This window comes from Tyto alba, unplaced genomic scaffold (assembly GCF_018691265.1).
Source record: "Tyto alba isolate M040663 unplaced genomic scaffold, T.alba_DEE_v4.0 Super-Scaffold_19, whole genome shotgun sequence".
Taxonomy (NCBI): Eukaryota; Metazoa; Chordata; class Aves; order Strigiformes; family Tytonidae; genus Tyto; species Tyto alba.
Genome location: NW_024881281.1, coordinates 88632 through 210527, shown reverse-complemented (window position 1 = coordinate 210527; position 121896 = coordinate 88632). Strand labels below are relative to the sequence as shown.

General features: G+C 46.1%; 6 protein-coding genes and 2 long non-coding RNA genes across 32 annotated transcripts; 4 read left to right on the top strand and 4 right to left on the bottom strand.

The window, feature by feature from the left end:
- Positions 1-226: 226 nt before the first annotated feature.
- On the bottom strand, positions 227-18909 carry PIMREG (PICALM interacting mitotic regulator). Of its 5 annotated transcripts, XM_042791625.1 has the most exons (7): positions 18821-18909; positions 17839-18025; positions 12552-12695; positions 7389-7704; positions 6233-6567; positions 4556-4651; positions 227-2309 (listed from the first exon to the last, which is right to left on the bottom strand). In XM_042791625.1, exons 4-7 carry the CDS (start codon positions 7677-7679, stop codon positions 2186-2188), a joined length of 846 nt encoding a protein of 281 aa, XP_042647559.1. In that variant the 5' UTR covers positions 7680-7704; positions 12552-12695; positions 17839-18025; positions 18821-18909; the 3' UTR covers positions 227-2185. The 5 variants fall into 5 exon arrangements, with proteins under 5 accessions (XP_042647559.1, XP_042647563.1, XP_042647561.1 ...); XM_042791629.1 differs by lacking the exon at positions 12552-12695; XM_042791627.1 differs by lacking the exon at positions 17839-18025.
- Positions 12511-14220, bottom strand: LOC122153321 (protein NYNRIN-like). Its single transcript, XM_042791362.1, has 2 exons — positions 14047-14220; positions 12511-13794 (listed from the first exon to the last, which is right to left on the bottom strand). Exons 1-2 carry the CDS (start codon positions 14218-14220, stop codon positions 12511-12513), a joined length of 1458 nt encoding a protein of 485 aa, XP_042647296.1.
- Positions 18910-22140: 3231 nt separating the features above from the next.
- On the top strand, positions 22141-25248 carry FBXO39 (F-box protein 39). The gene is made up of 3 exons (XM_009971392.2): positions 22141-23154; positions 24196-24372; positions 25120-25248. Exons 1-3 carry the CDS (start codon positions 22141-22143, stop codon positions 25246-25248), a joined length of 1320 nt encoding a protein of 439 aa, XP_009969694.2.
- A 1655-nt stretch (positions 25249-26903) lies between these two features.
- Positions 26904-34434, bottom strand: TEKT1 (tektin 1). 2 transcript variants are annotated; one of them, XM_009971393.3, is made up of 8 exons: positions 34219-34434; positions 31397-31603; positions 30841-31006; positions 30431-30559; positions 29860-30003; positions 28359-28581; positions 27520-27716; positions 26904-27273 (listed from the first exon to the last, which is right to left on the bottom strand). In XM_009971393.3, the coding sequence occupies exons 2-8, from the start codon at positions 31584-31586 to the stop codon at positions 27114-27116; spliced, it is 1209 nt and encodes a 402-aa protein (XP_009969695.1). In that variant the 5' UTR covers positions 31587-31603; positions 34219-34434; the 3' UTR covers positions 26904-27113. The 2 variants fall into 2 exon arrangements, with proteins under 2 accessions (XP_009969695.1, XP_032844380.1); XM_032988489.2 differs by lacking the exon at positions 29860-30003.
- Positions 34435-37434: 3000 nt separating this feature from the next.
- On the bottom strand, positions 37435-57161 carry SMTNL2 (smoothelin like 2). 2 transcript variants are annotated; one of them, XM_032988503.2, is made up of 9 exons: positions 56390-57159; positions 48280-48367; positions 47301-47540; positions 46528-46581; positions 44927-45002; positions 43365-43535; positions 42674-42791; positions 41192-41343; positions 37435-38966 (listed from the first exon to the last, which is right to left on the bottom strand). In XM_032988503.2, the coding sequence occupies exons 1-9, from the start codon at positions 56792-56794 to the stop codon at positions 38840-38842; spliced, it is 1431 nt and encodes a 476-aa protein (XP_032844394.1). In that variant the 5' UTR covers positions 56795-57159; the 3' UTR covers positions 37435-38839. The 2 variants fall into 2 exon arrangements, with proteins under 2 accessions (XP_032844394.1, XP_042647664.1); XM_042791730.1 differs by lacking the exon at positions 42674-42791 and having other exon boundaries at positions 38839-38966; positions 56390-57161.
- A 26812-nt stretch (positions 57162-83973) lies between these two features.
- LOC122153348 lies at positions 83974-86164 on the top strand. The gene is made up of 2 exons (XR_006165238.1): positions 83974-84112; positions 85984-86164. It is a non-coding gene; the product is annotated as an uncharacterized LOC122153348 (long non-coding RNA).
- A 4887-nt stretch (positions 86165-91051) lies between these two features.
- On the top strand, positions 91052-100440 carry LOC122153346. Its single transcript, XR_006165236.1, has 5 exons — positions 91052-97309; positions 97888-97991; positions 98231-98332; positions 98442-98646; positions 98756-100440. It is a non-coding gene; the product is annotated as an uncharacterized LOC122153346 (long non-coding RNA).
- A 576-nt stretch (positions 100441-101016) lies between these two features.
- On the top strand, positions 101017-118289 carry LOC116959959. 19 transcript variants are annotated; one of them, XM_042791606.1, is made up of 21 exons: positions 101447-101488; positions 109334-109490; positions 110636-110764; positions 111867-111923; positions 112036-112088; positions 112186-112248; positions 112328-112383; positions 112467-112516; positions 112587-112632; positions 112749-112891; positions 113980-114036; positions 114144-114196; positions 114294-114356; positions 114446-114491; positions 114695-114791; positions 116088-116122; positions 116252-116304; positions 116402-116464; positions 116544-116609; positions 116813-116859; positions 116976-118289. In XM_042791606.1, the coding sequence occupies exons 12-21, from the start codon at positions 114144-114146 to the stop codon at positions 117062-117064; spliced, it is 612 nt and encodes a 203-aa protein (XP_042647540.1). In that variant the 5' UTR covers positions 101447-101488; positions 109334-109490; positions 110636-110764; positions 111867-111923; positions 112036-112088; positions 112186-112248; positions 112328-112383; positions 112467-112516; positions 112587-112632; positions 112749-112891; positions 113980-114036; the 3' UTR covers positions 117065-118289. The 19 variants fall into 19 exon arrangements, 10 of the variants coding, with proteins under 10 accessions (XP_042647542.1, XP_042647540.1, XP_042647538.1 ...); XM_042791603.1 differs by lacking the exon at positions 101447-101488 and adding an exon at positions 105670-106115; XM_042791605.1 differs by lacking the exon at positions 101447-101488 and adding an exon at positions 107995-108230.
- The last annotated feature ends 3607 nt before the right edge of the window (positions 118290-121896 follow it).

Genomic DNA, 121896 nt, shown 5'->3' with positions numbered 1-121896 from the left:
TGACATGCTGGGAGATGGTATACCAGAGATTACAATGTTGAAACATAATTTACAGGTTGCAAGCTTTAAAGATAAGGTTATTCTGGGAGGACTGGTGTAGGACCCAGAATGGCAGTACTCTCACACAACCCCGAGCCTTTTGCATAACTTATTTTTCTATTTGTAGGGGAGAAAAGGGGCAGTCCACTTACAACTGAATTCATACAAGGAAACTTGAAATTGTACATGTTCTTTCAGTCTATAGCTTTATTAAGTGCATACTTTTAAATATTGTTTGTCAGTGAGAAGGTTCTATCTGGTGACAAATGTTTATATTTCTTATGGCTGCCTTGTAAAGATTCAAAAATGTACAATAATTAATTTCTTAATATGAAATAAGGAGTAAGATTTCTACAACTGGTATAGATTTTGATGTGAGTTGGTTTTTAAAATCTTATAAAAGATTAGTCACTTAAATAAAACCCTCCTTGCCTTTAAGCAAACCGTGTCACTGATTTTTCTTACCAGTGATGTGGGATCATCATTGTACATATCCTAGTAGCCAGCAGAAACAGTATAAGTAGAGGCTGTTTAATACATCTGACTATCTGAAATAATACTAAGATTGGAGGTTGGCTTTTCACAAAACTCCAACCCTCCTTCCTTTTGAAAAGTCATATAAGAAGATATTTCAGTAATGAGACACCATCTTTGTGAAAGCTTTATAGAAGTAGTTTCAGTACATGCAAAGAATAACTTTAAGCTACTGTTCCATATAGAAAGGTGGTTTAAAAAAAAAAAAAAAAAACAAACAAAAAAAAACCAACAAAACCACAGCATATAAGACACACAAAAACTGCATCAAGAAATAATACAAGCTAAACCTCTCAGTCATCTGAAAGCATAGAAGTCAGGGTTGTTTTCATGTCTCCAGGCCTCATTAACTGTTTCAATATTTTAAAACAGTGTAGTTTGACAAGAAAAAATAAAAATCAGGAGCAAAATTAAAATCAGTACTTACACGTAAATCAGAATTAAACATGACTGCTTCCCATTTTTATACTTAATACAATTAAAATTTTAATTGTTACAGTTTTTACTAAATTACATGTGCATCTTAAAAATTATCAAGTAGACCAAAATTTCCCAAATCAGTCTTATGTTTGAAGGTTCATCTTAGCGTGAACGTAATCTGAAAAGCTTGCACAGAGCTGCTACAGTGGAAAAGAGCCCTGGTGTTGAATTCTAGAAGCTTGAGAAATCTTTGCTTTAGTTTGAAAGACTGTTAAACTGAATCACCTACCAAAAAAGGCTTGTCAAATGCACATTACTTTTTTAAAAAAGTAGAAGCAAAATGCATGTATCAAATGCTTAGTATACTTCAAATAAAATACCTGCACTGTGATACTAGCTAATAACAGTAGTTGTAAGAGGTTTCATTAATTGTAGTAACCAATTTTTGTAACTAAAAGACAGATGGTGTAGTACAAAAGCAATGCTTAACTCTAGTGTCATGATGCTATTTAAAACAGCAGCAAGAAATTAAAAAGTTGCTCTGATTTGTCTGGAACCCAGCTACTCAAGATAGGGTTAGTTAAAATAAACTAATAACAATCCTCGAGGCCATGAAGTAAGAGTCCTAATATGGCTCCTCTGTTGTGGCATGAGTGACTCCACAGAAACCTGTTGCCTTGGAATGGCAGTTTTGGTCAGAACTCAAACAAGCCACTACTGTTTCATTAGCTTTCAGTTAAACATGATGTGTTAGTTTTTGCTTTGTTCATATACAGAAAAAAATTGGTAGGCTTTCAAAATAATGGACTGGTACTTTTGGCATGCAAAGTACTCATATTAAAACTCCTGGCCGTTGGATACCAGGCTAAATGCTGGTATTCATAAGTCTGTGGCCCTTGCTCTGGCCATTCCTACTGGGCATTTCAACATGAGTTTCAAAACACTTAACTGCCTTATGAAAGTCACATTCAAGATGGTCCCTCATCTCAGCAGGAGGTAATATACTGTGTTATAAATGTGATTCTCCTGTTCACTTGGAAACAGAAAACAAGGGAAGTCCTGAGCTACTGGGTCAAGAAAGACAATAAAATGTAATGGTTTGTTCAATGTATAGAGTGCACCCTTTCAAGTGCTATACAGAGCTCTCCTTTATATACACTCATAAAGTAGCAATAGTTACAGCCATCTCTGTCTAGGTACCAAGTGCTCGATGGAGTTTCTTTGCTCGCCTTCCCATAGCTGGAGAAAGTTTCTGAGATGGACGCACAGGCTGTGAGTTTTGTGCCATTAGGTAGTAATTTGATGTTGCATGTTGCCTGCAGAAGAACAAGACGACTGCCATTAGCAGCATGAAGTCAGTAAGGTTAATTAACTGGTTCTCACACAAATTGCTGGAAAACTGTTAGATGGGAGCAAGGAAGGTATCTGGGACCTGTACACTGTCACCGTATAACAGTTCTAAACATTAAAATATTTTGTTACTTTCAGTGAGCATAAGTGGCAGTAAAAATTAAGTACTGCAATACTTTAACTAGCAACAGGAGCATTTCTTGCAATATAACCCAATTCATTAAAATGAAAAAACATTAGAACCAATACATTAAGCTAACAACTATATACAGTTTGAGATCAAGGTTTGTTTCATCATGGAAAAGATGAAAAGGGAGCTGTAACACACGGCAATTGGATACCAGAACAAAGTCATATGCAAGACTGTAGGGGCACCTACAAAGAAAGTTCTTCACAGTTATTCCAGTAGGCAACCTACAAACCAGCCAGTGATGGAGCACACTGTATGCATCTATACATGCAGGAAAAGTGGACCAAATTGATTAGTGGAAGCAGCACACATCACTGTTTAAAGCTTCAGTCAAGCATTTTAAACTGCTCTCATTTTTCCTGAAAAGTTACAGCAATCAATGTCTTACACTTACCTTTGTTGCTAAAATAGGACACTGTATTCAGGATTTAATTTTCCCTTAACAACAGGAACACTTCCAACATAATGGGTGAAAATATTAATGTCACAATACAGATCTCAGTGAAGGTAATAGAGGCATTTACCTGGCAATGGTTCGATGAATTGACACTAGAAGTGATGTTTAGAAACTTACAGCAAAGCTTTCCTGCTCCCATCCATTTAAGTACAAATGCTGTGTTTAAAAATGCCAGCAATGCTGTTACTGTGATAGCAGGGTCCTAACTGCTAAGACAATGCTAAGGATGGAAAAGAAAGGCTGTAAAATTAGACAGCTCAGAGTGATAGTTTGTTCTGTCATGCTTTGTGATCTTCATTAGTAATCAGTGAGAGCTGAGGTCGAGTTACAATGACATTAGTACCAGTAGCTTTCTGGTCTGGGGTGAGAAAAGCTGCTGTTTGCATAGAAGCCCAACTTACGGTTTGTTGCAAACCCACAAGGTTTCACTAATACACAATGTAGAGGCCAAGTTTTACAACTGCCCAATGATCTGCTGTAGCAGAGACAGCCACAGTGAATATGAGAGAACCCTGTGGTTCCGCATAATAGTACTTTAAAGCAGCATGACTTACTAAACTTTTCTCTCTCCAAACAGCAGATTTTCTTACTACAGATGCATGCAGGTATAGACAGGGTAAGTGAACAACTACTTTACCTGGTTGATACTATCTTCAGTTACGAATGAGAGAAACTGTCATATCACTAACAGATGGGAGAATATTAGGAGTGAGATTTAGTGAACTTTCAATTTATATGATCATAAACTTAATACAAGATTTAACCTAGAGTTACCTAGAAATGGCTTCATTGGTAAAAATTTAATTTCTGGAATTATGTAGGATTTTAAGACCTTACTGCTTCATAGATAACAGTACTTAATGCTAAGCCCTCTAGAAGATTTTAGGTGCTTGACATTTAATTACTGGATGCTTGACAGAGAATCATCAAGTGTTTTAAGAGAGGTTTTAAAAGAGGTTTGGGGAATTGCCCCATGATAAGACTTCTGACCTTTAGTTTTTACTGTCTTATTCTGTTTAATTCAGAACGACATAACCTTTACAAACACAGCAGACTATACCACCTCATGGATTAACCAAGGTGTTGTATAAGATGCTTCTGGATCCTCTAAATTTTTGAGTTATGGGTACCATTGACTATTTGTTAATAATGCCAGCCAATAAAAGGATTTTCTTATAAATGTGCAAGGACATCAATGACAGTGTCATTGCAATGGGATTCCCCTCACCCTCCCCCAGCCTGGGTTGGCACTTCTTTTAAACAGAGAGGCAGGGAGGTACTTTTCTCACACAAGGTCAAAAGTAGGCTCTCTCTGGGAAAAATCTGACTTCCGTAGCAAGAAACCTGAAGGCAAGGAGACCGTTTAACAGGTTGTAGAAGCTGCAAGTCCAACTGCAGAGTTAATCTGCACAGGTTAGAATGAAAGGCTCCACTACATTACATCTGAGAAAGTTCTGCAACTATTTCTTATCCCAAGTTAGAGGGATCACTTAGCTTGCAATTGGCAATGTCCAAGTGGGAGGAAACCTATTGCTGAAAGTTGAGGGACAGTTAGCAGTATTTACCTCTCCTCTTGCACAATGGCATCATCAAATGCCTGGGAGATACGCTTCAATTGGCAAATCCCTGAGGAGACCAGCTCCAACTCACAGTCAAACTCTCTGCAAACAGAATGGTCATTACTAAAGATAAAACAGGACAGACTGACCAGGTGACACTACCCAAGCCTCTAGCCTTGCCGTAACAACTCTAGTTACCTCCAGACTTTACCCAGAGACGTTTAGGGCTGTAGCAATCCTGCTTTTAATTCCACTGACCAACTGCTTTACATCTCTATCATCCTCAAGACAGCCATCTTCCAATTCAAACACTGGGTTCAGATTCACAAGGCTTGGATTCAGCTTCTAGCTTTGACATTTCTCATGTGATTTTGACCAAAACAGAAACCTGTGTGTGCATTATGAAGTATTTCCCTAGCTCACAACCCTTGATCTAATTTGTGTTAAATCTTTGAGGCAAGAATCTCTCTACTGTCTCTCAAGAGTTCAACATAAGCAGAGCTATTCCAAGTACCTTTGCAATACAAATAGTATCTTCAGAAAAGTTAGAGGGAGGTGCAATGAGAGCACTTTTCTTTACCAGAATGGCATCAGCAAAGAACTCAAGAATGTGTTGTGTCTCTGATGAGGAGTGGTGCTGAGAAACATGGTGTAAACTTACCCAGTGGGCAAGTGATTTTTAAAAAGTTCTTGTCACAGCACAAAATTAAGTTTCATAGCATGGTTTGGGTTGGAAGGGACCCTAAAGATCATGTAGTTCCAAATCCCCTGCCATGGGCAGGGACACCTTCCACTAGAGCAGGTTGCCCAAAGCCCTGTCCAACCTGGCCTTGAACACTTCCAGAGAGGGGGCAGCCACCACCTCTCTGGACAACCGGTTCCAGTGTCTTACCACCCTCACAGTAAAGAATTTCCTCCTTATATCTAATCTAAATTTACCCCCTTTCAGTTTAAGACCATTAACCCTTGTCCTATCACTACACCCCCTGGATAAAGAGGCCTTCTCAATCTTTCCTGTAAGCCCCTTTTAAGGACTAGAAGGCTGCTGTAAGGTGTTCCCAGAGCCTTCTCTTCTCCAGGCTGAACCCCCCCAACTCTCTCAGCCTGGCCTCCAAGGGGAGCTGCTCCAGCCCCCCCAGCATCCTCGTGGCCTCCTCTGGACCCACTCGAGCAGGTCCATGTCCTTCTGATGTTGGGGGCCCCAGACCTGGACACAGCACTGCAGGGGAGGTCTCATGAGAGCAGAGGGGGACAATCTCCTCCCTCAACCTGCTGCCCACATTTCTCTTGATGCACCCCAGGGTATGGTTGGCTTTCTGAGCTGCAAGCATCCTTCTCCACAGGGCTGCTCTCAATCCACTCATCACCCAGCCTGTATTTGTGCTTGGGATTGCCTCAACCCATGTGCAGGACCCTGCACTTGGCCTTTTTGAACTTCATGAAGTTTGTACAAGCCCACCTCTCAAGCCTGTCAAGGTCCCTCTGAATGGCAATGTTTCAGCTTTATGTAGTGCTCAGTCCCTGTCTATACAGAGACCTGTAACTACTTTCTTAACTATTTGAACAGCATACCCGTCCAGGGGAGTAGGATAGCAACCTTCACATCTTGCCTTTCACCTTACAAGATACTCTAACCACAGTAATAAAAAAAAGGAATAATATTTACAAAAGAATGTCACTTACATTTTGCTGCTGGCAGGAGCTGGTGATGAATAAGGGCTTTTCAGTGCTGCTGCTCTTCTTGATCTCCGGAGAGATACAGCATCTTTACCAAGCCAGGATGAGAAACCCCTCCATTCACCATGTTCTGACACCCTTGTTGGCCCAAGCAAGGTTCTTTTGCTGGATCTTGAGGTGTCCTTGGAACTGGTTGCCAGAGTAATACTCTTCTTATGGCAAGGGGTTTGAGGTGTAGCACTTCTTTTCTTGGTAGAACTGGTTACACAGCTTCTGCTGATGGATTCAGCTGGAAAGGTCACCATCGAGTGTACTGGGCTTTGGCAAGACTTCTGTATTTTCTGAAAGAAGCATTAGACAAACATAGAATGCTAAATGAACTCAATCAGCCTTGAGTTTGGAACCAGAAAGACAAGGAACATTTGAGCTGAATCCCAAGCTTGCATTTTCGTATCAGGTTTAGTCTAGCATGAATGCTTCTCAACCTTCTTTACCTATTTGCATTGGAGGAGTCATTCGCTCCCCCAGTTCTTGGAACTTGTCAGGCAGTTCAGCAGGCATTGGAACAGAGCTCCTTCTACTCTTATGCAGGAAAGAGCTAGGCTCCCTAACATATAATTGATGCAGTTAAAATCAGAGGTCTCCACCAAAGGGAAGTACAAGCTCAAGTTCGCTACCCTGCTACCATCTAGCAGTTTTGTCAGTGCAAATTTAGATTGACTATAATGAAGAACATGCAAAAAAATAGTATGGGTACAGGAAAATGAGTAAAAAAAAAAAATCCAAAGCTCTACACATTTCTCAAAAATAATTTGCAAGCAATGGCAGTGTCTACCCACCTTCATCCTTGTGAAGGCTGCTCTGTTGTACATTATGAAATACAGTAGAGGAAAAGCACTTATTTACAAACAAAATAAAAGTTTTGATGAAACTATGTCTCATATTTCTTCTTTTCACCTTCCTCCCTCTACTGCCAGATCCCTAATTTGCCTGTCTATAATTTAGCAAGGATATTAAAGATTTTGAGACAACCATTACGGTGTGCAAGTGCATGGCACAGAATCTCAGGAATACAGCATTCTGTACAGAGGCCAGAAATCTTAGTACTAGAGTTGAATCAAAAACTAAACTCTATCCATGCTCCACTGCAAAGGCAAAGTACCTGGGACACTGTTCCAAAAGCATTTTTTGCTGTCCTTTTAATATTCTGAAGAGTTTGGCACTTTTGTTTTGCTTCCAGACTTTGCCAAGTTGGGGTCTTATGAAAATTCAACTCTACTTGCTTTAATGGTACTCGCTTCCTTAGAGACGTGCGGATGGTATTGAGAGAACTCGAAGAAGCCCTTCTCTTGAATTTTTCAGGTCCAGGGCTCTCATTCTCATCGAAGTCAGCTAGGAGCTGGTGTTTCCTCCAGGCCATTGTTGCCTTGACATTTTGGAGCACAGATACCATCTTGTTCCAGTTGTCAACCTTTTTTCTAGAACAATCAGCATGGTAGCAAGAATTAGACAGAGCAAGGTATAGATCAGTGTGAAAAAGGAAAAATTGAAATTGTTATACAATATATTCATTTACATTTGCCTGAAACAAGAAGATCAGAGCTGAGCAGACTTTTACTTGGAGGTGTGAAGGAGAACAGCATTGATTTCTACAGCTATTTAGGTCTGTTTATGTCCATGAAGAAGTCTTATACTGCATTTCTAGTACTGGACATCAGAGCTTGGTAGGCTGCGAGACTCAAGCTTGTGACATAGAATGCTCTGTAACTGCAAGCTTCTTGTTCGTGTCTCAGACTAAGGTCTCATATCCCAAATTTTTGCCTTCATTAATCAAAACAGCCTTCCACTGCCAGACAAATTTACACAGCTGCTATTGTCTCCTGCCTGAGTTGCTAGTTGAAGGCTCACATTTAAGTCACAGTTATGATTCTGGATACATAAACCCTGAAACAGACAGGATTGTTACTGTCAGAAGACATTGGTGGGAAGGGCTAAAATGCCTGTTATCTATATGATATATGACAATTTAAACATACATATATAGTTTAAATTCTTCATTTTCACTAGCTATTGTGCTAGGATACCACTACCGCATTACTTCTAAAAAACAATTAAAATGCAAATGTATTTTAGCAATGTGAATCAAGAGTGAATTAATTTTACCAGTACTTCATTGCGGATTACTGTTAGTGAAAAAAGCTGAGTGATCTCTACCATCATTATACCACATATTAGGAAAGCCTACTGATACTTGTTACTATCTCTGATCTCCCAAATTGTCTCTATCTCTCACAAGTGTCCTTATTTGCATCAGAAAGCGATATGGTTTATTGAAATCTTTTAATCCTGAAGGTGTTTGGGATATTAACACCTTTAATGCATTCCTGCATGTAGCAACAAGGAAAAGCTAGTTATTGGGCAACCAGTCAGTTCTCTTACTAGCTCACATCTTGTCCAGCTTCCATTTGATAAACTGCTAACTACTGTTGATTAACCGATGCTAGAAAAATATTACTCAGGTGAAACGCCCAGAAGGGAGTAGCTATCATTCCAGGGTTGCATTTATCTGTTTTTAAACTGGCATTGCACAATACAACATAGTGCTCCAGTTCATCTGGAACCCACAGCAAAGACTACAGGCCGCTTCTATGCCAGGCTTCTTAGATGTGCCTGGTGCAGTAATGTTACCCAAAAAGCAGATCCATGCCTGGCATGCAATAAACCAATCATAACACACTCAGGAGAGATACTGTACTTATTCAGGCCTGGGTGCTCAGTGGACTTTTCCACAAATCAAGTACAATAACAGCAGGTTTTGGTACTTCTTTTTACACAAAAAAACAGAGGTTAGTACCTTTCCAAACACGCCTATTAGATAGTGATAGGTTAACAATTAAAATACAATTACAATACGGCTTACATAATGCTTCTATAACTACACATGCTCAGGGGAAGGGTCTTAACCTGGGCAAGGGTCTTTTTGATCTGTGAGTGTGCTTTTAGTATTACAATGAAGGTAGTTCACTTTCAAGACACATTACAAGTTAGTTACACTACCAAGTTAATTAATAAATTGCTCACTTTGCCAGATGGTCAAATAATTCAGCCTTAACACAATTAACCCCTGCTATTCTCATTACGATTCAGTGATTTACCTATTTTCCAGAGTTTGGAGATCAAAACCTAGTCTTCCTGAATTCCTTATTGCTAATCAGGGTCATCTCGGCCATGATTCCCAGTCTTACTCGACCGATCTTTAAAGACACAGAATTGTCCCTATGTGTGCTGCAGCTATGGCTACCAGTAAATCTGATGTATACTAACTTATTGCCTATAGCCACCTGCATGCGTGAAGTTTACCCGATCGATTATTAACTATGGCCACCTGTAAATGTGAAGCATACTGTAGCAGTAACACGACCGTGACCCTAGAGCTCAGTCAGGCAGCTCACCCTGCCCAGGCTCTCGTGGCTAGTATCCCTGACGTGCGGAAACCAGACTCCACAATCTGATAGATTGTAAAGTAGGTATGTTTATTCAGCGCTGGGCACACAGGGGATAGCTCCTCCTATTCTGCGCAACGATATGGCACCATTGCCTTATATTTATAGAGCAAATGATTACATATCCATAATATTTCGCAATACGCCTATACATATGCATTACCTGTCCCCGCTTCGTATTATAATTAGCATTTCCATAATCTCCTCCCTATTGAGTCTGCGCAGTGCCTTCTGGTGGTGGTCGTGGGGTCTTTGGGGATGAAGTCAAGCGCCTCTTCCTCCTGTCCGCTCTGTGACCCCAGGCTTCGCGCAGACTCAGTCCCTTACTGGCTGTTGTCCAAACCGTAGGTCTAGTCCCAACCGGCTTTGTACTGATAAAGCCTAAAGACTCCATGCCTCAGCTCATCATGTTTTACAAACTATCTACTTTTTAGCAAATCATTAGGCAAACTCTTATCTCAACTATTTCCCTTGTCATCCCCTTACTCTTACCTCAACTATTTCCCTCGTCATCCCCTTCTTGCTATTCCCATATTAACCCTTACATCCCCTGTTCCTATCTAGGCCCTGTATCAATCCCCCCTTTTCTTATCATACTAAGTAAATTCTTTTACTTCAACAATTTTCCTGAATAATATAAAGCCTCATGCATAGCAGTTATCCTTTTAAACATTCTCCAGACCCATAAATATAACATGATGGTTAGTACTAATAAAATTCCTAAACTACCTAGTAGGATCACAATGGGGTGTATCATAGTGTTAAGAATCCCTGTTGCAGAAGGCGACCAGCCGAAAAGAGTATCCCACCAGTTATGACTTGCATCTTGTTTTGCTCTTTGCAAAACCCTGTTTATTTCTTTTGTATCATGGTGAACAGTGACTAAAGTTTTCTCTCCGTTTCTCTGAATTTCTCTCAAGATCCCTAGCAGGTCTTGGTGTTTAATCAATTGCCTTACTAATGTTAGGTTCATTCCAATAGGTGTAGGTGATAACTCGAGCTACCCTGTGATTTTAGATTTTATCAACTGGTGGGAAACCACTGGTGCCCAATATACAAAGTCACACCCAATGATCTTAACAAAGTTACAAATACAGAAATTAGAATGATTCCCAATGGGCAAAGTTACATTGTCATGATCTATCTCTACGAATACACAAGTGGTTCTTAAACATATACAGCCTTGACCAGTATATACAATCACCGTTTTTTTACTATTATCTGGGTGAATTTCGAAGTGGCAGATACTTTGCTCAGTGTCAAGGCATACGTCTTGGGCATCAATTGTATTACTTTCACAAATGAACCCCTGTTGTTCTCGGGTAATACAAGATTCCACATTTACAGTCTGCCATTTCTCATTCACCTTCCGGGCCCATGCTCTATGCTCTGAAGGATAGAGCACTGTGTCCTCATGATTCAACCCTAATGCAATGATGGGGTGGATTACATAAACTGTGGCATTACGTATAGTGAGCACAAAGGCAGTAGCTATGTTAGTAGTGGGGTCATAGGTAAAATTCACCATAGTCCACCACGATTGGAATCTCCTTTCAAAATTGGTGGCTTTGTCCCAAACCGCCTTTCGGATTTCAACTGGAAAAATTCCTTCATTCCCTTCCCTTATAATCAAGGCAGCGGTTGCCTGCATCCATAATTGTGCTTGTATACAACTAAAAGCTAAAGACACATTATCCTGAACCATACTAAGTGCATCTAGTATTAGTTTGTGGTCTTGGTCCTCATCCTTTTCCCAACTTGGCAATACTTTTGAGACTTGCCATTGACTAGTTCCCAATGCCAATAAAGATGACTGTAGAGGCTGCCTTAGCCTTGTTAAATCACTTGTTGCAGTTGCCAATTTGTTCATTAATACTTCTGAATCGATTCCATTCAAAACTCCCAATCCTGTTCCTAATACCCCAGTTAAATCTCTTTTCATCCTGCTCCTAAGGTGCATTTGTTTTTGTGACCACATCGTCCAGCCCTTGAAAGATGTTTTTAAGAAAGAAAGACAGGCTGGTTGAATTTCTGAGATATTAGTCTGTATTGTCAATTCGACACGCTTAAGAAACCATTCTGGGTTAAACAATAGTTGTTGTTGGCCCACATTCCTAATCATATATGGGCCAATTTCATAAATCTTGGGTTTTGGTTTTGTTTGGGGTTGAGTTGTTTGTGTTGTAAGGGGTTGAGCTGTTTGTGTTGTAAGGGGCCCCCTGGTCGTAGGAGGTACAGCGTGTATCTTAAAATTTATCATAAGGCCTCCCTCTATTTTAAGCTCTTGGCCATTATTAGCATTATTAGCCCAGAAACAACTGACCACAACAGTCTGTGTTAACATAAAATCATACCAACAATCTAATTTACCTGGGCGGACACATCCCTCTCGATGGCCCCCCTCAGAGGTTGATTCTATCAGAATTCCAGTTACCTTTTCGTGAGTCGTTCCATTAATCATTTGACACCCTATTTTGATTTCATCTCCTATGATTCTTTCGAGTATCCACTCTTCTTCCAATTTCTCCCATTTTGGTAACATATATGGATAGCCAGCATCTGTTCGCCAGGGACCCGGATAGCCAGCATCTGTTTGCCATAGGACTATAACTGCCAATTTACCAGTTATGCTTCTATCTTCATTTGTCAAGGCTTCGGACCAAGGCCATTCAGCACTTTCAGCCCTTTCCAATCTTTGGTTTACAATTATGATTACAAAAATAATTTTCTCAATTGACTTTCTAAAAGCTGGGTTATTAAATATTCTTGACCCCAATGTGCTCATTTTACTCGTGTAAGCTTTAGTTTTAGTTCATTATCACCTGCTATTGCCTTCCAGGAAGTTGTAGGGACCTTCTTGATCCGAGTATGGTGAATCCAGGAGTTGTGCTCTTTGATCTTAACTGCCGTAAAAGAAGTGAGAAGTACTTGGTATGGTCCTTCCCACTGTGGCTCCAGATTCTTTTCTGTAAGAGATTTTACATACACGTAATCTCCAGGTTGTATACCATGAATAGGTCCATCCAGACCTCTCCCTCGAGTACCAGTTACATGTTTTCTGATTTTATTGATCTGTTTCCCTAACGCCACCATGTAGGAGCTCATAATTTCCTCTCCAATTTGTGTAGATATTCCTCTCTGTACCCCATAAGGTTGTCCATATAAAATTTCAAAGGGGCTTAGCCCTTCCCTTGCCCTTGGCCTTGTCCGTATGCGTAAAAGGGCCAAGGGAAGGGACTGAGGCCATGCCAGGTTTGCTTCTTGCCCCAATTTTACAATTTGTTGTTTGATTAAGTGGTTCATCTTCTCCACTTGACCGCTCGACTGAGGGCGGTACGGGGTATGAAGCTGCCAATCTATACCCAAATGGTGGCTAATTTGTTGTACTATTTTTGAGACAAAGCGTGGTCCTCTATCTGAGGATATGATTGCCGGAACCCCAAATCGTGGTATTATTTCTTGTATCAGTACTTTAGTTACTTCCCGAGCCTTAGCTGTTCTAGTAGGGAATGCTTCTGGCCAGCCTGAAAAGGTATCAGTCAGTACCAACAAATATCGATACCCCCCTTTTCTTGGTAATTCTGTAAAATCTACTTGCCATTGTTGCCCAGGCCCGTTGCCCTTCCCAATCTGGGGAACGTTCTTGGGATTAGTCCGGAGGCAGATGTCGCATTGTCGAGTCACCTGCCTTACCGTGGTATACAAATTTCTGGCTACAATCTCTTTTATCAAATGACTATACAAAGCTTCTGCTCCCCAGTGTCTCTTCCTATGCTCCTCTCGTGTGAAATGCCATAGTAAACGAGAGGGGATAATTAACTTCCCCTGTGGGGTATAAGCCCACCCTTCCTTGTTATATGTCCCTTCCAAATCTGCAATAAGTTTCTGATCCTCCCTGGTATATTCTGGTTTACTTTCCAGGGAAATTTGCCTATCGGGAATAAGTGCTCCTTCCGTCTTTATCTCTATTTTGGCAGCCCGTTTTGCCTCCCTATCCACCAGCTCGTTTCCTTTTTCCAATTCAGAGTTCACCTTTTGGTGTGCTTTAATATGCATAATCGCCACCTTCTCAGGAAGTTGAACAGCTTCTAATAGTTTAAAAATTTCCTCCACATGTTTGATGTTTTTCCCTTGGGAGTTCAATAGTCCTCTTTCTTTCCAGATTGCTCCATGTGCATGCACAACTCCGAAAGCGTATTTGGAGTCCGTGTATATGTTTATGATCTTACCCTTGGCCAGTTCCAGGGCTCGAGTTAAAGCGATTATTTCTGCCTTTTTTGCAGAAGTATTTGCAGGCAGAGGTCCTGATTCTGTTACCTTTTGACTGGTGGTAACGGCATACCCCGCGTGTCGATTACCGTTCAGGACGTAACTGCTTCCGTCCGTGAACCAGTTCTCCTCATCCTTCATGGGGCTTTCCTTCAGGTCAGGGCGACTCGAGTATGTCGCCTCAATTGTTTCCAAGCAGTCATGGTGCACTGGTTCCCCCATGTTACCGCTGAGGAAAGAAGCTGGGTTGACAATATTAGTGACTATTATCTGTACATCATCTTGTTCTACTAGTGCAGCTTGGTATCTCAGAAATCTTTGTGGGGAGAGCCAATGCCCTCCCTTCGCTTCCAGGACTGCCGATACTGTATGGGACACATAGACAGTCATTTTCTGGCCCAGAGTGAACTTCCGAGCTTCCTGTATGTTCAGTATCAGGGCAGCAACCGCTCGCAGACACCCAGGCCACCCTTTTGCAGTCGCATCTAGTTGTTTAGAGAGGTAGGCGACAGCTCGTCAGTATGGACCTAGGTCTTGTGCCAGTATTCCCAGGGCAATGCCCTGCTTCTCATGAGAAAAGAGAAGAAACGGTTTACTCACATCTGGGAGTCCTAGAGCCGGGGCCGACATCAAAGCCTTCTTCAGTGAATCGAAGGCTCGCTCAGCCTCCTTATCCCATTCGAGGTGCGTCTGTTCGGTGTTCGTTAGCGCATACAGGGGCTTAACAAGCAGTCCATAATTATAAATCCATAGCCTGCACCACCCCGTCATTCCCAAGAAGGTCCTTAATTCTTTTACTGTCTGAGGTTTCGGGGTTTGACATATGGCCTCCTTACGGGACTGTCCCAAAATTCTTTGCCCCGCAGTGATCTCATAGCCCAGGTAGTTTACTTTACGTTGTATCACCTGGGCTTTCTTCTTAGAGACCCGATACCCCTGTAGTCCCAAAAAATTTAACAAGCTCACCGTCCACGTTGCACAGTCCTCTTCTGTCTCAGTAGCGATCAAAATGTCGTCCACGTACTGCAATAATTTTCCTTTTTTGGATGGGGCTTCCCAGGATTCCAAGTCCTTTGCAAGCTGGTTGCCAAAAAGAGTAGGGCTATTCTTGAACCCTTGTGGCAACACCGTCCAGGTGAGCTGGGTCTTTCGACCAGTTTTAGGATTTTCCCATTCGAATGCAAACAACTTTTGGCTGGCTTTATGGAGAGGAAGGCAAAAGAAGGCGTCCTTCAAATCTAAGACAGTAAACCAAATCAACTCTGGTGTTAATACAGTTAACAGGGTATATGGGTTTGCTACCACTGGGCGGAGATCTTCAACTATTCTATTCACAGCCCGTAAGTCCTGAACCACCCTATACGACCCATCAGGTTTCCGAACGGGCAGTATAGGGGTATTGAACTCAGACTCACACTCTTCTAGTAACCCTAATTGCAAAAATTTTTCTATTACTGGTCGGATTCCTTCCCTATCCTCCCTTTTTAAAGGATACTGCTTAATTCTCACCGGTCGTTGACCTTCCTTGATCCTAACCTCAATTGGTAGAGCGTTTTTCGCCCTTCCAGGTACATCGGTAGCCCAAACTCCCGGATATACTTGGTCTAAAATTTCCTCACTAATTTCTCCTCCTGACGAAAAACTAGTTAGAGTTAGACTCAGCACTTGAATGTATTGCTGATCTTTTACCTCCAAGGTGACTTCCCCTTTTTCAAAGATAATTTTTGCTTCCAGTTGTTCCAGCAAGTCCCTCCCCAGGAGAGCTTTTGGGGAGTTAGGCATATAAAGGAATTTATGAATTCCCCATTGCTTTCCCAATTTATACTCTAAAGGTTTACAAAAATACGCCTTTTCAGATTGGCCGGTCGCTCCCTTTACCATAACATAGTCGTCCCCCAGTGGTATTAAAGCTTGATTCAAAACCGAGTACGTTGCTCCTGTGTCTACCAAAAATTCTACTACTTCTTGTTCTCTCCCCAGCTTAAGTTTAACCAGTGGATCCGCCAGGGTAGATCCCCCAGGTCCCCGTCAGTCCTCTGTTACATTTGCTATTTTTACATTCATTGAAGCCTTCCCATTCTCCCTCCTATTCTTTGGACATTCCTTTTTCCAATGCCCGAAACCCTTGCACAAAGCACACTGATCCCGCCCCAGCCGCGGTCGTTGCCTGGCCGGTCTCTGAACCAGAGTGGCCATCAACTTCATCTGTCCTTGTCGACATTCTTCTTCCCTGTTGCTAAACACTTTCCACGCCTCCTCTAACAATACCTCCAGATTCCTACTTTCCGTAGGGCACAGCTTCTGAAGTTTTCGCCTTATGTCTCCTGTAGATTGGCCCATGAACAAGGAAACTAGTTGTTGTATTCCTACTTCTGATCCCGGATCCAACGGTGTATTACGGCGCATTACATCTCTCAGTCGATCCAAGAATTCGGATGGGGACTCGGAAGGACCCTGTTTCACTGCATATAAAGCTGACCAATTTATAGTTTTAGGGATCGCTCTTTCTATCCCCTTTGCAATCCATTCCCGATACGCCCGTAACCTTTCCATATGTGCCGATCTATTTGGTTCCCATTTCGGGTCTTGGAGAGGAAAATATTCTTTAACGTCTCCCCCGGTAATCTTATAATGATCCTCTGCCAAGTCTCCTGCTATTTTTAGAATCAATTGTTTCTCTGTTTCAGTCATATATTCTAATAGTAGCTGTACATCACTCCAATCCGGGTTATGCTGTTTTATAATGAATTGGAAGTGTTTAGCTACATCATGTGGATCGCGTCTATAGCTTTTTGCAATTCCCCTCCATGCTTCCAAATCAGCGGTGGTGAAGGGTACCCTAACCAACATTGTACCACCCTCCGGCCCCACGGCTTCCCGAAGGGGTGCCTGTAAAATACTTGTTGCGGTTTTTTGTCTAGTGTGGGCGGATATCGGACTATCGGGAGAGTCCGCCGTTCCTTCCGAGTCAGCATCCTGATTCTGTGTTCGGGGGGGAGGTTTAAACAAATCATCATCTAGTTCTGAGGTTTGGTGAACCTTATCTACCTTCGTACATCTCTGTCCAATGCTACATGATGAGCAACACCTCTTTAGCTTACCCCTACTTTCCTTACTTTCTCATTCAAGTGCGAGCACCATAGGGTCCTGTGGGGGTACTAACCCACAGTCCCTTTGCCACTCTGGGTGATTTCGCAAAGTGAAAAACATATCCGCGTATGATACCTCATCCCATTTTCCTTCTCTCCTTATAAACAACATAAGTTGTAACAGAGTGTTACATTAAGTGGCCATTTAGCGCCATCCTCTAGCTTATACAGCGGCCACCACTGATTGCAATATTTTACAAGAGTCCTTTTGCTTTCCGTGCCTCCGCTCCCTGCAATATCCTGCCAATGGGCGAGTATACAGCCGAGAGGGCTCTTTTTTAATACCCCTCCCTGAGTATTACCCATCTTGTTTTTGTAAAACACTCACTCCAAACGCTCACGCTTAACACGATCACCACACAGCATTCACTCACAATCTCACAATCTCACGGACGTCCACACACTTACAGCACTTTCATCAGGAGTAAAAAAAAACTCAACAGAACAAAGGCCTTTCAATCACTCTTGCCTGTGGCCGCCCTCTCGGCCAACAGGTCCCCGATTGGAGCCGGCGACCGCTCTATCGGTCTGTGGCAAGGTATAATTGCCCCCTAGACTCCCCTAACCCGCACGAATTCGCGCCTTTTCGGTGCACCTACCCAGGCCTTGGCTGCACGCCAGACGTCTCTGCGCGATTTACCAGCTGCCCCAGCCACGCGTACAACTTACAGGCTCCTATCCTTGAACATACCGTTTAGTCCGCGGCTTCAGGAAGTCCTTGTCTGCTCCCACGGTGAGCGGCTGGTAGCGGAGGCTCCTCCGAGGAAAGTGCTCGGGGCGCGCCTGGGAGAGTCCGCCCCGCAGTCGATCCCGCAGTCGAGCAGAGAGTCTCCTGGCTGGCTCGCCAAAACTGACGTGCGGAAACCAGACTCCACAATCTGATAGATTGTAAAGTAGGTATGTTTATTCAGCGCTGGGCACACAGGGGATAGCTCCTCCTATTCTGCGCAACGATATGGCACCATTGCCTTATATTTATAGAGCAAATGATTACATATCCATAATATTTCGCAATACACCTATACATATGCATTACCTGTCCCCGCTTCGTATTATAATTAGCATTTCCATAATCTCCTCCCAATTGAGTCTGCGCAGTGCCTTCTGGTGGTGGTCGTGGGGGTCTTTGGGGATGAAGTCAAGCGCCTCTTCCTCCTGTCCGCTCTGTGACCCCAGGCTTCGCGCAGACTCAGTCCCTTACTGGCTGTTGTCCAAACCGTAGGTCTAGTCCCAACCGGCTTTGTACTGATAAAGCCTAAAGACTCCATGCCTCAGCTCATCATGTTTTACAAACTATCTACTTTTTAGCAAATCATTAGGCAAACTCTTATCTCAACTATTTCCCTTGTCATCCCCTTACTCTTACCTCAACTATTTCCCTCGTCATCCCCTTCTTGCTATTCCCATATTAACCCTTACATCCCCTGTTCCTATCTAGGCCCTGTATCAATCCCCTGTTCTGGCAGCTGACAGCAGCGGCCTGCCTAACAGAATCGGTTCCGCCCCGCGGGAGGCTAGCACGGCGGCACAGGGCAAGCCCAGCCGCCACTGTTCTTCCGCCCGCCGGGGACGGCTGAAACAAGTGCGAAAGGCGGCGCCGAGGCCGGAGGAGACCGGCTCGGGCCGCCTTCCCGACCGCACCGCTCCAAGCAGCTGCTCGGGACCGTACTCACAACGACGGACGAGACCAGGCCCGATCTGCCGCCACCCCGCAGGAGCCTCCTCGCTTCTCCGCGCCGCGTTCGAACGACGCACCGCCCGCTCCGGCTCCCCGGATTGGCGCCGCGGCCGAGGCCCGCCCCCGTTGGCTGCGCCCCTCGCGCACGGGGCGGTGTTACACGGCTCGGCGCCTGCGCATCGGCTGCGACCTCTCCGCCGGGGAGCGGGGCCGGGCCGCGGCCTGCCTGCGCCGCCGGGCGCCGTGCCGAGGAGGGGACGGCTGTATGTCGCGACAGGCCATATATGCCCCCGTCTGCCGCAGCACAGCTGCAGGTGCTGTAGAGACGCTGATGGCAAGTGTGACCAAGCACGGCAGCACTGCTGTTCCCGCCTCCCCGTCCTTCCCCGCCCGCCCCCCCCCCCCCCCCTCCCCCCCCCCCCCCCCCCCCCCCGCCTCGGATTTAGTGCCGTTGCGGACCTGTGGACTAGATACGCAAGACAGAAGGAATAGCAAAAGGATGCATAGGCAGGGTTGCCCACTTGGGTATTGAAGCCACGGCTCCTGGTAATTATGAACCAACATCCTGGAAGATTTTTTATTTGGTTTCTTTCCCAGCTCCTGCAGCTCTTGCTGGAGAAGATGCCTGCGGTGACTGTACACTGTTCAGTGTTGTACTGTAAAACATTTTGGGATGTCCTGTGTAGCAAACTGGGCAGCACAGAAAGGCTAAGTCCAAAGAATGTGGCTTGTGTTAGGGCTGGGTTTTTTTTGTTTTGTTTTATTCACTTCTGGGTGTTGAGCAGTAGTTATGGGCAGTCAAGAAAGCTGTGGGTCGATTTCTTGCAACAGAAGAATACCCTAGAGGAAAACAAGACATGCAAAGCATTTATCTTTAAAACTCTTCTGCCTGAAGAATTGCTCTGCAAAGAGCTGTAGCAGCTTCTGTTATTTTTTTTCCAAAGGTTTGGTTTGGTTTCCCCTATCAGCTAGAGACACCTCCATAGGTGGAGTCATGGGGAAGCCAACCCAGTAACACTGCAGGATACCTCTTGAGTCCCACCATGGGCTTATAAACATACTTTCTGTAAGTTCCTAAGAGCTATGGTTTAAAAAAAGTTCCACATGATGATGTTTGTACCCCTTTGTATCCACACACTATAATATGGGTGAGTACAGCTCAATAAATACCCCTTATTAATAAACACATGTTTCTATGTGTTACAGCCCTATATCCTGTTCTGCTTTGTTTTGCTCTGCCCATTGGCTTTATGGCTTCCAGATGGTCGCAGATGTGTTATGCCTCTTCCCGCCCCATCTCCATAGGGAAAGTTTCAGGCTCTTCTCACTAGCCTGCATCTTGAGACACTGTATTTTAAGACTTGGTTTGGATCTTTGGACAGGCAAGATGGGGTCATTCATCTAAAGACCTTCTAAATGACTGACAGTTCTGCAAAACAAGGAGCTCTTTTGAAGGGGGGGATGGGGGAAGATGGGGGTACTGAAGAGGTGAAGTCAGGTGGTAATGAGGTCTACATGCTCAGTTTCTAAGGGTTATCTTGAGACCTGGAGGTTTGGATTGGCATTTTTCATGGAAAGGTGGGGAGGCATGGTGCTACTTGGACAGTGCATACAGCCAGAGCAATAATGTGTGACAGAAGAATGGTAGGGCAAAAGGGAAGCAGCAGGCTGAAGCTGAACTGGGCAGTCAGCTTGTCCTTTCCTGCCTGTTTATAAATTCAGAATTCATCTTCTTACAGTGCCTCTGTTATTTCCATCCATCTCAACTTTGTTACCCAAAAGAACATCATGTGCGAAGGAGGAAAGGTAGATTGATTGGAGATTGGCATTATGTACTTTTGAGTTGCATCTGCTTGTAGTCCTGTCAGCCAATAAGCCTTGATTTTGGAGTAGACCATAAGCAAATATCACGAGATTTTTTTTTTCCCAGTTTCATCCCCAAGAGCTAAGGACTGCTTTAGCAAGTAGACATGATAAGACTCATGCATTATAGAGGTGGGAAGTAAATACATTCTGAATTTTTGCCTCTCTGTGGAAATGCTAACAGAACAGTAGCTTTCCATGCTCTTTGGCTGTTTGCAGAGCCAACTAATTGCCCAGTCTGTAAAAGGCCTTAGGAAATCAAGCACCTAATAGGCCAGTGGGATGTAGCTTGTGTTTCACGGCTGAAGTTTGCAATTCACAGCTGAAAAGACACAGGATGTATCACTTCCCTTCTTGGCTGTTTATTGCTCAGCTTGATCCATTTATATATTCGGTGAAAAGAGACAAGAAAAAATACACACCCTGCACCTGGCTTGTAGATTGTGGCCGGTGTTTCTCACTTCCTAAGGGACTACCAAACAAGTCTGTTTTTCCTTTTCACTGTCTTTAACCCAAATGACTTGGCTCAAGTGGGCTTTACTGTTTACCCTTGCATAAATTGTTGTGATGACATCACAAACGTTACCTCTTTGCTCCATGGCAATGGCTGACCCTTGCGGAGGTAAGAGTCGGAGATAGAGAAAACAAATCTTGAACTCTGGAGGGAGACTATGAGAGCTGGAAAAGTGCGCAACGAGCTGAATATTTACACAGTCCAGCCTTGACAGTGGAACTGGTAACTTCTTGCACTGTGGTTGTTTACTTACGTGTTTTACCACTAGCCAGTTGGTTCTTCTGACTCGACAGCCTTCTCCCTGTCCATTGAAGCACAGTGACTGAACATCTTGCTTGAACCGTGTGGTGGACCAGCTTATATTGCTTATTACTCTCAACAGGGGTTGTACTTTAATCTATGGCAGGGTACTACCACAGATGGTTGTACCCCAGAAGGATAAGAAAAGTAATTTGCACTAGTTTTGTGCTGACAGTACTGTTCAAATGTGTACACCCCAAAGCAGTGGATACTTTTAGACAGTAGGCATCAGGCCACAAACCATTATCAATTACAAGTGATGCTAACCAAAAGTTTTCTAGAGGCTGTGGCTGCTCTATCAGCAGTTGACACCATTTAATGGTTTAGCTAGACTGAAGGCCAAAAAGTGTAAAGATGTATCTTGTGCTTCACTTGATTTGGGGTTTGTTTTATTTTTTGTTTCTTTTTTTATTTTCTTTTTATTTAGGTTAGACTCTAGTTTAGACCCAAGAGCTTGTTTGACCCTGTCGCTTGAGTACAGAGGCAAAGAAAGGATTGGGGTTTTTTTTGAATGTGAAGCAGTAAACTTTCATCCATGTGCTTGGAAGCCTGTTCTGTTGGGAGTGGCAAGAAATCTACCCACAGCTTTCTTCATCTAGGTTTGACTAAACATCCAGAAGTGAAAAACAGTCTTCTTAATGGAAGATGGCAATGAACCTGAGCAGAGCTCCTGGGCTCATCTACCTGATGTCTGTCTGAGGCATGTCTTCCATTGGTTAGATGACAGGGACAGATCTCGGGCTGCCTTGGTCTGTAAAAAATGGAGTTGGGCCATGCACTCGGGATCCCTCTGGAGAAGCAGAACGATCACATTCTATGGCCGACCATCAAGGGCACATACATTGGAGTTTCAAAGTGCACTGTGGTACCTCAAGAAATTTGGCAAGTATTTGGAACACTTTGAGATCAAATTATCAAATCCTTACAATACTGCTTTTACCCAAAAATTTCAAGTGACTATGAGAGGTCTTCTTTCACACTTGGGTAAGTGTAACAGCCGCCTAGTATCCCTGAGCATCAAGTACCTGGAGTTAGACCGCTTGATCTGGAAAAATGTGGTCAGGGCTCAGTTTATCAAGAACTTAGCTACCTTCCTGAAAAGAATGAGCAAACAGCTTAATTGTCTGAACTTAAAAGGAGCAAGAGTAACCTTGGAAGAAGGCTGTGAGCTTCTGAATTCTCTGACCTGCTTGACAAATAAAAACTTTATATCTGAAATCAATATTGAGGATTTCTTCAGTCTCCACCTTCCTGTCTATAGCAGCACCTTGTTTCACCAAACTATGTCCAAGTTCCACAGCCTGGTCATCCTGACTTTCAATTATAACTGCATCTCTGATGAACTGCTGGACATCCTGCGGGAGCAAAGTGCTCATTCCCTGTGCAGCTTGAATATCAAATGTCATATCCATGACCCTCGTGGGCAAGTGGTCTGGGGAACGTCATGGGCAAACTTGGCCAAGAAAGCCCCAAAACTGAATGTGAACTTCTTCTTTGAGAGAGTCATGAAGCATGATCACCTAGCGAGGATCCTGCTAGCGGAGATCCCAGTCAGGAGCATCAGTCTACGGAGCTGCTATTTCAGTGACCCAGACTGGACAATGAGACCTACCCTCACCAACCTACTCCCAGCCTACTGTCATGTTCTACAGGTAAGGGAAACAATAGCGACATCTTACTGCAGTATCACAAGGCTAAGTGAAGTAATCATATAGGTCTTCTGCACAACAGCAGTAATCAAAAGGAATTCCTGACTGCTTCAGTTTTATGTTCAGAGGGTAATTTTTATAAGAGCCATTCCGGTGTTCCAGCTATAGTCTAGTTCAGGTACTTCTCCTTGTCTGGTTACAATCCCCATTATGCTAGTCTTTGCTATCACGCTGATGTCAGATTGCCCTCAAAAAAACTAAACCACCCAAAATATTGGTGGTTGTAATATCAGCTGTGAGCAAAAAGAATCTTTCAGGCAGGAAAATGTCATTTTTGTAAGAAAGCTTTAGACTTACTCTGGTTAGACACCTTCATGTTTAGTAACTGATAACTTAGCCTTTCAGATTTTTCTGGGCCCCACCCTTTTTCAGGGAAATTTGCATATGAGGAAAAGAGTCTGTACACCTTGTTTGCTGACAGAGCTGTAGCCTGCATCAACCTACATTGATGGGTTTGCTCTATTTTGGCAATGCACAAATGTCTTCTAGCACATGTAAATTAACTGGTGCCCATCACCAAGGATGTGTCACCAAAGGTGTGCAACAGCTGACCAATGTGAATGAGCACCAGGTCTTTGCATGCCGAGGGAAGCACATGGCTTTATACCTGATGGTTTCTGACTGCTTGCTTTAAGTTCTGTTGCATTGCAGAGTTTCCAATAAACACCAGAGATCTGTAAAGTTTTCTAGAAATTGTCTTTGGATCTACTCTTGTATCTGGGATAATTTCCGATATGTCAAATAAGACCATGGCATGAACTGTGGGTTTAGCATCTTCTAACGGTAATAGGAGTTATGTCTCAGGATGGTATGTAATGCACAAGGGACCCTCCCATCTTAACAGGAGAGTGGAGATTACTGTAGCATATATTATTGTTGTAATACAAAACTGATTTTCTGCTAATGTCAAGGTACAAAATTGCTGACAGCCACTTCTGTTGATAAAATTGGGAAACTAACTAACTGTGTTCATTCCTTTTCAAGAAATTAACACTTGAATTAAACAATGACCATGAGCTGCTGGACGATGAGCTGCTACATCTCATCTTATCATGCAAGAGGTTGTTATTTCTGAAAGTATGGGCATTTCTAAGTGTCACCTTTATGGAGAGGCTGCTACAAAACCGTGCAGAAAGGAAATGCACTTTGACTACCATAAAGGTAAGACTTTGTGCTTCAAGTCTCCCACTCCCTTCCTCTCTCCAGTACCCAGAGAAAGGTGAGGTCCCCATGGCCATAGAAAGATCACTTAAGTGTTAACATAACTACCTTTCCTAGATTATATCAGTATAACAAACCTGAGAACCACTGACAGAAATGGAGCTTTCTAACCTCCTTAGCCATGTACAGAATACCACAGAAATTTCATAACAAGCCTCAACAATTCCACAAGTCCTTCCTAGTCTGGAGTTCCCTTTGTCACCTCTATTTCAAGCTAGGGATTCTCTGCCATCTCCCAGGCCCAGTGCTTACATTTATGTTTGAATCGAGGCAGGTGGGTTGAATCCCACTAAAACGCAAAAAGATATAAATACGTCTCCCTCTTTAGGGATGCTGTGTTGAACTGGGGCCAGGCCACAACTGTAGCTGGTGTAGACTATGCTGTCATGCTACTTTGCATGCTAGATTCTGAATTCAGTAGATCCTCCCAGATCTGTGCAGATCCCCGGGATGCATCAGTTCTGGGGGAAAAACAAACCTTGCTCTTCCTAAAGATGCTTTGGCAGATGATGTTTTCAGTCAATTTGGAGTGAAAACAGAGTAGAACCTCAAGATTTTCCTCAAAACCAATGAATTTAGCTTCGCTAGATTTTTCATTAGTCACAGAAGCTTCTTCTTGTCATGCACTTTAATGGGCTGAGACCGTTCCACGTATCTGAGACACATGATTGTCATTCATGCATACAGGTCAGGATTTACACAGCCAGACAAGACAGCAGTGAGGAGGATCGGCTGTTGTGCGATATTTACAGGAAGTTCAAATACCTGATTGACTCGGAGCTTAATTATTTTGTCATCACCTACCCAATGGTGTGAACCACAGGGAGAGAGAACACCACCCAGTGACATCTGTGATCAATGAACAAATCCTTTGGAGGAAATTAGTAAGGGATTTGAATCTTGACAGCAGTGTCTCTGAAAGGGAGATACCATTACAGCAAGAGAGAGGCAAGAGGCAATTTTACACTCCATGCATTAAAATGTTGGACTTGGGAACTGGCCTCCTATGTGTCCAGCATCATTTATTCCTGTTGGTTTGTTTTTCCTCACCAGAATGAAAGAAAGCAGTAAGCCCTTTTCCACACTTAGAGGCATCTCTGGTACAAATAAGGCCCTCCTCTTTCTTCAGCACTTTTCACTGTAGAGCTTCAAAAACCTTACCAGTGAAGCCCAACTCGTCGTTTCTATTTTACAAATAAGGAAAGTGAGACATGGGGTGAGGAAGTGATTAGCCCAAAGTCAGCCTTGGCTTGATCTTGACTCAGATGCACTATCCAGTGGATCACCAGTCTCTACCTCCTGTTAAGTTTGTGGCATGGTATAAGCCTGGTGGGCAACTAAGCACCACACAGCTGGCTCACCCACTCCTTCCCCCTCCGGGGCAGGGAGGAGCAAACAAAAAAAGGATTGAGACTAGGACAGGGAAGGATGACTCACCAATTATGGTCACAGGCAAAAGAAAGACTTGATTGGGGAAGAAAAAGAACATCAATTCAATTTAACCACCACCAACACTTCATTTACCAATCAGAGTAGGATAGTGAGAAATACAATCACATCTTAAAAACACCTTCCCTCCGCCGCTCCTCCCTTCTCAGACTCAGCTTTGCTCCCAGTTGCTCTGCCTCCTCCTCACAAGCAGTGCAGGGGGGCAGGAGATGGGGATTGCGGTCAGTTCATCACCTGTTGTTTCTGCTGCTCCTTCCTCCTCAAGGGGAGGACTCACATTCTTGCCCTGCTCCAGAGTGGGGGCCCTATCACGGGAGAAAGTCCTCCAAAAACCTTCTCCAACAAGAGTCCTTCCCAAACTGCTCTAGCATAGGTCCCTCCCACAGGCTGCACCCCTCCCAGCAACGGACTGCTCCAGTGCAGACTTCCCTCAGAGTCCCGTCCTCCTTCGGAGGCAGTCACCTGCTCTGGCGTAGGGACTTTGCAGGGCAGCATCTGCTCCACCGTGGACCTCCATCGCTGAAGGGGGACAGCCTGCCCTCTCACCACAGGCTGCAGAGGGGTCTCTGCTCCAGCACACCTCCTCCCTTCTACAACTGACCTTGGTGTTTGCACAGGTATTTCCCTCACAACTCCTCCTCATCCCAGGTTCTCCTTCTTAAATGTTATCACAAAGGCGCAGCCACTGTTACCAATTGGCTCGGCCCTGGCCAAGGCAGGTCCAACTTGGAGCCAGGGGAGCTTCTAGAAGCCTCACAGGAGCAGTGTCTGCAGCCCCCCTCCCCGCTGCACACAAACCCAACACCGTTTGATATACCACTGTGCCTAGTTCTTAACAGCAGATGTTAAGAACAAAATGTGTCATGCCTAGCCCTGAGAGTCAGCCCTCCCACTTGCCCAGCTTTCCAACATATGACTTACGAGGAGACTCCTGCTCTAGCTTCCACAGCTTCTAGACCTTTCAGTGGCAAGAAATATAATGTGTTGCACACAGGATAAATAATATGAAGAAGGGACACTTCTTCTTATTCTGGAATTTTATTGCCAAGTGGGAGATTTCATCAGGCATTCTAGAGCACAGATGGCTGTGAAACAGATAGGGGTAAGTAATTACCTTGCACAACTAGAACCAGGACAGCATTGAGCCAAAACAGTACATCTGGAGGTTTGTCAATCAAATTTCAGTGGGAGCTGGTTCTTTGGAGGACACACACTCTCCCAGTGTGGTGGTTTCAGAAGCTGTTAATGTAAACAGACTCTCTCATTTGCATGCAGAGCACTTCATCAATATACAATGTATTCTCCTTGACTTGGATCTCCTCCTCCAAGGAAAGCTGTCTACGGCTCAGACCTTTCAGCTCTGTCTCAGCCTGTGCCAGTGTGTCCTTTAATCTAACATGGAAAATATAAAGACATTAGTTTTTCATATGGTATAAGAATTTTGAGTGAAAAAAAAGATGGAAGGGGATTCACAGAGCCAATATCCATGCAGCTTCCCTTAAAGTGCCCTGCCCTTAAAGGAAAAGCAATTACCCACCTTTTAGGGAGAATAGCCAGGACGCAGTGTAACTTTGACTCATTAAATTGACCCAGTAATCTATATCACAGATTTTCCCCTCTTTCATCATTTCCACTTACCTTTGAATATTTTTTGTAATCTCTTGAACTTCATTCATCAGCCCGTACTGCACTGTGTCGCAACACAATTCCACATTGGGACGATGGTTTCTTGCTTCCAGGCGGGTTTGAGCCACTTTAACGGGTCCTTCTTTATCAGCAATTGCTTTCTGTAAAGCTGCAATGTTCTTCTCCTGTGCGGCAGTCTCATCTAGCACCTTAACAAAGCCAGCGGAAGGAACTGCTGCACACCATCTCTTACAGTGGGTGAAATCATCAACATCTTTTATAGTTACCGTAATAATCACAGAAACAGCCATTATGTTAAGATGTCATTTCATCAAAGGATATTTTACAAAGATCAGCCAGGATTCTGATTCCTTCATTGGAAAGCAGGTGATACTCTTCTGAGTGAAACTGGAGATTTATGCTCACCAATTATTTTTTAATATTAACATTCAGTTTTCATGTATCAAATTTCAAGCACATTGACCATTATTTTATAAGTTATTAGGCCTCCTATATCACAATCATGAAAATTCTACAGGAGCCCCATGTAACTAAAAATCACAAGGGAAATCCTGACTTTACTGATGTCTACAGCAACGCTTACACCGAGTGATTGATTCCAGAAATTCACCTCTGTAGTAGTGCACACAGAGCTGAGAAAACAACATCTACGATGACGACTTTGGGGTGGGGGAGTGTGTGGTGGGGTAGCAAAATGCGGCAGGGGTTGCCAATATTGCAAAGGTAAAAATTCTTAAAGCAAAGTAGCTCAAGCCACTGGATTGAGAAAACTAGTAAATAACCCAAGCCCATTGTTTCTACTTTTTTGCTGACTGTCCCCTATCACTTACCATTGCAAGGAGTGTCTCTAGCTTGCGCTTGGCATCCTTGACTTCCTTCACCCTATTTCTGAATGCAACATTCACCATCTCACATTGCTTGTGCATGTCATTTGCTGTCTGTGAAAGGATGCCATCAATCAGTGCCCTCAGTGCCAAAGAATTGTTTCTCTGCTTCTCAGCCTTTTCAACATTTATGTTTGAGAAATCTATCCAGTCTTCAGGGCTAACAAAACTGAAAGATTCAAAATAAAAGGTCATCAATTGGCAGCATCAGGCCCTCCGTGACTTCATAAATCTGTAATTACTCCACAAAACTGAGAACAAAGCAGTATTATTAGCTGCATGTCGCTGTGAGTGCTAGTTGTGCTGAAAATTCTATAGATAGAAGATACAGACCCTCTCTGTCACAAACATTTCAGAACAAAGTAGACAAGGGTAGGATGGAAGTTTGCTAAAATCACAGAGGAACTTTGTTATAACTTTCCTTTCCCTGACAAAGGCTTAAGTTGTAGTGGGGGAAACACAGATAATAACCAACATTTCTTGGAACACCTTTCTTTAATTAGGCTGTTATTGCTAATATAATTCAGCTGTTACTATTAATAGCAGGTAACTATTCACACAAAACGTTCATTTATTGTCTTACACAGTTCACCACCTACAAGATGGTCACTTATAGTACCTGGTTGGAGCAATATTTGGGAAGCCAATCCCCAACCGTATTCCGAGAATTAGAGGGTCGTACTTGTGCACCAGTGGCTTGCAGGCAGGTGTTTGGAAAGTTCCTCAGAGGGTTCCTTGTTTCATAGGGTGGATATATAAAGCTGTAATTGTAATTTGCATATAGCAGCCAACACCATCTGGGGAGTGGTCTGAGTTACGCAACCTGTTGTGGATGCATGCTAACATACTAGCAGCAAGAGCTGTCAGTCTCGGTGTTCCAAGTTTGTCAGTTCTCACAGAGCCAATATTGTCCTTGAGACTGTCTCACGCAGCCTGCTTTCCCAGTATGTGTCCTGTTTTCAGCCAGTTTTTCTGTGGTAGTTATTTCTCCATCTAAACCATTCACACTAACTAACCCACACAGCAGGGGCACATAATGACTGCGTCAGAAACTGACCCCACACCTCATGTGTCCCAGTCCAGCGCTCTCCCCACTAGGACACTCTGGGAGAGGAGGGGGAGTTAGATTTAAACCCAGAATTGTTTAAATCTATTTTTAAATCTATTCTGGGTCTAAACAACGTGTGACATTTTTCCTTAGGTAACTGTGAGCCCCAAAAACTTTTACTAAACTGCAGTTTACTGGGAACATCATTACTGTGGCTTATTTCACAGACATATTACATGGATACTAAAGTGATAAAAGTATAAAAAACAAGCTACAACAGACAGATGATGGACAGATATAGTCCATTTTATATAAAATAACATTAATCTTGCTATTACTGTAACAGTTCCTACTAGCTGTATAATTATCATATGTTCACTGAACTAAATAACCACTTACTTTCCTTCTATTTTCACTGCATTATCAGTGTATCTGATATCTGGAGTGTTGTTTGTCAGGCTAGCACAATAATCATCAATCATCAAAGCTGTGAACTTGTCCTTCAAATCCATTTCCAGTTTGTATTTTGCTGAACGGTTTAGTCTAGGAGGAGAAACAACCAGACTCTAAGCCAAAGTGTAGGCACTCACAGGTGTCCCTAACATGCATGCATTAGGGAATACAAATGCTGTTATGGAATTCTTCATGTATGAACTGTTAGTTGCAAAGTCTCAAAATCTAGAGCATGAAGCTGCCTCCGTATAAACTGATAGCACAGTTCCCATTGGAATTAAAGGCACAGGACTGGATCATGCTAAGACCAGGGATCATGTGCAAGTACTTTTGAGTTCTAACAAACAGAACTCACCATTACTGATCAAATGGTATGAATTAGGACTAAACTCCTGTAACTGCTTAGCACTGAAGGTAACTTTGGACCTGTGCTCAGCCTGGCCTTACAACTTCTCAGGATTATGTCTGTCCTGCTTCCCAGCTAATCAGCGTTCATTTGTGCTCTTTGCCTCTGCACCTGATTTGCTCATTGGTTTGTTCCAATGTACGTCCAAGCAAAGCAATAACCCCCTGGAGGACTTCTACTTCCTTCACCAGTTCCTGTTCCACTTCATCATGCACCAAGTCAATCCCAGTTCGCCTCTGCCTAAACAAAAAGAGGAAAAGCCATCAGCCACATTGGTCAAATGCCTGCAGCTAACGAGGATGATTAAATCCAGCTTTCCAAACTGAAGGCTTTTCCTTGTCACACAGGAAGTTTTTCCTTTATGGACTTGGTTCCCCAGTGTTACAACACCTAAATCAGGCTGTGTCTCCAGTGCATAGAGAGGCAGGCCCTCAGTTTGCAGCCTTTTTAATTATATTTTAAAGGTTCATTACCTAGATTTTTCTTCTGCCCCTGAATGCTTTTACTCTTAATCATCTCACCTGTTCAGGAGACACTTTTGGGCAATGAGGAGTGGTTCTTTGCAGCTGTCCAAAGATTTCTCCAGCCTAGTCTTGAAAGTCAACAGTACCTCTGTCTCATGAACAATCTGTTCAAGTTTGTTATCTAATTCTTGCTTCCAGAATTGTATTTCTTCCCGTCTCTGTTCTGCAGAATTAAAATTGCAAACAGGTATTAATACAAGCCCATCTTATATGCCAGAGCATTGTGGCTCAGCTCTCAGATATGGCTAAAAATAGGCTTCTTCCATAGCGGAGTGCATGTAGTGCTGTAGGCTGATGTGTGGAGACAGTTTTGCAACCCTGTGTCAGGAAGTTTGGTTGGAGTAACTTTGTGTGTTTTGGACAAGTAATTTGTTTGTTATAAAACAAAGAATCTGCCTCAAAGTATTTTTTAAAATATTTTGAATTTTCCCATGAGATCATAGAGCATGGCATTGGCATATATTCCTATTTACTATCAACTAATTTTATAAATCCATCTTAAACATATAGCTCAAATAACACATCTTGATACATGCAGAACACATGGGATTACCTATTTTCTTGCTGACATCACTTTGGGTTTTCCGAGTTGTCTTTTCTATTTCATCCAGCAGCCTCTGACTCTCAGCTATCGCGCGCTCGGACCTGGATTTCTGAGACTCTGTACTGGCACACTGCATCTTGTTTGCAATGTCCCATTCTGAGAGATGAAACTTGGGTGGAGCTTGCAACAGTCTGGCCATTGTTTTTTGGAAAGTTTCTGGATATAACACAGGACAGGAAGGACAGGTCTGTGAGGAAGGACAGAATTACTAAATGGACAATCACAGAAAACTGAGAAAAAGTGAACAAATATAAAAGATAAATAGTCTCCCACAGGTTGGAGAACTAACACATTTTAAGAATACAGCTCAAGAGGCAGATGAACTCCAGGTTGTAAAAAAGACATGCGATGGTCATTAGGGGGGAAAAAAAAAAAAAAACAGAAGAGAAAACGGGACCTGAAATGCTGAAGGAGGAAATACAGCAGGTAAATGAGGAAATGGAAAAGCCTAGGAAGGGCTAAAGCAGAAGAAAGAAGAAAGAACAAAATATACTGGGGACATTGGTTTAATGTAGAGTGAAACCAATGCCCAAAATACATGCAAAGTTGCAGCACTTTATCAATTTTCCTATTCTTCCACTATGCTCATCCAGTGTTCCTGAGACAAGTCCTCATCCCAAATACACACAGCTGCTCCTCAGAAACACACAGCTTTGCCCACACTCCAGAGCACGGGTACCCTTAAAAGCAATTGCCCTTCTCCCTCACACACCTCTTGGCTGACACCGCTCCTAGCCTGGACTGCTCCCAAGGTCAAACCCTGGCTGAGCGCCACCTCTTCAGTTCCCCTTCACTGGGCGGGGAGGAGTTTGCTCCCAACTATCTTCCAGCCTCGATCTCGACAGCAGAAGCACAGTTTCTTTTTAAGAATGTGGGACTAAATATTCCAGGAGGTGGCTCCTAAGAGCACGGAATGTAAACAAACTGGCTGCTATGGGAACAGCAACACTGCCTCTAGCAACCTCCTGCTCTTATACCAGGTGGAAGAAGCACAGCACAGGCAAGCCAGTGGTGCTTCCCTTCTCCCGTTCGCAGTTAAGATCTGGCTGGAAATAGAAACGTATTCTTTGTACACTAACTGAGATAGTTCCCACAGCTTTGGACAGTAATTTTTGATCGATTTATTGCAGAAATGCATAAAGATGTACCCAGCTATCTAAACTGTCAGTCATAAAATATCCTTAGCAGTATGCTCCATCTTTGTGGCAACTATATTCTTTCCTGGGACAAAATAGATTGGGAGCCAGACAAAAGAAATTAAAGTGACAAAATAGCACTACATCAGATGGTACAATTATGTGGCCTCTGTATAGCCCTGATGTAGTTTAGAGCAGAGCAGGGTTTCTCTGAGTTCCCAGCAAGGTTCAAGGAGATTGCAAAGTGATAAAAAAGCAAGTAGCGTTGGTCAAAAGAAGTTGAGCTGGTTCAAGACAGAAAAGTGGAAGCAACTGCACATGTTGGCTGCAAATACAGTGCAGTGACAGCTAGAAAGCTGCTCATGATCTTTAATTTCAAAACGTTGCTAAATTCTCTCAATGATCATTAAAACTGGTAACTACAGTGCCTCTCATGCCAGCTCCTGTGTAAACATAAATCTGCATGTACTCTGGAGGAGCAAAAAGAGGGGTTTCTGCTGAAGAAACACTGTCTTACAGAAAAATGCAGGTATTTCACAGCCAGAGAAAAATATAGGCTTCAGAAGACAGGTCTGACATTAGAATTGAAGCCATTAGCCTGAGAGGAGAATGAGCTAGAGATTCAAGAAGCAGCAGAGAATGGGGTGCAAGGCAAGTAAGGAAAAAATATATGCTAACTGATGCATGAGAGTGGAAAGCTGTGGTCGCTGACACTCAGCATGCCCCTGATTCACGAGGCAAAGCAAAACTATGGCTAGGCTGAACACTGATCAGAACCAATTACACAGACCACTACTGAGGCAAACCTGTAAATCAATTTATATGGTACTGCACACATGAAGTCTGCAACTATCCGTACATAAAATCAGTGCTTCTGTGGGCTGTCCCTTGATTTGTACATTGTCACTCCTTGGCCACTTGGTCTAGATACACCTTTTTCCAGCCCCTCGTCCTTTAATGAATGTTTTTTTAACATATTCTTAACATAACATGCTAAAATGAGTTAGTTGAAAGCAGTAAATTTTGTCACATGAACAGCTGGAGCAGGAACTGGAACCATTTCCGTAACAACTGAAAGATTTCCAGTGACTTAAGTAGATCTGAACTCAAAGCTAGTTTCAACAGAAGTTTACTCTGGCCAGTGTGAGTCACAGAACATGTATCATCACGCTGCATATTAGTTGTCTTCCACAAAATTTTATTATCTCTACTCTTAGTAACATTCGAAGGCTTTTAGAAATATGAGCAAATTAAAGAGAGATGACGAAATGATTAAAAAGAAACTGAAATGCTGAGATATCTGAATGGCGGTTAAGAACAATTAACATCTTATGTTTCTGAAAACGTGCTCAGTCACTTTGAAAGCTGAGGAATCCCCGACGGTCCTCCAAGACATTATTGTGAGATTCATGGCACTTCATGCAGTCTTGTTCTGAAAACCCAGTATCTGGCACTGTCCTGACCCAACCTGAGAGCAACACCATCATAAAGTAATTGATTTGTAGTTACCAACCCTAAATCTGTTCTTCATCGTTAGCTTACCATACGAGATTCTTTCCTTTTAAACTGTTAATATGAAATTTACAACTGATACTTCACTACGAATTATATGGCATAATAAAGTTTTATTTTTACCTCAGATGGTTTTCAGCAGTTAAATCATTGTAGATTTCCTGAGGATGACAACCCTGCGCTGTTCAAGTAAAGGATGTAAAATCAGCGCGGCCATCAGGACAAGTTAGAAAGGAATGAAAGTGAAAAGGCGTAATTCCTGAAAACCTCAAGCAATTTAGAAGGGGAAAAAAATGACCCCGAGGCAGACCGGGGCCCACCTCCGCGCCTCGCGCCGGCCCGGCCCGCCGCCTCCCGCGAGTCGCACAACGCCCGCAAAGCGCGCCCCCGCGCGCGCCCCCCCCCCCCCTTCCTCCACCCCCCGGCTGCCCGCAACCAACCGCCGGTCTCCGCGGCCGCGCCCCGCGCGCGGGCGGCTGCAGGGCCGCGCGCCCCCATCGGCGGGTGAGGAAGGGTGTGAGGCCCCGCGGTGTCCCGTGCAGGTGGCACCGCTGGGCCTGCTGAGCGCTGCAGCGACGCTCCCACACTACATGTAAGAACACAGTTACCGCTGGATGAGAACACAAATCTTCCTCGGTATAGAAGTACTGGTACACTAACACCAACCTGTGTGCTGCTGAAACGCTGCTCCCACACCACATCCCGCACTAATGCCTTTATAAGGAGTTTTACAAAGGAGCAGTTCCTCACCTTGATGAATTGTATCTGGACATGGAAACTGGGTTCATTATGAAGAAGTGGCCAAAGTCCTGACAGTCTGGAAAAATACCTTACGTTTTTGGTGTAGCAGTCTAAATAACCAGCGTTGATGAGACTGGAACGAAACTACGTATGTTGCCATGTTCCTTACTGGATGCATGAAAAGTACCATAGATAGTCTCATTCTTCAGAGGTCTAAACTGTCATCTGAACTGCTGTGACAATGCATCAAAGTAGGAGAATTCTTTAGGCTTGAGCTGATACTGCAGCATCATTAACTGCTTCTTTCAATGTTGCTGAAATTGCAAAGCAGACTAACATAACAGGTCTGAATTCTGGTGTTCCACTAGCATCCAGAATAACGTCCTATGAAGAGAGAGCTGGCATTGTTCAGCCTGGAGAAGAGAAGGCTCTGGGGAGACCTTATTGCGGCCTTTCAATATTTAAAGGGGGCTTATTAGAAAGATGGGGACAACCTTTTTGGTAAGGCCTATAGTGATAGGACAAGGGGTGATGGTTTTAAACTAAAAGAGGGTAGATTTAGACCAGATATAAGGAAGAAATTTTTTACAATGAGGGTGGTGAAACACTGGAACAGGTTATTCAGAGAGGTGGTAGATGACCCATCCCTGGAAACATTCAAGGTCAGGTTGGACTGGACTCTGAGCAACCTGGTCTAGTGGAAGGTGCTCCTGCCTGTGGCAGGGGGAGTTGGACTAGATGACCTTTAAAGGTCCCTTCCAACACAAACTCTCTGATTCTACGCTAACTCCACTGAGGCTTTAACTAGACTATTTTAACATAGGCAAAAGTAGCTTTTAAATGCACCTTACATAAAGCAATGCCAACTTTTATTTTGGATACTTTAAAACTATCTCTGTAAACCAGGCAAGGTTTAAATTAATGATGCAGGTTGAACCATGTGGGCTAGTTTTATACCTAATTACATGTATCAAAGAGTATGCACTAGTGTGAGCATACGCTTAGATTAAACACTTGATTGGAAATGTCAGACAAAGGGAGAAGTGATGAAAGGCATTTATCCAGTTATTGTACTTTCAAGGAAGAGGACTTCCCTGCTGTGGGAAGGTATATGCAAACATAATTTTAAGAAGTAGGTGATGTCTCTGCTGAGATTATTTTGAAAATCTTGCACAGAACAAATTGATCTAGCCTTTAAAAGCAGATCAAGTTGCCAATAAACCACTCTAGATATTACTGAATTGTAGATATAGCTCAGAAACATTAGAAAATCCAGGAAACAGTCCATCTGTGCAAAACATATACTATGCCGACTTCATATATTGCTCTCTTTATCACTCATGCTAAATACATTTACTGTCATGTATGCACACAATCTGCATTTTTTAAAAACTAATTTTAAAATCCAGCAGGGGGCATATATTACATACTTCAATTTCAATTTAATCATACAATCTAATAGTCAAGGTTATTAATGCAGATTGGACTACTACTCTTAATGCACAAAGCGGTAGTTTTTTCTAAAATTATGTCATAGCACCAACTCCCTCATCATCTTACATGTGAGCCACCAGCAGTTAAAATCAGCTTATAGTCTTCCACTCCCCTGCAGTCAGTTGGTATCTTCCTTACTACCACCTCTCTGAAGTGGGAAGATTTTAGAGAACCTGCACAAATAGCTTCTGAGTAGTTGTGAAAAAAAGCTAAATTATAGAAAGGATGTAAATGCCCCCTGGCGAATTGGCAATAACTTTACTGTTCCAAACTTCCTTTATACCATTATTTGCTACTAGGCCTAAATTGGCCAAGCACTTACCTGTGTCTTTAGCACTTTCATCACATGGGAAAATCATCTATGATCCAGGACTGTGTGATGTACAATGCTGGTATTGCCCCTCTTGTTGTAGCTACGATGGAACTTGGCTTTGCTAGTCAATAAAATATTCTGCTGTAAGAATGTAAATATGTATATTGTGCGTGCCAGTTGCGGACAGATGTCTCATAATGCTTACTCTGATCACTTCTCCAAAACAGAAGTACAGTGTGTTTATCCTTACAGTGCATTTGGTGGAGCAACAGGTGCACACTTACTCCTCAGAATTATAGTCATTCAAGAGAAAATCAAACACTGAAGACAATGGCAGTCGTATGACAAATACGGACCACCCCATCTCTGTTCACTTGAGTTAAAGCTGTGAGATTAGCAATACCGAGGATCCTGCTAGTTTGACCAAGTGTCTTTCAGATACTTACAGTAAGATGTGTATTTAAAAGTCTTCCAAACTGCTTCCCTAGTGTCATAGCAACAGCCTTGCTACACTTCAAACAGAACCTGATGATCCAGACCCTCAGCAGTTAACTTACGCTTTACCTTTTATACGCTTTTGGTGTTTTTTTTTCTGAGACTACTAACAAAGTGGTTGCTTCATTCATGGTTTCTTAAGTAAACTTCACTAGAAAGGGAGGCTGAACTGAAATCCTATTCCAAATGCCACTGAGCTTCTGTACTTTTTTAAACTGGAATTCAGAGCACACAGCATCATGACTACAACAAAACTCTGGTAAGCAAAAGCTCTGCATTCTTTTCATTGATTTTACTTCGTTATCTGTCACTTCATTCTAAAGAGAAGCAGTAAATCTGAAGAGCATTTGACATATTTTATTATAAATGATCATCAGTACAGAACCAAAGTCATCTTTATAAATATCTACAAAAAGCACAAATGCAGGTTAAAAAACATTGTCTAGCATGTGCAGAAGGCTCATGGCTTTCACTTTTTAGTTTCTGTAAGCCTGTTCTTAGGGAAGAAATAATTTTTAAAAATATGCTTTTTTACTGGTTTTGGTTTTAACATTCACTGTGAAAACAAAGCTCTTATCAGAGAAAACCACAAAGGGTGACACATGACCTTTTTGTCCATTAAATCGCGAATAATCCCACTGTACTGTGGTTTTAATGCTAATTTAACTGAAAATAGAAATTACTCCAAGGCATTTCAAAACTCCCACATCTTTCATATTTTGGCATGTTGCCTGTCCACCTCAGAGTCAGCATGAGGACTGAACAACTCATAAAGACGTCATTCCTGTCCACACTGGAGAGTTGCTCAAAGTCGGTCAAAGCACACTACAGTCTTGCTTCTGTTGCAGTTGTTCAGAGGATTTCATACCTTGCTAGCTCCTTGCTTTCCTGTAATCCTAAATTACGCAAACACACAATCTCATACACAGAACAACCCCAGTTGTTGCTATTCTTCACGATCAAGAAATTAATTCAAGACTGCTGGTAAAGGCTTTAGCAAATCACTTTAGATTTGACCATTACAGACAAATGCCATTGTGTAACATGGTAGATATCTGTCACCCCCAGTCAGCAGCTAAGAGGCTATGTTATCTTTCTGCTTTAAGAGAAGAGAGCAATGCCTGTTTGATGCGTGTTGCACATGCATGTATGCTGGAGGGTATAGGATTGGAAGAGAGGCAATATTGCCCTAGTGGTTGAGTATTCTAGGTTATTATTTGCTACATGGAATTTTCCGTGTCCATCTGATATTTCTTTTGTGCTATGCTCAACAGAGAAGTGAACTGAAGGTGCTATCTTCTGGAGTTTTACCTACATTTTAAGAGAGAACACCTTTGTAGCAGAGTTACCTGTCACTGCATAAACTGTGTCCCCAGCCTAACAGAATCAGGAGCAGCAAATTAGCTTCCTGTGATCTTTAAACACAAGAATATTAAAAATCCAACCTACTACTACCACCAGAACAACAGCATTTGCCTTTCCCTATGTTTTTTGTCTTTTTCAAACCTATTTCTGTATTACTGACATGCTGATGTGAGCAACACTTTAGGGCGCTGCTCAGCAGTCAGCCACCCACGTAGTTGAAGGTAATCAAAGGGACAGTAAAAAGCAAGAAATAACACTGCGTTCCATTTGCAAAAAGTCACTCTTCCAATTAGCATACTGTACTTGACCCTTCTGGCTGGAGACGTGTTGATGTTTTTATTCAAAGCATCGTAGATGATTGTATAGGGACTGGACATAGGTAAAGACACACATGGGATCTGGCTTGTGACCCATCATCATCATGTCATCCACTTCTATCAGACGATCACAGTGAGCCATTTTCCTGTAGCAATAATAAAACAGGTACAGCAAATCAGGAGTTACAGGCCTTAGATTTAACTACTTCCAAGATTCTTTTGCTGCTCTGATTTGAGCATCACTGAGACATTTTAGAAAACCTGAGGTTTATCAGCAACGTTTCATTTCACAATGAAATGGTCAGGCTCGGGTTAGAGGTTACTATTTTTGTGACCAAGGAATATTCCTGTTCTTTCACTCTTCCTCTATACCAGGATCTGATCCAAAGCCCTGTAGGGTGGGTTTTGGTTTCTTGTTTTTTTATTTTTTTTCCACTGGCTGCCATTCACATCCATGATATCTGTAGCATGTAGCCCAATTGCACATTCCTCTGCCCAAGTCTCAGTAAGCAGGGTCATGCGAGTTTGCAAACTGAGAATTTTTCTGGTTCAGTTTTTCTGGTTTTGGAAGCTCCAAAAGAATGGGAAAACACGAGAAGGGATGAGGTGTGCCAATGAAGACCCATGTGACTGTGGATTGTTTGTTCTCCACCACCCCTATATCTTCAAGGTGTGAGTGATTTGGACAACAGTCTCAGATCAGGTTGGAGAGTGGAAGCCTGACTGACATCTGGACCAGAAGAAGGGAACAGATCTGCTGAGGCCTAAGATGAAAAATCACGATGGCAGGAAGCAATCTGATCAGCAGAGCTGGTAGTGAGGTGAACAACAATTACTGAGAGAAGAGCCTTTTCTGGCACTAGAAGAGAACAGTTAGTTTAAAGACCATCACAGCTATGAAGTAATCATTTATGTAGATACCTCTTACCCAATGTTTCTTACTGTTGTGTGCATGCAGTCTTCTGTCCTCTCCTATACTTACTGTCATACATAAACTGAGACAGAAAAACACTGCAATTTTCCTTTGAGAATTATAGGTAGTTTTACTTTAGAGGTCAACCACCTAAAAGTGTTGTAGCATCTTCCAACTCATGGACAAGCAACAAAACTTCTTACATGTATGTGTGCGTATAAAAACCTTGCCATGGCCAAATGAATTCCTTTGCTAGGTGCTGATATAAGGAGAACCAACACGATGCTAAGAATTTTCAAAGCTTTTCTCTGGAATGGCAAATGGAAAATCCAGTTCTGTCATTTATCTCTTTAACAATAAAAAAATAAATAAATGTGCTCTGAAAGAAACTGAGAGCTTTAGAGTGGTGGTACCAGTGTCTGAAGCTGTATCAGAAACTGCAGGAAGCTTTAGCCGTGTATTCTGTTAGTATTTGGAAAGACTGTACCAAACCCAGCTGCATACCCCATGGTGTGTTCTTGCTGTTTTGTTTGATTTGTGTAGCAGTAAGTAAGAATCATACTGATACTGAGTCAAAAAAAAAAACTATTTCCAGCTGACAAGTTCATACTCATAATAACTTTAACAAACAAGTTATCATTTAATTGCCTGGTACACTGCATCAAAAAGAGATCAGCACAGTGTGACTGAGGGTATTGGCTCTTTCCATTTTACAAAAATGCAGTTTCCAGGTTGAGATACTGAGAAACTCTCAGCCTTGTTCTAACTCTATTACACTGAATTCAACCTCCCAAAGCAATGTACAGACAGAGGGGAACCCTCCTACAAAACCCAATACCGAAAGTTAATCTACTTGCTCCCTGCTGTTTAGAGGTCACTGTTTTTCCAGAGAGGTTGGATGGACATATTAACATGCCTCAAATTCAAATCAGATACCAAGCAGGTGGGATTGGCTAAGAAACTACAAGTTGTATATCCAGTTCTTATGTACTATCAGTAAACACTGATTGCCTTGTGCTCTATGAAATCAAATTTTTTTAAGATTGATACTGGCAAATTCATTAAGAATGAATCATTACTTCAAGAACAAAGTAATAAATAATAATAATAATAAAACACAAAAAAAAAACAAACACGGAGAGGTTTTTTCCTGTTCTGTCCAAACATAACTCACGAGACAGGCTGCTCAAGTTTAGTGTGTCAGTGCTAAGGCTGGTAAGAATCACAGAGGTGAGAAAGCAAAACTCAAGTACTGTGTGAAGGCTGTGACCTCTGAAATTAGACTGCCTGGTCCCCTGTTCTGTGCATTCTTTATGAAGAGCTTTATTATCTTTTTTGGCATGACACATGTAAGTTAGTGACATAGGATTTACAAGAAGAATGATTAAACTCTTTATTGCTGCCCAGCTGCATTAGATTTGAACTGCAAGCACTTCAGAGATCTCATGTCATACTTACTCAGCCATGGTGAAGGCCAGCTCAAAGTTCTGCTTGCGATTAGATGGGTCAAGCTTATTATAATCAAAAGCTTCAGGAAAGAAAGAATGCACAAGAGCACAGAATGCCATCCCATCATTCCAGCTTGAGGAGAAGTTCTGGAGATCAATGTGCTGTCATGATGAAAAAAACATACATGTTAATGCAGCATGGGGGAACGGGGAAGAGCAGCTGCTTTTGCTCACTGCAGATTTCTGTCCTCTCCCACTAACCAGAGCAACAGAGCATAGGATCTATGTTTTTCTTCACCTATTGGCATATCCATTACATTATTTGTATTCTGAGAAAAAACATCACACTCAGCAATGAAAACCCTTTTCCTGAAATGCCCAGATGCAAAGCAGACACACAGTCAAGGTCCCTGATCCAAAGCCCACTGAAAATACTGAGAAGAATCTTGTCAACATCAGTGAGTTCTGGAGCAGGTCCAATGCACCAGCTCAATATCTGCAGAAATTAAGGACACTACTTATCCCTATGAAGTATTTATAATTGAAGAACAGTTCATTTTGTGGCAGTGAATAACACTAGATAAAGACTATGCTTGCTTGCTTTGCTTTTCAGTAAGGCCCAATTCAATGCCTGTTTACATACAGATAGGTAGAAGTATAGGAAGAATTACACCTACTGCAAAACCTGATTCTCAGAACAAATGCTTATTGTTATTTTCAGCTGCCATAGTGAAAAGAAACGTATTTGGTCTCATGTCTCATGCTGCTTTTCCCATCATACGAAAATCAAGCCCCAGCTCTTCTGGTAAGCAAGTAATAGTAATTTTCTTTAGTTCTGCTTATGTGGACATTCAGCTATAATAATGCATATTTTACAATGTTGAAAAACACATTAAAAAAAAAAAACTAAAAAAAAATTTATTTCGCCTGGAAATTGCTTTGGCGATTGCAGTTTAAGGACAGGTAAAATTACTAAACTCTCAACTGCTGAATTCTTTTGGCTACACTGATGTTACCTCATAGAAATTAGCTCACTAACACAGTGTGATTCAACCTCAACCATTTACTGCAAATTCACTTGTCTAATACCAGTACTTTGGTCTGCTGTGTAGCAAAAGGGCCATAGTCTCCACGCATTGGCAAAATGCTATTCAGATCTTGCCATATATAAAGAGAATGCAAAAATCACAGCCTGCAACTAAGAAAAAAATGTTTGAGTGTATACTGAAGTCTATACCCATAAGCGCAAAAACGTAGGCTTTCAGACAAACACTAATGCATTGCTTTGACAGACATGCAGAGTCTCACTCATGCAATCACTGACTGTCTTGAAGTGCTGCCCATGCAAACCACATTTGCATTGCCCACACAAAACTTGATGACCTTGAGGAAGTTAATTCATTGTCTAGCATGTTTTACATTCACTTTTTGAGTACACTTTTTTGGCAAATTCTCCTGAAGAAGAGAGCTGAAAGCATTAGTATGTCTTCACCTTGTATCCTATGGTTTTTGAGCGACACCAGTCTAACAGAATTTGTTTAATGCTACTAGCGCTCGCAACCGCAAAGCTCTGTGACCTCTTCAGCTTAGCTCTGGATTCTCCTTTTCCTCTGGAAAATTAACAGAGACCAGATTAAATTACATTCTAGAAAAACTTAAACTGAACTTGTCAGCAACATCTATGCAACCTTGCTCAAGTCAGTCCCTGTCTGGGTGATATTTGAGAAACATATTGCTGAAACTTCAACTTCTTGGTCCTGCAAGAAAAACTCATAGTTTCCTTTCACTGAAGCCAGGATTCCAAGCCCTCTTCTATTTAAATCATACCCCCATCACGGTGCATAAAGAGCAGTCCACGGTTTTGGTCCTTAGTGAATGGCAACAGGAAGTCACTATATTCCCATTCTCATAATGATGGAGAAGGCAGCTTTCACAGCACTCTATCCTGATAAAAGGGACCTGCTTCTTCAGCTGAACAACTCCAAAGCCATAGGAATCTGTAGCTGTGAATTGCCAGGGCTCAGTCTGTGAAGTCAGCGAATCTGTTCACGACCTCACATTGTCCCTTAGCTCAAAATCCTATGTTGAGAGAGTCTTCCCACCCAGCTATCCTCTGCTGGTAATAACTGACAAATTAGCTTCCCATTAACAAACCAATTCTGGAGACAAAGAGTGTGACATACTTTCCAGCATCTTGTTCAAATTTCTCAAAAAGTGCTTTCCTGGCCTGTGTTCCTGTAGTCCGTGGGAGTGTCTGAGACCGCACCAGTTCTCGCCGCCTTTCAACTTGGCGACGTACAGTGGGAGGAGAGGAGTGAGAGCTGGGGGTCACATCACAGTAACTGTCAGTGGCACTGGAGAAGCATAACATGAAAAGTATGTGGTTAAACAAAAAAGTAACTCTCCGCAGTGCTAGGAGTCAGCAGGCCTACCCGTTGCCTACTCTAAACCTCCCAAAACAGCCATTTCAAGAGGATCCAGTGAGTCAAAACCAATTTAATTAAAAGTCAAAATTTTATTGAGAGACAACAGCACTTAAGTATAGAAGAGTCTAAGGTACTTTTACGAATAAGACATAGCTGGATAAGTCACAAATGCTTTGTAGCACTGAGTAGAACAACTATTGAACACCTTTAAGAAAACCAAAAAAAAAAAAAAAAAAAAAAAGTCGTGGCCACACAGGAGCACTAAATCCCTTTAATTTCCAACTTTGGGGTTCCTAGAGGGTAAGTCACGTCTTAAAAATGGAATGTGAATTCAGGAAGTACTTTTGAAATTTTTACTTAGAGTGCATAGAATCCTGAGCTCATGTCAGTGTTGCTTCACTGACCGCAAACTGATAATTTGATCGAGAAATACAGGATTATATTCTAATTTGTGTTTATTTCAGCCACAAACCACTTCATCAGCATTAACGAAGTAAGTCACACATCGCATTTGGAAATATTCCTCATGAGAGAATTGGGGAAACTGAGGCAAAAAGCAATGACATCAGCGTCACACACTAATTTCTGGTGCAGATGGAGGTCAGATCTGACAGCAAGTTCTCTAGGGTGCTCAGTGAATTATGACTCAAATACTGAAGTGCTGATGTTGGAGCTAACTCAGAAGATACATAATGCCTAATCTGGGATAATTTTTAAGACAGATGCAAGCCCAATTTAAGAGATTTAAATTGGCCGCCCTCCCATTTTTCCTGATGGATATTCTGCATGCTGAGGATGACTGGATATGCCAGTAGTAACTGTGATACCATGTAATCCTATACTAAGCAACTGTGACTCCAAGTTAATCAAGAATGTGTAGTAGTCCTCAGCAAGGCATTTATCTACAAACTAATCCTCAGGTTGGCTAGCCTAGAGTTATTTGATGACAGTCATATGTTGGTTTCCAAAAATAAGCCCGAAGTACAAATTTCAACACAGCTGAGTATTTTTAAAAGTGTTTTCAAATGGCCTGACAGCTTGCTGCTCCTAACAAAAATCCACCACTCGCACCGAGAGTTTTACTTACTAATATTGTAACAGTGCTGAAATCCACAATTAGCTCTGCTTTAAACTGCTCTACAGAAGATTTTTATCCCTTCCCATCTCCGTTCCACTTAGCCCTCAGGAAAGCTCCCAACTTTTAACAAGCTTAAAATACAGTATCTGAGACTCACTTGTTCTGCAAGTCAGCAGAACACCTGTCCCTTGAGACTATACTGACCACAATGGCCTAACAATATGTCAAGATAAACGCATACCTTTCAGCAGTTTTGGTTCCACTACTCGTCCCGTAGCTCACCGTTGAGACAGACTTAGTGACAGAAGTGGTATTCTCTGTATAAAGGCCAGAAAAACAAGATGCATCAGGGCAGAAACTTCCTTTATCTCCTCTCCTCACACATTTTCAAACCATTTCCTGATAGAGAACCGTGCACTGATTTTCACTCACCACAGTGAAAAGCTGTAGGCCTCAGTTTAACTTCCAGTATGAGCTAACAAGCTGGGGGAGGGATTTTCCCCAGGGGTCAATCCCTATGGAAAATTGTTGTGCCGCAGGGAGGACGGTGTAAACATACCCGGAAGGGCTGTGAGGGGATGCCTTTGATAAAACTGCATTAGGAAGGCTAGGTCATTTCAGGCCCTTGTGCAGACCTCAGAGGAGGGTGCACTGTCATGGACCTTTCAGTGAAAGGAAGAAATGGTGTTACAGCTCAGTGTGCAACAGCCATTATGGCAGACACAAGGAGTCCTGGGAAGTCTGCCAGGATTGAGAGTGTAATTTAAATTACCTAGTTTCTACCAGGAAATGTTTTAGTTTGTAAAGTAGAACAGACTCCTAAGGTTGCAAAAGTGGCTTGAAACCACTTTGCAGCTTCCTCTCCCCTCCTTTTGTGCTTTGCCTCTTAGGGCCCAGCTCTGGACTCCAGCTATGCTCTGTAAATGCAAAATAATGGGAAGCCAAAACTTGTTGCACAAGCCAGCAACTCATTTATTGAAGGCTCCTTCTATACACAAAGAAGGAAGACTGGAACCTGAGAAGCAATCCAGCCCGATCACTGTTCAAATCACTGACTATGCTGAACTTTTACCACTGCATAATAGAAGGGATCCAGATCAACTGGACTTCTCACATGAAACACCCTAGTAAATGCCAGCGTACAGATGTGACAAATGTGGGACCACAAACAACTGACAGATATTTGTGCAAATCTCAGAGGTTTTAAGTTGAGGAGGAGTGTGATTCCTAATTCTGGATGAGCTACATTTTTGCTAAACTGACACCTGAGATGACTGTGAAATGCCAGTACGTTGTGCAGACAGCAACAGCTTGATGACATAAATCAGAAGTACTTTTGGATAGAGCTCAACTCATCTATTTCAACTGAAAGCAAAAATCCTTAAGGCATTTTGTCCTTTGACACATTTATATATGAAGGAGACTACTTACTGCTATTCTACTCAAAGGAATTTTCTTCAACATCCATAAGGTTGGCCCACCACTTTCCAACTGCCATTGCCTTGCGTTCAGTCACAGTTTTCACTTGGTGAGCTGAAATCGTAACCACTCAAACTGTTCTGCCACACTTTTCTGGCACCTGTTTCCACTGCAGAAATTGCCTAACAGTACACAGGTGCACCACTGGGCAAGGATAAGTACCCCTTGCTTTGAACTGACTGAGCAGAACAAGTTTCCGTGATGCCCGTGAAACTAAATCTGCATGCAGTCTTGTTAGAAATTGTAATATTACCATGTACCTACTAATCTAAACTACACACTCAGTTCTGAATCCCCCAAGCATGGAGCATGGAATCCCTCTCAATTTGTGTTGTGTAAGGACATGCTGATAGGAACACTCACCTGCAGCGGCAGATGAACCCATTGTTCTCACCGTACTTGAATTCCAGGCCTTCACTGAAGCAGCAGAAAAAAAAGACAAAGGAAGGCTTTGCTACATTCTTAGCTTTAATAAAATAAGCTGAAAGAATAATCTGCAAATAATCCCTATGATTTGCTGGTAATTCCATCTGGTGTCTCTCTAACTTCTGACCCATATATATAGTCTGATCTGTAAGTGTCACTGTCACTAAATGTATATGAAATACAGCTCAAAGATGAATGACTTCAGTACAGACGAAATGAGATTTCATTATTTTTTTTAATTAGATTTTGATATAAATAAGATTTTGCAATCACTCTGACTTGTGTATATGTGTCAGTCTGCTGTCAGTCATTCCTCCCTCCAAATGACTGTTGAACCTGTTAGCCAAATATCTGCCTGACTTTTCAAGGGGCCTCAGGTCTTAAAGCATTAAGAACTCCTGCAAATTTCACTAAAACAGCTGGCCACACTGAAGAGATAGCTATTCAGTAACTGTGCTAGAAGATAGGCTGCACTATGAACTCAACTATATTAGGCAGCAAAAAACTCTCAGCAGATGTGACGCTATAGCCTGAAGTTTCACCTAGGACCCACAGTGTTCTAAATCAGTGTCCCACCATGGGATATGTAGCCATAGAAGAGAGGTTTCATAATTACCACTAGGTCACAGGACAATCCCCACAGCACCAGTTTCTTGAAGTAAAGAAATGGGACACAGTTTCAGCAAAGTAATTATCTTTGACTCTTTTACCTGACTGGTTGGAAGTTTTCACTGCCATTGCATTTTTGCTCTTGCTCTGTCCCAGCAGGCCAGCAGATGCATTAGTTTTTCCTGTTGAACAGATGGTCTCTCCTGAAAACTTCTCTGATATCCTGGTTACTGCAGTAACAGGAAGGTGGGGCATCTGTAAGGTGACTGCAGGGGCATGGGCTTCAGGGGAAGTGTCTGACATGTGAAAAGAGGTCAATTCATGGGAGACTTTTGTCTGACCTAATGAATAAAAAGAAAAGCAGAGAGGAAATAAATTTATTTGTAGATTTTTAGCAAAGTTACAAACCAATTTCCATGCGATAACTTTAATTTACAAATCACTGGAATTATTACACCTAGTTTTCCCAGTGGGACATTACACCATTTACAGCATGCTGCAGAAACAACCCTAGTGTGAGTGATCCTTGCAGCGATCACACCGGTCCTACATGAATCTCAGCAAGAACAACTTCTTCAGAGCACTAATCCACTAGCATCTGCATCTGGTAAGCTCCTCCTCTTCCTCTGTGCAGACCCTGCCCTCAATCTCCTGCTGTGGTTTAGGAGTCAGCATTCTTTTTCTTTCTCTGGTTTTATGAAATGCTGTGTGCCTCACTTTTCTCTAAAATGGAGATGGTAAGTTCTTCCTCCACTGAAGGATGATGGAAGCAGACAAGTAAAGTGCAAAAGGCTACAATGGCACCCATAATAGCAGGTCTTATTGTCACTAGTGACCCAAGGTAATGTGACAGTAGTAGTCTCTAATTTATAAAACACCATAGTGCATGCTCAACAATAAAGTTAAAGTTTAAAAGTTAAACTTCTAATTAGGAACCTAAACAGTATCGGTGCCACAGTACGGTATCCATGCAGAAACCATAGCAGATTCTAATGCTTCCAACACGTGACAGCTGCTCTATGACTGTCAGGATCAGGTATTTTACAAGTAGTGCTACTTCATTTTATTCCCTATTCCTACCTGATGAAGACTGATGCCCATTTTCAATGATGGAAGAACTAAAAACTCTTCTAAACTCAGGTTTGTGGTGGTCATCCAGGTCTACACTCTGTCAGAACAGACAACAGACATGACAGCTAAATTTCAAACAGTAGCAAAAGTTAGAGTAATATCCAGAAACATCTGCCAAGAATAGATCTTCCTCGTGCTACCAACCACAATACAAGGAGGGAACAATTACCTAACCCCAAGAGCCAAACCTGGAAACTGAGCACTGGCAATGCAGGACTTGTATCAGTCTTCATGTACTTGTCCTCACAGACCGTGTGCACCTAGGAGGGCTCTTCCACTCTTGTTAGATAAAGGTATCACCATCCACTGTGAAGGTGATAAACAGAAGACTCCGCACAACAGTGGTGAGATTGATTGAGGTTGCATAAAACGCTTAATACTCCGCAGGTTTTATTCTACTTGCTGCAGAAAAAAAATTATATTCTGATAACATATTGTAAAAGTATTACATAAAATAATTCTAGAACTTTATAGCTGCATCATAATCTGCAACTTCTGTAAGGATATTTTTTTTTTCCTGGGAAAACCACTGATTTTTCCCAAAATGTTTGCTAATATAATCTAGAAAAATGAGCTAAGAACTCTTTTTGGTGGGGTGTTGTGCTTTTTTTTTTTTTTTTTTTTTTTTTGTTTTGTTTTGTTTTGTTTTGTTTTTTGTTTTTTTTTTCAGTTGTTTCATGTGTGTGCAAAAAATCATGAGGAACTACGTGATTTTTGGCTGCAGGAACTAAAGAAAGAAACTGCTTCACAGACACACAGTTACTTTAACTAAAAAAAAAGTAGCTTCCAAGAAGCACCATATACAAGAAGTAGAGTGAAATTCACCAATGTTCAATGCCCATTCAACAAGGTCCATGAAAAAGTTTTAATTGATTCCAGGCAGATTTCTAACTACCAGATTGGCCAAAATTAAAAAAAAAAAAAGGAAAAAGAAAAAATCTGTAATGTGCCATTATAAACATAATCCAAAATTCTTATAAACTCAATCCAAGCAATTTTTGGATTTTTTACAAACAGACAGAAAGAAGATAGGTACTGAAGATTTTATACTGCAGGTAAGTATAAAAACAACAGGACAAAACAGAAAAGGAAAGAGGCAGGGTGTATCCATGTAGTAACTTAATTTGTCTCTGCTTTATCTACACAGGAATTATTTAGCAAACTGGTAGTTTGAATTTGCTTACTTATTCCGCAGCTTCATCACAAATTATTAGAATAATTTATTTATAGGGTAGAAAAATATATCTCATAAAATACAGAAACTATACGATCAATTCAAGATAAATCAACAAAAATAGTTTCTTGGAACTTGTCTGCTGTTCACCATGCATCTGTTTACACTCATCCAAACTTAATTCAGAACACCAGACAACAACATTAACACACCTTGGAGATGTTTTAAAAGCGTTTATTCTTGCTAGGTGCTGCCGAGTGTACTGATTGTTTTAATATCCATTAGTTTTGATACTAGAACTTTCATTATTTCAAGTAAAAATCTCAGTCAACTCCTGGTAACTATGGTCTGAGATCTTGCTAAGAATTTGTTAACAAGTACTATATTACAGTAAGGCACCCTAAACACAATTTTGTCAGAGTATACAGTTGTGGGCTTAGATTCTGATCCTCCTAGATATTTAAGTGTCAACCTCCAACTGATTTCAATGGAACACAGGTGTCAGCAGCAGAATTTGAGCTACATACCTACACTACTGAAGTCAATGAAAATGCTTCTCTGGACTTTAAGATTGGGCACTACACTCTCAGATCACAATTGGTATCCAGGCTTTTCAAGACTACAGCAGAATTTGGAGAAACCATTCAAGTGTGGTAAAACCCCATTTACTTGACTTCAAGATGAGGACTTACTGCCTTGTAAGCAAGCGTCTTACAAAGGTTTACTACAATAAAAACCAGAAAGGAATGGTAGCAAGACACCGAGATACTATGAACTGTCTTTAAGGCGCAGCTTGGGTGGTGTATTTTATTATATTGGGTTGTATACTTTTTTTGAACCTGGAGTCATATTCTCATGTCATTTTTTTCTGCGCTAGGTGAGGAAAAGAGATAGGATCACCTGGGTAGGATTTTCAAACAAAACAATACAGAGTTCAGAAGAGGACTGGAGACTTTCTGAAAATGGGGAAAATGTATTCTCAGAAAACACAACTTTTAAAGCTTTCTCAGCCAGGAGCTTTCATTTAATTCTCTTGCCTACTTTCTAAATCAATGAGCTTCCTGGGGTTATATATGCACTGACATGGTCTGCTAGATAACAGCACAGAGGTTACATGATGAGTCAAGACTTTCCTTAGTCTGTTTACCACCAAGATGCACGAGAGGCTGCTTTTTTTAAACCAACAAACCAACCAAACAAAAAACCAAACAGCAACAAATCAACCAACCACGCACAACACCACATTTTTAGCACAGTGTTGCTTATAGCCCCGTTAACAAGACTGACAGGTTTCCACTGATGCCCAATGAAGATTTCAGGTGCACTCGAGATAGCTGGGACTTTGAATGTCCATTCCAAAACTAGGTTAGCCTGCCTTAAGATACATTGCAGGGTCTACAATTCAAATCCTTAATGAAGCTCAGTATTTCAATCTGAACACGGAGAATTTTTGCTTCATTTTAATTTTCCTCTATCTTTCTTATTTAAAAAGAAAGTAAAATAAACTAGATTGGAAAAGCTGGAACTACTCACTCCTTCCCAGCATTTAAAACTTTCTTACAAGCAAAAGCACTACAATTCAGCTATCTAGGCTCCACTGATTTTTATGGAATCTCTCCCATTTAGAGGCTTCATTACAGACAGGTTTTCAGAAGAGCTCACATTCAACAAAGCTCCACTCTTCAGTTAGTTACTCAGTTCAGGCCCTAAAGGAGCGAAGAGTTCTTCTGCAAAGCTGTAAACTTTCTTCACACACCACCAGAAGAACAACTTGTCTCCTGATAATCAAAAATATTTCTCATTTTTATACCATCTGCTATCCTCACAAGGAATGCTTCTGTACACACAGTCTGACATGCTGCTGCTAAACCGGATCTGTCATTGTATCCAGATCTTTTAATTCATGGAAATAAATTCTTTTGAAACTTTTATAATTGTCAAGAAGGTACTATGCATGAGTAAATTCAGTTATCACTAGCTGTCAGCATTAATTTGAGAAAACTACACCAAATGTTAATTACACAAACCATGCAGATTCAGGGTTCAGAATTTTTATTACTGTATTTAGTGTAATTGAGATCCTAGTCAACAATTATTACCCATATCCAGAACTGAAATATAAAGCACAGCTAACAGCTCCCTAGAATGTATCTGTGGCATACAGTTAGAACTGATTAGTCATTCATGTCAGTCATTATGACCTGAATGTGTCAAATGCCTGTGTAGACTGTAAACATAAATCTAATTTATAAGCTGGGGGGGGGGGCAGGGGGGAACAGGGGACAAGCAAAACAGTCCAATGAGGTAGTCACTGCAAAGATCATGTAGCATCCTACATACTGAACTGGCTTCCTAATGCAGTAACAAGTGCTGCATTGACTTATTTTATGCAAATCTGATTACCACATTTTGGCTAACAACGCCAGGGAAGAAACTGATACCAGGCTGGAGGACAGGGAATGCCTATGTGCTAATAAAACACTGGGAGGATCTGGGATCAGATTCTACCGTGCATTTAGTAGTGTTAGGCTAAAGTACTTGAAAATCCACTTTGTTTGGAGATGTTATGCTTCTGACAAACCCACGTGTATAACAATGCTTCCTGTATTGTTGGCTATGTAGCTTGTAAATAGCAGAGGGACAGCTACCTGTATGTGTTCTTAATAATGAGAAGTACACGTTTGTACAACTCACGTAACAACAACATGAGAACTGGTGAAACTGAAGAAAATAAGGTTCATGCTAATATTTTGCATGTCTTACTCAGGCTTGTTCTTAGAACTAATCTCTCTGTAGCTCAGAAGTCTCAATGCAATGCAGGGTAATAATAGTTTCCATAGTTGTAGGGCTGCTGGAATTCCTCCTTCACTGCAAAGCAGTTAGACCTTAGAGATCCATAACTGGACGCGCTGCTATAAAACAGACAAATATCATAACTCAGTAGTGAAAATCCCACAAATTCAGAAAAAGTAAGCATCAGATCATGAGATTAGAAAGAAGTACAATTTTTATTTCCCCTCTGAGCCTCTACAGCGTATGCCTGTTATATCTTCAAGCTTTTGCCTGCAACAAGGTCAAACTGCAGAAGAATGACAGACAGATGACATTCCTCTCTCTCAAATGAGAGATCTCAGTCATCCAAAGTCTTTACTAAAAGCACCAATTATCAAAAGGGTCATAATAAAAATCAAAGGATCTAGAAATGCTTTCTATCTGTGAGAGGTACTTCCCTCTCTCGTTACACATGCCGGATTAAATTGATGCTTCACTTTTGTGAATGACAAAGCCACCGCTGACTTCCGCAAGGCAAGATTTGACACGCTGATCCCTGCATATAAAGAGATCATTGATACATCAAAAATGGGGAATGATGTAAATATGTGAGGAAATGCAAACAACGCTGCTAGATGCCAGCAAGAACTGCACCACATTTACCCCTTAATTCTTCCCACTAGAAAGCCACTGTCCATCAGATAACACAAGTATTCTCTATCCGTAACTGATCCTGTAGCTTAAAGAAAAAGCCTTGACTGCCATGAGGAAAGCTCTCACACATGGCATAATCTCTTAAGAAAGACAGTAGCAGCACTTTTCACAAAACCTTTTTCGAAGCAAAGCTAGATAGAAATGAACAGCAGCAAATAATGCTACTTTGGCAGCTTCAGCAGTTGCCCATGGCTATGTCACAGCGAATTAAAACAAAACAAGCAACAGCAACAAAAATAATCTAGGTAAGAATCAAGGCAAGCTTGGAATGCCACCATTCCAAAAGGACACTTGCAGGAAGTGAGAGAGAATAATATGAAGGAAATTAAACTAACAGACTTCCTTTTATTAAATATAGGAGTAGAGATGGTTTAGAATCATAGTATGTAATTCCAGGTCACTGTTGGATCACTCATCCCCCTGCCTGTATACCTCAGGTCATTACATCTCATGCAGTTACTCCCATGCTGACTAACTGTTGGGTGTCATCAGGTCACCATAGAGAAATATCAACGGGTAATATTTGTTTAGATCTTCCTAGGTGGTCATAGCCAGCTGTTTGTGTCTCTGCTCTTATATCACTGCAGACAGGTTCTCTGCAGACGAGCACCTAAGAGTCTGTCCACACTGTAGAGAAACTCTTCTGACAGTATAAAAACAGAACACCCTTACAGTATTTTTTAGTCCTCCCTGTTCAGAAAGCTCAACTACAAACACTACGGAAAAAATCGTAAGTGATAAAGCTCCTGCCAAAACGTAAGATCTGACCAACGAAAAAAGGTCAAAACTCTTCCTTTCTAACAATCACAGGCAGGTAGGAAAGAGACCTCAGTGACTGCAAAGAATGACAAACAGCAACAATCTGCTCAGTGAACAATAATCCTCAGTAGTGCAGCTATGGCTCCAGGATCCCACTTTAAAATTAATTCTTCAGACATCCCTATTTTCCACCTTTGTGACAACAGCTCTCAGATTATGGCCTGGTTAGAAAGTCAAATTAAAGTTTGGCATCAAAATACCAGAAGGACTCACCTCCAAATCACAGCGGCTAATGGCCGTTTAAAATTCCACCTAAATCAGCACTTAGACTGTTGTATACCAGAATTCAAGGACAGCATAGCAGAGATTGCCTGAAAATTAGAATTAAAAGGAGATTTGTGTCCTTATTTCTGAACTATGCTTGGACCTCTCTGGCTTCACTTTTTTTCAATCAAATTACCTTGAAAAATAATCTAGCAATATTAGAAAATAACAGTTCAGCTACTGAAGATGCTCAGTCTCCAGTATCTAGTCTGCAAACTGCAGAGGTAGTCTTATCTTTTATCCCAAGTATGTTGCTAGAAATGTTGAAAGTAACAGAACCCAGCCTTTTGTTAGGATAAAAGATGCATGGACCACACAGTAAAAAGGAATGCAACCAATATATCTTTTCAGGAGCAAAAGAGCACATCTTGATTCGCTACTATTTCCAGGTCAGATTTATTTCCTCCCTGTATCTCATGGAAGTATTTACTAAGGCTAGAAGTGTCACCAGTTTTATCATAGGTACTTGTTTATCTGAAAACACACAGTGTCATTTATGGTGCTCTGTTTCAAGTGCTTTGGTCATATATCCAGACATTGCAAGCAACTGAGGGAACACTTTCTCCATTAGAGGGAATATAGGTGACCAGCACAGAGACCTAGGCTTGCTCTTTAGCCATTTGAGCACAGCCACATTAGGGCCTTACCCGCAAAATCACGTTTTCACTGCGTGCATTTGGTGTGTGTAGCTCTAGCTGCATCTCCCATGGTTCCGAGTACTGAAATTCCTTCTCGAGTACTGAAATTCCTTCTCGGTCAGATATGTTGGACAACTTCCAGAGTTAACCTTCTGGGGAAAATTGCTGGGAGGGCATTGAAGAACAATCAGTACTTAAGTGATCTTATCTGAACCCTCAAAGCAAAGTGGGAAGGCTTCAATACAAACAAAAGCTCATTCTGTGCTTTAAGGCAGATCAATACCTAAAGCTGGATATTGCCATAACCTCGATGCAAAACTTTTCACAGAGTGTGAAGTGCACACTGCAATGTAAGCAGTGTTGCTGGAGCAAGTGAGATGGTGTGAGGGACCACACCCCCTTGTCCCTTCCATGTCACTCAGCTGACTTCTGCTCCTCTCATTACAAACAAGCGTGGATGGCTCCATGTATTAAAAAAGGAACAGATTTGTGCGTAACCTTCGTCACGTGGGGGAAAAGGCAGCGGTGCCACAACTACGTTGGCAGAATGCTACGTTGGCAGAATGCATTCAAGCAGGAGCTTTACTTTTTCACTTGCCTAGCTGTGGGAAGTCCTATGCCCCCATTCTTGAGCCACTAGGAATGAAAAGGCCTGGAATGCAATACAGGCTCTTTGCTCATTCCCCACAAATTTAACTTTGAGGAAATTTCATTTCCGTGCTTTTATTTTCCATCCCCAAAGCCTGGATAGACCACAGATCAGCTTTTCATGCTCCGACAGTCTTAAAGACCCCTTAAAACATGGCTTAATCAAGATTATAGGAAATAGGCTACCATCTGTGAAAGCCATGTCTCTAGTATCTAAGTCTTATGTGACTGAATCACTGTATATTGTCTGGCTGCCACCTCCTGGTGTCAAGAATTGTACAGGAGCTCTCAACTCTTTCCATAGAGCCAGACATAAAGAAAGTGTTACACAAAACACCTCAGTGCCAGATGAGCTTCCCACTCACTGAGGTTTCCATGCACCGAGTTACAAGGCTCCACTATGCTGCAGAGTTTTATCACTGGGAGGAATGAGTGTGTTTGTGCTACTGTAGGCCATGAAGACCATGACAGCTTGTGCAAGACCCACCTCTCAGGAGCAAGCTGCAGCACTGCAGGACAGTGGTTGTGTAGCAAAATGGACTCGCTGCAGGATGCTAAGTTACTATCTTAGGAAAACATGTTACCGCCTGCTATATGCTAAGCTGTTATTCTTTGTGAACTTGCTAACTGTCAAACAGTGTTGCTGGCCCACAGATCCCCCTGCATTGGGTCCAGAAAGGATACACTGATATTCACATACATATACATATATTGACAGCGGAGACTGCCTCAGCTTCTCTTCTTACTTCTAACCACACTTAACTGACAGGTTGCTATCACTCTAACCAAGATCCCGGTTTGACCAAGCAGTGCCATAATCAGGACCATCACCAGGCGTTATCAGGGGCCAAGACCATTTCTCAGAGCACCTCCCAAAAGCCCACTGACCTTGCACTGTAAAAAGAGAAGCCCCGTGTCCCTAAACGCTCCCCCGTGCCAGCGCAGAGCCTGGCAACATCCGTGAAGCGTTCACACATGAACTCTCCCGGCCCTCCCTCCCGCCACCTCCCTGGCCGCGGCCAACACTTACTTGGCTCCGGCCAGCGACCGCTAGCTTGGCGCGGCTAGAGAACCGGCCGCCGGCTGAACCTGGTCCCGGAGAGCCGGGCCCCGCGGCCAGGGGGCTCCCCGCCGCCTCGTCCGCCCACTCCTCCGGCATCCCCGCCGACCGACCGAGGGCCTCCACCTGACGAGACAGGCGTTCCAGCTGCGCCCGCAGGCGCCGGTTCTCCTGCTGCAGTTCAGAGACCGTGTGTGCCAGGGGGCTGGCGAGGCGCAGCACCTCCTCCACCTGCCGGCCTACCCCCTGCTTGAACACCTGAATGTCCACGTGGATCTCCCGGACGGCGCCCCGCAGGGTGTCCTCGTAGCGCCCCAGGGCCTCGCAGACGGTCTGCGCCTCCCGGCTGCTCGGATCCTCGATCTCGCTAGCCATGGCGTCCGCTTACCGCAGGCACGGCCAGGGAGGCGGGGAGCTCCGACGCCGCTAGCGGCAGACGCCCGACCGTCTACCCTGCCGCCGCCTCCTCTCCTCCCCTCGGCGGCGCCCTCTCTCTCGGCGACCCCCAAGCTCGGCCGCAGCGCTGGGTAGCCCCCGCTGCCGCCGGGCCGCGGCCCGCTCTCGCGGTGCGAAGGAAAAGCCCCGCAGGGCCTACGCGGCAGCGCGACGGGAAGGGAACGCGCGCGGGAGCGGAACGGCTGTCCCGCTCAGCTTATGCTCCTGCAAAGGGGGATATGTAATTTCAGGAGGCGGCCGTGGAAGAGGAGGGAGAAGGGGCGGGGGCACTGGCTTGTTCACAGCTGCTCAGGTCACTGAAGGCCTGAGAGGGCCGGACGTCATGGGCTGCGGGCGGGGCCGCGGGAGCGAGACAGCCCGGAGCGGGCCGCGGCGCCGCTGTGGGGAGGGGAGGAATGGTGAGTAGCCGGTCTTTCCCGGGTTGCCTGGATGGTGTTTCCAAAGTAAGCACAGCTTCTGTCTTCAAGGGGAAGCACTGAGGCAGAGGGGGAAGAGAATTGTTTTGGGGAGGATAAACACAGAAGTGCCCACACGTGTGCCTTTAGACTCACATGCTGAAGGCTCACATGGTCCTTCATGCACACAGATTTGTACGCACACACCCACCATACTCAACCTCATGCTCAGGAGCTTCCCACTGTGGGCTGTGATTCAATAGTCATTATTACAAAGCTGCCAAATCAGCAGATCCAATGTGTGTGCACGTGGGATGAGATAGGCATTTCTGCCAAACTAGCCAGAGCCATGATGGCGAACGCTCTCAGGTTTATTCTGTATTGCCTACTGCAGCACAAGACAATACCTCATGCATAAAGCCTCACAAGAAAAGGAAATCTGGAAGATATTTTACACAATTTTACACCATCAGAGTTAGCCTGTGTGTGTTCAGCAGTTTCTGTCAGGTAGCTACAACTTTTTTGGTACCATACAATATTTACTGTATTACCAAATCAGTGCCTCTTTCTCTCATGAATGCTGCATTCATGTGCAAAACTAATTCACTTATACACACATTTACAAGCACACCTAAACTCCCAGGTGTTTGCAGAAGGCTATAGAGACAATCCCTGCAGATCTGTGTCAGAACTCTCCAGGAGTGAAGTAGGACAAAGATGCACACTAATTTAATGCTTTTTGCATTTTTTGTACGCACAAACTTATGCTCTTCTTTGGGCATCTGTACATATGCACATTTGTATGTGGTATTTACTCATGTGTCTAAGCTACTGGTAACTATATACCAGCTGATATTTTCCTTTTTCCCAATACCACTGTATGTATTCCCATTTACTACCCTCCCCTTCTCTTACCCCAAGGTCTTTTGTGGGACCTGTTTTACAGCACTGAAACACTGCTGTAGAAAAATGTCAATGCCTTGCAAGATAATGACTACTTTCTTACAGGAGTCATCATTTAACAGTTGACAACAGTTGTTCTCTTAACATGAATCAGCAAATAGGTGAGGCTATAAGTCTAAAATAAGCAGGGAGTTGGAGAAATTCTGCCTTGACTTTTAACCCCAGCATCCATGGAACATACTACATTCCACAGCCCATCTCAAACAGCCAGTTTAGCTGTCTTAAGGCAAGGTTCTGATTGGAGAACTGTAATTGAGAAATGGTATGGCCAGGCATCAAACTAAGGAAAAACAAAAAAAAATGTTTCAGTCTAGAATAAAATATGCTCAATTTACATATAGAGGAGTTTTGAGTTTGTCTCTAAATAAATCCCAGTTCCAACATGCTCACCATGTGCTTTGATAAATAAGTTTTGATTTCTTTCCATCTGGTGCCCACCAAGGATGGTAACATACAACGCGCGAAAGTTGTCCATTTTGTCTTATGTGTAAATCCACTGCCTTCAGTTGTCCTGGTCAGGAACTATGGACTGGAGCAATACGAGTCACAGATCCTCATGCAAGTATGAATAGTCCTTTTGAAAACTGATCTGCACCCAGTAGAAAAGCTAGGGTATGCAACAGTGGCATAATCATTTTCTCAGTGTTGCTCAGGGAAGTTCATTATATTTCATTTCTAAGCAGAGAATAGAAACACTTCCACAAGTCTATTAAGATTCCTGCAAAGATGGGAAAGGGGAAAGGGGAAAGAGGAGAAAGAAGTCTGTCTCCTTTGACTGGGGAACAGGAAATAACACTGTATTACATAATCTATTAAATGTTCCAAGCTTTATTTCACATTAAAACTCAATGCCAATGGTTTTATGTATGTGTATTTTTACAAAAACCCGTGTAGCTGTTCTGGCAGATCTGCACCGATCTGTTGATGTCTTTTTTTTTTTTTTTTTTCCCCCAGTGGCTCAAATCTCTGACATCAACACAGTGCTCTAGTACAATGATACTAGTCTAAAATAGTTTAATTTGCAGTACTAAGCTCTCAATTGTTTTCCCTGTGGTTTGAGAGTGAAAATTTGGCACATCAAACAGGCCACAAAATCATCCAAATTAAACTTCAAACAATTGAACCCACTCCTGTAAACACAGTAAGCAAATTTATATCCAAGCATTTGGATTTACATTGTCTTAGATTATCAGATAGCATGTATGGAACATGATAAAACAGGTGATTACTCGATCACTGGCATAAAACAGACCTAAAATAAATATAAGTTAATATTGGTTGCCAAGTTCTGAATGATCCAGAGGTTCCCTTTAATATGTACAAGTTGTTTTCTTGTAGTCTTGGGTGTTCATGGATTACTTCCACTGCATAGTAAACTGGTTTTCATGATATTTTAATAGCACTGTGGTGTTACAAATACATACATAACTATAGTATCATTTATGCCAGAATGCATTTAAGGATTATGCTGAAATATATATTTCGATGTCAAATGGTGACAAGAATATAATGGTTATGCACATTGAGGGTGCTTTCTTTGGAGATTTAATGAGTCACTTAAATATGCATGAAGTGGTAAAGCTCCATTGAATTCAGTGGAAAAAGGATGACCTACATTGGATGAGAGTCTCACTACATCTCTGTAAATCACTGAGGGAATTTTTTAACACTTTGGATTTGATCTAGACATTCACGTGGTGTAAACATCTGCAAGATACTTCTGTTTCATGTTGGTTTGAGAGGAGTATCCAGCTATCTCTGTCAAAGTTTTTGAAAGTTTTAAGGGTTTTAAAATCTGACATCCTTCCCATCTTGTTAGCCTCCACCTCCTACCCATCTCTCTGTGACTGTTTTCAGGAACTGGGAAGCTCAGTGGGATGGGGGGAATTTCATTTCAGTTCTTCCCTGCAAGGCACAAGGCTGGGAACAGAAAAAAATCTCAGACCCAGCAACTGCTATTGTTTTCATTGTGAGCGAGCAGGGTGATGCAGAGTTCAAAATGAGGCTTTCAGCTCTTGTCATAGCTCTTCTCGGGCCATGAGTCTGTTTTCTCTCACAAGATTTACATTGTTGTGAGCACTGACATCATATTACCTATCTCCCTTGGAACAGGCTGAGATTCCACACAGAGCCTTCCTCCACTCCTTCCTCTTAACCTCCAGAGTCAGCATTTGCTGCAGTCCTTTCCAGTTCTGTTCTGTAGCACCCTCAGCAGTTGTCAGTGTTAAACCATAGCCTTCAATCCCCACCTTGCGGACAAAGTCTGCCTTACGGGACCTTCTGAGATTAGTCCTTCCACACGACATTCTACAGTTAAAGCCCAGGCCAGCTGAGGAGAGAAGAGCTGTGTCCTGCAGTGAGTTACACACTTAGCATTGTTGCTCCAAGGCCAGGATAGTTGAAGTGACACAGGTACAACTGCATCTGTGTTGAGCAATAGCCAGAGCAAGCAAGCCTCTTAAGTAGGTCTTCAATTCAGAGGAGCCCAGCTGAAAGGCATCCTGTCGCAGCCATCGTCTGTTCCCTGCTGCAAGATGTTAGCATACACACACATGGCCCCATTACACAATCTGATGCATGGCATCTCATAGGATAGGATCCAGAAATGCTGGAGCTGTCTGCCTTTTCTCCAAGGGGCTCTACGCACAGATGCTGCCATACCTCCATTGAGGTCCCCCTGAGAAGTCCATGGCAACACTGCACACAGCAACTGCATGTGATTTTCTCTTGGTTCTCTCCTCTAGTTGCAGGATGATTCAAGCAAAGCTAGGTTGCTCCTTCCAGTGTGAGCCAGGTTCTCTGTGCATGTCCACCACTGTGATTACAGCTGGAGTAACTTTGATGACTCCCATTTACTCAGTTTACTGCAAGTTGGCCCTCAGATGAGGCATGGCCGTTGCTGCCTCATTTTCCTAACATAATCTTTAAGGATATAAATTACAACTGTGTCCACCGTGACTACTAAACTAGAGGGTAATCAGGTTTAGCACAGTAATATGGATGATTTAAAGTCATGGGTTCTTATGGCAGTTATCAGACTAGTTCCAAAGGTCTGACTCAGGTTCTGTTTACCTCTGGTGTAAATCTAGACTAAATCTATGTGCTCAGTGGAATTGAGGTTGTATAAAGATGAACGAGAAGAGAATCTGTATATAGGTATCTAAGGCGGTAGACAGATGTCCTCTTCAGGATTCTGCTATTTCAGTGGTAGGGAATATCACCTCCAGCTTTTCATCAATCACCTGCAACAATTTGGCAAACTCAGGAGTTCTCAAGAGAGATATTCTACCATTACACTTCAACCCTATGTGAAGAATGGAAGTCTGTCCGTGGCTTAAAAATAGGACTCGGAGGCAAAACTAGTTCTCCCTGGCACATTTTCTTTGAATGGCTTTGAGGACATCATGTTACCTCACGCTTCAATTTCTCCTTCTGTTAACTTAGGTTATTAACACCATTTTGTCATTTAATGATACTTGTGACTGTTCCTTAATTAACAGGGCAAACGAGGAATCATAGAATCGTTTAGGTTGGGAAGGACCTTTAAGATCGAGTCCAACCATTAACCTAACACTGCCAAGTCCACCAGTAAACCATGTCCCTAAGCACCACGTCTATGCATCTTTTAAATACCTCCAGGGATGATGACTCTACCACTTCCCTGGGAAGTCTGTTCCAATGCTTGACAACCCTTTTGGTGAAGAAATTTTTCCTAATATCCAATCTAAACCTCCCCTGGCACAACTTGAGGCCATTTGCTCTTGTCCTAGCACTTGTTACTTAGCAGAAGAGACAGACACCTGCTTTGCTACAACCTCCTTTCAGGAAATATCTATTGACACCAGCATGTTAACCAGTGGTATACGGAGTTAATTTTTCTTGATGCATTTTGCAGTAAATTGTATCAGAGTGAGGATTTATTCTACTTTGTAGATATTGAATTCTCTTTGACGTGGTCTCCGTAACTTAATTCTGTAGCATAGTAAAAGATAATAGCTTATTCTGAAATTGGTTTACACAGAGACCCTTCTGATAGCAGTCAGTATCTTAAAAAAACCCTGATGCGATAAACTGTAACACAAGGTCAGTATAGTTTCTGACTTTCTGAAATATTTTGAGGGAAAGGAAAGAAGCAGAGGGCTGTCATACTAACAGCCTCTACCTTCCACATTTTTATAAAACCTATGGGTTACTGCAGTTGTTTTTCACCTGGACAGCTGCATCTGAAGGCCTGAGAAATTAAATGCATTGCAAGTGTAAGAGTGGAAAGACACCTAAACCCAGCGTGACCTGGATTCTATCTTTCAGTTCTTAGCAAATCCTGAATTTTGGTAATGATATTACATAATGTAAGTTAAGAGTATCATTTTCCTAAACTGAAATATTTTAGAGGCCCTTCCATTTTGCACTAAAACCCGAGACAGTCGATTCAGCTACTTTCACAACTCCAGCAACAGAAGCCACACCTGGCTTTACCTCTGCTGACATGGTCGCCATGAACACATAGTACCTTAATTACAGCAGTTTGCCACATATATCAAAAGTTTAAGGTTAGTCTCTCCTGCAGGCAGAATTCTACAATGTCCCTACAGAAAACTTCAGGGTATTTTTGCAGAAATCCCTACTGGACTTCCCTTAATCAGAAAACGATTGGCAGCCTCCTGAAATCTCTAGTCCTCTATAATATACAAATACATGATTTAGATGCCTTGGCCCAGCAGCAAAACCTTCTTATCTCCCCTCCTAATGGCAAAAAAAAAAAAAAAAAAATCAGACACTAAAACATACAAGGCCAAATCCTGCAAGGTGCTGAACACAGCGAAAAACGTGCTGGCATATCCAACCTGCTCTACTCAAGACAACACATTTGTCCTCCCTCTTTTTAATATCACTGTTTACTTACTTGTATGATGATGGCACAACGGAAACTCAGTCACAGGACAGAACTCCATTTGTGTTAGTGCTAACAGTGAACAACGGGGTATTCCCTGTACGATGTAAGTATATGACAACAGACAAATGGCCATGAAGACAAACAGCATTGGTCTGTGACCTCAACACTGCCAGATTTTGTCTCAAAAATGCTATCCTTCACAATTTGAAGAGCAGAGTCATTCATCCAGATGCTAAGCATGGTCTGCACAGGGCCAGCAAAAGGTGCCCACTGCCGTCACGGATATGCAAGATCACACAAATTCTACTCCAGGCACCACCACTGCATCTAAGATGCTTCTCTGCCTTTCACTTCTCCAACTTGGCACAGTGGCATCATTTTCCCTTGGCTATAGAAGGGCCCACCAATAAATGACAGTAGCAGTTGCTAGGAGGCTCGTCTCACCCTAAAGTTCAGGATGACTGAGCAGAGCTTCTTGCCGGGCACATTTAACATTCTTTCCAGGCCAGCTCAGTTCACGGGAGGTAGTATCTTACAAACCACCGCAGTATCCTTACGCTCAGAACTTTCAGTTCTAAACTTGCCAGTACTAAAGAGGCCACTTCCTCCTTGAGGAGATGATGAAAAATTCTGCATTTCTGAAAAATATCTGCTTGCATGGTACCTTCTGAATTTCTGAAAAGTGTCTAGTTTGCAAATGGTGTAGCTTGTTTCACAAATGCCACTGGCACATGAGGTCCCGATGCTGTCTTCAAAAGAACAGTCCCCATTGTGCCAGTCTGTGTCAACTGGATCCTGCACTGAGACCCAAAAGGGCAAAAGCATGTGCTGCTGCTTTTCCATATTAGATCTTTATTTTTCAAAAGCAATGCTCTGAAATTAGGAAATAATCAGCCAGTCTGGTACTCACAGGAAAGAATTTATTCCTTGCTCATTCAGTGAATCATGGAACAGAAATGTGACATCTTGCATGCTCCTCAATCAGAGAAAGTTAGAAATGGAAGCATGTCCTCATTGGCTTTTTTGTCTTTCTATTGTTTACTCCTGCAGTATGCTCCTCTCAGAATTGCTTTATGATTTGGAGTGAAGTATAACAACGTAATATGTTTCTGTGGCTTTTTTTGAGTTCACATAGCAGCCTCAGGGTGTGCCATATGCCACTACACATAAAATGGTGTAACTTTTTAAGGTAGGAAAGCCACATCCTGCCAGCTTCGAGGCTACACTGTTCATGTTGTAGCTGGTTTGTGGCTAGAAGACCCACGTGTCTGAAGCTGGTAACTAGACACCTTCCTGCGCCCTCAAATTCACAACAAAGCTTAAAAAAACCCCAATGTGGTGAGACAAGGAGAATCTTAGCTTTTATCACCTTTAACCTACTTACCACATGGTCAGAAGAGTCTTTACACCATTAAGTGTATCACCTTACACAGTCTCATCAAGGTAGAGAACCTGAGAGGGGCTTAAACCATTCCCCACATCAGACCTTCTTTAAACAGTGCAATAACCCATTTCCAGATCTGGACTTGCAACTAGACTACGAGGCTCAAAGAAAAGATTATTTCTAAGCTTCAGTTTCCCTCCTCAGGTAGTCTCAGAAAGACCTTGTAAGTAAGAGCATAAAGCTGCCATTGTAGAATTGGCTTCAATCAAGTATTACTACAGCAAGCAACTGTTAGGAATTTATCAAGACATACACAGTTGCAGTCAGATATTCTGACTTTCAGGGTTTTCTAGTGAGCCTTTCGTCCTTTTTTTGACAAGGGTTAAATCACTGCAGACAAGACAATGACAACTAAATACTTGCAGTACGGTGTTGCTTTGTGTTTTACAACATATTTTACTATATATGAGAGACTAATTATGAAAACAGTGAGGTCATTAGCTTTGTCAGACTTGAAAACCTTGAAGAACTAGACTAAATCAGTTGAATTCTGGGCAGAACTGCCCTCCTCATCATTATACACATCAGCACCTTAAGGACAGTAGAGTTTTCCAGGAGAGACAGAAGCCAGACTGCCAATTTTGTTGGCTGTAATACATCACATCACTGGAGCGTTGTCATTCCCCAGGAAATAACAGCATCATTTATTCACTCCTCACTAACAAGCCATGACTCTGCCTGACATCAATATGCTGTTGCTGCTTATTCCATCTTCCATTGAGCAGGTTTCTTTTCAGGGTTGCTGGGACTGGGGATGGTACAGAGCCATATTTAGGGCTAACAAGAAAGCTTGTTCCATGAATAAAGAATGGCCTGAGACGAGCAAACCAGCAGTAGAATAAAAAGGCCTAGGACCACTCCACAGCCTCTAAGGACAAAACTAGGTCTTTGTTGTGCCAGAGGTGAATGCAGTTGCATCAGAATGTATCGGTCCCAGGAGAGAAGCATTGAGATAAGACTGCAGTAAAGCTACAACAACGGAAAGCATTACTGGTAGGGGTGATCTCTCCTGACACTGTGTCTACTCCTCCCCAGCTAGCCACAGGAAGGGAAGGACTGATTTCTTCCGCTTTCAAATTCAACACTGTCCTGATAGCCCCTGTTGTAACCACCTCCATACCCGAGTGCCTCGGTTGCTATGAAAAAGGTATATGCTCATCAACAGGTAATGAGTAAACCTGGTGGATTCAATGAACACTGGAAGTGGGTGAGCTTGAGCAGTTGGATTGATCTTTACAGGGCATGGGATGGCCTTATATTTTAAGTTCTTTAAGGTCAAAGTGATTAGGCAATTGGGTAAAATCTTGAAAAAATATATGAGTACTGAAAATAGCTATGGAACTGTTCATTTCACCTCCTTATTTGCCAGAGGATACTCAATTGGAATTACTACCCCAATATTGGGTTATTTTTTGGTATCCATCCAGACCTTCCTGGGTATGATGTGATTTGACCCAAATAGGAGACAGGCACAAGAAGCAAGCCAGACATGCAACACTGTGTGGCTGTTCTTGCTTGCTCTGATAAATATCAATGCTGGAGCTAGTGTAGCTTCTCTGACAATATGACTGGATTTGTCATGCTATTAGATGTTTACTAAAGAGAAATACACTCTTATGCAATAGTATTGTAATAAAGCCCATAAATTAACGCAGTGGTTTGGAACTATGCAGATTTGTATCAGACAAACATTTGGCCTGCAGCCCAGATAACAAGCAGGGATATGGCAAAGCTGTGCATTATAAATAACTCATAGGATCAACATCTCCCTTTCCCAGCACACATTTTTACCTTACTGGTTTGGCTTCCTTCCCAAATGGAAAAGTAAAATTGAGACAGTAATGAAAACAATGAGACACGATGTATTTATTCAAGGATCCTAAGTGCCCCTGGCCCCTGTGCATCTTCCATGTCTTTTTTGGTCATCAGAATGCCTTTGAAGTAAGGAGGACCTTAGAGCAATGCTCTCAGGCATGAGGAAAGAGACCATGTGAGATGTGCAAAATGCAAAGATGGGTCTGCAAGACAGGGACACTTGGAAAGCCATACTGTAAAGAGTGCAAAACTTATTTCCTCAGCGAAAAGATACATACTGATAATTTCCTCATTGGTTACTGGCATCACACACAAGACAACATACTAATTTCTCCAGTTCCAGTATAAAACTGGCCAGTTTTTCTTCCTTTGCTTTCAGGGCTCAAACTGGTGAAGTGCATGTCAAGGCCAGAGGCCTTGACAAACTCTGGAGCAACAGGAAAATTCTCCTAGGTCATAGTATCATTTACTGACAGAGCTTTATCTCCACTGATGACCCTATTACTGTCCACGAGGTCAAACTCCTCTGCTTACAGGTTTGTTAAGAGAAGACTTCTAAATGACACACTCCCTTGGCCTTTAGGGACCAGCATAAAACTCACATATACTTTCCCATGTTTTTAGGAGACTAATACTCCAGGTGGTTGCCAACACAGTTGAGAAGAGGATAGATGAATCTTATTCCTCTGCAGAACAGGTGCAATATAGGAGTCTTTCTCCTCCATCCCCTTTGAAGTACACAACAACACAGAAGAGACAATGAAAAGGAGAAATTTGATGTGAACGCACCTATGAATAATCAAGAAAAGGTCCTTCTCTGTGATTTGACCAGAAAAGCACACGCTTCTCAAAGGAAGGAACTCCTGTCTAAAAGGAAGTTCATTCAGAGTGAGGAAGGTCACGAATGGGTAGCGTATGGCATATTCTACACCTACTCTTTATATAGACAAGCCTGCGGTTAAGAGCAATGATACAGTTGATCCGATATCACAGTACACTGTGGCTGAGATGGAGAGCTAAGTCCCCTGTTACCATCCTCACTCCCATTGTTTGTGTCATGCCAGCTCTGGGTTCATCAGAACACTTCATGAGCCAATTCAGTCATTCAATCCAGCAGAAAACCAATCCAAGTAAAAAAATGGATTTGTTCTCTTCTGGGATAATAAGCTGAGTCAGCCCAGAATAGAGTCTGGAGAGCCCAGGAGCCAAAGGAAGGAGAAGGAGAGTACTGAGTAGCACTCAGAGCAGCGACTGGGAAAGGAAGACCACTTCCACTGGGCAGCAGTAAGTGGCTAGTCTGGTTCTTAGCATGCAGTAAGACTGCCTTTGAATGGAGTCAGTTCCTCAGTCTCACTCTGCACAAAGCATGCTGATTGATCAGTGCACAGCAAATATTTATCATACTTCATTGCCCAGTAACTTCTGATGTCAGACACAGCTCTCACCATGCTGGCAAATCTTCATAAACCAATCAGATCGCAGGGATCAATGCCAGCAGGAAAGCTGTCTCTGCCTTGAAAACAAACAAACAAACAAACAAAAAAAACCAAACAAAACCAAAACATCAAGGAGGAGGTAGTTTCCTTCCAGAAAGGCAGTGGGACACAACTGCTATATTCACTGATGGGGTGGAAAATGTTTTCTACACAGGAATGTTGCTTTTGGCAAGGTGTCAGAGAACAGTGCTGTCACCAGCCCCAGCCACACTCATGTTTTCCATGTCTCTTTCTATCTTTTGTTCTAACATAGTTACTTGTGCTCTTTATCTGGCTGGAGCAGGAGCCATTTATCTCCTGTGGTATGTTGCTTCACAGGGTGAGTCTGCATCTGCCTCTCCCTCTCCCTTATCCCTTTTTTCCCTTCCCCTCTCCTCAACAGCTTGAAAACCATACCTTAAATTCTGTAAATTAATGGAAGGCCTTGTTCTCTGCCACCAAAAGAGTCTAAAGGGCTTGCTGTGACAGATGTTGGACAGTCCTGGTACTGGAAACCTTTGTACTGCTGCCATCCAAAATTTTGCTCTTGAAGAGACTAAGACTCCAGCACCGCTCTCTGCTGCCACCACAAAAGAGCAGTGAAAATAAAGCAGGATCCTCAGGGTCTTGGTACTGAAAGCAACAAAGGAATAAAGAAGTGAGAACAGAAGCTAAAAGGAAGCACTGAGGAGCAGGCAATGGGATGAAGGAATAGATGTGTGGTGTTGTATAAGCATCTGGAGCTTCTGTACACATGGGTCTATTTCATCTACACCCCACTTACTCTTAAATTGGGTGGTGAAGATAAATTTAGTGTTGCCTACAGATGCTTAACCACTTCTCATACTGTGCCTTTTCTGCTTGATGTGGAAATGCTCTCTCTAGCAAAAAGCTGAAGGTAAAGCTGTCTGTTTTTTTCTGCACAGACTAACAGGTCAGTCTGCATTGACTTCCTGTGGTGAGGAAACTCTGCAGAGTATTTTTGAATCATTGTTTTCCTGCCATTGCTGGAGCAGAGCAGAAGCACAGTGGCTGACCTCAAAGAGAACTCAGTTCAGGGCTGCAACTTCTGTAACATTAATGACTGAGTTTTGCATGTACAGACATTTCACCTTAGCAAATGGTGGCCTGACAAGAACTGGCAAATGGAGAATCTCAGAGAGGAGCCAGCACATACCAAATTTCCACAGAATCTGCTTTCTGCAAACAGATGATCTTCAAACACAGCCAGGCGACAAACACACTGGAACACATGGAAGTTTCAGAAGAAAAATGTGGCAGGCTTCTTATCCCAACAGGCATCTGCTCATCCTCCTGACAACTCTCTATTTCAGAGTGACCTGCAAAATGCCTTCGTTTGGAGAAGACTCCCACAGAAAGGCTTATCTCATGAGTGTTTATTGTTTAAGAGCTTAAATCCAGAGAAAGTATGTCACAAATTCTGTCCCTTCTGGCAATCAGCTCTTAGCAACAGGTTTCTCTGATGTTTAAACATGCATCTGCACAGGTGTGCACTTCAAACTGACAAGTAAGAGGTTACTGCTGTGTGTGGGCAGTTCATGAGCCAGCCAATTTTGTAGTAAGTCTGTATTAGATATGCAATGGAAGAAAATTATTGTTTATATTCCTCCAACAAAGCAAGCAAGCGCTCTTCAAATTATGCCAGTTCTTCCTCAACTTATCCTAGTCCTGAACTGCAATTTATATGCCAAAAGCATTGCTATTTCTCTCCCTGGCATTCCAGCTGGGAGTGCTCTAGGAAGGTACAGAATCGATTTTCCTTGCAAGAATTAGGTCGCGTGGCAATACCTTCTCTTTTGCCCATTTGTTCTTTGCCAAGTTGCATCTTAACACCCCCTTGTCCTCTGCCGATTCTGATGGGGTTGGCCTTTTTCCACTCCATACTGGGAAACTGGCTCAAAAAAGAAAATAATCAACTAGCTTCAGCTCATTGCCAGATGCTGTGCTTTGTAAAGATGGCTTGGGTGAGATCCTGCTGGCCAAGTCAGTAGGAGATTTGCCAGTGATGTACAGGATGCCGTATCAGGCTTTTCCTGCTAGAAGCAGTCTTGGCATTTATTACAGAAAGCACCCTTTCATACTAACAACAACCACCACCAAGATTTGATTCCAAGGGAGTCCAAAATGTGCTGTACAAACTGGACATAGAGGTGCAATGGACTAAGGGTGGGAAATGTTTCTTTCTTAGTCATTTTCAAGACAGCAGTTTTCTTAGTTTTCGTGCCAGGCCAGATGCTTCTAAAACTACAGGCATAACCACTTAATGCAGTAGCCCAAGTCACTTCAACCACTCTGTCAGAGACATCCTCCCTGTGCCAGTCATCTTCATCTCTTCTCTACCTCAGTTCCCCTATATGTAGAATACAGCTAATGACGCCCTCGGGTAAAGGATCTCCCGTTGACTGTCTTGCCGAATATGGCAGTCAGCTGTTTTGGTCATGGACTGTTTTTTACCCCGTGAATTACTGGGTGGCATCCAGCACAACTGAGACCACTCAGTACTCCTATAATAGAAGTAGTACTTGTAACACTGCCACCATTCATAAGGGAGGATTCCATCCTAACCGTCAGCTTAACCCATCAGCTCTCGCACTTTCACAGGTTTAGGCTTGGAATCTTGATGACTATGACAGGCCACCAGGGTACATGTCCAGCTGTTAGGATGTGGTATTTTGCCAGCCTACCTTGCTTCTTTCCTCTTCCTCTGACAGGTTCCAGGCTACTGTAGCTTCAGCAGCAACCTGCTAGACAGCTCAAGCCTTTCACGGGGAGACCATTCTCTATGCCAGCAAGCAGTGCCTGACATCTTCCACAGCTCACTCCTGCTCGCTGTCATTTGTATTACAAAATTAATCCTCTAACCAGTGAGATGAAGTTAGAGAGCAAGATTCAAAGTTCTAGGTTGCCACCAACAAGACAGCTTGGATTATTCAGCATACATGTTTAAAGCATACCATAATGACAGACAGTGTCAAGGAGAGCTGAAAAACACCATTTGGAAAAGCGCTGGATTAAGCAGGAAGCTTCATGACATCAGGCAAAGCAGAGGGAATGATGGCATCACTGAAATGCATATGCATCTACCTGACTCAAAAAGATGCACTACACCTGTGTCCAAATTTGCATCTGATTGGCTTTGTTCTTAAAGACAGATACTCCCAAGTGTTTTTCTGTACTTCCGCACATGCAAACAACATTGACGAGCAGTGCCAAAGCAGTGCAAAGCAAGCACAAGCCACATCAGCGCACATGCAAAAGCCCAGAGGCTTTCCCCTTACTGTGTGAAACACAGTTACTTGCAGAAGGCAAGTGCACACACAGAAAGATTGCTAGTGCCCTCAATGTCACGTGCCAGTGCGTCAACGTGCTGATCAACACAGCACATGTGATAAGTACATTGCTGTCAGATTTCCTTACTTCAGATTTGTTCCCCTTTGGATGTCACTTGTAAGTTTGTTTTATTTCATTAACTGTTTTAATTCCTTGAGTCTCTTTTCATTCTTGTTAGCAAACCAGTCAGAGCAGGGACTAGCAACTGAGCTTTGGTCTTCCCTCTGCCGCTGATTTTCCAGCAATCATCGGGCAAGCTATTGAATCTCTGGGAATACTAAGGTTTCGAGGCCCTTTACACTCTTCTGCCAGAACTGGGGCGACAGGAAGTAGATGTGACTTCAGTTTGCTCTGAGGCTTCTTTGAAAAGTTGGGATCGTATAAAGAAAGAGGTAGGTTTCTACTCCACAGTAGCTTGGGTGTGTTATTGGGTTCTGTGAACTGATCTTCCTGGACAGCAATGTTGACGACTTTTACATTTGGAATTACATTTAAGTGTTGCAGAAAACAAGCTGATATATCAGAGGACTTCCCACATTCCATCCTCTTCAGGGAAGCCTGAGATCATGTCTATCTCCCACTAGCCAGCATCTGAAAACAAGCTGATATATTAGAGGACTTCCCACATTCCATCCTCTTCAGGGAAGCCTGAGATCATGTCTATCTCCCACTAGCCAGCATCTGAAAACAGATGCCTGTCTGTTGACTCCCATCAGCCATAGGAGGTATCCCTCCAGAGCTGGCAGGGCTGTTGTCTCGATCCGATATCGGGGATGTCCTGATTCGATATCAGGGAGGGTTCTTAAATGATCCCAAGAGAGAGATTAAGACACAAACGAGGTCAGATGCCGGACAACCTTGTGATCTTTATTAAACAAGCGGCTGATAAGAGCGATAGGACAGGGAGAAAAAGGAAGACAAAGTCAGAATCCCTAAGCTAGAAAATGGTAGAGATGCGGCAAGATTAATCACCACCACCACGAGCCCGCGATGTCCCGTTGGCTCAGTCTCGGTGCAATCGATGATGGTCCAAGCTCCAAGCTCCGCCGAAGTCCACAAGAGGGATGTTTTGGGAGCCCACACGCGCACACACGCACATGCACACAACTCGCAACGATGCCCACGCACACGCACACCTCGCGACGATGCACACGCACGCACACATGCGCCAGTACAGAGTACGCAGTCCTTTTATCGCCTTAGTCCCCACGATTTCCTGGAAAAGTCCGCCCATTTCCACGGAGCTCGTTGTAATATGTGCCGCCCTGTGGACCTCCATGCGCGCATGCCCAGATGTTCATGGTGGTCTCACTGGCGAGGGTCGGCCCACGGTGCCTTCAGCCTCTGCACATCTTCCTCGCCTCAATTTCCTCCCGACCCGGCTCGCGCGCAGGTGCAGTCTGGCTGGCACTGCCAGGGACGTTGTTATTTGCGCTTCGGGCAGACGTCGTGGTTTCTTCGGGGACTACCCGTCTCCTTCAAGGCGTACTCTGTCGCATCAACAGGATGCAGAGGCCAGGAAGTGGTAGTGATGCAGCAGCGATGTTGAGACAAAGTCCTACACAGTCTCCTACAGCTGTACCTGAATAAAACCACTGTAAGATGAGTAGGGGGGCACAGCCCACTGATTGTGGAGTTGTTCCGCCCAGTTGAGAAAAGGGATAGGCCCCCTTTCTTCTCACAATGATCTGGCAACTTGGTAAGCTTCAGCTGACCTTACCATTCTTTGTTAAGCATCACCATCCTTCCTCCCCTCAAGAGACATTGAGAGAAAGTGAAATATCCTTTTTCCTTGCTTGTGTCAGTAGCTTGCCTTTTCTCTCCCCTTCTTTCACCTATAGCTTTCCACAATGCTCTCCACACCTTTTTCTCTATTACCTTATAAAACCTTTCTCTTGCCACTCTAGTCACCTCTTTTCCCACTATGGTCTTGTCATTTGAGACAACAGGAGGACTGGCTTTCATGCAACTTCTTCCAGTAGTGTTTTAACATCAAGTTCCCAGGCAGAGGATCTGGGGGAGCGAGAAGATGGGAGTTTGGAAGCTAGGAAAAGACATTACATCACGTGAGTGTGATGAAATAAACAGAATGATATGGCAAATTTGGTCAACATTCACTACGTCTTGCAGACTGTGACAGGAATATGCACGTGTGTCTGTGTGACTGGTACTGTTTGACCTTATAACATGCATAGGTGTGCCCGTGTGCATTTGTGAGCTGAAGCACAAGCTGGGGAATCTTCACCTGAAAATAAGTTCTTTCTAGACTCGTCTTGTCATACTCATTTCAGACCCTGAGAAAACACAATGCACTAAAATGATAAATTAGACTAATCTAAAAATAAAGTCATCCACCAGAATTTATGAATCAAAGATTTAAACAAGTGCCTTAGGTATAGAAAGACTTTGGATAGTTTAAATAACAGAAGCTGATTCTAAAATGGGATGAGTTCAACACATGTGAACAGTTGCTGCTCAGATGAAGTTTCACAGCCTGATGGCATGTGAAATTTAAAGATTTTAACAACTATAGGAGCATAAACACTCTAAAAATCAGTTATGTTCTTAGTGACTCGTCTTGGTCATTAGATTTAATCTGCAAAGTTTATCTGAAAACAGCTGAAGATAACAGTCACTTTGTGTGAGCTAATAGCCAAGAATCCTTAGTTGTTTAGCATAACTGACAGGCATCTTTTCTGTGTCATGCTTGCTTGGCACCAGGAATTATCAAAACACTGAAATGACGGTGGCAGAAAGTAACAGAGCACATGCACCAGGCATGGGCTTGCAGATATATGGGCGATCACATATATACACAGTCAGCAAAAAGAGCAGCCATTCCCCAGTTTGTACAAGGTCTCTTAGCTCCTTCAAACCCCGCTCACTCACCACAAGAAGGACTAACAATATCTGTTACGCTTCAGGGTGACAAGCCCTGTAAAGGGTAACATTTAAGGGGCCGCAGTCGCTGCCATGGCTGCAAAATTTGTTTTCTCAATACTGATCTCAGATAACACTGAGACCCGGTCATCCTCTCCTCAGCAAATCGCTATCCGATCCTGTGTCTGACAGCGTTCCATGGGCAGTTCCAATTCTTTCCAGATCAGAGTTCTAGCTTTTCATGGCTGAAGGCAACCTGATGCTCTGGCTTAGCTCCAGCTCACACAGAACTGCCAGTCGAGGGGAAGGCCTCAGCAATGGGACATTTTTTTGTCAGCACCTGTCTCAGAGCACTCTGTTACAGAAGAAGTGGAAAAAATCTATGGTCACTTCACCAAAACCAGTTTCTTAATCACATCTCTTACTTAGCACCTGCTTCATCATGCACAGCATCTTACAATGTGGCTTATTATTAGCCATTATTTTCCATAGCACTCAGCTTACCCAGTCTGGGGCCAGAGGTGACACCACTGGAAATTCTGAGACTGGGGAAGAAGTGGACAAAAGGGAGAAGGAATGGTGAGTCTTATGGGGCTCTGGTGTGCTGTGAGAGTGACTCAGGCTGAATGTCTCACAAGCAAATGCCTCAGAGGGAGGATGAAAACTTGCTACTGTAGTAATTGACCTTTGAATTTTGCATTTGAAAGGAGAAGGGTCTCCCAACACTATGGAAAGGTGACAGCTGCATGGTTAGCATCTGGACATCCAGTCACACTGGGACACCGCTGCATGCATCCATGGCTAGGGAGCTCTGCCTGTGGAGTTGACAAAAAACATGCAAAACTCCAGCTAAAATGGCCAGTGCTTTGTTCCCAAATCAGCTAAATGTAGCCTGCTTTTGTCTTCATTCTAAGAAACACCTTTGCCAAGCATCTGGAGAGTTTCAGGAATGTCAAGAGTGCATGCTGTTCCTGCTTGTGCCTCAGGTGTAATCTACTGCTAGGTACCCCACTATCTCGCTCTGCATTCCCCAAATACTTCATAAACTGCTCCAGCTTCCAATGTGGAATTCTTCAGAGCTCTTCCGACCATTTATCAGGCCAGGGTTTAATAGTGGCTTTCCTGTCTGATAATACTGGATGATGAGCTCCTCAAACCTCCTTCACAAACCCTCAAACACATTCCTGTGTACCACATAAAATTCCCACTGTTTGGATAGTGGCCCGACCAGTATGTCAGCTTGTCTCTTTTCCTAACTGGCATTCCCTTTTTCCTGAATGCTCTGCTTTTCTGGCTTGTTATCCTTCCCAGATTGCTATGATCTGTCGTTCTCTTTCTTGTTCTACAGCAAACCAATTTCATGATGTCTCCTTTTGGAGGAAGATTGTGAGTAGTCACAGCCTATGGCAAACCTGTACAAATTTGATAAGGTGCCAAAGAGAGAGCAATCAGCTCTATTCCTTCACCAGGAGAACTTTAGCCCTTGGCTGCTGTGGCATTCCGGCCTCTGTGACATAGGTGACATGGTTATTGTTCATTAAATCACCGACTGTACCAGCAATTGGCAATTGAGTCACACATTTACTAAGAAAAGCCATGTAATGTTTGCAATACAATTTCTGAAAGGTTGCGAAAGACTTCTACCAAAGACAGAACCCAGACCTTGCATATTTGCATTAAACATAATGGAAGGAATGATCTGAAGCTCCTAATCAAGGTAAATATGCCTATGCTGTGCTGGTCATTTAAAAGATAACAGGGCAAATTCCAGTCTCAACTATAGTACTAGGGTAAATGCAGAGATATTCTACTAATTCCTGCAAAGTTACTTGAGATTTATAGTTGTGTCTCTAAATCAGAATGCAGGCCTCGGTCTTAATTTTGACAATTGCACATATTAAGCACTGGATTTATTAGAACATTTCCCCCAGCCAACTTCTGCCAACAGCAATGGCAGTTAATTGTCTTTGATTTTTTTTATTTTGGTTTTGTTTGTTTGATTGTTTGTTTGGGGTTTTGTGTGTGTGTGCTTGTTTTTTAAATATCTGACCATAAATTAAACCAGACTCCCAACATTCTGTCATAAGAAAGGACAGGAAAACCGTGTGGGCAAGGAGAATATTGGGAGCATGCTGTAAGTACATAAAAAGGAATGTTAACAGAGAAACTAAAAATAAATGAGGGCTACAGGTGAATCCTGATGTAACTGCTTTGACCTCAATGGAGTCACATTTTGTTCCCACTGAACCATCACCTCTAACTCTGGCTTCATATGTGACCTTTCATAAACAGCTAAACATGATTTAATTGACTGGCTTTGTTCTCCTTTTATTGTCGTTCAGGGCCTTCTGAGCTAAAACGTAAGCAACCTCAGCTGCTTATATATTTGCAGTCACAGAACTAGTGAGGACCACATGGGGAGGCTACGTTTCAGCAACAGCAAGCCACTATAATAACAAGGATATCAGAACATCATTTGGACCTATGAACTTTGGCACTGAAAACACGTAAAACATTATGGCAGATATTAAACTTAAAGGCTACTTCAGTATATTCCCAGAAACCAGCTGTTCAAACAATAAGAGGGGGGCAGTGGTGAAATACAATCTCAAGGTGATTACCTTCTCAAATTTTTAAATTGTATTACCAGTGAAATGAAACAATGCTAAAGACTTCTTCTGACAATACACATATCTGTTTAATGCAAACCTGCTGTAAGAACAAGCCTGTTTCCTGTTACTTAAGGCAACACAAATGCACTGATATTACACTAGCATTCCGTGTTTCACCTCTCGCATGCAACAGTTACATCCAGACCCTTCACAAAGTTCTGCCTCTCCAACACTGAACCCTATTCCTCTGCTTAACTGCATTGTTTAAATACAGACAAAATAAAAGACTGACTAAATTAATGACAGTGGTATTTGGATGAATCATAAGACTTTGACTTTAGTGTAGTCCAAGCATACCTAAAGGAGTGGGAACTAATCTCTGGCCAGCACCAACTGTCCTAGACCATCTGAAGTTACTAAACAAAAAAATATTTACATTCAGTGCAGAGTTGCTCCCCCAGGCATCTGTAGTATAACAGGACATAGCATGATGATGATACAAGGACACAGGTAACTTAGAGACCGTCCACATCAGTGCTTTGGTCACAGTACTGGACACTTCACAGATTATGATCTGGAACATGGAGAGGCAATCGGTGTCCAGGTGGCCTTCATCCATCTATGGGGAATGCTGTCTGATTAACTGACAGACCAAACTAAATGGGAAGTAATTTTGCGAGGGCAGCGGGAGGGTGCATTTGTACAAAGAGAAAGAGAACATGCCATGGCTACTGCATACCCGTCACTGTGCCTTGAGGTACCTGGCTGGGCACATATAGAGTTTGGTCCTCCACGATGGCTGGCATTCAAAAGCTGAAGTTTGTGTGACACTAGATGCTGATTTATCCTGGAGTGCACATAATCCAACATTGAAAAATGGAAGCAACTAGAACCTATCTCCCTCTTCCTCAGGCACCTATTTGAATAACAGTTCCCATGCTTTTACCAACTATTTGAAGACCTTATGTGAGCATTTCACACCAGCAAGTAATCACATTTTGCCTAAGCATAATGGTTCCCCCCATAAGTCAAGATGGTTTAAACTCATGACCACCAGCACTGTCATGAGCCTTGCACTGGAGTGAAAAAAAACCCAAACAATTCTATAAAAGAGGATTGTTACCGTCACACATGGGCCAATAGATGAGTAACAAAGGAAGGTGCTCTTTACCTAGGCTTACAAGAGCATTCAGAAAAAGAGGCAGATAAAAACATTCTCTTCTCATTTGTGCTTTGCTTCATCAAAAATCTTTGATTCCCCACTGTTGCTAAGCATTTCTTGAGTGCTACCCAAGTGCTAGTGCAAGCAACTGAACAGCACAAGTCTAGAAGCACTGGACAGGCTAGCTGGACCCTGGTGAGGCATTAACATCAGAGCAATGAACACTGAGATGTGGAGGGTGGCAGCATGATCACCAATGACCTTGCTTCATTTTATATAGAATCAAACTAATCCTTGATTCCTTAGATACACATACCTCTGTGTGAGTAGATCACCAAGTCTTTTAAGAAAGCCAAGATTTTTATCCTCATTTTGCCCACAGAACAGAAATTGAGGCATTTTCTGAAGCAATCTGCCTAGAGTGCCAGTGGTTAAGAAGCTGGATGAGAACTCAGCTTTGTACAGTTCCCATTTAGTCCCCTAGCATCAGGCCTGAGCTTTGCCTGCATGCTGCTTCAGCATGCACCCTGACAGTTGTGAAAGGAGGAAGCTGGGGGAGCACACTTATCCATCTGTCTCTTTTTTACTGCCCTAAGATACATCCCTCAGCAAAGAAATATTTAAGAAATCCCCAATGGAATTAAACTAATACGACTTCCTCATCCTTCACCCTAACATCAGAGAAAATAAGGACCTTTCGGACGATTGTAGTTTTAAACTTTCCCATGAGCATCAACATAAAATCTTTCCAGAAATTCCACCCCTCCCATCCACCATGATCTATCTACAAAGGCGGGGTTTTCTTCCATAATCTGAAGGACTGTGGAACTAGCAGTTTCTTTACCCTGTATCCTGTATGGCTTGGTATAGCTTGGGAGCTTTGCTCCAAATTAGCATTGCAAGTAATACCCAAAAGAATTGGGATGTAGAGCATAATAGCAGGCATTTGGCAACTTATCCTGAAACCAGTGGAATATACAACATCCCTTTTCCAGCCTTGCTACTGTATTCCTAATAAGCTCCTTACAGTGTAGACCAGCACTGGGCTGCCCACACCAACAGTAGGCAGCCTATGTAGCGGTCAGCAACGCACCTACATGGGAGCTTGCTTACAAGCAGAGGTGAGTTCACTCTTCTGTTACAAGCAAACCAGAAGTTACCTGAATGTGATTAACCAGTAGTACATAGTACCAGTAGTCAGAGCCTGAAGCTTACCCTTCCTCAGAGTATATGCAGAGTAAAATAGTCTCTCCTTTGCAATACCTGGAGCTATCTTCGCAGATGCACTAAGATTCAGAAAGCTTGCAGGCAGAAAAATTGTCTGGCTCACACCAATAAGAAACACACAACTTTGTTCTGAAGGTTTTTAGCAGTCAACAGAAATAGTGCTTGGGAAAGGTCAGCAACTCATCTTTCTGGACCCAACAACAATCACAGGGCCAGCAAGGTTATTCTGTGATGACACCCACATGAATTATGACCTGCAAAGGCTGTGTGACAGCGGGAGCAAATAAAAAGCGGTAATGCGAGTCGCAGCTTGGACATTACACTCTTTATGGCAAAGGGATATTATTTTCACCAAATACAAACATATAAACAAACAGCCAAAAAGGGGGTGGGGAGCAGTGCAGGAAATGGACAGATGATGCTATTACCAGCATGATGATTCTGCATCTTTACAAAGCATTGAGCTTTGTAACAAGATGCTCACTGTGACTTTGAACCAGAGTATCGCTGCATACGCATTTGACAACGATCACTGAGAAACACTGAGATCAGAAGGGCAGTGATTAGAAAGGTTCACTTTGAATGGACATACCTGAAAAAAGAGATTCTAGTAAACAGGAAATTGGCTCAGTCTCTTAACCCCCCCACTTCAGAGCTGCATAGCACCTCACTGGAGTGTTGAAATGAATGTCTGAAGGTCTCAAGATGAACACGCTGCAGAATAAATTGGTAGCTTCAATTCTTGTTCTGACTCTGCTGTGGGTTTTGCGTGTGACCTTGGTCAAGTCATTCAAATCTAACAACACCAAGCATGAATGACTTTCCAAGTTGCAGGGTTCTGACTTGAGCTGAATGACATGCTTTCTAAACACTTAAACCCAGAAAACTGGTGAGAAACCTGAACACAGAAGGACTAGCTTCAATAACAGAGTAAGATAAAGAGAGAGCCAAAGGCCTGTGGATTAGAGTCACACAGCACCTACAGAGGCATTTAAGATGGCTACATTTGGAGTAAATCTAGGTACTCTGAAGGACTCTCTGGAAGAACCCCTCACACCTGCATTCTGCCTCACGGAGCTGTATCTCAGTGAGCAGCAGGGATACTCCTCTCTTCACCAGCCTTTCAGAGCTTTGGGGGAATACAGATACTCTGTAAATATTCCTGTTCCACATTATTTACTGCATTCTCGCTAATTTATTACCACACAAAAGACATTCTAAAGGCTCTTAGAAGTAGCCTCTGTGCTGCTTAAATGTATCAGGCACGACTGTGAAAGTTAAAGTAATGCCTAGAGGTCTCACCCACTAGATTTTAAAACCAGACAGGACAATTAGACGATCTCACTGACATTCCCAACCACACTCTGCAGCCTACCAGCAGTGAGAAGGGTGCAGGTAAGTGATTCACAGCAGGACTATGAAACAGTATCACAACATACCGTTCCCATTCCAAACTTAAAGGGAACAGTGGTGGGCCATTTGCAAGACAGTACCTTCGCTCATGACCTGAAACATCTGAGAATGCCTGTTCTTGATTGATCTCCTACATAACACAAGCTATGGAATTTATCCAGTGAGAAAATTCAATAAAGAATCAGAATTCCATCATACCTGAGGCAGTACAGAGAAAGACAAGCCTGTCTGTGTCCTCAAAAGCATTTGGGGATTGTGCAAGGTGAGAACTGACAGGTGGCAAGAGTAGTTGGCAGAGAACAAGATGGAAAGAGCGTTTTATATTTCAGAACCTGCAAACTGGAAATAAGAGATGATACCAGAGTCAGTGTTGGTGGGATGATGAGAAAGGCACAGGTGAGCTGACTTGTAAAAGGTCTGCACTTCATCAGAACACCTGTAAGAAGTTAAGTGGCTGAGATACATGGGTTAATGCAACTAAAATACTTTACCAGCAGAGACCTGTGAAAATCATAGGGCACTTAACATGAAGACTGACTGGGCTACATCATTTCAGGCTGCAAAGGACCAGGATGTATGACTGCAGGAAAAACAGAAGCAGCATTCTGTCTCCCTCCCCATCTCATTACCAAAATTCTGCAAACCACATTAGTAAGTTGCTCAGGAAGAAAAGACTCGCCTATAACTACTCAGCAGTCCTCAAGAATGTAGTGCTCCCTTCCACTTCAGTGTTTGGGGTAACTTTACAAGCACAGTCTTCCATTTGTGGTAGTCATGACTTGATCAAAATGGGGTCCCTGGTGGGTCATGTGCCTCTGTACAGTGACAGCCTGTCCCCTGAGTATGACACAGAGGCAGGCAGAGGCTGGAAGGAAGGCGAGTTTTACTGCCCTGAGAGCAAAAGGGGCTTCGCTTACCCAAGGCCTCAAAAAAAAAGGCCTGGAGTACAAAGACTGCTGTTACCACCTATGACTCCAGTCCTTAGACTTAACTTCTCTCCCACCATTCTCAGCCATGAGTCAGCTCAGTATGCCACTGTGGGTGCCAAAGAAGGGGTAATAAAAACATGAGGATGAGGGGTGGGAAGGCTACTCTGCCCTTGCCAGCTAACGTTTCCATGAGGCTCCTTTACAGGCTCCTTCTCCCATAGAGAACTGAGAGCTAATGAGGCCAAAGAGTTTGTCAAGAAAACTGTGAAGAGACCAGGAAGCTCAGCTCAGCTTTCATCCAGTACGCACAGTTATACTTTTACAGCCTTCAGATAGCTCGTTTTCACATGTATTTTATTGGCTGGGAAGAGCAGTTGAGAAGATGACAAAATTAACAATTTAGGGATTTAATAACTCAGTTGAGGAAAACGCAGGGCAGAGTTGCATGCTGGAAGGACTGCTTTCTAATTTTGTGCTGCAATGCAGATGGAAAACCACTCCTGAGAGCCGAATGCAATGTGCATTCATTCATTTGCAGCTTTCCCTGCTACGCATAATACTGTAACTTCAGCAGGAGTGAAAACTGAGTTGTAGAATTACCTCTTAGCAATCAAATTACAAAAGGTTGTGGAGAAAAAAAAAAAAAAAATTAAAAAACCCAAGCAAACTCTCTTCTTGTCTCTGCCAGGTAGACCCATTAGCAGAATCTGGATCTGTCAGAGGCTGAAATAACAAGTGAGTGAATTCATCCTCTGCACTTAGTCTGCACAGCTGCAGCACTGACATGCATGAAAATGGAACTAAGGGAAGAACAGCAGCATTGACAGCCACAATGATAAAAGGATAAACTCACCAGTTGTCACCAGCTGTCTTCGTACAACCCAAGTAACTGTCACTGAATCCTCTCTGGAGATGGCACACACTCCACAGATCACCTCATCAGTCATGCTGTGTTTCTAAGGGTAGGCTCAGCCTTCAACCATATCACAATTTTCCCAAGAAAGGCAACAGCTGGCTCCAAGTGATGGTTATTAACAATCAAGAAGCCCTGCCTTCTCTCCAGAGAGCTGACTGGCTAAGTAAATGTGCAATGCAACAAAGCATCTGTAGGAAAGGTCATCCCTGGGTTACAGGTCAAAGGTCATCTGGGGTCAGAAGTAAAAGGTCACATGTCCCCGAGGAACCAGAGGTCAAAGGTTAAACGGGTCAACGGTTGCAATGGAGTCATAGGTCAAAGGTCATCTTGGGATCAGAGGTCAAAAGTCACCATGGGGTCACAAGTAAAAGGTCACAAATGGTCAGGTGTCAAAGTTCAACTTGGGAGAGACACCAATGGTCTCACCAGGTCAGAGATCAAAGGTCATTGTGGAGGCAGGGATCAAATGTAGCAACGACGTCAGGGGTAAAAGGTCACCCAGTGTCATGGGCCAACGGTCACACTGCGGTCAGAGGTCAGATGTTGCCCCGGGGTCAAAGAACAAAGATAAAGCTGGGGTCAGAAGTCAAAGGTCACCTAGGGTCATGGGTCAAAGGTCATCCGGGATCACAGGTCACAAATGTTCACATGTCAAAGGTCACCCAGTGTCAGACACCAAGGGGCAGCTTGGGGTCAAAGGTCTCAGGTCACCCAACGTCATAGGTCAAAGATCACCCAGGACCAGGGGCCACCCAGGGTCAAGGGACAAAGGTCAACCTTGCAGCAACGGTCACACAGGGTCATAGGTCAAAGGCCAGCAGGGGTCAAGGGTCAACCAGGATGCCAGGTCAAGGGTCATATGGGGTCAAAATTCACTAAGGGTCATAGGTCAAAGATTGGCAGGGGTCAAAGGTCACTCAATGCCAGAGGACAAACGGCAACTTTGGGTCAACAGCCACCCCGGGGGCAAAGTTCACCCGGGGTCAGAGTTCAAAGGTCAACCAGGAGTCAAAGTTCACAAGGGGTCATAGGTCAAAGGTAATACCTATGTCACCAGTCGTCAAGCGTTATAGGTCTCAGGTCACCCAGGGTCTACGATCAAATGTCACCCAGGCTTATTGGTCAAAGGTCACCCAGGGTCAGAGGTCAAATATCAGCTGTGGGCTGTAGGGCAAAGATCATCTGGGGTCAGAGGTTGAAGGTGAAATGGTCTAAGATCAAGGGTCACGTGGAGGCCAGAGGTTAAAGGTCACACAGGGTTAAAGGTCAAAGGTGACCCGGGGTCATACATCAAAGGTCATCTTGGTATCATAGGTTAGAGGTCACACAGGGTCAAAAGTTGCCCAGGGTCATAGATCAAAAAGGTCAACTTGAAGGCAGAGATAAAGGGTCACCTGGGGTCAGAGATCAAAGGTCGCCCAGGGTCAGAGGTCGAAGGTTGCCCCGGGGCCAGAATTCGGTGCTCAGCCAGGGTCAAGGGTGAAATGTCACCCCTGCTCAATGGTTAAAAACCTACTGCTCCTCTGGCTCATGTGATAACTGCTGGTGGTTGGCCCCGCCCCTTTCCTACGGGATTGTGGGAAGGGCAGTGGGTGGGGCCCAGGCTAGATGAGCCCCAGCTTCCAGTCAGGGAGCTCCTTCCACTTCTGGGCTTCTCTGGGCTTGGGGTTCCCCTATTCCTTTCCTCGATGGCAGCTTTGGCACTGCCTAAGCATTTTGGACTGAGGTCTTTTGAACTTCAGAGGATCAAGAGTGTTTGTGGTAAGAGCTTCAGGACTGGGCAAGGCTGAGTACGGTGTGGAGTAGAAAGTAGGCTCGTTTGTCACTTTTTTGTTGTCTTTTTTTTCAGGAGAATAATTTCTGCTTGAGTGTTCAGGGGTGGCAAGATGGTTTAATAGATTGCTCTTCCTTTTTAATTTAGGTGCTGTTTTACATTTTTTCCATATTTTCTTAGTCCCCAGTGCTCTTAAAATTTTTCTCTTTTAAATGATTTTTCCTTGTTTTTCCTTTAGGACAAAACCAGGTAGGTTGCAGGGGGTCTGTTTGGGGTGCAGGGGGACCAGGCAGGGTACAGGGGTGCCATGTAGGGTGGCCAGAGAGTTTGCAGGGGGGTGTTTGAGGTGAAAGGGGGTCCAGACAAGGTGCAAAGGGTCTGCTTGGGGTGCAGGGTGGCCAGACAGCATGCAGGGTGTCTTGTTGGTGTGTAATTTGTATCGTAACTGTATTATAACTGCTGAGCGATCGGTGCCTAATAGGAGTAGTTTGGAAAAGCACCAACCTGTGAGTGAGGTGTATAAAAGAAGCACCCGCACCTGCTGTTAGGTGTGCTCGATTCGAGGAAAATCCCCCGAGCCCCCAGGCCCGAATAAAAGACGGTATTGCTCCTGAGCCTGTTCAGCTGGGCATATTGCAGGCCGGGTACCGACGGCCCCCCGCTCCCCACGGGCTCTGGCTGTGGGCTGGGGCCGGGGCAGCTCAGGTGGGACCGGTGAGGTTTTAATTTAAATAGGCTGCAGCTGGGGAGCTGGGGCTGGACTGGGGCAGCCCCAGGTGCAGCCGGTGAGGCTGCGGGTGGGGCCGGCCCCGCCGTGCCGAGGGGCTCCAGCTGGGAGTCGGGGGCGGGGGGGCTGCCCGCCCGCGGGAGCTGGCCGAGGAGCGGAAGAAAGAGAGTCTCAGCCGCGTCTGCCCGCGGCCAGGAGCGGCCGGTCCGTGCGGCGAGGAAGGATTCCTCCCGGCCGGCCCCGACGGGGCGCAGCACCGGCGCCGGGAGCTCGGCGCCCCCGAGCCGCCGGGTGGCCGGGAAGCCTCGCGGGGGAGGCGCTCGGAGGCGCGTGCCGCCCGCCCCCGCGTGGGTGAGGGTCGGGCAGCCGGCGCTGCGGAGGTGGGAAGGGGCGGAGGCGGAGAGACGAGCCCCGGGGCTGCGAAAGCCTCGGGCCGGGGCCGGTACCGGGAGCTGCGGCGGGTCGCGCGTCCCCCCGGGCCGGTCCCGGCCGCGCTTCTCCAGCTGCCCGCCTGCTCCCGCCTCCGGCTGCCTTTCGGGCTGGCCGGGTCCCCGCAGCTTTCTGCTGTTCTGCCGACACCGCCCCGTCCCCCGTCGCCTTCTCCGCGTCCTTTCCACGCCGCTCCCTTGCTGGCTCCCCAGCCGCCTGAAGCATTTCATTCTTTCCACGCTGCCGCCTTCCCTGTCGCTTGTGAAAATCGCATCGGAAGGTCTCCCTCTACCCGGCGACTCGTATCTGTTCTCAGCATCTCCCTGTCTCTCTCCCTCCCTCACTGAAATCGCGTTTAGCGTTAACGAGCGGGCATTGCTTTATTTGGCCGGGGACGCGAGGGAATCGTTCTGCCTAACGTGCTTGCTGTACGTTACGATAGCCAAAGCTTATATTGCTCCGTTACGTGTCTATTTATCCAATTTCCAAAAAGTCATTACTGTAATCACATAATTATTATGTGTGCAGTTTAGGTCTCCGAGGGACTTCTGCGGGGGTTGTCGGTGGTCTCTAGCCACCTCTGGTGGTCTTTGGAGAGCATCCTTTCTTATACTTGTCTACGGTTTGGAATTGGTCTTTCTTTGGTTTATGTTTGCACTTTCTTATCTCCTGCCTAGCTTCAGCTAGTTTGTTCTTTTTCAGAGGACCTTAATCTTCAAGGACAATGGCTCGCGATTAGGAGTCTCCCGATTTCCTCATGGGGCCTCTCCACGTCTGCATTTCCCGGGAGGTGTTTATCACGCTTGCCTAGCTCAGGGACCTCTGCGTGACGGACAACGTGTTGCAGGCGTTTGACCAATTGCTTAAGTTTTTACACTACCCTGAACAATGTTTTTTCCTTCACTGTTTTTCAACAAGAGGGCACTGGGAGGACAGGAGGACATGGGGAAGGACTGGAGGACACTGGGGGACATTGGGAGGTCTGCGGGGCCACGGAACATAATGGGAGACCCTGGACACAAACTGGGAGACACTGGATGTGCTGCAGAGGGGCCTGGAGGACACTGGGGGCGTACTGGGAGACACGGTGAGGACTGGAGGGGACTGGAGCGATACTAGGGGGTGTCTGCCAGGACTTGGCAGACCCTGGATGGACTGGGAAATGCTGGGATGGGCACTGGGGGACACTGAGAGGGACTTGAGGGCACTGGGAGTTACCAGGGAGTCTGTGGCAGGACTGGGAGACACTGAGGGACTCTGCAGGTGCACTGGAGGGACACTGAGAGGGACTGGGGGGTACTGGGAGACACTGAGGGACTCTGCAGGTGCACTGGGGGGTACTGGGAGACACTGGGAGACACTGAGGGACTCTGCAGGTGCACTGGAGGGACACTGAGAGGGACTGGGGGGTACTGGGAGACACTGGATGGTCTGAGGGGACACGGAACAGAGTGGGAGACGCACTGCAGAGGACCGTGGGGGGGATGCTGGGAGGACTGAAGGGTACTGTAAGGATCCTAGGGGCTCTGAGCAGGACTGGGAGGACACTGGACGGGCTGGGACACAGTTGGGGGCACTGGAAGATACTGGGAGGGACCGGAGGGCACTGGGGGAATACTAGGGGGTCTCTGACATGACTAGGAGGACACCGGATGGACTGGGAGATGCTAGCGGGCACTGGGGGACCCTGGGAGGGACTGGAGGGTACAGGGAGACGCTGAATTCTGTGGGAGGCACTGGGAGACACTGGGAGGGAGTGGAGGCCACTGGGGCTGACTAGGGGTTGAAGGTGCAGGGAGTCTGGTTGATGTGCAGGGGAACCACACAGTGCGAAGCAAGTCTTCCTGGGTGCATGGGGCTCAGACAGGGTGCAGGGGGTCTGTTTAGGTTGCAGGGGGACTAGGCAAGGTGTAGCAGGGCTAGTTGGGGTGCAGGGGTTCTTTCTGGGGTGCGGGGGGTCTGGTTGGGGTTCAGGAGGCCGAGACAGGGTGCTAGGGAGCCAGAGAGGTTACAGCGGGTCTGATTGGGGAACAGGGAGCCAAGACGGGGTGTAGGGGGCACATACAGGGTGCAGGGGGTCTTCTTGGGGGGGCAGACGGTTCAGGCAGGGTGCAGGCAGGTTGCAGGGCATCTGGTTGGGGTGTGTAGGATCTTGTTGCGGTGCAGGGGTTGTGTGTCGTGTGCGAGGGGTCCAGACAGGATGCTGAGTGTCTGGCTGAGGTGCAGGGGGTCTGCTTGGAGTGCAGGGGGGGAAAGCAGGGTGCATATGGGGGCTAGTCAAGAGCAGGGGGTGTCTTTGGGGGACAGGGGGTCTACGTGGGGTTTGGGGAGCCCTTACAGTATGCACAGCTGCAAATCAGGGTGCAGGGGGGGCCAGAGATGTTCCATGGGGGCTAGTCAAGGTATAGAGACCACCTGTTTGGGGTGCAGGGGGTCTTGTTGGGGTGCAGGAGACCCAAACAGGTGCAGGGGGACCAGTCAGGTTTCAGGGGTGTGTTTGGGGTGCAGGGGGTCTGCTTGGTGTGCAGAGGGCACAGACGGGGTGAACAAAGGGGAAGCGGGGCACATGGGGTCTAGTCAAGTGCAGGGGGTCTGGTTGGGGTGTGTGTGTGGGGGGCAGACAAGGTGTATCAGGGCTGGTTGGGGCTCAGGGCATCTGCTTGGTGTTCAGGGGACCTAGACAGTGTGAAGGGGCACAGGACAGCCTGTAGGGATGCCAGAGAGTTTTCAGGGTGTCCGGTTGGTGTTCAGGGAGGCCAAAGAGGTTGCAGGGGGTTTTCTTGGGGTTCAGGGCACCCAGACAGAGCGCATGGGGGTCAGACAGGTTGCAGGGGCCTTCTTGGGGTGCAGGGGGCCCAGACAGGGTGCATGGGATCTAGTCAAGGTACAGAGGGACTGTTTGGGGTACAGGGGGTCTGGTTGGGATGCAGGGGTCTCAGACAGGGTGCAGGGTGTCTTGCTGGGGTGCAGGGGGCTCAGGGAGGTTTCAGGGGGTTCTGGTTGAGGTGCAGGAGCTCTGTTTGGGAAACGCGGGACCCAGACAAGTTGCAGGGCATCTGTTTGCTCTGCATGGGGTTCAGACAGGGTTCAGAGCATCCAGGTGAGGTGCAGGTGGCCCAGACAGCGTGCAGGGGTTCTGTTTGGCATGCAAGGCATCCAGGTGAGATGCAGAGGGTCTGATTGGGGTTTAGGGCACCGAGACGGAGTTCAAGGGGTGCAGGCGAGGTGCAGGTCGTTCCGTTTGGGCTGCAGGGATTGTAGACAGGGTGCAGGGGATATTGCGGGGGTGGAGGAGGTTCAGACTTGTTTCAGGGAGTTCTGCTTGTGGTGCAGGGGGTCTGTTTGGGAAGCAGGGGACACAGACACGTTGCAGGGGGTTCTGGTTGTGGTGCAAGTGTGCCAGACAGGGTGCAAGGGGTCTTGTTGGGGTTCACGTGGTTCAGACAGGGTTCAGGGGTTCTGGTTGGGACGCAGGGGTCTCAGGCAGGGTGCAGGGGGCCTTGTTGGGTTGCAGGGTGTTCAGACAGTGTTCAGGGGTTCTTGGGAAGTTGGAGGAGGTTCTGTTTGGGGTGCAGGGGTGCTGTTTGTGACCCAGGGGGCCCAGACAAGGTGCAGGGAGTCTTGTTGGGGTGCAGGGGGTTCAAACAGGTTTCTGGGGGTCTAGGCAAGTTTCAGGGGGTTCTGGTTGGGGTGCAGGGGCGTCTGTTTTGGATGCAGGGAACCTAGACAGAGCGCAGAGGCTTCAGACAGGCTTCAGGGGGTCCAGGCAAGTGTCAGTGGGATCTGGTTGGGATGCAAGGAGCCCAGACAGGGTGCAGGGGGTCTTTTTGGTGTTCAAGGTGTTCAGACACGGTTCAGGGGGTTCTGGTTATGATGCAGGGGGTCTTGTTGGGGTGCAGGGAGTTCAGACAGGTTTCAGGTGGTTCTGTTTGTGTTGCATGTGGTCTGCCTGGGATGCAGGTGACCTAGACACGGTGCAGGGGTTCTTGTTGGGGTGTAGGAGGTTCAGACAGGGTTCAGGGTGTCTTCTTGGGGTGCTACATGTTCAGACAGGGTTCAGGGGGGGTCTAGGAAAGATGCAGCCATTTCGGGTTGGGGTGGATGGTTCTGGTTGGGATGCAGGGAGCCTAGACACGGTGCAGGTGGTTCAGACAGGGTTCATGGGGTCCAGGGAAGTTTCGGGAGGTTCTGGTTGGGGTGCAGGGGGTCTGTTTGGTTTGCAGGGCCTCCAGGCAAGGTGCAGGGATTCTGATTGTGGCTCAGGGGGTCTAGGCAAGTTGCAGGGGGTTCTGTTTGGCGTGCAGGGAAGCATGTGACCTAGACACGTTGCAAGGGTTCTGCTTGGGGTGTAGGGGGTTCAGACAGGGTTCAGGGGGTCCAGGCAACCTGCAGGGGGTTCTCGTTGGGGTGCAGGGGGCTAAGAGAGGGTCCAAGGGCTCCAGGCAATGTGCAGGGTGTCCGATTGGAGTTCTGAGGGCCCAGGAAAGGTGTACGGGTTTCTGTGTGGTTGCAGGGGGTCTTGTTATTTTGCAAAGGGTTCAGACAGGGTTCAGGGTGTTCTGGGTGGTGTGCAGGTATGGGGGTCGACAGTTGGGCGGGGGACCCTGAAGGGGACCGGAGGGTGGATCCTGACTGGGTTCTCGCCCTTGAACAGATAAAAATGTATCCTTAGTAGTACAACACGCCCAGCTTGTACTGAGGAACAAAAGCTAACTGTACAATGCTTGCTAGGCTAACCCTGGGAAACCACGAGAAACTGCAACTGTAGCACATGAAATCACAACTGTAGATTTTTAGGGCATAGGCTTTAGTTACAGGAGGTTGATAGGGAAAAGGCCAATAGTAACTAAGTTCAGCAACTGCCAGTAGGCTGTGATCTAACTGCACTAGCTTGCCTTAAGGGTTATAAAAGGTGTGTAAAAAAAGGGCAATAAAATAAATAAATAATAAAAATCATCGTCATCATTGATCTGCAACCCATATTGTCATCTGTCCGTCTATACCATGACATGCAGGGGGGCTGGTTGGGATGCAGGGGGCCCAGACAGGGTGCAGGGGATGTCTTGTTGTTGTTCAAGGGGTTCAGAGAGGGTTGAGGTACTTCTGGTTGGGGTGCAGGGCGTCTGTTTAAGATCTGAGGGTCCCATACACGTTTCAGGGGTTCTGGTTGGGGTTCAGGTTGTCCAGGCAAGGTGCAAGCAGTTCTGGTTGGGATGCAGTGTCTTCAGAGAGGGTTCAAGGGGTCCAGGCAATGTGCAGGGGGTTCTGGTTGGGGTGCAGGAGTTCCATTTGGGCTTCAGGATGTCCAGGTGAGATGCAGGGTGTCTGTGATGCAGGGAACCCAGACATCGTTCGGGTGTTCTTGCTGGGGTACAGCGCCTTCAGATGGGGTTCAGAGTGTTCTTTTTTGTGCAGGGGGTCTGTTTGGGAAGCAGCGGGTCCAGACACGGTTCAGGGGTTCTCGTTGTGGTTCAGTGGGTTCAGACAGGGTTCAGGGAGTCCAGGGAAGGTGCAGCGGGTTCTGGTTGGGCTGCAGGCGGTGTTTGGTGTGCTGGGGGCCCAGACAGGGTGCAGGGGTTCTCGTAGATGTTCAGGATGTTCTGACACCGTGCAGGGGTTCTGTTTGGGAATCAGGGGACACAGACATGTTGCAGGGGTTCTTGTTTGGGTGCTGGGGCTTCAGACAGTGTTCAGGGGGTTCTGGTTGGGGTGCGTGGGATGCGTTTGGGGTGCAGGGGGCACAGACGTGCTGCTGGGGATCTTGATGGTGTGGAGGGGGTTCCAACAGGATTCGGGGGTTCAGGTAAGTTGCAGGGGGTTCTGGTTGGGGTGCAGGGCATCCAGGCAACGTGCAGTGTGTCTGATTGGAGTTCAGGGGGCCCAGACAGGGTTCAGACATCTGGGGAAAGCGTAGGGGATTCTGTTTGGGGTGTAGGGGCTCTATCTGTGATACAGAGGGCCCAGAAACTGTGCAGAGTGACTTGTTGGGGTGCAGGGGGTTCTTGTCGGGGTGCAGGTCATCCAGGCAAGGTGCAGGGTGTTCTGGTTGGGGTGCAGGGGCTTTAGACAGCGTTTAGGGTTCCACGTAAGGTGCGGGTGGTTCTGGTTGGGGTAAAGGGGGTCTGTTTGGGTTGCAGAGGCTCCAGGCAACGTGCAGAAGATCTGATCGGGGTTCCAGGGGTCCAGGCAAGGTGCAGGTTGTTCTGATTGGGGTGCAGGCGGTCTGGTTTGGATGCAGGGGACCCAGACAGGGTTCAGGAGTTCTTGTTGTGGTTCAGGGAGTCTCAGACAGGGTTCAGGGCATCCAGGCAAAGTGCAGCGCGTTCTGGTTGGGGTGCAGGGTGTCTGTTTGTGATTCAGGCAACCCGGACATTGTGCAGGGTGTGTTGTTAGGGTGTAGGGGGTTCAGATATCATTCAGGGTGTCCAGGCAAGTCTGAGAGGTTTCTGTTTTGCATGCAGGGGATCTGTTTGGGTTGCAGGGGCCCCAGACATGGCGCAAGAGTTCTTGTTGGGGTGCAGGGGTTTCAGCCTTCATGGCGTTCAGGCAATATGCAGGGGGTTCTGGTTGTGGTGCGTGGGATCTGCTTTGCTTTGTGTCACAGGGCTTCCAGGCAAGGTGCGGACGGTCTCATTTGGATTCAGGAGGCCCAGAGAGGGTTCAGAGGGTCTAGGCAAGGTGCAGGGTTTTCTGTTTGGAGTGCAGGGATCCCAGAGAGGGTGTAGGGTGTCTTGTTGGGGTGTACAGTGTTCAAGGCAAGTTGCATGGAGTTCTGTTTGTTGTGCAGGGGGTCGGGTTGGGGTGCACGGGTTCTGTTTGGGAAGCAGAGGACCCAGACACGTCACAAGGGTTGTCGTTTGGATGCAGGGGGTTCAGACAGGGTTCAGAGCGTTCAGGAACTATGCAAGGGCTGCTGTTTGTGGTGCAGGGGGGTTCTAGACAGGGTGCAGGGAGTCTTGTTGGGATGCAGGTGGTTCAGAGAGTGTTCAGGGGGGTCCAAGCAAGGTGCAGGCGGTCTGATCGGCGTTCAGGGGTTCCAGGCAAGTTCCAGGGTGTTCTGTTTGAGTTGCAGTGGGTATGGTTGGGATGTAGAGGGCACAGACAGGGTTCAGGGGTCTCGCTGGGGTGCAGGGGCTTCCGACAGTGTTCAGGGTGTTCTGTTTGTTGTGCAGGGAGTGGTTTGGGAAGCAGGGGACTCAGACTCGTTGCAGGGGGTTCTGGTTGGGGTGCAGTGGGTTCAGACAGTGCTCAGGCGATCCAGGCAAGTCCCAGGGACTTGTGTTTGTTGTGCAGGGGGTGTGGTTGGGATGCAGAGGGTTGGTTTGTGATGGAGGGGGCTCAGACAGGGTGCAGGGTATCTTGTTGTGCGGGGGGGTTCAGAGAGTGGTCAGGAGGTACCGGTTGGGGTTCAGGGTGTCTGTTTGGGGTGCAAGGCATTCAGGCAAGGTGCAGGGATTCTGGTTGTGGTTCAGAGGGACCAGACGGGGTGCAGGGGGTCCTGTTGGTTTGTAGGGGGTTCAGACAGGGCTCCAGGGACCTCTTTGGGAAGCAGGGGACCCGGACACGTTGCGTGGTTCTGGTTGGGGTGCAGGATGTTCAGTCAAGGTTCAGGGGGTCCAGGCGATTCTGTTTAGGGTGCAGGGGGTCTGTTTGCGATGTACAGGGCCCAGACAGTGTGCAGGGTGTGTCATTGCAGTGGTGGGGGTTCAGACAACGTGCAGGGGTCCTGGTTGCTGTTCAGGGGGCATTGTTGGGGTTCAGGGGTCTTGTTCATGTACAGAGGGGTATTCTTGGGGTATAGGAGTTCCAGTTGGGCTTCATGGGGTACAGACAGTGTGAAGGGGGGCCAGGCAAGTTGCAGCGGGTGTGGTTGGGGTGCAGAGGGTCAAGACAACGTGCAGGTGTTCTGAGCAGGTTTCAATGGGTCTGGTTGTGGTGCAGGGGGTCTGTTTGGGTTTCCTGGGGCACAGAGAGTTTACAGGAGGTCCAGGCGAGGTGCAGGGGGTCTTTTTAGGGTGCAGGGGTTTCAGACAGGTTGCAGGGGATATGGTTGGAGTTCAGGGCATCTGGTTGGAGTGCAGGGGTCTGAGCAATGTGCAGGGAGTCTGGCTGGGTTCAGGGGTCCCACAGAGGCTTCATGGGGTCTTGTTGGGGTGAAGGAGGTCCCATTGGGGTTCATGGGGCCCAGACAGCGTGCAGATGGTCTAGACAGGTTGCAGGGGGTCTTGCTGGTGTGCACGAGGTCTCCTTGGTCTGCAGGGGAGCCAGGCAAGGTGCAGGGGGTCTGGTTGGGATTCAGTGGGTCTGGTTGGGATTCATGCTGCAAAGACTGGGTACAGGGGGTCCGAGCAAGGTGCAAGGAGCCTGGTTTGGGTGTAGGGGCCCCAGAGAGTGTGCAGAGGGTCCAGCCAGGTTATAGCTGATCTTGTTGAAATGCCGAGGGCCCAGGCAATGTGCAGGGGGTCTTGTTGGTGTCACAGGTGTCCGGGGAATGTGCAAGTCATCTGGCTGGGCTGCAGGACATCTGATTGTTTTGCAGGGGGTCCAGACAAGGTGCGTGGGGGCCAGGCGAGTTGCTGGTGATCCGGTTGGGGTGCAGGGGATCTCATTGTTGTACAGAGGGCTGAGACAGGGTTCAGTAGGTCCAGGCATCGTGCAGGGGAGCTGGCTGGGGTTCAGGTGACACTGACAGGGTGCATCTGGTTGCTGTCAGGGGGTACGATTGGCGTGTGAGGCACTCAGTTAGCACACCAGGGCCAAGCGGACTACAGAGGTCTCGGTGTTTAGAGGGTAAGTTTGGTGTGCCGGGCATCTTGTTGGGCTGCAGGGGGGCTGGTTGAGGTGCACGGGGTCCAGGCGAGGCGTAGGGGCTCTCTGTGAGGTTCAGGGGGTGTAGTTGGCCATCTGGGGGCCCAGAGATGGTCCAGGGGGGCCAAGTAGTGAGCACGGAGTCTGGTGGGGTGCGGGGTCACCAGGCAAAGTCTAGGAGGTGTGGTTGTGCTATGGAGGAACTCATTGGTGTGCGTCGCAGGCCAGCAAGGTGCACGGGGTCTGGTTGGTGTGTAGGGGGCTCAGACATCTATGCGGTGAACAGCACATCTTTAAGTTCTTTCCCCATTCCTTCTCTTATGTTAAAACGGTAGGGTTGCTCGGAATCATACATCATCCTTTTGCCATTCCGGATGATTTAGCCACAACAAGACAAATCAACCTAAGGCACTTCCTCCTGTTGCCTTTCAGAGGCATGGCGACCGACCCCAGGCCGCTCAGGCCATCAGCTCACAGACACCAATGTGGTGGATGGCAAATGGTGTTTTATTGAGGAATATACAGGCCTTATGTAGCTTGGGTTTACAATGTCACTTCTGTCTGCTTACATCACTGCTACATTACTATTGGCTATCGGGGTATCAGAAAAAGGGGCCCTATCTTTCCGTACAGCGCGATATCTTCCGACCGCCAGGCCCTGACAACCTACATCCTCCTGTTTCCCTTCCCTCCAACAAAACAACATCGACAGTATATAATGTTAAGCTGTAAGGTCCGTGCTTTGGCCACTTCTCTCGATCTTCTAAAACGTACAGTGGCCACCAACGATTACAATAGTCAATGAATTGTTTCCCAGATAAGGGGTTCGCTTCCCACGTCCCTCCAATATTTTAATATACATTCCAGAGGTGACTTTTTGAAAAGACCGCTCTCAGACCCCTTAGACAGGTCGGAACCCACATTAAACAAAATAAACAATTACTTACACAAAACTATGACACCGCCTAACAGACTAAACAAGGCTGTTATACAAGATAATAATTAGACATGGACATTGGCCAATGCCCCGCGATACCCTAGCCTGCACCTTATGTGCGATCGAGGCTTTCTTCTGACCCCAGGCGACACTCCGGGCACGTCACCGTAATAACGTGTAATCTCGCCTTTCTTCCCGGGTTTCCCTTAATAGCAGAGTCCCATGGGAATTTCTTGCGTCCAGTCTTACGGACAGCCTTTTCCAGTCTGTGTTACCTTTGGTAATGCCTGAAAAAAACCACAAACAAACAAACCAACCAACCAAAACAACAAAAAAAAAAACCCACCAGGGCTCTTACTCCAAACTCACCAGATCAGGGGTTCGGAGGATCTCCCCGAAAAACACTTAGGCAACGCCAGAGTCTTCACAATCCCGTGGGTTTGTCAAGTTTCCGAGGCAGCATCCCATCCGGGTCGCCGAAATTCTCTACTGAAATCGGCAACGAAACCTCCTTAACGCCAGGTTTAGCGTTAACGCATGGGGATTGCTTTATCTGGCTGGGTACGCGAGGGAATCGTTCCGCCTAACTCGCCTGTCGTACATTACCATAGCCAAAACTCATATCATCCCGTTATGTGCCTATTCATTAACTCATTATCGTCGTTATATAACTATTACCTCTGCGATTTAGGTCGCTGAGGGGCTTCCACGGAGGTCCTCGGCGGTCTGTAGCAGTTTCTGGAGAGGATCCTTTCTCGAACTTCGTCTAGGTTTTAGAATGGGCCTTTCTTCGGTTTACGTCTGCGCTTTCTTACATCCCGCCTGCCTTCAGCTAGTTTGTTGTTTTTCAGAGGGCCTTGACGTTGAAGGACGAGGGCTTCCGATTAGGAGTCTCTCAATGAGACACGGAGCCTCCCCACATATGCATTTCTGGGGAGGTGTTTATCACGCTCACCTAGCCGAAGGATCTCCGTGTGACAGATCACACGTCATAGGCGTTTGACCGATCGCTTAAGTTTTTACGCTACGCTAAGCAATTTTTTTTGCTTGGCCATTTTGCAACAGCGGTGTTTCGGTTTGCCATCGGTATTTTTAAATTCTTTTGTCTCTTCATCCCTGGGCTTTTACAATTGGCTTGTATCTCGGTCACCGCATTTGTTTTTAAATTATTTTGTCTCAATTTTCCTCGTTGCTGACCTCTAAAATTTTATTTCTACATCTCCGCTGTAATTTGCCATCAATATATCTGATTTATTTCATTATTTCTTTATTAACCATCGCTTTTAATGTACCCTGGCTACCTGTATTCTGTTTGCGTTTTTTTTTTTTTAAATTATTTTTTTGTCCTTTGTTTGTCTCCACACCCACGTTCCCTCCGCTCCCCGGAGCCCTCTCATTCTCGTCACGACGTCTCTCGAGACAATCCTCGTGTCTGACAGCACCGTTTGAGCTCCACGGCTCTCCGCGTACATCTCTTACGCAGACAGATCCCTTCCTCGGGCTTTGTCCACACCCCAGAGCCATCTTACTTAATCACCGCCATTTCGGATGCATCCGTTTGGTCGGTCGTCCCCCGAGAACCTCCGTACGTTGCGGGGATGCCTTCCCTAGTTAAGCATCCCGTGCGAGAGCCGTCTTTTATGTTTGGCTCTTCTCCTGATGTCAGCGTGCCTCCCGAGGCCATCCTCGTGCTCCGCCGCCCTTTATCAGCTCTGCTGTCAAAGTACCGAGGCCTGAACGACAGGTCTCGAGCCAAAGTCAGCCTCTAGACGAATCTCACGACCAAACGTGTTATATACTGACCGTATCCAATCATTACTGAAATACGTAGCTTGGATAGAACATCTGATTATCGAGATAAGTAGCTTAGATAAAACAATACATGAATATACCAACATTTCCTAGTTTAGGAGCCAATTATTGAGGTTGATTAAGCAAACTCCCTCGGTTCCTCTTATGTTGACATTTCCTAGTTTAGAAGCCCATTATCGAGGTCGAATACGCAAACTCCCTCAGTTCGTCCTCGAGCATCGGCCAGGCTTGGGAAAGAATCCCAAAGGAGGATGACGAGGCGGCTCAATCCACCTGATGTCTTGCGTGCATTTTGTCAGTTCTACAGATTTACAGATTTGTTTGTTAACCCATCTAAAACCGGAACCCTCACTCAGCAAAGACGGAGACCTCGTCCACGAGCGGACGCACCGTGTAGGACTCGTCAGTTGCCGGGAAAGCCTCTCCGATCCTTCGTCGTGACAGGGCTCCCCAGCTGAAGCACGGATCCAGGTGATGGTTAAGCACCAGGACGATCGGCGATGTATCTTTCTTAATTGCTATGACTCATCTGGTATAGTAAGGACTGGACACATCGCCTTCTTTTTTAAGCACCTCGTTTCTTACCTATCGCTTATTATCTCAAGACAGCCAGCAAAATAAACCTATCTCTTTAGCTCAGCTTTTGCGCCCTTTGCATTAACCCCATCGATCGGCAAAATGGCGGCGCGCTTTGTGCCCTCTGCGTGCCAAGAGGACCTTTCCGGACGCTATAGTTTGTCTGCAGAAAGTTCACGTCTTCCTCTACGGTAGCTAGGATGCGTCTGTTCCATCCCCGGTGCTCAGAGAGCACGCGTAGTCCATTCAGATCCCTTCCAGACTTCCCAGAGGAGGGATTCTCGTAGGATTTACCCCCACTTTGTCATTTAGTTCCATCCACAGCATAATTCCAGTAGAAGCTAGGTAGCGTGCGCAGTCTCGGTAGAAACGAAGCGTAACCCTATGGCATTTTGGTTGTTTTCTTGGAAACTAAAGCACATCGTTGTCGATAAGAGTATCGCTATTGCCTTTATTCAACTCTTTTGTTACAGAGCCTAATCAAATACCCATCTTTTTCAACGTATACCCTGGAAAAATTAAGCAGAACTCCCTACCGGGTCACATCGCCAACACAACAGGCCCAGTAAAAGAGCAGGTATTGTCATTTCTGGTAAGAGTCGCTTTCTCCACAGAGTGCTATGCATGTTGTAAACTTCAGGCAAAGGAGAAAATTCCCCTCTGCTCCTCTGGCTGACTTTATACCTGTGGGGGGTAGGCCCTGCCCCTTTCCCAGGGGATTGTGGGCAGGCTGCTGGGCGGGCCGGTGGGCGGGGCCCAGGGAATATGAGCCCCCGCCGCTCTTCAGGGAGCTCATTCCACTTCTGGGTTTCTCAGGTGTCAATGCTCTCTCAGTCCTTCAGTCAGTAGCAGCTTTTGAGCCATTTAAGCTTGTGAGACTGATGTGTTTTGATCTCTAGAGGAACAGAGTAATTTGAGGTAAGATTTTTCTGGACCGGTCAAGGTTCAGAATCATATGTAGGAGATAGAATGTTTATATGTAGCTTGCTTTTTATTTTTTTTTTTTTTTTTTTTTTTTTCACTTTAGATTAGTTATTGTGTTTGAGAGGGCAAGATAATTTAATAAGATAGTTTCACCTTTGGGATCATCTGAGCATCCGAAAGCAGCCGGGTAGTAGCAAGGCCGAGCACGGGGTCGGTGACTTCTCACAAGCGCAACGGTAACTTTGTCTCTCGGTAAGTTAGGTACCGCAAGCGACAACGGCTGCAGAATCTGACTCCAAAACGAGCAGGTGAGCGGAACACTGCAATGCTTCTTAGTACGGGGGTGGGTGGTCGAAGAGGTAAGCGGGCAGCAGCGTGATACTGACCAGCAGTTGTGCTCTTCTTGCTTTTTTGCAGGCGATAAAGGAATCGGGCCACTGCAGGAACATGCTAGTTAGCTGCCGCGCTGCTTTTGTCGAGGATGGAATCGGACCTCCTTCCCTCTGAAAGCTAAGTCGAGCGAACGGGGCCGAGAGGAAGGGACGGGGTTGGGAATTGCAGGGAAGTGTTTGAAAGTTAGCATAGGGGATAAGGCTGCACAGGAGCAGGCCCTATAGTCAGGTAAAGGGAACAGATTATTTTTCCCCTTGATGTTAGTATGTCCCGGGCAGGGCAGTTCCAGCCTCTGCGTGTGTCATCTTGTAGTTTGTTTCTTCTGTCTGCCGTGTCTTTGCCCTTCCTCGGCTCTAAATGTCCTCACATCTCTTTGTGCTCGAGGAGCACGGCACGCGCCTTAGGCGTCATCCCTAGGGTATCGAACGCCCATCTTCATCGGCACGCTGCCGATCGGGTGCTTTTTATTCTTGCGTTATAAGCTTAGAGCGTGGGTAGGTCTTGGAAGTTTCCATTCAGGAAGTCTTTTGCGCAGCGTCGTCGCAGGCTCTGGCATCAGCTCTGCTATTTAGGCGTCCGTTGTTCCTGCCGGTGACTTCTTTCCCGTATCCTGACATTCTTAGGTCTTGAAGCCCATCTTCTTGCATACCCATCGTCTCGGTTTTGACGGTAGCTTCTCGTAAGGGGCCGTTCCACTTACTGCTTCTTGTAGGCTGCCATATAGCCTCCTCGCATCACCATCGTGGCCCTCCGAGTCTTCTCGCCTTACGGCATACCCTTCTGGGTGTCCTTATCGCTTAGCGTTTAGTCATCTTTGAATCGTGTCATTTGTAGTATTTTGTGTGTGTCTGTGTGGCTCGGAGCTGCTCTGCCTGGGGGGTGTAGAGTCGGGGATAGGTGGAATAGAGTTCACGGGTATACCGTATGGGTTTGTTTTAAATAAGAAAACGAATCCTCCAACTGGGTGACGTCTTTGTCTCCCCGGTGGGGTTTATTTTCACCCAGTCGCAGATGCTCTCTGAGGGTGACGGTCGCGGTCAGCGTCTGGGTGAAGGTCAGGTTTGGGCCGGGATTTCCTCAGGCTAGGCGCTCGAGTCCCCCAGGAAGAGTATTCAGGGGGTGACCGCCTGTCGTGACGGTTGGGCGGAAGGATGGGCCGGTGGAGAGTGGGGGTTGGTTTTGGCGGTAGGTGGAATAGCGGTATGTTTAGAATGTGTCTAGCCGTGTATGAGTATTTGTCGTCTCTTTTCTTCCAGGACGTAGGCGGGGCTCAATTTGACTACGTGGACTGGATTTAATGAAAACCTCTGTCAGGGGAATAAACTTCTGTTTTTCCCGTCTCCTGGCTGGGTAGTTTTTCCCTGGTCCCGCCCGGTGTGCGATGCAAGGATCGTTATCTAGATTTGGGTGCAGGTCAGGCTCAGGCTGGAGTTTTTTCAGGCAGGATGATTTTTTGAGGCCCCCATACCTGGTGTTTATGAGGATCACGGAGGGTGATGGCTTGTGTCGGTTTTGGTGGTAGGGTGGCCAAGGGGAGAACACATGGTGGTTGGAGTGGTAGCTGGCTGTGTGGCGTTTAAAATGTGTGTAGCAGTGCCTGAATGGTTGATGTTTTGTTTTTTCCTTACGGGCTGTAGGTTGTGTAGCATTGTTTAGAGGCAGTAGACAGACAAAATAGAAATTAAAAAAAAAAAAAAAACCAAAAAAAACCCCCAAAACCACACAAAACCAAAAATCCAAAAATCCCAAAACAGCTGGGGGACAAAAAATTTTTTCTTTTCCTGTCCCCTGGCTGGGTTTTTACTCCCCGGTCCCGGCCGGTCTGCGAGGCGACTGTTGTCGCCTGTGTTTGGGCGCAGGTCTGTCTCAGGCTGGCGTTTTTAAGGCAGTGAAACAAAAAAGAGCCAAACAATCGGCCTCAAACCAAGGTTGACTTCTGAGTGAATCCCCCGACCAGCAACCAGCATCTTAGCAGCGTGAAAATGCAACCCTGGGAACGATCCCTGGAAACAATCAGTAAACGACAGGAAGTAACTATAAATCCCAAAGGTACAGAAAAGGAGTAACTCCTCAGACGTGCCCGGATCCTGGCCAGATCTGGACATGCCCGAGTGAGGCATATCAACCTCCCAGATATCTCCTGTGCATTTTGTATAGACTTGTTTGTTAAACTGTATAAAAGCCGGACCCTCTCACAGCAAAGACGGAGACCTTACCTACGAGTGGACGCACTGCGTGGGACTTCCCAATTGCCGGGAAAGGCTCTCCGACCCTTCGCTGTGACGGGGCTCCCCAGCTGATGCACGGATCTGGATGATGGTAAAGTAGGAAGGCAGTTGGTGATGTATCTTTCTTAATGACTAGAGCTAGCTTTATGTAGCAATGGCTAGGTGCGTTACCTCGCTTATTCTTTCTGCTGCTTTAAACGAAAGTAAAATAAGCCTATTTCTTTAGCTTGGTGTCTGTGTCCTTTGTGTTAACCCCGTCGATTGGCAAAACAGGCAGGCAGAAATTTTTTGGTGTGGCCTCCCCGGGACCAGCCGGTCGTGTTTCCTCCCGTTTGTTTTTTCTTGCAGGTGAAGCTGCTGTGCTGCTTTTGTCGAGGATGGAATTTTTTGTTGAGATGGACCTCCGGCCCTCTGAAAGCTAAGTCGAGCGAACGGGGCCGAGAGGAGGGGCCGAGGTTGGGAATTTCAGGGAAGTGTTTGAAAGTTAGCATGGGGAGAAGGCTGTACAGGAGCGGGGCCCTCCGGTCAGGTAAAGGGAACGGATTACTTTTCCCCTCGATGTTAGCGTGTCCCGGGCAGGGCAGTTCCCGCCTCTGCGTGTGTCATCGTGTAGTTTGTTTCTTCTGTCTGCCGTGTCTTTGCCCTTCCTCGGCTCTAAATGTCCTCACATCTCTTTGTGCTCGAGGAGGACGGCACGCGCCTCAGGCGCCATCCCCAGGGTATCGAACGCCCGTCTTCATCGGCACGCTGCCGATTGGGTGCTTTTTTATTCTTGCGTTATAAGCTTAGAGGGTGGGTAGTTCTTGGAAGTTTCCAGTCGGGAGTCTTTCGCGCAGCATCGTCGCCGGCTGCGGCATCAGCTCTGCTCCTTAGGCATCCATTTTCACGGACTGTGACGTCTTCCCTGCATCCCTCCATCCTAGGATTCGGACTCGTACTTCTCATCCAGCGTCTCGGTTTTGACGGTAGCTTCTTATAACGGGCCATAACGTGTGACTCTTTCTGGGGCTGCCGTATAGCCTCCTCGCCTCCCAGTTGTGGCCCTCTAGGTCTTCTCGCCTGACATGGTATCTTGTCTGAGAGTCCTTATTGCTTAGAGTTTATCTTGGAATCAAACCTTTCGTAGCGTTTAGCGTTAGTGTACGCGTGTGCCTGTTTGGCTCAGAGCTGCCCTGCCTGGGGTTGTAGAGTCAGGAGTAAGTAGAACAGCAGTAGAAGTCAACGGTTTAAATGTTGATACGCTTAGACCGCCTAGGCGACAGATGTACGGTCACCTCGCAGTAGCCATCCAGAGGCTGTGCGGACGGTCGTTTCTGGAGCGTTTTAAGGAGACTGTTGGAGCGGTGTGGGAGCGGCTGTCCAGCAGTAGCAAATGAGATGGAATCTCAAAGGTGTTAAGGCTCGTAGGCGTGGGAGCGTACGCTTTGGGGGGAGGCGCGTGGTTTTCTTTTTAACAACAGGCTGTAGTTGGATGCCAGCTAGTATCCCTAGCCGGAAGTGACACCTCCGGATTTGTTAAGCATCTGGGTGACTCGCATAACTGTTTTCAGATGCAGATCGAGGAGATGCGCACCAAAGAGTGACGGAGGAGGTGAGCGGAGGGCTGTGAGAAGGTGGGTCACTGAGCGGTGCGGGAGGGAAGATGGCAGCAGTGCTATCGGAGGGGATGATAGCGGTGTGTGGTGTGTTTTGTGGTGTTTTTTGTTTGTTGTTTTTTAGATGGAGAGCCACAAGCAAAGTAGGATTTTGGCACCGGAGGCAGCTTGGGCGAGGTGAGCCACGACTAGGGGGGTTAAAGTAGCAGTTATTATTTTAGGCATCAAATTGTCGGTGAAAGTAGAAGCGTCCCTTGCGGTACGTGTGTTACAGGTGGCACGCGAGCCTTGACGTGACAACTGGAAACAGCAGCGGCAGGGCAGGTGAAGGGCCGAGGTAAGGGAGCAGGAGATGGGAATCCGTGCGGGCAGACCCCAGTTTCAGGCGGTAACTCGGCACGTGTCTTTTCCTCGAGTTTTTTGCAGGTGCCGCGGATGGCCGCGGAGGGGCCGAGCCGCACGCAGACCGACAGTGTGAGAAGGTGAGGCAGTTGTCAGCCAGGTCGGTGTCTAATACGGAAGTATCGTGTGACCGCTCCGTTAAGCGCTCGCCTTGTTTCTGCAGGTGCTTTGGGAGCCGCCTTTGGGATCGGATGAGCGTTTGAAGCGAGCCGGGGTAGTCGCAAGGAGGATCGTGGGTGACTCGTTAGAAGCGCAAGGGTAACTTTGTCTCTCGGTATCTTGGGTAACGCCGGCGACGACGGCTGCAGCATCTGACTCTGCAAAGAGCCGGTGAGCGGAACCCCGCGACGCTTCTGATTACAGGGGGGTGTCGTGGAGGAGGTAGGCACAGAGCAGCGCGATGCCAACGGCCGGTTGTGTTTTCTCCCGTTTCGTTTTTCCTTGCAGGTGAAGAGGAAGGCGGCAACTGCAGGAACGTGCTAGTTAGCTGCCGCGCTGCTTTTGTCGAGGATGGAATCGGACCTCCGGCCCTCTGAAAGCTAAGTCGAGCGAACGGGGCCGAGAGGAGGGGCCGAGGTTGGGAATTTCAGGGAAGTGTTTGAAAGTTAGCATGGGGAGAAGGCTGTACAGGAGCGGGGCCCTCCGGTCAGGTAAAGGGAACGGATTACTTTTCCCCTCGATGTTAGCGTGTCCCGGGCAGGGCAGTTCCAGCCTCTGCGTGTGTCAACGTGTAGTTTTGTTTCTTCTGTCTGCCGTGTCTTTGCCCGTCCTCGTCTCTAAATGTCCTCACATCTCTTTGGGCTCGAGGAGCACGGCACGTGCCTTAGGCGCCATCCCTAGGGTATTGAACGCCCGTCTTCGTCGGCACGCTGCTGATCGGGTGCTTTTTTATTCTTGCGTTATAAGCTTAGAGCGTGGGTAGGTCTTGGAAGTTTCCAGTCGGGAGTCTTTTGCGCAGCGTCGTCGCAGGCTCTGGCGTCAGCTCTGCTATTTAGGCATCCGTTGTTCCTGCCGGTGACTTCTTTCCCGTATCCTGACATTCTTAGGTCTTGAAGCCCATCTTCTTGCATACCCATCGTCTCGGTTTTGACGGTAGCTTCTCGTAAGGGGCCGTTCCACTTACTGCTTCTTGTAGGCTGCCATATAGCCTCCTCGCATCACCATCGTGGCCCTCCGAGTCTTCTCGCCTTACGGCATACCCTTCTGGGTGTCCTTATCGCTTAGCGTTTAGTCCTCTTTGAATCGTGTCATTTGTAGTATTTTGTGTGTGTCTGTGTGGCTCGGAGCTGCTCTGCCTGGGGGGTGTAGAGTCGGGGATAGGTGGAATAGAGTTCACGGGTATACCGTATGGGTTTGTTTTAAATAAGAAAACGAATCCTCCAACTGGGTGACGTCTTTGTCTCCCCGGTGGGGTTTATTTTCACCCAGTCGCAGATGCTCTCTGAGGGTGACGGTCACAGTCGGCGTCTGGGTGAAGGTCAGGTTTGGGCCGGGATTTCCTCAGGCTAGGCGCTCGAGTCCCCCAGGAACAGTATTCAGGGGGTGACCGCCTGTCGTGACGGTTGGGCGGAAGGATGGGCCGGTGGAGAGTGGGGGTTGGTTTTGGCGGTAGGTGGAATAGCGTATGTTTAGAATGTGTCTAGCTGTGTATGAGTATTTGTCGTCTCTTTTCTTCCAGGACTGTAGGCGGGGCTCAATTTGACTACGTAGGACTGGATTTAATGAAAACCTCTGTCAGGGGAATAAACTTCTGTTTTTCCCGTCTCCTGGCTGGGTAGTTTTTCCCTGGTCCCGCCCGGTGTGCGATGCAAGGATCGTTATCTGGATTTGGGTGCAGGTCAGGCTCAGGCTGGAGTTTTTTTCAGGCAGGATGATTTTTTGAGGGCCCCAGTACCTGGTGTTTATGAGGATCACGGAGGGTGATGGCTTGTGTCGGTTTTGGTGGTAGGGTGGCCAAGGGGAGAACACGTGGTGGTTTGAGTGGTAGCTGGCTGTGTGGCGTTTAAAATGTGTGTAGCAGTGCCTGAATGGTTGATGTTTTGTTTTTTCCTTATGGGCTGTAGGTTGTGTAGCTTTGTTTAGAGGCAGTAGACAGACAAAATAGAAATTAAAAAAAACAAAACCAAAACAATACAAACCAAACCACACAAAACCAAAAATCCAAAAAATCCCAAAAGAGCTCAGGGGACAAAAATTTTTTCTTTTCCTGTCCCCTGGCTGGGTTTTTACTCCCCGGTCCCAGGCCGGTCTGCGAGGTGACTGTTGTCGCCTATGTTTTGGGCGCAGGTCTGTCTCAGGCTGGTGTTTTTAAGGCAGTGAAACAAAAAAGAGCCAAACAATCTGCCCTCAAACCAAGGTTGACTTGTGAGTGAATCCCCCGACAGCAACCAGCATCTTATCAGCAGCATGAAGCAACCAGCATCTTATCAGCGTGAAAATGCACCCCTGGGAACGATCCCTGGAACAATCAGTAGACGACAGGAAGTAACTATAAATCCCAAATGTACAGAAAAAGAGTAACTCCTCAGACATGCCCGGATCCTGGCCAGATCTGGACATGCCCGAGTGAGGCATATCAACCTCCCAGATATCTCCTGTGCATTTTGTATAGACTTGCTTGTTAAACTGTATAAAAGCCGGACCCTCTCGCAGCAAAGACGGAGACCTTACCTACGAGTGGACGCACTGCGTGGGACTTCCCAATTGCCGGGAAAGGCTCTCCGATCCTTCGCTGCGACGGGGCTCCCCAGCTGATGCACGGGTCTGGATGATGGTAAAGTAGGAAGGCAATTGGTGATGTGTCTTTCTTAATCCCTAGAGCTAGCTTTATGTGGTAATGACTAGATGCGTTACCTCGCTTATTCTTTCTGCTGCTTTAAACCAAAGTGAAATAAGCCTATTTCTTTAGCTTGGTGATGTGTCCTTTGTGTTAACCGCGTCAATTGGCAAAACAGGCAGGCAGAAATTTTTTGGTGTGGCCTCCCCGGGAACAGCCGGTTGTCTTTTCTCCCGTTTGTTTTTTTCTTGCAGGTGAAGAAGAAGGCGTCAACTGCAGGAACGTGCTAGTTAGTTGCCGCGCTGCTTTTGTTGAGGATGGAATCGGACCTCCGGCCCTCTGAAAGCTGAGTCGAGCGAACGGGGCCGAGAGGAGGGGCCGAGGTTGGGAATTGCAGGGAAGTGTTTGACAGTTAGCACGGGGGAGAAGGCTGTACGGGAGCGGGGCCCTCCGGTCAGGTAAAGGGAACGGATTACTTTTCCCCTCGATGTTAGCGTGTCCCAGGCAGGGCAGTTCCCGCCTCTGCGTGTGTCATCGTGTAGTTTGTTTCTTCTGTCTGCCGTGTCTTTGCCCTTCCTCGGATCTAAATGTCCTCACTTCTCTTTGGGCTCGAGCAGCACGGCACGCGTCTCAGGGGCCATCCCTAGGGTATCGAACGCCCATCTTCATCGGCACGCTGCCGATCGGGTGCTTTTTTATTCTTGCGTTATCAGCTTAAAGCGTGGGTAGGTCTTGGAAGTTTCCAGTCGGGAGTCTTTTGCGCAGCGTCGTCGCCGGCTGCGGCATCAGCTCTGCTCCTTAGGCGTCCATTTTCACGGACTGCGACGTCTCCCCTGCATCCCTCCATCCTAGGATTCGGACTCCTACTTCTCATCCACCGTCTCGGTTTTGACGGTAGCTTCTTATAACGGGCCATAACGGGTGACTCTTTCTGGGGCTGCCGTATAGCCTCCTCGCCTCCCGGTTGTGGCCCTCTGGGTGTTCTCGCCTGACATGGTATCTTGTCTGAGAGTCCTTATCGCTTAGAGTTTATCTTGGAATCAAACCTTTTGTAGCGTTTAGCGTTAGTGTATGCGTGTGCCTGTTTGGCTCAGAGCTGCCCTGCCTGGGGGGTGTAGAGTCAGGAGCAAGTAGAACGGCAGTAGAAGTCAGCGGTTTAAATGCTGATACGCTTAGACCGCCTAGGCAACAGACGTACGGTCACCTCGCAGTAGCCACCCGCAGGCTGTGCGGCCGGTCATTTCTAGGGCGTTTTATGGAGACTGTTGGAGCGGTGTGGGAGCGGCTGTCCAGCAGTAGCAAATGAGATGGAATCTCAAAGGTGTTAAGGCTCGTAGGTGTGGGAGCGTACTCTCTGCGGGTAGGCGCGTGGTTTTCTTTTTAACAACAGGCTGTAGTTGGATGCCGGCTAGTATCCCTAGCTGGAAGTGACACCTCCGGATTTGTTAAGCATCCGGGTGACTCGCGTAACTGTTTTGACATGCAGATGGATGAGATGCGCACCAAAGAGTGACGGGGGAGGTGAGCGGAGGGCTGTGAGAAGGTGGGTCACTGAGCGGTGCGGCAGGGAAGATGGCACCTGTGCTATCTGAGGGGGTGATAGCGGTGTGTGGTGTGTTTTGTGGTGTTTTTTGTTTGTTGTTTTTGTTTTTTAGATGGAGAGCCACAAGCAAAGTAGGATTTCGGCACCGGAGGCAGCTTGGGCGAGGTGAGCCACGACTAGGGGGGTTAAAGTAGCAGTTCTTATATTAGGCATCCAATTGTCGGTGAAAGTAGAAGCATCCCTTGTGGTCCGTGTGTTACAGGTGGCACACGAGCCTTGACGTGACAACTGGAAACAGCAGCGGCAGGGCAGGTGAAGGGCCGAGGTAAGGGAGCGGGAGCTGGGGATCCGTGCGGGCAGACCCCAGTTTCAGGCGGTAACTCGGCACGTGTCTTTTCCTTGAGTTTTTTGCAGGTGCTGCGGAGGGGCCGAGCCACACGCAGACCGACAGTGTGAGAAGGTGAGGCAGTTGTCAGCCAGGTCGGTGTCTAATACGGAAGTATCGTAGGACCGCTCCGTTGAGCGCATCGCCTTGTTTTTGCAGGTGCTTTGGGAGCCACCTTTGGGATTGGATGAGCGTTTGAAGCGAGCCGGGGTAGTCGCAAGGAGGATCGTGGGTGACTCGTTAGAAGCGCAAGGGAAACTTTGTCTCTCGGCATCTTAGGTAACGCCAGCGACGACGCCTGCAGCATTGACTCTGCAAAGAGCCGGTGAGCGGAACCCCGCGACGCTTCTGAGTACAGGCGGGTGTCGTGGAAGAGGTAGGCACGCAGCAGCGCGATGCCGACGGCCGGTTGTGTTTTCTCCCGTTCGTGTTTTCTTGCAGGTGAAGAGGAAGGCGTCAACTGCGGGAACGTGCTAGTTAGCTGCTGTGCTGCTTTTGTCGAGGATGGAATCGGACCTCCGGCCCTGTGAAAGCTAAGTCGAGCGAACGGGGCCGAGAGGAGGGGCCGAGGTTGGGAATTGCAGGGAAGTGTTTGAAAGTTAGCACGGGGGAGAAGGCTGTACGGGAGCGGGGCCCTGAGGTCAGGTAAAGGGAACGGATTACTTTTCCCCTCGATGTTAGCGTGTCCCGGGCAGGGCAGTTCCCGCCTCTGCGTGTGTCAACGTGTAGTTTTGTTTCTTCTGTCTACGGTGTCTTTGCCCTTCCTCGGCTGTAAATGTCCTCGCGTGTCTTTTGTGCTCGAGGAGCACGGCACGTGACTGGGGCGCCATCCCTAGGGTATCGAACGCCCATCTTCATGGGCACGCTGCCGATCGGGTGCTTTTTATTCTTGCGTTATAAGCTTGAAGCGTGGGTAGGTCTTGGAAGTTTCCGGTCGGGAGTCTTTTGCGCAGCGTCGTCGCAGGCTCTGGCGTCAGCTCTGCAATTTTGGCATCCGTTGTTCCTGCCGGTGACTTCTTTCCCGTATCCTGACGTTCTTAGGTCTTGAAGCCCATCTTCTTGCGTACCCATCGTCTCCGTTTTGACGGTAGCTTCTCGTAAGGGGCCGTTCCACTTACTGCTTCTTGTAGGCTGCCATATAGCCTCCTTGCATCACCATCGTGGCCCTCCGAGTCTTCTCGCCTTATGGCATACCCTTCCGGGTGTCCTTATCGCTTAGCGTCTAGTCCTCTTTGAATCGCGTCATTTGTAGTATTTTGTGTGTGTCTGTGTGGCTCGGAGCTGCTCTGCCCGGGGGTGTGGAGTCAGGGCTAGGTGGAATAGAGTTCACGGGTATACTGTATGGGTTTGTTTTAAATAAGAAAACAAATCCTCCAACTGGGTGACGTCTTTGTCTCCCTGGTGGGGTTTATTTTCACCCAGTCGCAGATGCTCTCTGAGGGTGACGGTCACGGTCAGCGTCTGGGTGAAGGTCAGGTTTGGGCCGGGATTTCCTCAGGCTAGGCGCTCGAGTCCCCCAGGAACAGTATTCAGGGGGTGACTGCCCGTCGTGACGGTTGGGCGGAAGGACGGGCCGGTGGAGAGTGGGGGTTGGTTTTGGCGGTAGGTGGAATAGCGGCATGTTTAGAACGTGTCTAGCTGTGTAAGAGTATTTGTCGTCTCTTTTCTTGCAGGATGTAGGCGGGGCTCAATTTGACTACGTAGACTGGATTTAATGAAAACCTCTGTCAGGGGAATAAACTTCTGTTTTTCCCGTCTCCTGGCTGGGTAGTTTTTCCCTGGTCCCGCCCGGTGTGCGATGCAAGGATCGTTATCGGGATTTGGGTGCAGGTCAGGCTCAGGCTGGAGTTTTTTCAGGGAGGATGATTTTTTGAGGCCCCCGTACCCGGTGTTTCTGAGGATCACGGAGGGTGATGGCTTGTGGCGGTTTTGGTGGTAGGGTGGCCGAGGGGAGAGCAGGTGGTGGTTTGACTGGTAGCTGGCTGTGTGGCGTTTAAAATGTGTGGAGCAGTGCCTGAATGGTTGATGTTTTGTTTTTTCCTTACGGGCTGTAGGTTGTGTAGCTTTGTTTAGAGGCAGTAGACAGACAAAATAGAAATTAAAAAAAAAAAAAAACCCACACAAAACCAAAAATGCAAAAAACCCAAAACGGCTGGGGGACAAAAAATTTTTTCTTTTCCTGTCCCCTGGCTGGGTTTTTACTCCCCGGTTCCGGCCGGTCTGCGAGGCAACTTTTGTCGCCTATGTTTGGGCGCAGGTCTGTCTCAGGCTGGTGTTTTTAAGGCAGTGAAACAAAAAAGGGCCAAACTATGCGCCTCAAACCAAGGCTGACTTGTGAGTGAATCCCCCGGCCGGCAACCAGCGTCTTATCAGCGTGAAAATGCACCCCTGGGAACGATCCCTGGGAACAATCAGTAAACGACAGGAAGTAACTATAAATCCCAAAGGTACAGAAAAGGAGTAACTCCTCAGACATGCCCGGATCCTGGCCAGATCTGGACGTGCCCGAGTGAGGCATATCAACCTCCCAGATATCTCCTGTGCATTTTGTATAGACTTGCTTGTTAAACTGTATAAAAGCCGGACCCTCTCACAGCAAAGACGGAGACCTTACCTACGAGTGGACTCACTGCGTGGGACTTCCCAATTGCCGGGAAAGGCTCTCCGATCCTTCGCTGCGACGGGGCTCCCCAGCTGATGCACGGGTCTGGAAGATGGTAAAGTAGGAAGGCAATTGGTGATGTGTCTTTCTTAATCCCTAGAGCTAGCTTTATGTGGTAATGACTAGATGCGTTACCTCGCTTATTCTTTCTGCTGCTTTAAACCAAAGTGAAATAAGCCTATTTCTTTAGCTTGGTGATGTGTCCTTTGTGTTAACCGCGTCAATTGGCAAAACAGGCAGGCAGAAATTTTTTGGTGTGGCCTCCCCGGGAACAGCCGGTTGTCTTTTCTCCCGTTTGTTTTTTTTCTTGCAGGTGAAGAGGAAGGCGTCAACTGCAGGAACGTGCTAGTTAGTTGCCGCGCTGCTTTTGTCGAGGATGGAATCGGACCTCCGGCCCTCTGAAAGCTGAGTCGAGCGAACGGGGCCGAGAGGAGGGGCCGAGGTTGGGAATTGCAGGGAAGTGTTTGAAAGTTAGCACGGGGGAGAAGGCTGTACGGGAGCGGGGCCCTGAGGTCAGGTAAAGGGAACGGATTACTTTTCCCCTCGATGTTAGCGTGTCCCGGGCAGGGCAGTTCCCGCCTCTGCGTGTGTCATCGTGTAGTTTGTTTCTTCTGTCTGCTGTGTCTTTGCCCTTCCTCGGATCTAAATGTCCTCACTTCTCTTTGGGCTCGAGCAGCACGGCACGCGTCTCAGGGGCCATCCCTAGGGTATCGAGCGCCCATCTTCATCGGCACGCTGCCGATCGGGTGCTTTTTTATTCTTGCGTTATCAGCTTAAAGCGTGGGTAGGTCTTGGAAGTTTCCAGTCGGGAGTCTTTTGCGCAGCGTCGTCGCCGGCTGCGGCATCAGCTCTGCTCCTTAGGCGTCCATTTTCACGGACTGCGACGTCTCCCCTGCATCCCTCCATCCTAGGATTCGGACTCCTACTTCTCATCCACCGTCTCAGTTTTGACGGTAGGTTCTTATAACGGGCCATAACGCGTGACTCTTTCTGGGGCTGCCGTATAGCCTCCTCGCCTCCCGGTTGTGGCCCTCTGGGTGTTCTCGCCTGACATGGTATCTTGTCTGAGAGTCCTTATCGCTTAGAGTTTATCTTGGAATCAAACCTTTTGTAGCGTTTAGCGTTAGTGTACGCGTGTGCCTGTTTGGCTCAGAGCTGCCCTGCCTGGGGGGTGTAGAGTCAGGAGCAAGTAGAACGGCAGTAGAAGTCAACGGTTTAAATGCTGATACGCTTAGACCGCCTAGGCAACAGACGTACGGTCACCTCGCAGTAGCCACCCGCAGGCTGTGCGGCCGGTCATTTCTAGGGCGTTTTATGGAGACTGTTGGAGCGGTGTGGGAGCGGCTGTCCAGCAGTAGCAAATGAGATGGAATCTCAAAGGTGTTAAGGCTCGTAGGTGTGGGAGCGTACTCTCTGCGGGTAGGCGCGTGGTTTTCTTTTTAACAACAGGCTGTAGTTGGATGCCGGCTAGTATCCCTAGCCGGAAGTGACACCTCCGGATTTGTTAAGCATCCGGGTGACTCGCGTAACTGTTTGACATGCAGATGGATGAGATGCGCACCAAAGAGTGACGGAGGAGGTGAGCGGAGGGCTGTGAGAAGGTGGGTCACTGAGCGGTGCGTCAGGGAAGATGGCAGCGGTGCTATCGGAGGGGATGATAGTGGTGTGTGGTGTGTTTTGAGGTGTTTTTAGTTTGTTGTTTTTGTTTTTTAGATGGAGAGCCACAAGCAAAGTAGGATTTCGACACCGGAGGCAGCTTGGGCGAGGTGAGCCACGACTAGGGGGGTTAAAGTAGCAGTTCTTATATTAGGCATCCAATTGTCGGTGAAAGTAGAAGCATCCCTTGTGGTCCGTGTGTTACAGGTGGCACACGAGCCTTGACGTGACAACTGGAAACAGCAGCGGCAGGGCAGGTGAAGGGCCGAGGTAAGGGAGCGGGAGCTGGGGATCCGTGCGGGCAGACCCCAGTTTCAGGCGGTAACTCGGCACGTGTCTTTTCCTTGAGTTTTTTGCAGGTGCCGCGGAGGGGCCGAGCCACACGCAGACCGACAGTCTGAGAAGGTGAGGCGGTTGTCAGCCAGGTCGGTGTCTAATACGGAAGTATCGTAGGACCGCTCCGTTGAGCGCTCGCCTTGTTTTTGCAGGTGCTTTGGGAGCCGCCTTTGGGATCGGATGAGCGTTTGAAGCGAGCCGGGTTAGTCGCAAGGAGGATCGTGGGTGACTCGTTAGAAGCGCAAGGGTAACTTTGTCTCTCGGTATCTTAGGTAACGCCAGCGACGACGCCTGCAGCATTGACTCTGCAAAGAGCCGGTGAGCGGAACCCCGCGACGCTTCTGAGTACAGGCGGGTGTCGTGGAAGAGGTAGGCACGCAGCAGCGCGATGCCGACGGCCGGTTGTGTTTTCTCCCGTTCGTGTTTCCTTGCAGGTGAAGAGGAAGGCGTCAACTGCGGGAACGTGCTAGTTAGCTGCCGCGCTGCTTTTGTCGAGGATGGAATCGGACCTCCGGCCCTGTGAAAGCTATGTCGAGCGAACGGGGCCGAGAGGAGGGGCCGAGGTTGGGAATTGCAGGGAAGTGTTTGAAAGTTAGCACGGGGGAGAAGGCTGTACGGGAGCGGGGCCCTGAGGTCAGGTAAAGGGAACGGATTACTTTTCCCCTCGATGTTAGCGTGTCCCGGGTAAGGCAGTTCCCGCCTCTGCGTGTGTCATCGTGTAGTTTGTTTCTTTTGTCTGCCGTGTCTTTGCCCTTCCTCGGCTCTAAATGTCCTCGTGTCTCTTTGGGCTCGAGGAGTACGGCACGCGTCTCGGGGGCCATCCCTAGGGTATCGAACGCCCATCTTCATCGGCACGGTGCCGATCGGGAGCTTTTTTATTCTTGCGTTATCAGCTTAAAGCGTGGGTAGGTCTTGGAAGTTTGCAGTCGGGAGTCTTTTGCGCAGCGTCGTCGCCGGCTGCGGCATCAGCTCTGCTCCTTAGGCATCCGTTTTCACGGACTGCGACGTTTCCTCTGCATCCCTCCATCCTAGGATTCGGACTCCTACTTCTCATCCGCCGTCTCGGTTTTGACGGTAGCTTCTTATAACGGGCCATAACGCGTGAATCTTTCTGGCGCTGCCGTATAGCCTCCTCGCCTCCCGGTTGTGGCCCTCTAGGTCTTTTCGCCGGACATGATATCTTGTCTGAGAGCTCTTATCGCTTAGAGTTTATCTTGGAATCAAACCTTTTGTGGCGTTTAGCGCTAGTGTACGCGTGTGCCTGTTTGCCTCAGAGCTACCCTGCCTGGGGGGTGTAGAGTCAGGAGTAAGTAGAACGGCAGTAGAAGTCAACGGTTTAAATGCTGATACGCTTAGACCGCCTAGGCGACAGACGTACGGTCACCTCGCAGTAGCCACCACAGGCTGTGCGGCCGGTCATTTCTAGGGCGTTTTATGGAGACTGTTGGAGCGGTGTGGGAGCGGCTGTCCAGCAGTAGCAAATGAGATGGAATCTCAAAGGTGTTAAGGCTCGTAGGTGTGGGAGCGTACTCTCTGCGGGTAGGCGCGTGGTTTTCTTTTTAACAACAGGCTGTAGTTGGATGCCAGCTAGTATCCCCAGCCGGAAGTGACACCTCCGGATTTGTTAAGCATCCGGGTGACTCGCATGACTGTTTTGACATGCAGATGGATGAGATGCGCACCAAAGAGTGACGGAGGAGGTGAGCGGAGGGCTGTGAGAAGGTGGGTCACTGAGCGGTGCGGCAGGGAAGATGGCACCGGTGCTATCTGAGGGGATGATAGCGGTGTGTGGTGTGTTTTGTGGTGTTTTTTTGTTTGTTGTTTTTTAGATGGAGAGCCACAAGCAAAGTAGGATTTTGGCACCGGAGGCAGCTTGGGCGAGGTGAGCCACGACTAGGGGGGTTAAAGTAGCAGTTCTTATATTAGGCATCCAATTGTCGGTGAAAGTAGAATCATCCCTTGTGGTCCGTGTGTTACAGGTGGCACACGAGCCTTGACGTGACAACTGGAAACAGCAGCGGCAGGGCAGGTGAAGGGCCGAGGTAAGGGAGCGGGAGCTGGGGATCCGTGCGGGCAGACCCCAGTTTCAGGCGGTAACTCGGCACGTGTCTTTTCCTTGAGTTTTTTGCAGGTGCCGCGGAGGGGCCGAGCCACACGCAGACCGACAGTCTGAGAAGGTGAGGCGGTTGTCAGCCAGGTCGGTGTCTAATACGGAAGTATCGTAGGACCGCTCCGTTGAGCGCTCGCCTTGTTTTTGCAGGTGCTTTGGGAGCCGCCTTTGGGATCGGATGAGCGTTTGAAGCGAGCCGGGTTAGTCGCAAGGAGGATCGTGGGTGACTCGTTAGAAGCGCAAGGGTAACTTTGTCTCTCGGTATCTTAGGTAACGCCAGCGACGACGCCTGCAGCATTGACTCTGCAAAGAGCCGGTGAGCGGAACCCCGCGACGCTTCTGAGTACAGGCGGGTGTCGTGGAAGAGGTAGGCACGCAGCAGCGCGATGCCGACGGCCGGTTGTGTTTTCTCCCGTTCGTGTTTCCTTGCAGGTGAAGAGGAAGGCGTCAACTGCGGGAACGTGCTAGTTAGCTGCCGCGCTGCTTTTGTCGAGGATGGAATCGGACCTCCGGCCCTGTGAAAGCTATGTCGAGCGAACGGGGCCGAGAGGAGGGGCCGAGGTTGGGAATTGCAGGGAAGTGTTTGAAAGTTAGCACGGGGGAGAAGGCTGTACGGGAGCGGGGCCCTGAGGTCAGGTAAAGGGAACGGATTACTTTTCCCCTCGATGTTAGCGTGTCCCGGGTAAGGCAGTTCCCGCCTCTGCGTGTGTCATCGTGTAGTTTGTTTCTTTTGTCTGCCGTGTCTTTGCCCTTCCTCGGCTCTAAATGTCCTCGTGTCTCTTTGGGCTCGAGGAGTACGGCACGCGTCTCGGGGGCCATCCCTAGGGTATCGAACGCCCATCTTCATCGGCACGGTGCCGATCGGGAGCTTTTTTATTCTTGCGTTATCAGCTTAAAGCGTGGGTAGGTCTTGGAAGTTTGCAGTCGGGAGTCTTTTGCGCAGCGTCGTCGCCGGCTGCGGCATCAGCTCTGCTCCTTAGGCATCCGTTTTCACGGACTGCGACGTTTCCTCTGCATCCCTCCATCCTAGGATTCGGACTCCTACTTCTCATCCGCCGTCTCGGTTTTGACGGTAGCTTCTTATAACGGGCCATAACGCGTGAATCTTTCTGGCGCTGCCGTATAGCCTCCTCGCCTCCCGGTTGTGGCCCTCTAGGTCTTTTCGCCGGACATGATATCTTGTCTGAGAGCTCTTATCGCTTAGAGTTTATCTTGGAATCAAACCTTTTGTGGCGTTTAGCGCTAGTGTACGCGTGTGCCTGTTTGCCTCAGAGCTACCCTGCCTGGGGGGTGTAGAGTCAGGAGTAAGTAGAACGGCAGTAGAAGTCAACGGTTTAAATGCTGATACGCTTAGACCGCCTAGGCGACAGACGTACGGTCACCTCGCAGTAGCCACCACAGGCTGTGCGGCCGGTCATTTCTAGGGCGTTTTATGGAGACTGTTGGAGCGGTGTGGGAGCGGCTGTCCAGCAGTAGCAAATGAGATGGAATCTCAAAGGTGTTAAGGCTCGTAGGTGTGGGAGCGTACTCTCTGCGGGTAGGCGCGTGGTTTTCTTTTTAACAACAGGCTGTAGTTGGATGCCAGCTAGTATCCCCAGCCGGAAGTGACACCTCCGGATTTGTTAAGCATCCGGGTGACTCGCATGACTGTTTTGACATGCAGATCGAGGAGATGCGCACCAAAGAGTGACGGAGGAGGTGAGCGGAGGGCTGTGAGAAGGTGGGTCACTGAGCGGTGCGGCAGGGAAGATGGCACCGGTGCTATCTGAGGGGATGATAGCGGTGTGTGGTGTGTTTTGTGGTGTTTTTTTGTTTGTTGTTTTTTAGATGGAGAGCCACAAGCAAAGTAGGATTTTGGCACCAGAGGCAGCTTGGGCAAGGTGAGCCACGACTAGGGGGGTTAAAGTAGCAGTTCTTATTTTAGGCGTCAAATTGTCGGTGAAAGTAGAAGCCTCCCTTGCGGTACGTGTGTTACAGGTGGCACACGAGCCTTGACGTGACAACTGGAAACAGCAGCGGCAGGGCAGGTGAAGGGCCGAGGTAAGGGGGCGGGAGATGGGAATCCGTGCGGGCAGACCCCAGTTTCAGGCGGTAACTCGGCACGTGTCTTTTCCTCTAGTATTTTGCAGGTGCCGCAGATGGCCGCAGAGGGGCCGAGCCGCACGGAGACCGACAGTCTGAGAAGGTGAGGCTGTTGTCAGCCAGGTCGGTGTCTAATACGGAAGTATCGTAGGACCGCTCCGTTGAGCGCTTGCCTTGTTTTTGCAGGTGCTTTGGGAGCCGCCTTTGGGATCGGATGAGCGTTTGAAGCGAGCCGGGGTAGTCGCAAGGAGGATCGTGGGTGACTCGTTAGAAGCGCAAGGGTAACTTTGTCTCTCGGTATCTTAGGCAACGCCAGCGACGACGGCTGCAGCATCTGACTCTGCAAAGAGCCGGTGAGCGGAACCCCACGACGCTTCTGAGTACAGGCGGGTGTTGTGGAAGAGGTAGGCACGGAGCAGCGCGATGCCAACGGCCGGTTGTGTTTTCTCCCGTTTGTTTTTTCTTGCAGGTGAAGAGGAAGGCGGCAACTGCAGGAACGTGCTAGTTAGCTGCCGCGCTGCTTTTGTCGAGGATGGAATCGGACGTCGGTCGCTCTGAAAGCTATGTCGAGTGAACGGGGCCGAGAGGAGGGGACGAGGTTGGGAATTGCAGGGAAGCGTTTGAAAGTTAGCATAGGGGAGAAGGCTGTATGGGAGCGGGGCCCTCCGGTCAGGTAAAAGGAACGGATTACTTTTCCCCTCGATGTTAGCGTGTCCCGGGCAGGGCAGTTCTAGCCTTTGTGTGTGTTATCGTGTAGTTTTGTTTCTTCTGTCTACGGTGTCTTTGTCCTTCCTTGCATCTCTATGTCCTCACATCTCTTTGGGCTCGAGGAGCACGGCACGTGTTTCAGGTGCCATCCCTAGGGTATCGAACGCCCGTCTTCATCGGCACGCTGCCGATCGGGTGCTTTTTTTCTTGCGTTATAAGCTTAAAGCGTGGGTAGGTCTTGGAAGTTTCCAGTCGGGAGTCTTTTGCGCAGCATCGTCGCAGGCTCTGGCGTCAGCCGTGATATTTAGGCATCCGTTGTTCCTGCCGGCTACTTCTTTCCCGTATCCTGACATTCTTAGTCCTTGCAGCCCGTCTTCTTGCATACCCATCATCTCCGTTTTGACGGTAGCTTCTCGTAAGGGGCCGTTCCACTTAGTGCTTCTTGTAGGCTACCGTATAGCCTCCTCGCATCACCATCATGGCCCTCCGAGTCTTCTCGCCTTACGGCATACCCTTCCGGGTGTCCTTATCGCTTAGCGTTTAGTCATCTTTGAATCGCGTCATTTGTAGTATTTTGTGTGTGTCTGTGTGGCTTGGAGCTGCTCTGCCCGGGGGTGTAGACTCAGGGCTAGGTGGAATAGAGTTCACGGGTATACTGTATGGGTTTGTTTTAAATAAGAAAACAGATCCTCCAACCGGGTGACATCTTTGTCTCCCCGGTGGGGTTTATTTTCACCCAGTCGCAGATGCTCTCTGAGGGTGACGGTCACAGTCGGCGTCTTGGTGAAGGTCAGGTTTGGGCCGGGATTTCCTCAGGCTAGGCGCTCGAGTCCCCCAGGAACAGTACTCAGGGGGTGACTGCCCGTCGTGACGGTTGGGCGGAAGGATGGGCCGGTGGAGAGTGGGGGTTGGTTTTGGCGGTAGGTGGAATAGCGTCACGTTTAGAACGTGTCTAGCTGTGTAAGTGTATTTGTCGTCTCTTTTCTTGCAGGATGTAGGCGGGGCTCAATTTGACTACGTAGACTGGATTTAATGAAAACCTCTGTCAGGGGAATAAACTTCTGTTTTTCCCGTCTCCTGGCTGGGTAGTTTTTCCCTGGTCCCGCCCGGTGTGCGATGCAAGGATCGTTATCGGGATTTGGGTGCAGGTCAGGCTCAGGCTGGAGTTTTTTCAGGCAGGATGATTTTTTGAGGCCCCCGTACCTGGTGTTTCTGAGGATCACGGAGGATGATGGCTTGTGTCGGTTTTGATGGTAGGGTTGCCAAGGGGAGAACACGTGGTGGTTTGAGTGGTAGCTGGCTGTGTGGCGTTTAAAATGTGTGTAGCAGTGCCTGAATGGTTGATGTTTTGTTTTTTCCTTATGGGCTGTAGGTTGTGTAGCTTTGTTTAGAGGCAGTAGACAGACAAAATAGAAATTAAAAAAACCAAAACAAAACAATACAAACAAACCACACAAAACCAAAAATCCAAAAAACCCAAAAGAGCTCAGGGACAAAAATTTTTTTCTTTTCCTGTCCCCTGGCTGGGTTTTTACTCCCCGGTCCCAGCCGGTCTGCGAGGTGACTGTTGTCGCCTATGTTTTGGGCGCAGGTCTGTCTCAGGCTGGTGTTTTTAAGGCAGTGAAACAAAAAAGAGCCAAACAATTGCCCTCAAACCAAGGTTGACTTGTGAGTGAATCCCCCGACCAGCAACCAGCATCTTATCAGCAGCATGAAGCAACCAGCATCTTATCAGCGTGAAAATGCACCCCTGGGAACGATCCCTGGAACCAATCAGTAGACGACAGGAAGTAACTATAAATCCCAAATGTACCGAAAAAGAGTAACTCCTCAGACATGCCCGGATCCTGGCCAGATCTGGACATGCCTGAGTGAGGCATATCAACCTCCCAGATATCTCCTGTGCATTTTGTATAGAGTTGTTTGCTAAAGTGTTGTTTTGCCAATTGACGGGGTTACCACAAAGGACACAGACACCGAGCTAAAGAAATAGGCTTATTTTACTTTAGTTTAAAGCAGCAGAAAGAATAAGCGAGGCAACGCATCTAGTCATTACTACATAAAGCTAGCTCTAGTGATTAAGATAGATACATCACCAATTGCCCTCATACTTTACCGTAATCCAGATCCGTGCATCAGCTGGGGAGCCCCGTCACAGCGAAGGATCGGAGAGCCTTTCCCGGCAAGTGGGAAGTCCTATGCATTGCGTCCAGTCGTAGGTGAGGTCTCCGTCTTTGCTGCGAGAGGGTCCAGCTTTTATACAGTTTAACAAACAAGTCTATACAAAATGCCCAGGAGATATCTGGTAGATTGATATGACTCATTCAGGCACGTCCAGATCTGGCTAGTATCCGGGCATGTCTGAGGAGGTTTTTTTTTTTTACATTTGGGATTTATAGTTACTTCCTATTGTTTACTTATAGTTCCCTGGGATTGTTCCCAGGGTTACATTTTCACGCTGATAAGATGCTGGTTGCTTCATGCTGTTGATAAGATGCTGATTGCTGGTCGGGGAATTCACTCAGAAGTCAACATTGGTTTGAGGCCTATTGTTTTGGCACCTTTTTGTTTCTATCGGTCCTTTGACTTATGAGTGAAGATCACGACCCTTTTGGAAGAGCCCAATATGTTCGCTCTATCTGTTTGATATGATACCATACATAACTATTATATAAAGTAATAATGATAAACTAACAATATTACAAGAGGATGTATTAAGAAATTCAACACTTGGGTTGCAGAGGATGAATATTCAGTAAAGATGTCCCACCAGTGGTGTGCACTCTCCTTCTCCATTTGGCTAGCTAGCGACATTAATTGATTTTTTGTCATTACAGTCTCTATCACAGAGTCTGACAGAGTTTTATTTCGTCGTTCTAGGTGTCGTCGCAAATGTTCTGATTGTTCCATGATGGTTTTCTGTGGAGTCAGGGATAAGCTGATTCCATTAAGTCCTAAGCTTTGGGGATGCCAGTACATGTTTAGTCGTTCTTCATGCGTTGAATAAAAAGTATACATCTGTCCGTGCCAGATGAGATAGAATACATTTCTGAGGCATCCCGAAAATGGAGTACTTAGATTATACATTTCTATAATATTTTTATCATTTGTTACTATACAAACATGCTTGACGTGCGGAAACAGACTCCACAATCTGATAGATTGTAAAGTAGGTATGTTTATTCAGCGCTGAGGTACACAGGGGATAACTCCTCCTATTGTGTACCCAACGTGAGGTACTGTTACCTTAGATTTATAGAGCAAATGATTACATATTCATAATATTTCGCAATACACCTATACATATGCAATACCTATCCCCGCTTCGTATTATAATTAGCATTTCCATAATCTCCTCCCAGTTGAGTCTGCGCAGTGTCTTCTGGTGGTGGTTGTGGGGGTCTTTGGGGATGAAGTCAAGCTCCTCTTCCTCCTGTCCGCTCTGTGACCCCAGGTTTTGCGCAGACTCAGTCTCTTACTGGCTGTTGTCCAAACCGCGGGTCTAGTTCCAACCGGCTTGGTACTGATAAAGCCTAGAGAGCTCATCGTGTTTTACAAACTGTCTGCTCACTAAGCAGAACTGTTAACTGTTATCTAAACTATTTCCCTTAAACTATTATCTTAACTATTTTCTTTTGTCATCCCCTTCTTGCTATTCTCATGTTAACCCTTACATCCCCTGTTCCTATCTTGGCCCTGTATCATGCTTAGCACTAATTTCTACTAACATATCAAAGCTTTTGGGCAAAATTGTCCATTTACACAGATTCACTGAATGTTCCAATAAACACGGTTCATATAACCACGAGCTTTGTCCACACAATAAACCATTTGCTGTGGACGTACACAAATCTAATCTACGGGTTCGATTCCTAGAGTCTATATAATCTCCCTCCAAGTGGGGCAGCCAATATTCCGGTTCAAAGGGTGGTTTTTCCCCCAAAATTACGGCAGTACTAGAAATTTACACGTAACTTCAGGTTGGCTAACATTGTAGTGGACTATTTGACCAGCACAGAATAAATCTGTGCACTGCACTGTCTGTGGAGATAATTTGACCCAATGGGTTTGAGCAATCCATTTCTTAAATATGTTTGTCCGTAACAGCTCATTATTAGCCATTAAGTCACTCTGAGCTTTGTTTCGTTGCTTAAGGACATGTAAAGTCTGCAGGGTACATGTTGTCCAATTCATAATCTGGCTAAAGTTGTGGTCAACACGCCACTGATTAATTTGAGTCCTATTGAAGAGCTTTAAAAATTCTGTATCGTAGTTCAGTGACCCAATTTGTGGGGTAATGGTAGTTGGAAGCCACCGAGCCTGCAACCTAATTCCTTCCGCCACATCATAACCAGCATTCTTTACTTTGTTTGTTAAGGTTTCGATATCAATAGAATTTAACAGTCCCATTCCTGCCCCAGTTCCTCCTAACAGGGTATCATACCATGCCCTTTTCCATATACACGATGGTAGCAGGGGGAAAGAAATATTGAAATGAATAACACGTTTCTGATATCGTTGAGGTACCTGAACACAAGTAGACGGAATGCGGTACAAACGATCAACAGAAATATGAGGTTTAGATTTTAACATAGTAAAGAAGTCTCCCCAGTGTAACCGAATCTTTCATTACTGAATTATTAAGGCATATTAGTGTTTCTATTTCTTCCACTGGAAAGGGT

Excerpts from the sequence above, each read along its gene's own strand:
- LOC116959959 (XM_042791608.1), top strand. The coding sequence starts at position 114,144 with ATGGAGAGCCACAAGCAAAGTAGGATTTTGGCACCGGAGGCAGCTTGG. Across the intron at positions 116,123-116,251 it reads ACCAAAGAGTGACGGAGGAG|ATGGAGAGCCACAAGCAAAG; the intron begins GTGAGCGGAGGG and ends GTTGTTTTTTAG. Across the intron at positions 116,465-116,543 it reads AGGGCAGGTGAAGGGCCGAG|TATTTTGCAGGTGCCGCAGA; the intron begins GTAAGGGGGCGG and ends CTTTTCCTCTAG.
- SMTNL2 (XM_032988503.2), bottom strand. The coding sequence starts at position 56,794 with ATGGCTAGCGAGATCGAGGATCCGAGCAGCCGGGAGGCGCAGACCGTC. Across the intron at positions 47,541-48,279 it reads TGGGCATCAGTCTTCATCAG|GTCAGACAAAAGTCTCCCAT; the intron begins GTAGGAATAGGG and ends TTTATTCATTAG. Across the intron at positions 42,792-43,364 it reads TTTGAACAAGATGCTGGAAA|AGGAAAAGGAGAATCCAGAG; the intron begins GTATGTCACACT and ends TTAATTTTCCAG.
- PIMREG (XM_042791628.1), bottom strand. The coding sequence starts at position 7,679 with ATGGTATCTGTGCTCCAAAATGTCAAGGCAACAATGGCCTGGAGGAAA. Across the intron at positions 6,568-7,388 it reads CTTTTGGAACAGTGTCCCAG|AAAATACAGAAGTCTTGCCA; the intron begins GTACTTTGCCTT and ends TGCTTCTTTCAG. Across the intron at positions 2,310-4,555 it reads GCCATTGTGCAAGAGGAGAG|GCAACATGCAACATCAAATT; the intron begins GTAAATACTGCT and ends GTTCTTCTGCAG.
- FBXO39 (XM_009971392.2), top strand. The coding sequence starts at position 22,141 with ATGGAAGATGGCAATGAACCTGAGCAGAGCTCCTGGGCTCATCTACCT. Across the intron at positions 23,155-24,195 it reads CCTACTGTCATGTTCTACAG|AAATTAACACTTGAATTAAA; the intron begins GTAAGGGAAACA and ends TTCCTTTTCAAG. Across the intron at positions 24,373-25,119 it reads GCACTTTGACTACCATAAAG|GTCAGGATTTACACAGCCAG; the intron begins GTAAGACTTTGT and ends TCATGCATACAG.
- TEKT1 (XM_009971393.3), bottom strand. The coding sequence starts at position 31,586 with ATGGCCAGACTGTTGCAAGCTCCACCCAAGTTTCATCTCTCAGAATGG. Across the intron at positions 30,560-30,840 it reads CAAAAGTGTCTCCTGAACAG|GCAGAGGCGAACTGGGATTG; the intron begins GTGAGATGATTA and ends CTTTTTGTTTAG. Across the intron at positions 27,274-27,519 it reads ATTACAAAAAATATTCAAAG|ATTAAAGGACACACTGGCAC; the intron begins GTAAGTGGAAAT and ends TTTCCATGTTAG.
- LOC122153321 (XM_042791362.1), bottom strand. The coding sequence starts at position 14,220 with ATGGGGGAACCAGTGCACCATGACTGCTTGGAAACAATTGAGGCGACA. Across the intron at positions 13,795-14,046 it reads CCGTTACCACCAGTCAAAAG|GTGGCGATTATGCATATTAA; the intron begins GTAACAGAATCA and ends CTTCCTGAGAAG.